The sequence below is a fragment of the Pipra filicauda genome, unplaced genomic scaffold, assembly GCF_003945595.2.
Source record: "Pipra filicauda isolate LSUMZ 115617 unplaced genomic scaffold, ASM394559v2 scaffold423_size595307_pilon, whole genome shotgun sequence".
Taxonomy (NCBI): Eukaryota; Metazoa; Chordata; class Aves; order Passeriformes; family Pipridae; genus Pipra; species Pipra filicauda.
Genome location: NW_024104558.1, coordinates 371,398 through 505,140, shown reverse-complemented (window position 1 = coordinate 505,140; position 133,743 = coordinate 371,398). Strand labels below are relative to the sequence as shown.

Here is a 133,743-nt window from a genome sequence, read left to right as displayed (position 1 = left end):
GGGCTGAGGAGCCCAGGCCGACACAGGGGATGGCAGCACAGCCCTGTCCTGCTCCGAGCACCCACCGGAGCACCCCCAGGGCCCCCCGGCTGCAGGCAGAGGGACATCCTGGGTTCCTTGCTCTGTGGCCCTCCGGCTCAGCACTGCCCAGCAGGGACCACCCCAGACCGCTGGCCCAGCAGGGACCACCACCCAGCATGGACAAATGTCCCCAGCACGGACCACAGCCCGAGCTCTGCCGTGGGCCACCACCCTCAGCATGGACCAGCATGGACCAACACGAACCACAGCCCCAGCACGTCCCAGTATCCCCAGCATGGACCATCACTGCCCCCAGTGTGGACCACCATGGCCCACCACCCCACACCCGGCCCGCTGCCCCAGCACAGCCCTTCGGCCTCCAGGACAGCAGCAGGACACGGGACAGGTTTGGGCAGGTGGCCCTGAGCCCAAATAACGCCCCTGAGGCCACACCCAGACCGGGCTGCACACCCCCCATGGGGGCCCAGCCCCTCCTGCCCCGGGGTGTCACCACACCCTGACTGACCAGCGGGGACACTGAGGGGGTGACAGAGGTTTGTCTGAGCTGAGCAGGGACTCGGAGCTGATCCCAGAGGGAATCAACCATGTGAGGGGCATCTGCAAATCCTGGGAATCACCTGGTGCTGCCCCTGCCTTGGAGTCCCCACCTTCAGCAGGTTTTGGGATGACAGCAAGGACCAAGCCCTCCGAGGAGAAATCCCATGGGGTGGAGCCGGACAGCCCGGCCCAGAGGGAAGGGATGATCCAGGAGGAGGCTCGTGGCTTGTGCAAGGAGAGGTGGGAAGCTCCAGGGCAGTGCCAGGAGAGCTGGATTGATGCAGAGGGAGGTGCACAAGGAGGAGCCAGTCCCCCAGGGAAGGACGAGGGAAAGGTGGCAAAAGTCATATTTCACAGTAGTCTTGGGTGGGGGAAAAAACCACTTTATTTTCCAAATTTGGCACGTGCTGCTGCCTCCTCCCTGCCCATGGTGTCCCAGCAGAGTCCAGGAGGGGAGGATGTCAGCAGAGCAACCCACCACTGATGCCCCAGCAGCTGCTGACCCCAAGAAACCTGAATAATCCATAGAAACCTTCTGAAAAGCAGGAAACCCCAGGAGATGAGCTACCTTCCCTCTGGCAGAAACGTGGCCCAGGCACAAGGTGCTTTACAGGTTCTGGGGAAGGGCTGTGCTGAGACCCCTCATACCCTGCCAGCTCCCTCCTCCCCCCAGGGTCATCTTTCCCCCCAAAAAAGAAAGCATTTTTATTTTTATGATGTAGACAAATCTATTTTCCAGAATTTCAGCTGTCATTAGAAAGGACTTGAGAAAGACACAGACACACAGAGGCACAGAGGGTGTTTCCCTCCCTTTTAATTCTCACCCCGTGCTCCCTCGAGTCACCAACTGCCAGAAATAAAATAAAATAAATAATAAAATGAAATGAAATTAAAATCTTCATTTCCGCCCAGACCTGGAGGACCCAACGTGGAAAACCTGCCCAACATTGATCCAGGCTGATCTGGGCTGTGCCTTTGCCTGCCCACCCGGGAAGGGGCAGCTTGGTTAACTGGGATTCCCACTCAGCTCCCAGTCAGCAGCACTGGGAAAGGCCCCTGTGCACCCCGAGGCAGCTCCTCTGAGAGCAGGGACCCCCAAATCCACCCCTCCTGCTGGATCCAAGCCCATCTCCCCCAGTCCCACAGGAATCCCCCCATCCCTGCTAAGACCCCTCTGCAACCTCCTCAGCTGACAAGGTGCTCCCCAAAACTGAGCTCATCCCCCCACACTCCTGACCCCCCTCAGAGGAACGAGGGGTTCCCCACCCACGCTGCCCCTCCTGGGCTCACATCCCCCATTCCAGGAGGGGACCAGGGGTGGGACACATGGCAGGGCTGTCACAGCACCCTGGGTCACCCTGGGGGACGAGGGGCAGCCCGTGGGGACACAGGTTTGGGTCACCCTGGGGGACGAGGGGCAGCCCGTGGGGACACAGGTTTGGGTCACCCTGGGGGACGAGGGGCAGCCCGTGGGGACACAGGTTTGTCCCTTTCCCCCCTGGGAGAGCCAGGCAGGGGGATGTCACTGCTGGGCCACCCCCATGAGAGCTGCTGGGTGACAAAGGGGGCCTGTCCCCAGTGCCAGGGAGACATCACACTGGTGCTGCTGCTGGGTGACAAAGGGGACACCCTCCCGGGACTGGGGTGACCCCACACTTTGCTGGGCACCCCCCACACCCCCAGGATCCAACCCAGGAATGTGGCTCCAGGGCTGCCCCCAGGGATGCTCCTGGTTCACCCCCCGGAGCAGGATCCACCTCTGGCTCTCCCCAGAACCTCATCCCCACCCTCCTGCTCCCCCACAGCCGAGCCCTGCCCCACCCTAACCCCACAGCCAGGGGAGCTGGGTCGAGTTTTTTGGTAAAAACGAGACTGAGAATGATGGAACCCAGCCAGAGATGCTCCTGTGAGAGGAGCCTCCCCCCGCAGCCCCCACTCCCTGCTCCTCATCCTGCGGCACCATCTCCGAGCACCCCGGGGGGGTTCTGCTCCCTGGGAGGGGGGAGGTCACAGATTTTCTCTGCATCCACATGGGAAGTTTTCCACTGTCCCAGCATGGCCCCCAAGCGAGGTGCCAGGTGGGGGTTGGGAAGCTGGAGAAGGAAGCCGGGAGGTGGGAGAACAGGGGCACCCCTGAAGCTGCCAGAACATCCTCCCACGGGGTCGTGTCCTCGGGGGGGTGGGCTGGTTGAGGAGGTGACTCCACTCCTGGAACCCCATCCTGGCACCACCCAACGTGTGACCCACCCTGGCCCACATGGGAGACCCTCCCCAGCCAGGGGCCACCCCACAGTCCCATCCCCATCCTGGGGCATCCCCCCTGCCCAGCCCCAGCCCACGGGAATGTCCCAGCTCCTCAGGGGGACCCTCCAGCCCCACAGGGTCCTCCTGGTACCCCAAGGGGATGCCTTTCCCCACCAAGGGGGTGCTCTGGCCCCCAAGGGGACACTTCAGCTCCCCAGGGTGCTTTGACCTCCCAAGGGGGCACTCCAGCCCCCCAGGATCCCTCGGATGCTCTGGCCCCTGCCTCCCCCACTAAAGGGATGCTCCCAGCCACCCAAAGGGATGCTCTGGCCCCCCAAGGGGACACTCCAGCCCCCCCGGCTGTTTCTGGCACCCCAAGGGGATGCTTTTCCCCACCAAGGGGATGTCCCCAGCCCCCCAGAGTGCTCCTGGTGTCCCAAGGGGACGCTGCAGCCCCTCAGGGCACTCCCAGCCCCCCAGGACTGGTGTCCCATCCCGTCTGGGTGGTCCCAGCTGCTGCTCCAGGCTCTGTCACCGCAGGGCTGTGGCTCCCGTGGGCCTCCCTTGGCCGTCCCAGCCTCCAGGATCGCTCAGGCATAGGATGACAAAGGGAAGCTCACAGGGGGCAGGGGCTGCGGCCCCACACGCCGAGGGGCTCCTGTGGGTGGAGGAGAGACATGAGGGGAAGGCAGGACAGAAGAGCCCAGGGAGCTGCAGGATCCCGAGGAACTGGGGGATCCCGAGGAGCTGGGGGATCCCAGGGGAATGTGGGACCCCGGGGAGCTGGGGGATTGCAGGGATCTGCAGAATCCCAGGGAGCTGGGGGATCCCAGGAGAGTGTGGGGATCCCAGGGAATTGGGGGATCATCCAAGGGGAGCCGGGGATCCCCAACCTGCCCCACATTTCCAGGGGGTGAAAACCCACCCACAGGTGTCCCCAGTGTGACCCCACCAGCCCTGGGGACCCCCCAGCCCCTGGGGGAGGGGGAGGTGCCAGTGGGGCCACAGCCCAGCAGGGACTGGGGGGGTCTGTGTGTGCCAACCCCGGGGGTGAGGGGCACCAGAGGGGGTGTGTGTGCACGTGTGTGTGTGTGTCTGTACACGTGTGTGATGTGAATGCACATGCATGTGTGTCTGTGTGTGTGTCTGTGTCTGTGTGTCTGTGTCTGTGTGTCTGTCTGTGTCTGTGTGTCTGTGTGTCTGCAGGCTCACACACATGTGTGCACACATGTTGGGGGAGGTGTTCACACGTGTGTGGGTGCACAGCACAGAGCTGGGGGGGTCCATCCCGTGGGTGCCCTCTCAGTCCCAGGCTCCCTTCCCGGGAACCAACCCAGCCCAGGGACCCCCAGGGACCCCCTGCCACCACCCCTGTCCCCTCCCAGCCAGAAGTGCAGGATTGGGTGTCCCCCCAGGGTCGTGGGTGTCTCCCCAAGGTGTTGGGTGTCTCCTCAGAGTGGTGGGTGCCCCCCCAGGGTCATGGGTGCCCCCCAGGGCGATGGGTGCCCCCTGCCCCCCGTGCCCCCTCCCCGTGCCACGATGCCCCCTCCGTCTCTCACCAGGGAGGTGCCGCCGGTGTCGGGGTCTCTGCTGCTCGAGGAGAGGGGACACAGATTCTGCTCCCCCAGCTCTGCCACCATCCCCGTCCCCGCCGTCCCTGCTGTCCCCAGGCCTCTGCCTCACTGACCAGGCAGGGCAGAGCCAGGGGCTCCCCTCTCCTTGTCCTTTCCCATCCCCTTCCCTCCACCCCCACCTCACCCTGGCATCCCTCTGGCACCCTCCCCTCTCCCAGCCCGACCACCGATGGGATCCTTCCCCTCTGCCCTTTTATACCGTCTTTGTTCATATGACAAGCACGTGGAAAACCAGAGCAGAGCTCGGAAAAAAGCTCCTTAAGACGCTTTAATTCAGTTTCCTGGATCCCATGACTGAGCTCGGCCTCTGAACGGGGTCTCATGACTGTAACACGCAGGCCCCGGCCATCAAAAGCCTCATTTATGCCCCAAAAGAGACTTAAACCCCTCTTGGCCGGTCACCCACTGTCCCTCACACCTGGCCTGGGCCCCCGGGCCCCCCTGGCTGGGGGCTTCAAACTGCCCTGGGTGACACCTGCCCTGCCCCTGCTCCGCCCAGGAGGGACTCTGGGGTCACTCGAGGCCTGGCTCTGCCCTTCCCCTCCAAGGAAAGGACCCTGCAAAGTCCCCTCCAGGCACCAGCCCCATCCAAAACTTCCCCAACTCAGCCCCCTTCCTGCCCTCCAACCACAGCACCAGCGCAGGGGACAGAAGTGCCATCCCAGAGGGGACAGAAGTGCTGTCCTGGTGGGGATAGAAATGCCATCCCAGTGGGAACAGAAGTGCCATCCCAGTGGATTGTGGCCCAGTTTGGCCCCACCTTGGGGGATGCTGCACCCAGGACCCCCAACTCCCACCTTTTGGGGACCCTTGCACTCTGGGAGGGGTGAGTGCCCCTCTCCCCCTCCTGCTCCAGCTGCTCTTGGCCGGGCAAGGACGGAGCCTGAGCCCTCCTGGACTGGGAGCAGTGACGGATCCAGACCCAAAAAGCCCCAATCCCTGATCCCATCCACAGCTCCCCACCATGGAGTTCACCCCCAGCAATGTCCCCTTTGGGATCCCACACACCCGAGCCGGCTCTAAGTTTTGGGGCCCAGCCTGAACACTTCTGACCTTTTGCCTTTGTTTTAAACCGAGACACAGCAAACACAAGCTCGGGTCCCCCCTCCCCCAGCGGCCCCGGGCCGTCCCGCCGATGCTGAGCCGCCCGAAGCATCCGCAGCTCGACAGGAAACCGGCGGCGGTAAGAGGATAAAAATGCCCCGGGTGCGAACAGGAGGGCTCTGTGCCGGGATTAGGGAGCCCCGGGCGGCTGCGGCAGCTTTGGCTTCCAGCACGTGCGAGCCCAGAGCTCCCAAACCACCCGGACACGGCGCGGTGGGATGGGGAAGGGAGGGGGCGGCTGGGGGATGCGCAGGGAGAAGCCGGACAACGCAGCTCCTGGATCCCAAAATCCCCCTGGAAAGGAGGGAGCCCAAACATCCACATCCTCTTCCAGCTCCTGCAGAGCCCCAGCGCTGAGGAAGGGTCTCCCCTCCTCCTCCGGAGCGCCCTGGGGTGGTCCTGGGGGAGGGCGGGGCGTGTGGGGAGCAAGGGGTCCTGCGCCCCCCTGCCCGGGCCCCCCCGGCTCCCGGCCCCAAACAATGGGGGCATTGGAGTGCGGGAGCGTGGGGGTGCAGCGAGGCCCCCCCCGCCCGGCCCCGCATTCCCTAAGGAGATTATCCCTCCTCACATGAGCCGGCCGGGCCCGCGGCCTCGGGCGGGGAGGAGGGGACACCAGGGGGACAGGGAGGGGGCACTGGCACTGGGGAGCCCAGCAAGGGTCCCCGTGGGCAGGAGAAGGGGCAGAGCAGCTTTGCTGTTTGGGCTGGGGCCAGGGATTCCCCACGGACACTTTGAACTGCAATTCCTGGGGGGATTCACCCAAAAAGCACAAACCTGAGCCTCTGCCCTTCCATGGGGCAAAGTTCCCACCTGCTGGCAGGAGGACACCGTGGGACACCCCACACCTCCCTGGCCAGCACATCCCAGGGATCATTGAGGTCCCCACTCAGCCGAGGTAAAAAATAAGGTTTGGTCCCCCAGGACCCCCCTGTGTCCCTCAGGACCCCTCTGTGTCCCTCGCTGTGCTGGCTCTGGCACATGGCCAGCCATGGGGATGCCCCCCTGGCACACCCGAGTCTCCCCTGCCACAGCTCCTGGGAGGCTGAGACCATCCTCCCTCTGCCCCTGGGATCCCATGGGATCCCCTAATGACAAGGGACTGGCAGGGGAACGGGTTCCCATTGTCCCCACTGCAGCCCAGTCCAAGGGGGGCCAAGGGCACCTTCCCCCCACTGGCACATTGGGGCCTCCCAGTGCCCAGAGGAGGGTGACAAGGGTTGGGGATCCAGCCAAGGGCAGTCCAGGGGGGTGCTGGACAGGGAGAGAGCCCCCCCTGGGGCTGGGTCACAGGGAAGGACCCCCAGGGGTACCCCGGGAAAGGGCACACTCAGATAAAACGTTAAACCTCTGCTCTTTATTCAGTGCCTGGTTCCCCCGGCCCGTTCCCGAGCGAGCGCTCCGCAGGTTTTCCAGGGGTGACCAGAACACCAGGAGTGCTCTGGGAAGGCTGAGCAGGGCCACACTGGAGGAGGTGTGGGGCAAGAGGGCACCTCCTCTGTGCATCCCCATAGTCCCCGTGGGGACACGGCTCTGCCCCGGCCGTGGGGTGAACTCCGGGCACCGCCAGCGCTGGTCCCGGGAAAGCTCCATGGAGTGGGAACTGCCACCTCCTGTGTCCCGCCCCCTGGGACAGCGGGGAGGGGGCCGGGCCCCCCAGCCCCTCTCCAGCTCGCATTATTGCTATGTCAGAGCAGCAGAGCGGCCGGGAGGGGCTCGGGAGTTCGCTGTCCCGGGAGAGGGGACGAGGACGTGTCCGAAGCCAAGGATCCGCCGCCGGAGGGTGGGCTCTCGTGTCTCTGGGAAGGGGGGAGGAGGGAGCTGCCGTGTCTGCCCAGCCGTGCCAGGGGTGCCAGCAGCGCCAGGGCTGGCACCGGGCGGCAGGAGAGCTGTGCTTGTGTCCCAGAGGAAACACCGCCCGTGCTCCCGAGCCTGGAGCCGAGGCCGAACAAAGTCATTGCACCTGGGATGGGGAGGGACACTGGGAGAACCGGAGGGATGGGCAGGGCCCCCCGCCCGCCCCTAGTTGCGCTGGCTGGGCAGCTCCTGGGAGATGAATTTCCGAAGGCGCTCGAGGTACTGGCTGTAGAGTTCGATGTCGTTGTGCCCGGCCCCGTCCACCCAGAGCGGCTCCACGGCCTTGGGGCAGCGCTCGAACAGCGCCAGCCCGTGGGAGAAGTCGATGACCTCGTCCTCCGTGCCGTGGATGATGAGGACGGGAGAGGTGATCTTGGAGATCTTCTCGATGCTGCCAAAAGGGAGGGTGGGGAAGAGAGGAGAGAGGGGTGAGCACGGGGACTGACACTTCCATTCCTGTCCTGCCCCCTCAAGCACATCCCGTGGGAGAGGGACCAGGAAATGCTCTTTGATCACAGGGACAGGGAGGGACAAGGAGCTGCTGCCAAGGACGAGCCCCAGGACAAGATCTGCCCTGGTGTGACAGATGAGGAGCAGCCAGCAGTGACAACATCCCCGGGGGACCTCAGCACTGCTGTAGGACATCCCTCCCCTGCCAGGATCAGCCCTGCTGTTCCCAGCCCAGCCCCAAAGGCCACTCGAGGCCATCGGGACACAGAGCGTGGGCTGGTGGCTCCCCAGGCACAGCTTCCACCTCGGGGACCGTCCCCTGGGCCCCCCTGGCCTGGCTGCAAGGGAGAGGAGAAGGAAGAGCTCGTCCCTCAGCACTGCTCCTGCCACCTGCAGAGCGGGAAAACCCCGAAGGAATCACCCCTGGGGGACAGAGGGGTCCCGGGACTCAACAAGGGGCCAGTGGAACAGCCCCAAAGCTGGTGGGCAACCACACTGGGACAGGGTGGCCAGGAGGTGGTGCCAGAGGGGGGCATGGTGACCCTGGGGAGGGTTATGACCCCCTGAGGGGAGCAAATGCTGGGTGAGGGTCCCGAAGAGGGTGTTTAAGCCCATCCCAGGAAACGCGTCCCTGGTGTCCAGGGCTGGTGTCCAGGACAGAGCTGGGCTGGGCCCTGCCCCTCCAGCCCTGGCTGCCCCTCTGCCCAGGGCACTCACTTGGGGAAGGCATCGAACCAGTAGGTCTTCTTGGTGTCGGGGAAGGCGACGCGCATGCCCGAGGTGAGCGGCGAGTGCAGCACGATGGCCGCGCACTCGTAGCGGGAGGCCAAGTCCACCGTGGGCACGGTGCCAATGCTCTGCCCGTACAGGATGATGTTCTCTGGGCTGATCCCGTACCTGGGGGGGCACAGAGCAGGTCAGCACCCACACACCTGAGTCACGGCGCCAGGAGATGACAGACTATGACTGTAGTTGGAAGGGACCCATCGGGATCACCCAGTCCAACTCCCAGCCCTGCACCGGACACCCCAAGAGTCCCACCCTGTGCCTGGTACAGCTCAGGGATTGCCCTGCTCTGCCACAGCCCCACACGAGGCTCCCAGGGGTGTCTGTCCCCCTGGCTGGGCCCAAGGCAGTTCCCTGCACCCCCAGGAGCAGGGAGAAGCCAGGGCTGAGCTGCCAGGTGAGCTGTGAGGGTGCCAAGGCTCTCCCTCGCCAGGGGCAGGGTTATGGGGGGCTCACAGACCCCGGATCGCAGCCGTGTGGGGCAGCCCCCAGTTCTGGGTCATGCTGCCAGCCAGGGCAGAGGAGGCAGAGCCCAGCACAGGGCTACACCCCAAACCCAGTGGGAGAACCGGGGCTGAGCCAGACCGGGAGCACAGCTTGTGCCGAGCTCGTGTCCCGCAGCACCCCCGCCCTCAGGGCCCCCCGGCCGCTCCTCCCGCAGCTTTCCAACCACCCCTTCCTGTTCCGAGCGACCCAGGGTTCCCTCTCTGGGGAAGTTTCCTGTTTTCCAGGCTGCTGGACAGCAGGGTTTTCCTGAGAGCAGCACAGACGTCCTCCCTGCCCCGCTCACCGCGTCCGCAGCGCCTGCCACGCGGCGTCGATGTCGGAGTAGAGGTTCCTCTCCGAGGGCTTCCCCGTGCTCACGCCGTAGCCGGAGTAGTCGTAGGAGAAGATGTTGCAGTTGATTCGGGTGCCCAGCCCGATGTAGAAGCTGCTCATCTGCCCCAGGTCCACGGCGTTGCCGTGGGAGAACAGCACCGTGTACCTGACACCGGGGAGACGGGAACGGCGCGTTATCCCGGGATGGATATCCACGGGAAGCACCGGCCCGGCCGAAAACCAAACCCTGGGACACGAAGGGCCAACACCCCTCTGCCCAGCAAGGAAAGCCCTCGTGACACCCCCAGAGACACCCAGACCCTCCTGCTGCCGGGGCCCCAAGCGGGAACTGCAGCCCCCAAGGCAGGAGGATGATTCTCCTCAAGTTTCTGAGTCTATTTTTGGTAAAAAGCTCAGGATTTGGGGCTGTTTGCCCAATGGGGATTTCAAGTAAGAATTCTGACAAGCGGGTTTTTTTTCCTCTCCTGAGCCTGGCAAGACACCAGATGCTGGGAGAGAAGTGGATTGTGGGAGTGACAAGGCACAAGAAATTTCCACCATAAGGGGAAAAACAATGTTAATCATAAAAATTAACACTAATAGTGGATTGATGGAAGTTTGGCTCCTTTCTGCTGGAGGGAGGGAGCAGGACCCACTCCCTGCTGGGCCCCCCAAGCTGCTCTGAGGGGTCTGTGGCCAGGCTGAGCCTCCAGTCCTGGCCTGGATGCCCAGGAAGCCCCAGCAGGAAGGGGCAGGATGAGCTGTGGGGAGGTCAGACACCCAGCAGAACCTGTTATCCCAGGCTTTGGGAGGTCTGGCTCCCCCACAGCCCAGGTTCTCCCCTGCAGCCTGGAATGCTGATCCTTGGGGACACGTTGTTCCCAGGTGTGCAGGGTCAGCTGAGGTGACCTGGCCTCCCTCTGCACCCCAAACTGTGCCACTGCCCGGGCAGCAGCTGCCCAGTGCCCCCATCCCCAGAGGGGCTCTCAGTCCCACACTCCAGGCTGCCCCTCTCCACCTTCCCAGCTCACAGATCCATGGGGGTGACCAGCAGTGGGATGTGCCCAAACCACTCCTGGGCTTCACTCCCATCACTCTCCTCCTTGAGGAACCCAATGTGCCCATGGATTAGACTGAACAGAGCAGGCTCTGGCTCTCCTGGCTGGCACGGGCTGCTGCCCATCCCCACGGGGGACAAGCAGCCAGTGCAGCCCCTGCAGTGCACCTGGAGTCACATCAGGGACATCTGCAGGACAGCCTGGGGAATCCCTGCATCCCTGCTTTGCCTCTGCTCCTGCTTTAACCCCGTTCCCAGTGCAGCCACAAGCCAGACCGGTCCTGGGAGCCACCTGACCAGCTGCCTCCACCCCCTGTGGCAGGGCCAGATCCTCCAGGGGGGAGGGAGGGGAGGGGACAGGACCCCCTGGCACAGCCCCAGCCCGGCACTCTGTGCCTCCTGGGGACACTGGGGTGGGACCTGGTGGGTGCTCCCCAGGAACTCTGGGGCTCCAGCACCGCTGAAAGACCTGGTGGGTACTTCCCAAGGACACTGGAGGACCCGGTGGGTGCTCCCCGGGGACCCTTGGGGTTCCAGCCCTCCTGGGAGACCCAAGTGCGTGTTCCCCAGGGACTCTGAGAGACCTGCTTGGTGCTCCCTGATTATCCCGGTATTCCAGCTCCCCTTCCAAGCTCCAGGGGACCGTGAGGTTCCAGCATTCCTGGGAGACCCAAGTGGGTGTTCCCCAGGGACCTTGAGGTTCCAGCATTCCTGGGAGACCCAAGTGGATGTTCCCTGGGGACCCTGAGGTTCCAGCATTCCTGGGAGACCCAATGAGTGCTCGCCAGGGACCCTGAGCGACCTGCTTGGTGCTCCCTCTGCCCCTGGGGTGTTCCCTGGGGTCCCAGCCCCCTGGCAGTGCCGCGGTGACTCACCTGGCGCCGGGCACGCAGCGGACGTACATGCAGCCGACGCGGTTGCCGCGGCTGCTCTTGGTGACGAACACCTCGATGTTGTCCAGCTCCCGCTGGGAGTACTGGAAATCCGCCCTCTCCTTCAGGTGCAGCTTCCAGCGGCCGGCGGCGCCGCGCAGGGAGCCGGTGCTGGCGCTGCCCACGGGCTCGGGCTCGGGCACCACGGCGTAGGTGGGCTCGGGGGGCAGGAAGGCGAGCTTGGCCGCGATGCGGCTGGGGCAGGGCGGGCAGCAGAACAGGCAGCACAGCTGGCTCAGCGACAGCCCGTTCATGGTGAGGGGACACGGGCGGCCCCGCCCGCGGCGAGGGAGGATCCCGACGGGACAGAGGCCGGGGATGACGCCCCTGTCTGTCCTCAGCTGGCCCTGGGCATGGCGGGGCCCGGCCGGGCCGGGCAGCGCGGCGGGGATGGCGTGTCCATGCGTCCGTCCGTGGGCAGCGGGGGCCTGCGGGCAGGGGGTTGGGCACCGAGGGCTCTGCCGCGGCCACCACACGCGTGACCCACCCCCGTTCTCCTCCCCGGCAGCCACGGGCTCCGTGTCCCCCCCGCAGACACCACCCACCGCTCACAGCCCCCACGCCCGGCCCACGCAGCCCCCAAAAACAACCCTCCTCCCACACTCGCAGCCCCCGCGGGCAGCCCACAGGCTCACACCCACCTCCCCCCACACCCACGCCGGCAGTGGGACAAAGGACACAACCCCTCCAGGACCAGCCCTCCCCGGTGCCGGCTCAGGCGTGAGGGAGAGCCGAGCTCCCGAGGAAAAAGGGGAGAGGGGAGAGAAAGGGAAAGGGAGAAAAAAAAAAAGCAACTATTTTCTGCAAGTTTGGGCACAGGCTCGAGCTGAGGAATGTCAAACCAGCCCACACCCCGAGGAATTCGCTCCATCTGCTTCCCAAGGGCTGGGAAAGGGGAGGAAAGGGTGGAAGGGGGAGGCCTCACACACCAAGCCAGGAGACACCACGGAAATGTTGGGAAGGAAGGGATGGCCCTGCCCCCCGTGCCCCCCCCGGCTGGTGACCGTCCACAGGGTGGCAGATGGCACGGGGCAGCGCCGTCCCTGCCGGCTCTGTGGGATCGGTGCCATGCACCCTTGGGTGGGCAGCCCTGCCTGCCCCCTGCCCTCACCCCACAGCCAGCACGGGGGTCCAACCCACACCCCACGACCACCCCATGGCCGCCGTCGGGGCTGGATCCACCCCACACACACTGACTGTGGGACTGTGGGACCCCCACCCCACAGACAATGACTGTGGGACCCTCACCCCACACACACTGACTGTGGGACCCCCCACTCCACACACTGACTGTGGGACCCCCCCACCCCACACACACTGACTGTGGGACCCCCCACTCCACACACTGACTGTGGGACCCCCCACCCCACAGACAATGACTGCGGGACCCCCCACCCCACACACACTGACTGTGGGACCCCCACCCCACAGACAATGACTGTGGGACCCCCACCCCACACACACTGACTGTGGGACCCCCACCCCACACACACTGACTGTGGGACCCTCACCCACACACACTGACTGTGGGACCCTCACCCACACACTGACGGGGGGAACCCCCACCCCACACACAATGACGGTGGGACGCCTCACAAAACACACTTACTGTGGGACACTCACCCACACACACTGACTGTGGGACCCCCACCCCACACACACTGACTGTGGGACCCTCACCCCACACACACTGACTGTGGGACCCTCACCCACACACACTGACTGTGGGACCCCCCACCCCACACACACTGACTGTGGGACCCTCACCCACACACACTGACTGTGGGACCCTCACCCACACACACTGACTGTGGGACTCCCACCCCACACACACTGACTGTGGGACCCTCACCCACACACACTGACTGTGGGACCCCCACCCCACACACACTGACTGTGGGACCCCCACCCCACACACACTGACTGCAGGACCACGGCACCCCCACCCCACAGCCAGAAGGGGGGGGAGGGGATCCACACTGCACCCACCCACTGACCCGTGTGGGACCCCCCCTCACCACTGAGCAGGGAGTGCTTCCCCCTCCACTGACAGGCACGGGACCCCCACCCCATCACACTGACCAGGGTGGGACTGTGGGACCCCCCCAGACACACACTGACTATTCTGGGACCTCCAAAAACACACACTGACGAGTCCCCCCCATCCACCGTCCGCTGTGGGACCCTCCAAAAACACACACTGACCTTTGTGGGACCCCCCCTCAAAAAGCACCCGCTGACGGCGGTGGAACCCCCCAAAACCCACCCACTGACCGCTGTGGGACGCCCCCCAAAAAACACCCACTGACCGGTTCCCTCCCCCTCTGACCGCGGTGGGACCCCCCCCAGACAGCCACTGACCGGTGCTCACCCTCTCATCGCTGTGAGACCCCCCAACCACACACTGACCGCTGTAGGCCCCCCCCAACTGCCACCCCCTCACTGCCCGGTGCCCCCCCCTCACCCCGCAGGCCCCACACTCTCTCCCCCGCTCACCGCGCGGCCTCCCCCCGGCAGCGGGTGCCCCCCCGCCCTGCCCGCGCCCTGCCGGTACCTGCACATCGTCCCCGGGCCCCCCCGGCCCCGCTCGCTGCTCCCGCGGCCGCTGCGGCCTCCCAGGCGGGGGCGGCGCTGGCCCCGCCCCCGGCCGGAAGTGACGCCATCGCTTCGCGCCCCGTCGCCATGGAGACGGCGCGGCCTCATGGCCGGGCCGGGGAGGGGGTACAAACCGGCTCTTCCCCGGTCACTGAACCCCGCGATGGTTTTGTTTAACTTAAACAGCCCCCTGCGGATCGCCCGGGCCAACCCTCTGCCGCGGCAGGGGCAGCTGGAGCGGGTGACACAGGAGCCGGGGGGGCTTGGGATCTCTCCAGAGAGGGGGAATCCACGCCCTCCCAGGGCTCTGAACACCCTCCATGGGAAGAAGTTCCGCCTCGTGTTGAGGTGGGACTTGTTGTGGTTCAGTTTATGGCCATTGCTGCTCGTCCTGTCGCGCCTCCAAAAAGGGTCTGGCACTGTCCTCAGAGACCCCTTGGATATATCTGTGTGGATTGATGAGATCCCCTCTCAGGTGGGATATTTGTGTAGATATTTGTATGGACCAATGAGATATTTGTGTGGATTGATGAGATCCTCTCAGATGAGATATTTGTGTGGGTATTTGTATGGATTGATGAGATCCCCTCTCAGTCTTCTCCTCTCCAGACTGACCAGGCCCAGCTCCCTCAGCCTTTCCTCATAAGGGAGGTGCTCCAGACCCTTCACCATCTTTGTGGCTCTGCTGGACCCTCTCCAGCAGCTCCTTGTCTTTCTTAAACTGTAGAGCCCAGACACAGCTGTCCAGATGTGCCTCCCCAGGGCCGAGCAGAGGGGCAGGATCCCCTCCCTGACCTGGACACACTCTTCCCAATGCACTCTGGGAATCCCATTGGCCTCCTGGCCCCAGGACACACAGCTGGTTGTGGACAACTCATCCTCCACCAGGACCCCCCAGTCCCTCCCCACAGAGCTGCTCTCCTGCAGGTCACCCCAAACCTGTGCTGGCACGTGGGGTTGTTCCTCCCCAGGAGCAGGACCCTACACTTGCCCCTGTTGACCCTCATTAGGTTTCCCTCTGCTCAATTATCCAGACTATTAATGTCCCACGGAAGGGCAGCTCAGCCCTCATGTGGATCAGCCACTGCCCCAGTTCTGTCTCAGCAAACTGAGGGTCCATTCCACCCCTTCTTCCAGGTCACTGATAAACAAGTTGGACCAGGCTGGGCCCAGAGTTCATGTCTGGGGAACCCCACTGACCACAGGCTCCCAACTGGCTTCTGGATCATCTGGATCAGGACCCCGTGAGCTCTGCCATTCCCCCAGTCCTCCACCCACCTCAATGTCCACTCACCCAGCCCACAATTCCCGAGCTTTCCAACTAGGATGTCACAGGAGACAGTGCCAAAAGTTTGGCTGAGTCCTGGTGCCAAAGGCTGCCCAGATGCCTCTGCATGGACATAGGGAGGGGGGGAGGCGTTTGGGGCCTGTCCCAAACCCCCTTCCCTGTTCCCGCTCCAGCCCCATGAACACAACAGGGGCACCACAGGGGGATCTGGGGGAACTCAGGGCCAGGGGGGAAGAATCCCAGACTTTACAGAGTAGTCAGGGTTGAAAGGGATCTCTGGAGTCCAGCTCCTGGGGGTTGAGATCCCAGGAGTCTGGGTGCTGGGAGTTAGGGATTATCCATAGGGAAACTGAGGCACAGAGCCCCCAGGGCCACCCCAGAGAGCCCAGAGCCAAGTGGGGCCCACACGGAACATCCCTGCCTGTAACAAAGCACCCACAGCATCCAAGCAAACTAGACTGTGTTGTATTTACACTCATGGAGAGGGAGGGAAGAACAGGGAGAAGGTCGGTGGTGGAGAAGCTGGAAGGTGGCTGTGGGCTTTCCCGCCGGATCCATGGGAGCTGCTGCACCTCCCTGGAGCTCGTGGCCCTCGGGAGAACACAAGGCAAGGGCTGGCTGCAATTCCCGCTCCCCCTGAGAGCCATGGATCATCCTCAGCCAAAAGCTCAACCGCAAACCCAGCCCAGGGGTGTCCAGGGGTAACACCTGCGGCCACTGGCATGCTCTGGATGTGATGTCCACGTTATCCAGGAGCAAAAACCTGAGGAAAAGGCTGGCAAGGGGCAGCCTCGCTCCTCTCTGTGCTGGAGGGGGGTTTGCATGAGTTTTGGAGGTCAGGACCCTCCTGGTAACACTGCAGGATGGCAGTGCCCACAGAGCACACACTGCTCTGGCTGGATCACACTGGGAAACCCTACACTCAGGAGGATCCAATCTTGCCGAAGGATCCCCTTGCTGAAGGATCCCTGCCACAACTGCCACGAGAAAGGCAGGAAAACAGCACTTGGAAGGAAGGATTGGCCGTGATCCTCCCCCTGCTGCTCCCTGGGGCTCTGCTCTCCAACACCCAGGCAGACACTTCCCAAGGGTGGCACAGCCAGCTGTGGGGCAGAGTTGCTGCTTGTCCCCTGGGACACATGCAGGGTCCTCTGCTTGTGACACCAGAGCCCCACAGCTGCTTCCCTGCTCCCGGTGTTCCCAGGAAGTCCCCGGGTGTGGAGGTGGCTGTTGCTGTGCCCCAGGAGCTGCTGCCCCGCCTCGTGCTGCATCCCTGAGCCCTGTGTCTTCCCAGCAGCCCCAGAGCCCTCCAGAGGCTCCTTGTGGGCTGATGCCAAGCTGGCATTTGGCTTTCCCTAAACGTGTGCAGTGTGGGCACTCCAGAGCCCTTCGGGTGCTTTTTGGGGTGCTAGAGTCCTCTGAGCGTGTTCACTGCACCCCAAAGCTCCCCCTCTGCCTTCCCTGGCACCCCAGAGCCCTCCCTGAGTCTTCCACCAGTCCAGGGCACTCTCTCAGTGGGCCCAGAGCTCTCCAAGCACCTCTCCCTGCTCCCTGGGGCTCTCCATGGGCGTTTCTGAGCCCCTGCCTGTGCCTCCCCGGGACCCTCCTCGTGACTGTTCCCGTGCCCTGCAGCCCCTCCACGTGCCTTTCCCTGCGCCCAGTTCCCTCTGTGCGGCTTTTGGAGCATGAGGGAGGGAGGAGGAGGCAGGAGAGAGGGCAGCTGGGTGGGCTCCCTGAGCTGCCCCCGGGGGAGGAGGGGACCCCGCTGTCACCTGGGGGCAGGGGCAGGTCCAGAAGCAGAGGTGTGGGGACCTGAGCTTTGTGCACAACCCTGATGAGAGCGACTCGTGTAAGGCAGAAGGCAGGGAGAGCGGAGAGAGGGGAGGGGAGAGAGGGGACACAAACCTCGCTGGGGGAGCGGCCGAGGTTCTCCAGGGGTGTTGGAGCATGGGAGGCTGGAGCAGGGGTGTCCCTGGCTCCCTCCCTGTGGAGAGAGGCACGAGGCAGTGAGCGGAGCCTCTTCCCAAAGGTCCTGCCCTGCCCACGTCACTCCAAGCCACGAAATAACTCCCCTGTGCCAGCCCTGCTGCTCAGTCCCCTCAGGGCTTCTCCAGCACAGGGTGGGGAGGGGGATTTGGGGCGTCAGAACCACGGAATCAACTTTGCTGCATCGGAGCCCAAGCACCTCCCGGGGAGCAGACGGCAGCCTGGCTGCCGGGATCCCCCAGCTCCCGGGATTGCAGGAGGTGGGGCAGAGGGAACAAAGTCCAGAGGCTGCTCAGGGACTCTGGCACCAGTCCTGGGCGGCTCACGGGACTCGGAGCTGCCGGGAAGGGAAAGCCCAGATGCTCACACCACGCAGAGCGCCCGGAGAGAGGCGAGTCCCAAGGTCTTTAGCACTGGAGCAGCGGGGCAGGACGGCCCCTTTTCCTTTGGGAAGCTGGTTGAGAACACATCGGCTGAGCTGTGGCTGTCGGACAGGCAGGAAGGGAGAGGAGGAACACCGACTGACTGCCCAGGAGGTGCGAGGAGCCCCCATGTCCCGGTGCCGGTCCGTGTGCGCTGCCGGAGTCACCCTCGCACCACCGCTGGGGCCGGGAGGAGGAGGGGAGGAGGAGGAGGGAGGCTGGGAGGAAGGGGAGGAGCACCAGGCCGCCCTGCTGGCTGCAGTTCGAGCTGCTCAGACCCCCTTCACAACTTCTGGATCTTCTCGGCGATAACGATGGGGTTTTCCTTGCGGATCTTCTCGGCAGCCTCTGCCTTGTAGTCGTAGGGGCAGGCGTGCATGTCGGAGTACCGGTGGATGGCACAGAACAGGTTCCCGCAGCGGCAGTCGAAGCCTGAGGGCAGGAAGAGCACAAACAAAGCCCCATCAGGCCCCGTCCAGCCGGGCAGGAAGGCGGCAGGGCCCCCCCAGCTCCTTCCTGCCAGGCCAGGAAACGCCACCAATGCACACAGAGGAGGGAGGGGGTCACTGTCCCCCCCAGGCCAAAGGGACTCGGTGTGGGGGAAGAACACGGGTGGCTCTTTGCCTTCCCCTGGCTCAGCAGCTCCTCGTGCTCTGGGCAGCCCCAGCTGTCACAGCTCCCAGAGCAGCTGCTCTCTGTGTTCCCCGGGGACAAGGGACATGCCAGGCACTGCAGTGCCAGATTGCTAATCCAGGCCAGGCTCCCCAGGCAGCCCGAGCTGGAGCTGAGCCCTCGGAGCCAGCCCAGCTCCCCAGGGTCACACAGCAGCATCTGCACTGACCAGCCGTGAGCAGCAGGACAGTCACCACACTGGGATCACTTTCGAGCTATTTGGGCTTCAAAATTCCTAATTTAGTCACTTCACTGGGGGACAATGCTGCTTCCATCAACACAGCACACTGGGAAACTCAGGCAGGGAGCAGGGATGTGCTGCAGGACAGCAGGGAATCGTGCTGGCAGGGAATCCTGCTCTGACCCTTCTCATCTTTCCAACTACAACCCACAAACACCTTGCTCCGAGGTGCCAGTTTACTCCTGTTGGAGAAAACTAATTTTATCCTAAATAATGCCCTGAATACACAGAACTTCTCTGCAAGCTGAATCCTAAAGGAGGAGAGTTCTCACAGTTTGAAGTTCTTAAGGAAACACTCATCCAGGAAAACCATCCTCCCTGCAGATCCAAAGGCTGGGCACAGACTACCCTGCCCAGTTCCAGGTTTATAAACCCACACTGATTCTAGGACAGCACCCTCGGATCTCCAGGCAAGCTCAGGTTCAAACTTCCCAGCCCAGACTGTGCCAAAGCCTCTTGCATCCATGCAAACAGCCAGTCCCTGGCTGCTGGATGCACTACGGGAGCCACAGAGGTGAGTGCTCTGCTGGGCCAGCGTGACCTGCACGGCTCCCGAGTTAACTTTTTCCAGGGAAGCACTAAATGCCAGAGATAACTTAGGGGAATGATGTTTTTATGAACAAACCACAGCCAAATTAATTGCTTCACTTTCCAGGGGCAGTTTTCCCATCGATAGCACTGACACCATCCCCACACCGCCCTCTCCAGCTTTACAGGCTGGATGCCCAGAGCCATCCTGCTCTCAGGAAGCCAACAGTGGAAATCAAGCAGTATTAACAACTGGGGTGAGTCTTGGAGAGGGATTTTCCATTTGGATCCAACTCGTTCCATGTCCCTATTACGAAAGCTTTGCCGCAGACCTGAACAGGAGCCGACTCCGACCCGCTCTGCCTTCGCTCTCCGGCAGCTTTTGCCAAGCAGCAGGACCAACCCGAGAGGTGCTGCTGTGTCCAGTTCTGCAATCCTGCATCCCAAGGCTGCCAGGACCCCGGCAGGGAGTGGGATGTTCCCCAGGCTGCTCCCTCAGCCGGCGCTGCCACGGGTCAGAGCTCTCCTCCCAGCCCCCCGGCAGCACCTCGGCTTGGGGATGGGTTTGTGGGGAACCTCCAGCCACTGCCCCTCTGAACCACCAGAGCACGAACAGAGCCGCCCCCAGGGCTCTCACACCACACTGCTGAGGCCACAGCCAGGTTTGCCCGGGGCCAGGGACTCACCAGTCAGCCCGATCTTCTTCCGGCAGGTGAAGCAGCGATTCTTCTTGGGTTTGGGTTTCTCCGCAGCGGCCTTGCCCTCAGCTGTGTTCTGGGATATCTCAAGCAGGGTACCTGAAACAGAGGCAAGAGTTTTGCTGCCCTTCTTGATAAAACCAAGCATTTGTTTTACTGCAGGAGGTGCTCGAGGCTCTAACTAATTTCTGGGCCTCTGCCAGACCCTCTGTGTGCACATTGCCCTGGCTGACAGACCCCAGACTGGGAGATCTGCCTCGTTCCACGGAGATCTTACACCTCACACAGCCTCATGTTTTCTATTTCAAATGCCTTAAATCCAAGGCTGGAGTGGCCACTGGACAGTCACTACAGCTCAGCTGCTGTACAGCAACACAACTGTCAGCTGAGCCCACAGATAATCTTTGCAGGGAAAAAAAAACCAGTTAACCCCTTGTAAGTACTACTAATTATTTTTGCTGTCTCTTATGTAAGTGTTCCCCATATGTAGGTCTCAGAATGCTTTACACAGATATCCATCACTGCCTCTAATCTACCAAAGGGAAAACTGAGCTCTGAAAGCCAGATTGTTAAAGGTCACTGATGCTTAGCAGGATTTCCTCCAGTACCTAAGCAGGTTAGAGAAGTCAACAGGAGGGAGGAGCTCTGGCTGCAAACAGATACACACCTGCAGTGCAGGCTGCTCTGAGGAGACAAAACAGTCAGAGACAGCTTTGTGGAGCTGACCCTAAACAGCTTCCTAAAAACCACAGAGTCAGAAGAAAGGGGCAGGCTCTCCCAAGCCTGTTTCCCCACACAGTCTCTCACCTCGCTGTTGTAAATTGTCTCCTGGGCTTGCAGGCCAGGGATTACCAAACCCAAAATGCACAGTCATGTGCAGTGACTAGAGCCAGTTTTTTTAGCAACTAACAGCTCCTGGGATTTTTTTTAGCTTTCAGTACAAGCTGTCAGCTGAACCAAAGGAGGGTGTCTCTGCAGAATCACCTGGTTATGGCATCAGCTGGAGGATGTACCGCTGGGCAGTGCCCCCTGTGCCCCCCAGTCCCTTCGGGGGGGAAACACCCCCTCGAGGGACAGGTACCCCCACCACAGGGGTGACACCAACCAGGCCCCGCTGTGTTGGCACTGTCACAAACAGGTCCCCTCTCTCCCAGAACTCTGGTGGATCCCTGTCCCTCCCTCCCTCCGAGCTGGCAGGGGAGTGCTGCCAGCGACAGGCCGTGGGCCGCTCCGGGCTCGCTGCCATTCCCCGGGAGAGGCGTCATGGAAGATTATCCTCCTGCCAGCGACGCCGGGGCTGGCAGCTCCTCAGCCCTCAGCCCACAGAGCCACCTCTATCAGCCTGCCCTGGGGCACAGCATTTGCTCTCCTGTCTCCCAGAGGAGCTGTCTCCTCCTCAGCTCTCTCTCCAGGTGTGTGAGGGGACGCCTGTCCCCTGGGGTCAGTGGCCAGCGCTGCTCAAACCAGCTCTGAGATTTGTGTCACTCGCACTTGTGCAAAGGCCAAACCGACCTGATGAGGAAGGTGCTGATGAGGCTTCTTCTGTCTTGCTGAACTCCTCTGTCTCAGTGCTGGTTTCCTCTCTGGATATGCTCATGGCCGTCATCTGATGGGTCACAGGAGTCTGAGCACTGGGAGCATTTGCGGCGAACGAACAAAGAGCAAACACAAGGGTTTTCCTTTGATGAACAGTTATGTGGGAGAGACCTCCAGCCCATAAAGTTAATTTCCTTATATTCAGAAGTAGGTCAGGAGTACAGCAGACCTGAGATTTGGGATTGCCCTAGAGATCTGGGATCAAAGTTCTTTACAGGTATACATGGAATGAACCTGTGATGATTTCAGTTTCCTTTTGTACCCAATTATATCTCACAGCCAAGGCTACAGCTCCAAACAAGTCCAGGAACAGGGCAACAGAGTTATGAGTCAGGACTGTAACGTGACAGAGCTCAGTGCAGCTCTAACATCCTTCCCATCCAACGTGCCCGAGATCTCTAATCCTGCTGTCACAGCTTCCAGACTGGGTCACCAGCAGGTGCTTTCACTTGAAATCCTGAAATATCCCGAGCTGGAAGGGACCAGGTTCATCATCAAGTTCAACTCCTGGTTCTGCACAGGACAATCCCAAAAATCCCACCACTAAGGACTGAGTAGAAACGGAACAGCTGAACACAGGCAGTGACAGAGCAGCTGCACTGGCTAAGGACTGAGTAGAAACGGAACAGCTGAACACAGGCAGTGACAGAGCAACTGCACTGGCTCCAAGAGAAGCAAGATACCACTTGATTCACTGCCAACCCCCTGGCACCTCACTCTACACATCATCATCATCATCATCTTCATCAGGGGCATCTCAGTCTTCCAGATAAACCAGGGTCACAGTGAGGAGTTTGACCCAGCCCATTTACCCCTTGGCCATGTGACAGGTGACACCCTGTCCCCCGTGGGCCAGAGCTGGATTTTAGCAGGGCTGTAGATCCCCTGCCCCCAGACTATGCCCCTACCTTGCTTTTGCATCCTCAGGTGTGGAGTCTCCCTCTGCAATTGCTTCAGAAGCCATGGGGCTGCTGCTGGGACCACTGGGAGCTACGAGACAAGACCAGTCTTGGTAAAGCCTTTGAAAAACGCCAGCAAGTTCCTCGTGTGCTCGACAGCCAAGGGGAAAGCAGGAGAAGTGTTCAGCAGTCCTTAAGCTCCTGCTCCCTCCTGGAGCTGGGAGAGCACACCCCAGCTGGGATCATTCCCATATCTCTATTCCTACACCCTCCCCTCCGAATTTGTGCCCAGGTCTCTGTGGGGGTAACACATCAGGGCAGTCTGGACCTTGAACCAACATCACTCTGCAGCTTCTCTTAGGTGCAAGAACCAGATCCTCTCCCAGCTTCAGCAGACACAGGTTGGTTTGTGTCAGCTGAGGGTCTAAGAAAACTCTCTGCCAGGAAAAGCCGTGTTCCTGATGCATATTTTGGGGGGGGGGTAACTCAAGGAAAGCCACGATTGCACTCAGGAACAAACTGTGGAAGAGCTCTGGGAAGAATTTCTCACTGTGCAAAGCCTGTTCATGGAGCATCTGCACGAACTCCCAGCAACAAAAACCCACAACCCTGCTCACAATGGAGAGAGCATCTTCCTTCTGCTCCCAGCTCTGGGATGTACCAGGAAACAAACTTTTTAGGACATGGATTTTGGTTGTCAACACTGTTAAGGTAAGAAAATTATACAAACCAAGTAGGCCCAGTTCTTCCCAAATAAAATGTCATTGTGGGGATGTATGGGGTTCCCAGCAGTCAGCACATAACTCAGGGAGCAGGGAACAGCTAAAACTGGGGTCACCGTTAGCACAGGTGAAGTTTTACAGTTTACTGGAAGGGGCTGACTGGGAGAGGGCTTCACAAACTGGTGGGACCAGAAAGGAAACAACTGCCCCCCTTACAGGAAACACAAGTGCTCAAGGGTCCTTGATTTAGAGCCTTGGGTCTCCATGGAAAGGGACAGACATGGCTTTTCTAGGAGGGGGTGAACCTGCTGGTGGCCAGTAGCAGTTGCTGAACAGCGTTTGCATCTAAATCCCCATTTTAAGGCAGATTTCTCAGGAAAAAACCCTCTACCTGGGGGGCTTATCCGGTCACTGCTCTGCTGCCTCTGCAGGAACTCCTTGTAGCACACGGAGCACATCCCGTTGGTCCGGGGGCTGCCATAGAACCCGCAGCCCGTGGTGCACAGCAGGGGCACCTGGGTCTGGTTCGTCTCCTGAGCCATCCTCGCCCCTCCAAGCTGCAACCAGGAATAAAACCGGGACAGCTGTGAGGGCCATTGTTCGCTGCAGCTGCTCAGGAAGGAGCACAAAGGATCCCGAGAGAGCCCGGTTCCTGCACGTGCACACAGCACAACCCCAGGCCCTCCAGCACAGGGCACTCGGGGCTCCCAAAACCCCTGTCCTGGGGCCCTGGGCCACCCAGAGCTGCCAGGAGCTGCCCAGAGCCAGCCTGGAAAGCCCGACAGGAACTGGCTCCTGGTTCTCCCTCCTGCCCCACGAGGCTCCCGAAATTCCTGGGGACAGACAAGCACATCAGACCTGACCAATCCCCTCTCCATCAGCACAAGAAGTGCCACCATAGCACTGCTAACGACCCTGGGAGCACCCACACGGAGCTGCCCCTCAAACTCCCAGTCAGTCACATTTTGGGTTTCATTTCGAGCCTGTCTCAGTTTTTTAATTCTCGGGAGGATGACGCAAGCGATGCAAAAAGAACCCACTGACATACGTGGGTAAGGGGAACGTGAGCGTGGTTAGGCTGGAAATAAGGATGAGGCTTTCTTTCCAGCAGCAAGATGTGATTCAGGAACACCTTCCCAAGGAACAGCTGACACAGTGAAACCTAATTTTAAATTTAATAATAATTCCTCTCTGGATCGCGCACAACCCCAGGAACTCGCCCCTTCCAGCCACACACGATGGAGCATTTACAGGGCCAAACCCACCGCAGGGCTCCAAATGAGAACCATGAGGAGCAAACAAAAACCACACACCATCCCAATGCGTGTGTGGACAACGTGGCTGTGGCCGGTCCGGCTGTGACACAGGACAGGGGGGGAGGATGTGAACAGGACCAGCTCGGGCACAAAGCGCTGGCACCGCGAGCCCCCAGCAGCGCTGCCTTTGTGGGCGCACAAAGTCCCTGCCACCTCCCAGCCACTTCCTTCCCCGCTCCTACAAAACTCGCTCCCTTTACTCCGAGGGGAATAAACAAGAGGAACGCGAAATCATTACCCTGCCAGGAGCGCTCCCGTGGGATGGACCCGCACCAGCCCCGGTCGGGCTCAGCTGGGGACGGGGGGTCTCCGCTGCGCTCCCGGGGGTCCCTCGCCGAGCTCAGAGCGGCGCTGCCATCCCAGCACCGGGATCACAACCGGCCTCTCCTCGGGCAGCCCGGGCGGATCCTCGGGGGGTCCCGGGTGGATCCTCGGGGGGTCCCGGGGTGGATCCTGGGGGGGTTCCCGGGGTGGATCCTGGGGGGGGGTTCCCGGGGTGGATCCCTCGGGGGTCCCCGGCTGCCACACGGACAAACCTTTCAGGAGGAGCCGCTGCCGATGGCGCGTCCCTGCGGAGAGAGCAGGGCCCGGCGCTCAGCGCTCCCCGAGCGCCGCTCGGCCCAGCCGGGCGGGACGGCGCGGCCGAACCCCCAGGAGCCGCTGAACCCCCCCTGTGCCCGGGCAGGACCGGCCGGGACAGCCGGGACCCCCCGCCCGGCCTTGACGACCCTCCCGTCCGCCCCGCTCCGCTGGGCCCCGGCTCGGCCCCCCCGCCCGGCCCGGCCCGGCCCGGCCCGCGGCGCCACTCGAGGCCGCGGCTCCGCGGCCTGCGCGGAGCGGGAGCCCCGGGCGGGCCCCGCCGGCCCGGCCCCACTCACCGGCGGCCGAGGAGGAGCGCGGGCGGCCCCGGCCCCGCGCCGGGCCGGCCCCGGGAGGCTCAGGCGGGCGGCGGGCACGGAGCGCTGCCGGGAAACATGGCGGGCGCGGGCCCCGAGCGCCTCCCCCGGGGAGGGCCCGGGACGGGGGGGACGGGACGGGGGTGTGGGGGCACGGGGGGCGACCCCCGAGCGGGGACGGGGGCAGGGGGGACCGGCTGTAGGGGAGGGGGCTGAGACACCCCCGGCTGTAGGGGCTGGGGTACAGGGGAGGGGGTGCAGCTGTGCCCCGGCTGTAGGGGAGGGGGCTGGGGTACCCCCGGGTGTAAGGACTGCCATGCAGAGGAGGAGGATGGGGTACCCCCCCGGGTACAGGGGAGGGGGTGTAGGTGTGACAGGGTATAGGGGAGGGGGCTCAGACACCCCCTGGGTATAGGGGAGGGGGCAGGGGTATAGATGTGCCCCAGCTATAGGGGAGGGGGCTGTGACACCCTCAGCTATAGGGACTGGGATATAGGGGAGCAGGATTGGTGTACACCCCAGGGTAAAGGGGAGGAGGTGTGGGTGTGACAGGATATAGGGGAGGGGGATCAGACACCCCCCTTGGGTACAGGGGCTGGGGTCCCCCAGTGTGTTGACCGAATGTTGGGGAGGGGGATGAGACGATTCTCCAAGCGGATGAGGGTTATCAAGGGGAGCGGGTATAGATAGTGCCCCACAGGTGTAGGGGCGGGCGCTGGTGTTTTACCCCCGGGTGTTTGGTAAGGGACTGGGGGTAGTGGAGGAGGGATGGAACCCCCTGGTAAAGGGGAGGGTTGTGTAGGTGCAGTGTAATAGGGAGGGGGCTTAGATCACCACCTTTTGGGTTTAGGGAATGGGGTAAACCTGGGTATAGGGAATGGTGTGTAAGGAAGGGGGCTGGGACAACCCTGGCTGTAGGGGCTGCAGTATAGGTGTGCCGGAATCCGGGGAAGGGGGCTGTGACACCCCCAGCTATAAGGGCAGGGGTAGAGGTGTTCCCTGGCTATAGGGAAGGGGGCTGTGACCCCCTTGGCTATAAGGGCAGGGGTATAGGTGTGACCCCACTGGCTATAGGGGCAAGGCTATAGGTGTATCCTGGCTACAGGGTCTGTGATGGACACCCCCCCAAGCTATAGAAGCTGGAGTATAGGTGTGTCCCAGCTATAGGGGAAGGGGCTGTGACCCCCTTGGCTATAGGGGCAGGGGTATAGGTGTGTTCCAGCTATAGGGGGAGGGGCTGTGACCCCCTTGGCTATAGGGGCAGGGGTATAGGTGTGTCCCAGCTATAGGGGAAGGGCTGAGACACCCTCCCCCCTCCCCCTCGTGAGTATATGGGGTGGGACACAGCCAGACTCCCCTATAGAGAGGGGTCTGGGAGCCCCCGCTGCGGGGTCTGGGTCACAGTCAAACCCAGGCTGTAGGGAGCGGGCCGAAACCCCCCACCCCCCAAGCTATAGGGGCTGGGACACATATTCCATGGATGTAGGAGCTGGGACACATATTCCATGGATGTAGGGCCTGGGACACATATTCCATGGCTGTAGGAGCTGGGACACATATTCCATGGCTGTAGGGCCTGGGACACAGATATTCCGTGGCTGTAGGGGCTGGGACACATATTCCATGGCTGTAGGGGCTGGGACACATATTCCATGGCTGTAGGGGCTGGGACACAGATATTCCATGGCTGTAGGGACTGGGATGCTGGGGGGCTCCAGCTGTGGGGTGAAGGACTGGGGACACGGCTGTAGCTGCTGGGGGAGAGGGTGGGCAGCTCTGCCCCCTCCCCACCCCCAGGGACAGGACGCAGCTGTAGGACAGGGACTGGGACCCCCCAGCTCTCCCCATCCATAGGGGATGGGTGGGATTTTCCAGGGCTCTCCGGCTGGAAGGGATTCCTGGATACAAAGTGTTCCTGCCGCTCTTCCCCAAGGCCTGGATGATGGGGGGTTGTTCAGTCAAAGCTTTGCTCGGGGGCTGTCGTGACCCGGGGCAGACGCCGCGGGAGAAAAGGCCCGCTGCCGGCTGTGCCGGGGCTGGGGAACATCCAGGAGGAAAAACTCCCGGGAAGCCACCGCCAGGAGCTCTGCTTGGGGGGTCTCTGCCATCTCCCTCCCCGGGGGGCTACAAAGAGCTTTGGGTGTGAGCCCGGAGCCCGGGCGGGCTGGGACGCGGGGCTCAGCTCTGGTTTGAGGGGCTCGGCTCGGCTCTGGGGGGGCCTGGGGGAGCCCCTGGCAGCGCAAAGGTCCCGGCGGGGACGGGTCGGGTTGTTTTCCGTGGGGTCCCACCGCGGGCACCCCCAGGCCGTGGCCACCAGGTGGCACCAGGAACCCAGGGATGGTGGGCACAGGAACCCAGGGATGGTGGGCACAGGAACCCCGGGATGGTGGGCACAGGAACCCATGGGATGGTGGGCACAGATACCCCTGGATAGTGGGCACAGGAACCCAGGGATGGTGGGCACAGGAACCCACAGATGGTGGGCACAGGAACCCATGGGATGGTGGGCACAGATACCCACGGATGGTGGGCACAGGAACCCATGGGATGGTGGGCACAGGAACCCCGGGATGGTGGGCACAGGTACCTGGGGAAGGTGAGCACAGGTACCACGGATGGTGGGCACAGGAACCCAGGGATGGTGGGCACAGGTACCATGGATGGTGGGCACAGGAACCCATGGGATGGTGGGCACAGGTACCCCTGGATGGTGGACACAGGTACCTGGGGAAGGTGGGCACAGGTACCACGGATGGTAGGCACAGGAACCCAGGGATGGTGGGCACAGATACCCATGGATGGTGGGCACAGGAACCCTGGATGGTGGGCACAGGAACCCACGGATGGTGGGCACAGGTACCCCAGGATGGTGGGCACAGGAACCCCGGGATGGTGGGCACAGGAACCCAGGGATGGTGGGCACAGGTACCCCGGGATAGTGGGCACAGGAACCCCGGGATGGTGGGCACACAGGTACCCAGGGAAGGTGGGCATGGGTACCGGGGATGGTGGGCACAGGAACCCATGGGATGGTGGGCACACGGGTACCCATGCACTTGCACCCCACAGCCCTCCTGCCACGTACCCTGCACCCTCCTGGCATCCCTCCCCCACTGCCAGCCCCATCTCCAGCCGGCCCTGCAGAGCAGAGGGGTCCTTGGACCCCACTTGGCCAAAGGGGGTCACTCAGCTCAGGAGGGTCCTGTGGCTCTCAGGGGTCCCTTGGCAGGGCCCTGGGGCTGCCAGCACCAGCCCGATGAGCTCTCCATGCCCCCTCCAGTGCTGCCCCCCTGCTCCCCAGGCCCTGCAGCTGTGGGGTCAGGGCACCTCTCTGGGGGCAGAGCCCCACAGCCCCGGCTGGGCAGGTGGAGCACGGGGGCTGCTCCTGGAGGGCGGTTGCGAGGGGACAGGGAGGTCCCGGACCTCGAGGGCTCCGAGATCCCCCCCGTGGCTGGGGCAGCGCGGCAGGAGCGGGGGACAGGGAGGACAGAGCAGGGCGGGCAGCGCAGCAGGATTTTAAAACACATCTTCCCGTGGCGCTCCGGCGTCGTTTTCAGAGCCAAAGCCGGAGGGAGCTCGTGGCCGACGCAGCCTGGGTTTGTCCTTGCCCCTCTGCGATGTCCCCTCGCCCCCAGACCCGCCGGTCCCCCACCGCTGTCGCTCTCACGGCACCGGGACGTGCTGCTGGAGCACCGTGTCCGTCTGTCCTCGAGCCGAGGGAGCGGAGAGAGGCGCTGCCTCCCTCCCCGTCGGCATCAGCCCCCTCGGAAGCCTCTCCCCCGGCCGGGTTATCTAATGGCTGTGGCAGAGCCTTTAAATGTCACCCACTGCAGAGAGCGCGGCGGCGAGCGGGAGGGGAGGGCAGCGCGGGTGACACAGGATGGGAGAAACAGGAGCAAAACAGTATCGATTTCCAGCCAATTATCACTGTTATCAAAGCGGCGCAATTACAGGATGAGGCCGCACTGCCGAGGACCCGCCTGCCCCTGTGAGGCGAGGCACGGGCTGAGCACGCACGGACACAGAGAGAGACAGACACACGGACAGAGGCACAGAGACACACACAGACACAGACACACAGACACAAACACACAGACACACACACATAGATACACACACACAAACACACACAGACACACACAGACACACACACAGAGACACACACACAGACACACAGACAGAGACAGACACACGGACAGAGGCACAGAGACACACACATAGACACACACACATAGACACAGACACACACAGAGAGACACAGAGAGACACAGACACACACACATAGACACACACAGACACACAGACACACACACACATAGACACACACAGACAGACACACAGACAAACAGAGACACACACACACAGACACACAGACAAACAGAGACACACACACACAGACACACAGACAAACAGAGACACACACACACAGACACATAGACAAACAGAGACACACACAGACACACACACAGACACAGACACAGACACACAGACACACACAGACACATAGACAAACACAGAGACACACACAGACACGCACAGACACACACACAGACACAGACACAGAGACACAGACAGACACACAGACACAGAGACACACAGAGACAGACACAGACACACACAGACACAGACACGCACAGACACACAGACAGAGACGCACACACACGCACTCACACAGACACACAGACACACACAGACACACACACACAGATGCACAGAGACAGACAGACACACACAGACGCACAGACACACAGTCACACACACATACACAGTCTCACACAGACACACAGACACACTCACACACAGACACTCTCACACACACTCTCCACGCAGGGTCCTGAGCCCAGCCCAGCCTGTTTTCCCCGCCGTTAATCCCCCCGCCCGCTCCGCTGCCTCGCTTTCCGCGCAGCCAAGATGTGCCTCCATCTGGCCCTGGCTGAGCCCGGGGAGGGTGCAGGGCGCTGGGGACGGCTGGCAAAGCACTGCCCGCGACTCCTGCCCGACAGGGGGACGGAGCCGCAGGAACTTGGCTCGTTTCTCATCCTCAGGGTCCTCTAAAATGTTTTGTCTCCACGTGCCCATCCCTCCTTCTCCCTGCTCCTCCCTCCTGCCCCAGTGCACAGGGACTGGCTCTGACCCCGCTGCACCCCCGGGGCTCTCCCAGGTTGCCAGCTGGGCACTTCCCTTACAGCTGTTTGGCTTCTTACACTCTACAGCTCCCAGTGACACTAAATACATCCCTGTCACTTGGTTTGTCCAGCTGGAGCAGAGGAGACTGAGGGGAGACTCCTCGGGGGCTGCAGCTCCTGCCGAGGGGAGGCGGAGGGGCAGGGACTGAGCTCTGCTCTGGGACCAGGGACAGGACCCAGGGAAGGGCTGGAGCTGTGCCAGGGGGGTTGGGATGGATCTCAGGGAAAGGTTCTTCCCCCACAGGGTGCTGGGGCACTGCCCAGGCTCCCCAGGGCAGTGGGCACGGCCCCAAGGCTGCCAGAGCTCCAGGAGCGTTTGGACAACGCTCTGAGGGACAGGGGGGGATTGTTGGGGTGTCTGTGCAGGGCCAGGGGTTGGACTGGATGATCCTTGTGTGTCCCTCCCGCTCAGCACATTCCAGGATTCTGTGATTCTATGATCCCATGACTGGTGGGTGGTGTTTGGGAGCACCCAAGAGGCCAGCGGGGACCAGACCCACAGCCCAAAATTTGGCCCAGGGCAATAACATGGACTCCCCATGGGCCCCACACTGTGCCACAGCACAGGGATCTGCTGAGGCCCTGGCACAGGTTTCCCAGAGCAGCTGTGGCTGCCCCATCCCTGGAAGTGTCCAAGGCCAGGCTGGACAGGGCTTGGAGCAACCTGGGCTAGTGGAAGGTGTCCCTGTCCGTGGCAGAGGGTGGGACTGGATGGGCTTTAAGGTCCCTTCCAACCCAAACCATTTTGGGATTCTACAAGTACCCGTAGGTGGCATCGAGCTGTGGCAGTGTGGTTCCAGCATGGGGAGGATCAAACACCTCCATGTCCAGAAGCAAATCCAAATCCAGGGTCAATCCCTGGTTGAGCAGACCCCAAATCCTTCCCTTCCTGGCCTGGAGCCTCGTCCCCAAGGGCTGTGCTCCCCACACCCATGGCACAGCTCGAGGGCAGTGCCTCCAGCACCACCTCCAGAGATGCCCCACAAACAGCCAGGAAGGCAGGAGAACGTCTGGGCTGTGGTCACATTGCCTTGAGAACTGGCCAAGTTGCCCTTGGGAGGGAATTTGTGTGGGACACCACAGAGGCTGATGACAGCAGGAGCCCTGTGCTCCTCACCTGGCCTTGGCCACGCTCCTCTGCAGCTCAGGAGCCCTGTGCCAGCTCTGAGCATCGCCCCTTCCCCAGGGAATGAGCGGGGCCTGGGCCCTGACACCCTGCCCGGGCACTGGCCATCACCCCTCCCTCTCCCTGGATCCCAGCCCTGCTCTGCCCCCCCTTGCACAGCTAACACATTAACCCAGTGCTGCGCCGGCCCCGCTCCTGCCTGACACACATCCGGGCAGCAGAGAGGGGTAGGGGGGCAGCAAATCCTTTTAAAAGGCTCAGTGGGTTAGAAACCCCCTTGCAATTACCACCTTCTCCTTGTCTGACACACACAAAGGACTCTCCGGGGCGCTGGGCATGTTCCTGACAAACCCAGCGCGGCCGCGGGAGCCGGGAGGGAAGGACGGACGCAGGAGCCTTTTCAGACACCGCTATTTGGTTGCAAACTGCTTAATTTCCTGAACAAAATGATATTTTTGTTGTTGTTGTTGTTTTGATGGGAAGGACAGCACTTTTTTGGCATGGTACAATCCCGGGGCTATTCATCCGTCGCCACAGCAACGAGCTCCATCAATGGCCATCCGAGATTGCGGGTGATTAGAGACAACGTGTAAAAGGTGGAAGACGCTGGGCACCTTGCAAACCTCATCTTCCCAAATGACTTGAATTATCCTCATTATTTCTCCCCGGCCAATTCTCTCCCCAGTCCGCGGGAGACGTCGCTGTTATATAAACACGGGAAGAGCCAAGTTATGAGAGCGGGCGGATGAGAAGGGAACAATCCCTTCTGGGGGGGACTGACCTGGAAAGCTCCTGACATGGAGGATGAAACCCTTGGGGTGCTCAGGGAGCTCTTCCTGCGCCTGGAAGGGCCGCAGAGCAGTGGGGCCACGCTGCTGTGGGGCAGTGGGGAGCATGGCCAAGATTGGGGTGGGGTGACCACGACCTCTGCTTGTCCCCAGTGCTGCAGGACCCCACACCCTCCTCCAGCTCTGCCCTGGGCTGTGCTGCTCCATCCCACGGGCACGACGAGGAGCTCTGAGTCCGTTTGCTTTTGGAGCACTTCAGCCCATCACAACCACCTGTTCTGGGGGTAAAGCAGAGAGAAGCAGGTCACTGGAGCCTGGCAGAGGTGTGACACGTCCCGGCTGAGGGGCTCCCCGAGGTGGCAGTCCTGGAACGTGGCAGCCCTGAAACTTTAATGCCCCCCTGCAATATTCACGGTGCTTCTGAAGGCGAGAATGGCACAGAGCAGCCTGAATATTTCATGGGTGGCTCTGCACTGCGATTTTGGGGAGGGTTTCCTCCACCGCCACTACATTCCCACCCTGCCATGGAGCCTGAGCCATCATGGGTGGAAAAATGGTGATGACATCCCAATCTGCAGCCAAAGAGTCCCACAAAAATAACCCAGGGGTGTTTCGGCTCCTGGCCAAGCTGGGAGGAGAGGTCGTGTCCTTCTGGGCATGTCTCTGCTCCAGGGGGATCAGAAGACCCCAGGGGACAGGCTGGGGGTCTCCAGGGTGACCCCCCCAAACTGGCTTTGGTGGATGTCCCACCCCGTGGGTCCCAAAGCACCATGTGGGGGCCTGGAGTGCCCACCCTGGGCTGGGCTCTGCTGGGGTCATTACAAGGACAGCAGCTGTCCCCAGTCCTGCCCTCACTGGTCATTACAGGGCAGTCCCCTCGCTGGAGGGGACTTTGCCAGGGCCATGTGGTGGCACAGGAGGTGACGGCCACAGGGGTGGCTGGGATCCAGCTCAGCTCTCTGTCGGGACATCCCCACCGTGAGCCAGGTGCTCACAACCAGTGTCACACAGGATCCTGATCCAAATCAAGCCAGCCCAGGAGGGCACGAGGTCCCCAGACCCCCGGTGACACGGCAGTAGGGAGGTGGTGCTGAGAACACTCTGCTCCAGTGCAGCCCCGCTCCTGGAGCCCTCCCTGAGCAGCTCCCTGCCTGTCCTCCAGCAGCTCTGGGGGGCTGCTCGGGGCAGGGGCTGCCTCTGAAGCCCCCTTAGCAGGAGCCCTGCGGGCAGCAGAGCCCCCCTTGCTGGGGACAGGGCTCCAGTGATGCCCTGGAGCCTCCCCCTCTGCCCGGGCAGAGCCCAGCATGGTGCCCGTCCCTGCCTCACTCTGTGCCTCAGTTTCCCCCCGTACCCTGGGGGCGAGCCCAGCCCTCCCCCGGCCATTTTCCAGGGCCACAGGCAAGAGAACGGGACATCAGTGGGCTCCTGAGCTCCACCCAGGGACAGACCCCAGCCCTGGGCAGCTGATGGGAAGGGCAGGAGGAGGCTGGGTGTGGGTGCTCCCCCCAGGCTCAGCACCCGGCAGGATCAGCTTTGCTTCCCTCCTGGAAGGATGCCGGGACCTGCCCTTGGAGCAGGGGACCAAGGACTGCTGTCACCTCCCCTGGATGGCTCCCAGGGAGCAGGGACACGAGGGACAGCTCTGCCCTGGTGTGGGAAGGTGGCTGTCCCTGAGGCAGGGGGTGGTCCTGCAGGGTGGGACCCTCTGCTGTGTGTTGACCCCCCGTTTCTCTGCTGCTGAAGCCACTGTTGCTGTCCCCCAGCGCTGCACATGATGTGAGGTGCTGGCACCTCTGACCTGGGACATTTGTTCCCTTCAGGGGTCCGTGTGCTGGCTCCTGGACTGGGCTCATGCTCCTGACATCAGACCCCACCATCCCAGGTCCTCCTGCTCAGAGATCCTGCCCACCCCCAGCTCCCTGGGCTCCTGTTTGGGTCCCATCTGCTCCCCAGCAGCCCCAGCGCCCCAGGGCAGGGGGGGAACGGCTGAAACCACAACAGGCTGTTTGCAGGGAGCCACGGCTCTGATCAGGCTTGATTGGAGCCAATAATTAACAACAGGAGAGGAGATCAATGAGGGAAGCAGCTGCGCTGCAGCCAGGGCTGGGAACTGGGCTGGGGACTGGGCTGGGGACTGGGATGGGGACTGGGATGGGAACTGGGCTGGGAACTGGGCTGGGGACTGGGATGGGGACTGGGATGGGGACTGGGATGGGAACTGGGCGGGGACTGGATGGGAACTGGGCTGGGGACTGGGCTGGGGACTGGGCTGGGGACTGGGCTGGGGACTGGGCTGGGGACTGGGCTGGGGACTGGGCTGGGGACTGAGTTGGGGACTGGGCTGGGGACTGGGATGGTGACTGAGTTGGGGACTGGGATGGTGACCGAGTCAGGGACTGGCCTGGGGACTGGGCTGAGGCCAGTGCAGCCTGGCTCTGACACCCCCTGGCACCGCAATGCCAGGTCTCTACTCCCATCCTACATTCCCAGAGGAGGAGGATGGGAGACTCACCTTCAAGGGCTCAGCCAGGCCCCACAGGGAACCAGCCCACCAGCAGGCTGGGGGTGACAACGGGCAGAGGGAACCCCCCTCATCCCGCAGACCCCCCGGGCCACGCGCGCGTGTGACGGAGCCGCGGCCGCCGCCGCAGGGCCGGGGAGCTCCAGGGGTGGGAGAAGGAGTTAATTCCTACACCGAAAAGCTCTTTGCCGGCCTCCCGTCTCTAATGGAAGAGTCATGTCGGATTAGCGGGCGGGCGCGCGAGGCGCCGAGCGAGCGCCCTGCCAGCGGCGCCCGGCCCCGGGGACGGCGGCCCAGCCATGCGGAATGGCAGATCTGGGCCACTGTGCCAGCGCCGCGGGGAGCCCGTCCCGCACAGCCCCGCACAGCCCCGCACCGGGGGTGCCCGGCGATGCCTTCCCCCTGCTCCCGCCCGGCCCGGGGTTCGGGGGGAAGGACGCCCCGGCCCCGCGCTCCCGCCGCGACCCCACAGCCGAGCGGTGCCCGGGCGATGGAAAAGTGGGTCAGGCACATCGGACACCGTGTGTTCCTCCTCCCCTTCCGCGCTCCTTATCGCAGCCCCGACGGTAAATAAACCAGCCCGTCTCCCCAGCAACCCAGGCGGGCGCCGGGCCGGGCCGGGAGCGGAGTCCAAGGTGAGCCGTGGTGGCGGCCATGGGAGCCAGCCCGGCCATGCCAGGGCATGAACGGGAACCCCCGGCCCCTGGGCACGGCCTGGCAGCCAGGAAGCACCATCCTGGGCTGTGGTGGGGTGGGAATGCCGGGGAAAGGCCCGTCTTGGTGTGATGCTGCCTCTGCAAAGGGCACTGAGTCCCCCCAGGTCACTCACTTGTTCTGGCAGAGCCCAAGATGGGAAAACTCTAGAAAATGGGAATATTTTCCACCAAGAGGCACAGGGAGGTGTTTGAGGCACCTTGTGTCCGAGCTGGGCTCCCTTGGGATCTGTCAGCAGGAGCATCCCTGACCCACTGACCCCTAAAAATGGGGCATCCCGGAGGGACCCCACCCTGTGCCCTCCCACAGAGCATCCCCCTCCACAGGTAACCCCAGCGGCTCCCCCGGGGCAGGGCTGGGCCACCACCACCCCCCTCCAGCTGCTTAAATCAAGCAGAGCCCTTTGTTTTCTGCTTTCATATTATTTAATTGTCCTCTCCTCACTTGCACTGCAGGGGCAGTGGCTAAGCCCAGGGCTCTGCTAAGCCGGGATCGTATTAAAAGAACAGAGAGGAAGAGAGTTTCTGGTGCTAAGCTGCTTGTGGTAACAAAGATGGATTTAAGGAAACTGCTCCCATAGCGATATTATTGCCCAAAAGCACCCAGCCCAGGGGAAGGCAGCTGGGGATGCAGGGAAAGGCCCTGGGATGGTTCCTATTGGGGTGCACTGGCACCAGCACCGGCACTGCAGGGCTGGGAGGGTCTCGTGTGGGGCCACCCATGGGGTCTCAGCCAGGGCTGGGACCCATAACCAGAGCCGAGACCCTCAGCCAGGGCTGGGAGCGGCCCCTCAGTGCTGGGCAGGGTGGGTGGCTCACCTGGGCTTTGGCTGCATTAAAAGCTAAGTCCTCCAGCACGGCTTTTTCCAGAGCAGCAGCCAAAAAGGTGCTTACAGGGCCAAGGTGGGAGCCTGCCAAGCCCTAATTAGGGCCGCTCAGCGGTGCCGGCGCTAATCCCAACCTTTCGCCTCTGGGGACCGGGGTTTAACCACAGCCAGGGATGAGAGTGCTGGGCTTGGGCTGTCCTGTGAGAGGGGAAAAACCTCCCTTCCCTCCCCAAACTGTGGCAGGCCAAGAGCTGCCGAGCCTCCCCATCCCATCAGTGCTCGACATCCCCAAAAAGCGGGATGTGGAGTGGCCGGAGCCCGGGCTCGGGGAGAAGCCGGAGCAGCCCCCCGGGCACTCTCCTCTCCCTGCTCTTTCTCTCGCCTTCTCTCTGCATTAACATGTTAACTTTGGCCAAGAGCTTTTCCCACTGACCTACTGATCTTTCCTATTTCAGTCCCTGGCATTAAGGGATTTCTGGGATTAACTTGCACTAAAGCCTCCAGATCAGCTCTGGAACAGGACACCCAGGTGTGGGCACACTGGGCAGCCCAGGGCACTGATGGCACGAGGAGGGAGCCCTGAGGTGCCCCACGGCTCCAGCACTGCTGGGTGGGTGCAGCACCTCACGCTTGAGAAACTCGGGTGCTGTCGGCTCCTGCTTCTCCCATTCCCAGGGTTTTGGACCTGCTGTGGTCAGGGCTGAGCACCCCCACGGCCATGGGGAGGGCTGGCACTGCCCAAAGGCCCCAGGGATGGATGGGTGCCCTGAGGACCACCCTGCACCCCACACCCAGCCCGTGAGAGGCTGTCCCAGCTGCAGGGATGTGCTCAAGGGGCTGTGCAGCTTCCAAACCCCTTTCCCAGGAAGCAGCTGGTTCCCATGGCAGAGCCAGAGTGAGACCCTCTACAGCACTGTCCTCCTGCCACCACTGCCATCCCAGTCAAGCCCTGCGTGGGGGATGCTCCTGGCACCCTCACAGCTCCTCTGCCCCCAGCTCAGCCCCCAACGGGCACCTGCCTGCACCCCCCGTCCTCTGCCTGTCCCACAGGGTGACACCCCAGTGCCACCAGTCCCCAGAGCCTCACTGTCGGTGGCAAGGATGGCTCTGGTGACAACCTTGGTGGCCCTGAACCAGGGGCTATTTTTTGGCAGTATTTTCACAATATTCTAGCTCGGGGGCAAAATAAAATCTCAAAACATCCCCTTCTCACCCCAGTTTGGGGGCTCCCCTCAAAGGCAGGCTGCTTTTCTGCCCAGAAGGACACCTTCAGGGAGTCCCCATCCCACATCCCTGCCCCAGCCCCGGGGACTGTGTCCCTGCCGTGTGCCCTGGGACCCCCGTGGTCGCCGCCGGGCGCAGGAGAAGCGGCATCACATGAAACTCAGCAATTTTGTGTCTGGGAAGTTCAAAAAGATGGAGGCAAAGGAGGGACTGGGGGGGGTGTAGGAACAACCCGGCTTTGAAGGTGCCTGGAGATTAACTCAAGGCCATGGTTGAGGCTCGGAGACTTTTACAGCAAAACCTCATTAAGGCGGGAGCGGGGGAGACGGGGGGAGCCAGGAAATCTTCTAAGCAGGAGGAAAAATGTTTGATTCAGCAGAAACAAGTGGGAAAAAAGCCCCCTCGAGTCCCCCCACTCCGCTTTTATGTGTCCCGGGGGGATCGGGGCGGAATATGAAATCTGCCCCTTTCCTCTTTCCTGTTTATCTCCTAATTACGACGCTGGAGATTCGGCAGCGCCGGCGGTGCCCGGGCCGGGGCCGGGCGGGGGCTGCGCTGCCCGAGCCGGGGGCGGGTGCCGGGGGGAACTGCCTGGGGAGCCCCCCTGCACCCCCCGCCACCGGGCTGAGCCCCCGGGGCAGCGGGGAGGGGGGCGGGACCCTCCTCCAAGTGCCGTTATCCGGGAATCATTTGTGTGATGAGGTGTGAGGGCTCTGCAGCCTGGAAAGGGAGACGCTGCCTTTGTCCCCCACCCCCGGGGAGCCGGTGGGGCGAGCAGGGAGGTGGGATCGGCGGGGGGCGAGGGCAGCCAGGGAAGGAACCTCCCGGGGCAGGTGCTGCAGCCCCCCACGGCCACCCAGCACCTCGGCCCACTGACCTACTTGGAGCATCGCTGGGCCAGGGAGGGTGGGCAGGGGGATGCAGGCAGGGGTGGGGACGCGAGAGGGATGGGCACGAAAAAAGAGATGGGGATGCAGAAAAGGATGGGGATACAGGAAGGAACAAGGATGCAGGCAGGGATGGGGATGCAGGCAGGGATGGGGTTGCAGGCAGGGACAGGGATGCAGGCAGGGATGGGGATGCCACACTCCAGCCAAGGGGTCAGGAGATGCTCCATCCCACCCCACGGGCACCCCCAGCCGCTGCCCGGGGCACAGAGGGGCCCAGCCCGGCCATGACCCCCCCGAGGCCTGAGGAAGTCACTAATTGCTCGGGGCACCCCTCGGGGTGCGGGATGAGACCGAACGTTCCTTCCCCGGCAGCTCTGCTGGCCGCGGCTCCAATTAGCCTCGTTATGCAGCGTCGCCGCTGATTAGGGGCCGGGTAATTGCCGCGGCGTCGGGTGTCCCTCGGAGCCACACGGCAGCAGCCATTGCATAAGCACCGGGTGGGCGTTACGTGAGCGGGAGCGGGTCAGGCCAGCCCGGGGGCTCCGCTTACACCCGGCCCCGCCCGGGCACAGGGACTCGGGGGTGCCCCCACTGCTGCCTCAGTTTTCCCCTTCTCTGTGCTCTGCTCTGTACTTGCAGTGTGCCCGAGTGGCACCCACCCTGCCCCATGGCCCCACAGCCCCACAGTCCCACGGCCCCACAGCCCCACAGCCCCATGCTGTGGCCCCACACCACAGCTCCACAACCCCGCAGTCCCACGGCCCCACAGCCCCACACCGCAGCTCCACACCATGGCCCCACACCACGGACCCACCACACCACAGTCCCTTAGCCCTAAGACCCCATGGCCCCACAGCCCCTCAGCCCCGTGCCATGGCCCCACACCACAACTCCACAACCCCACAACCCCGCAGCCCCACTGCCCCACAGCTCCACGCCATGGCCCCACACCACGGCCCCACGACACCACAGCCCCACAACCCCACAGCCCCTCATCCCCAAGACCCCATGGCCCCACAGCTCCACGTCATGGCCCCACATCACGGCCCCATGACCCTGCAGCCCCAAGACTCCATGGCCCCACAGCCCTACGGCCCCACAGCCCCAAAGCCCCACACTGCAGCTCCACATCATGGCCCCATACCACAGCCCCATGGCCCCACAGCCCCATGCCATGGCCCCACACCATGACCCCACAGCCCCACAGCCCGTGGCAGCCTTTGCATAAGCGCTGCTGTGACATGGTGACTCACACCACTGTGGCAGTGCCACGTGCCCGGCACCATTCCCGATCCCACTGGCTGCCAGGACTGGCACAGGTGGCAAAGCCATGTCTCGTCCCCATGGTCTGAGGGCACAGGCCCTGTCTGGCACAGCCAGGGCACCCTCGTCCTGCACTGCCAGGGTGCTTCGGCAGCAGGGTTGGCAGGAAGGGTGACACTGATGCCATGGAGAGGACAAAGCAGTGGGACCCTGTCCCTGAGCAGGGGGGGGCTCCCCCACAGCCAGAGGGCCACAATAAGGCTGCAAGTGCCACAGCCCCTCTGCCCCCACTGCCCACCCCACAGCCCAGCCCTGGAACTGGGGGACAGGACCCCCCCATCCACCTCTGGGACTGGGGGACAGGACCCTCATCCAACTCTGGGACTGGGGGACAGGACTCCCCCATACACCTCTGGGACTGGGGGACAGGACCCCCCCATACATCTCTGGGACTGGGGGACAGGACCCCCCCATACATCTCTGGGACTGGGGGACAGGACCCCCCCATACACCTCTGGGACTGGGGGACAGGACCCTCATCCAACTCTGGGACTGGGGAACAGGACCCCCCCATCCAGCCCTGGGACTGGGGAACAGGACCCCCCCATCCAGCCCTGGAACTGGGGGACAGGACCCCCCCATACACCTCTGGAATTGGGGGACGGGACTCCCATCCAACTCTGGGACTGGGGGACAGGACCCCTACTCAGGCTGACATGGGGGGACAGGACCCCTGCCCAGCCCTGGGTCTGGGGGCTGCCATGGGGCACATCCCTATGCCGGCACCTGAGGATCAGATTTGGGGACACCAGTGCTGTGGCCCCTGTCCGTGGGTTCACCCCGTGACCCACTCCCCGCTGGGCAGGGCAGCCATTCCCGACGGGAGACTGAGTCACGGTGAGGGGCAGAGCCCGGCAGTGCCCACGGCAGGGAGCCCCTGGCAGGGCCACCACGGGGCCAGCTGTGCCAGCCCAGGGACCACCGAGCACGGGGCGCCGGCACAGCCCCGGGGGGGGCTCAGGGGTCCCCAAGGTGGGTGAGGGGCTGGGGGTGCAGGACGGGTGATGCTGGTGGAGGGTTCCCCTCTCGCTGGGTGGGGCGTGAGCGAGAGCAAACAGTGATTAAGGGGTGATGGTGTCATCCCAAATTCCTGCTCTGCTCACCTCCAGGCCAGCCAGGGGCCGACTGGGCCGATCCTGGCAATGGAGTCATGCCAGTGGTGCCAACTTCAACGTCTGGCAGTGCCCCGGCCCTGACCACAGGGAGTTGGTGGTGAAGCCAGTCCGGGGAGGAGGAGGAGGAGGAGAAGGGTTGGATGGTGGCGAGTGGCAGTTTTTGCTTCTTATCTCTTCCCAGTGGCCGAGTCCTTTCTGTGCCGCTGATGCCCAGGGCTGCTGGTGCCACCTGTGATGGGCTGGATCCAGCCCTGCTGGGCTTGTCCCCCAGCACTGTCTCGAGGGGTGCAGCTCCTGGCACTGAGTCAGGGTCTGGCAGCACCCACTCACTGATGGCAACTCTGGTCCCTCCGTTCCTGCTGCTTCCCATCACCGGGAATGGCCCTGGTGGGTCCTGGAGTGAGGGGCTGAGAGCAGAGCAGCACCAGCTCCCCCAACAGCGTGGGGAGGGGGAGATGGTTTGTAGGAGAGGTTCAGTGACCTCCAGTGCTGCCACAAACAAAACAGCCCTGGGCAAGGGGAGGGGAGGTCATTCCTCTCTCAGGAGCGAATGCTACTCCAGGGGCTCAACAACCAGTGAACTGGCTCCACCTCCTTCTGGCTTTGGTGGCATCAGGACTCCAATTTAAACCTGGCCGAGTCCATGGGGTGAGACCCTGCTCACGAGAAAAGGGGTCCTGCTCTGCTGTAGTCTCTCCACCTCCCCCCCGTGGCCCCAAACCCACGGGGCCGGGTCCCAGAGCTGCAGCACCCGCTCGGGTGCCTCTGCAGCATCTCCTGCTCCGCCGGACCGTGCCCACACCTCTGTGTGCTGGTCTGGGCCCCGCACGCGAAGGGTTAAGGGCCCGGCGGCGGGAGCGGTGCGTGGATGGGTGCGTGGGTCCCGCGTTGCTCACGGGAGGTGTGGTGCCGCTTATGTAACCTCATACTTTTGGGTTGCGCCGAGCGCTCGGGGAGTATTTTCGCTCTCGCTCTGGCGCGATTCGGCCGCGACTGTCCCAACAGCGGCAATCGGCGACCGCCTTCTTGGGAGGGGCGAGCCGGCCGGGGCCGGACCCCGCGTGCCACGAGGAGTCACCGCGTTGCTCCCGGTCTCAGTTTCCCCATCTGAAATGGGGCTAATGAGGGTGACCTCCTTCGGGCAGCTCCCGTGACCCCCGGGGACGGTACCGGGGCTGCCCCTGCCCGGGACGTGCCGGGGTGGGATTCCCGGCTCCATCCGGGGCTGCGCTCGCAGGAGCCGCGCTGGAAGCGGAGCCTGTAACGAGCCGTCGCCCCGCGTCCCGTCTGCGTGCCCATCCATGCGGAGCGCGGCGGGAGGAGGGAGGGAAAGCCGGGAGGAAGGAGCGAATCCGACCGGCGAGAGCAGCGAACCCGTTCCCGATCGCCATCAGCGAAATCGTGTCAGACAGCAGCGCTGGAGCGCGGCGGGAGGCCCGGCCCCCTCCGCCCCCCAGCCCGTGTCCCCCTCCCCGGCACAGCGCCGGGGCTGAGCGAGGCGGTGACACGGGTGGGAGCACCCAGAGTGCCCCCACAGCTCAGCCCCTGCACCAGAGCGGGTGGGGGAGCCTTTGGGCACCCCTGTACCCCCCGCTCTGCCCAGCCCTTGGGGTGGATGTGGGCTGAAATCGCCCTCTTCAGCTGCCATTAAATGGTTTAGTTTGAGGGTTTGGGGGCTGAGGTGCTCCCTCAGGGCCAAGCTGCGAGGGCAGGGGGGAGTCCAGGGAGGAGGCAGCGATGCCACGAGTGTGGTGATGGCGGCTGCATCTGTGCCTGTGGTGGGTGTCACCTCCATGCCCGTGGCCGATGTGGTGGCCAAGGCCATGCCTTGCTCCTGGCCAGACTGATGCCATGCTCACGCCCACAGTAGATGCCACGTTCCATGGCTATGGTGGATGCCAGGTCCATGCCCCTGGTGGATGGCATGCTCATGCCCATGGTAGATCCCACATCCATGCTCATGGTGGATACCAGGTCCATGTCCATGGCGGATATTGTGCTCATGCCCATGGGAGATGCCCTCTCTGCACACAGCAGGTCTCCAGGCCAGTGCCACTGTCCCCAGGAGCCGGGTGTCCCTGGGCACTGCCAAGCACCAGCTGCATCCCTGTCACCTGAGTCCTGGCCCAACGTGACCGGGACCAGGCATCTCCACCCCGTGATGTGGCGCCAGGAGGACTCTGGTGACCTGGTGCAAGAGTCACACCACAAACCCCAGCCAGGGGACTTTGCCCCGTGCCGATACGTCCGGCCCTACACCGCGAGGCTGCTTTGCATGGTCCGGAGCCACCCCACGGCCACCATCCCAGGTGGGGTCCAGGGCCACCATCACTTTTTTCCTCCCTTACCCAGGGCACAACCTGGAGCCCCACAGCCACCTGCGTGCATCCCAGCACGAGGGACAGGGTGGGAATGCCTCGCTGCCACCTCCGAATCTTCCCACCGCTTCCATGGCGCCCTTCCCGACCCGCAGGTCTCCCAGAATGTCCCCTCGGACCTGAGCATCTGCGCCCTGGTGTGGGCACATGGGGCGGCTGCACGGGGGTCCCGGCGCTCCCCACACCCCCCCAAGCGCCGGGTGCTGCACCTCGGGCAGAGCCCCCGCCCTGTCCAGCCGAGGGGCTGTGGGGTCCCCGCGCCCAGCGGGGTCCCCGGCGGGGACAGCGGGGCTGCGCGGGAGCGCAGTGAGGCAAGGGAGCGGTGATTCAGCGGGACACGCAGCCGGCCCCGTGCCTGGGCGAGCCGGGGCAGGACGGGCACCGGCACGGCCCTCCCGGGGGCGGGCAGCGCCGGGGGGCAGCGCCGGGCACCCCCGCGGCCACGGCCGGGCGGGGGTCGCGCAGACCCCGGTCCCGGGGAGGCGCCGGCAGCGCCCGCGCAGCGCCGAGCGCCGGAGCGGCGGGGATGGGGATGGAGGAGGAGGAGGAGGACGAAGGGCAGGAGGTGGGGCTGGAAGTGAAACCGATTTGGGGGGGCGGGGCGGGCTCGTCATGTGAACGGCCGCATGCTCGGGCAGAAGTGGGTCACGGCGCGGCGGAGGGGCAGGTGCCAGAGCCGCCCGGTGCCGCCCGGTGCTTCCCGGTGCCGCCCGGTGCCTCCCGGTGCCTGCGCTCCCCGCCGCGCCCCGCGCCGCTCCGGACCCCCGCGCCCCCCCATGCGCCCCCCGGCGCCCTGACCGCGGCGGACACGATGCGAGGTGGGTCCGGGGGGGCTCGGGGCGCGGGGGGACCGGAGCGCGCGGCCGCGGGGGCAGCGGCGCAAGTTGGCCGCGGTGGGGGACGGGGGGACCCGCGGCAGCCCCGCGGAGGGGGACGGGGGCACCCGGCGTCGGCCCGGACGGGGGGACGGGGAGACCCGCATCAACCCCGCCGGTGGGGGACGGGGGTCCCGCGGCAGCCCCGCGGAAGGGGACGGGGGAGACTCGGCGTCAGAGCGGACAGAGACAAGGGGGGACCCGCGTCAGCCTCGCTGGAGAGGTACAAGGGGGGACCCGCACGAGCCCCGCGGAGGGGGATGGGAGCCGCGCCAGCCCCAACGGGGACACGGGAGAGACCCGCATCAGCCCCGCTGGAACGGGACAAGGGGGGACTTGCACCAGCTCCGCGGAGGGGGACCAGGAGGGAACCCTCACCAAACCGCTCTGCCTCCTCCAGCTCCCCCTCCGTTAGGAATAAAATTCTTGTTTATTTTGCTTCGCTTTCCGACGCCGGCTTAAACCTGCTCTTAAGCTTTTCCTCGCACTAAACCCCTTAATCTCCTCTTCAATATGTTGGTCCTACCAGGGCTGGATTTATTGTGGGTTTTTTCCCCCCTTTTCCCCCTCCCCACGGCGCGGGGGGCAGTTTGGGAGGTGCCTGCGAGGACGGGCAAAGGACCAGGTGCAATTTTGGGTGCCCCTTGTCCTGGTCAGGGATGAGTCGCGCCAGCACCTGCCTGGTTATTCCCGTTATGAAAGGCAATTCCTACTTGTCACCCCTCTGCTTTGCCAATCAGGCGGAGGGGAGGAGGAGGATGGAGGGAGGAAGGCTCCGGCGGGATGATCCACTGGGGCCTGGTGGTGGTGACGCAGCGGTGGCCAAACCCAGCTCTGTTCCTACAGAGCTGCTGGGACCTCCCGCCCTGGGCTGGGGTTTTCATCCCCCCTTTAAAGCCACCCCAGCGCTCGGTGATGCCCCTCCATAGGTGTGTTTTGGGGGTGCCTTGTGGGGTGTAGGTACCAGGAGGCTCATCCTCGAGCTCCTCAGCCCCTGTTTCCCGCGGGCGCTGTGGTTCTGCCGCACTCTTGTGTAACGGTGGGGCCGGGGCGGGCGAGGGCGAGGCCGAGGTGAGCCCCCCACATCCCCCTTCCCACCCCGCCACATCCCGGGATTTCACCTTTATTGGTGCGGAGGGAAGCATTAACGCCTGCCTAATTACCGACACTGCTGGCTCTTAGGTAGCACTCGCACAGCCGGCACCAGCTTAATTAGCAACTGGGTGAACTTTTCCTTTTTTTATAATTTTTTTCCTTCTCCCCCCCCCAATACTGCGTGCTGACCCTCATTTAGGGCCAACCCCCCCCCCGATATCCCACCGTTTCCCCCAGTGAGGCGTTTTTCCCGCAGTCCTGCGTCCTCATCTCTCGAAGCCCGAATGCCGCATGGCGACGCCAAATTGACTCAATCTCCATTTTCCTCCCCAAAACCGCCCCTGCTCTGCCCCATTCCCCCGGGGCCCACAGCAGCTCCTCGCCCCTGTCCTTCCCTGCGCCGCGGATGCACCGGGGCCGGGGCAGAGGCTCTGCCTTGTATAATCCTATACGGTTTCCAGCCCTCCTGCTCACTTGTTTTGCAAGCAGCGTGGCGAGCAGCGTGCGGTGGCTCGGCAGCCTTTGCGACTTGTCCTAGTGACCTAGATCTGTCATTGGAAAAATCAGAGAGGGCGGAGGAGGAGCTTCCCTGCCCGTTTCGGCGGCGTGCACTCGCCGGCGCGGCCGAGGGCGGCCGGCACCCACCGGCCCTCCCGGCACGACGGCTGCCCCTGTCCCCGGTACCGCGGGACGGCTGCGCCTGTCACTTCCCAAAAATGAGCCCGGAGGAGCAAGCTGTCCTCCGGCTTTGTGGGGCCCTGAGTGGCGCAGACGTGATTTGGGATCCTCGACCCTGATAACCCCAGGGAGGGGCAGCGCCCGGAGGGTGAAACGCGGTGTTGGGGAGATGGTGGTCCCTGGCCCCAAGCCGTCCTCCTCCCCTGTTCCCTCCTCCCTGTCACGTTTAACTTTGAACTCGGCTATTTAAAGAGCTGCTAATGTCTAAATCTCGCCGGGTTTATCGGATGTGGCGAGCAGAGCTGCTCTCCTGCCTTTATTTAGCCCCAGGGAGATAATTCCCCCCGATTTAGCCGCAGGGCTGGAGGGGTTCTCCCTCCGCAGCCCGGTTTGTCCCCACCCCGGGCTGGCAGCAGGTCCCCCTCCCCGCTGCCTCACCTTTGCCATCCTTCTGCGCCAGCCAAAGTGCAAAGGGCTGCGTCCTGCGCCACCGGGGCTGGCCTTGGCAGGCTGCTGCGTGGCACGGGAGCTGCTGAACCGGAGCAGCCGGGGCAGGGGCCGGGCGGCCGTGGGGGAGCCACGTCGCCCACCCGACACCGCGACTTCCCAGCTGGAGACACACACTGCACCACGGACAGGGAAAACCAGCACCTCGCTGGGCACTGGGGCGCATGCAAAGCCCCCTGGCCACGAGGGAAGGTTGCCAAAGGTTGTCCTGGGGCAGGGTGAGAGCAGCTGAGCTGTGTTCTGGCCCAAAGTTTCCAGGAAATCTTTGCTAATCAATTAGGAAACCAGTTCCCACCTCCATCACTCCAGCCTGGCTCAGGGCCGCAGTTGTGTCATCTGAATTTTCCTTATTGCCTGCATGGCCCCGGTGCTGCTGCTGCCCCTGCTCCTGGAGCTGGGGCTGTGAACATCCAGCATGGGCCTGGCTTCTTTGGGGTTCCCTGGGATGCACGGATGGGGATGGGATTTGCCAGCAGCCATGGCCCCAATGCCGGGGTGTGGGAGACCCCGGGGTGCTGCAGCACAGGAGCCTGGTTAAAAGCAAAGCCATCAGCAGCTGTAATGGAGTGATAATTCCCTTTATTTCCTTATTTATTCCTACCCCACAGCCACTGTCCCAAAACACAACCGCTGTTGGAGGCTGTGGGGAAGAGCAGTCGCTCCCGGGGTCAGAGGTTGCTGCAGGAGACGCAGGAGCAGAGCTGGGTTTTAGGGAAGGGACGGGGAGATGGGGTGGCATTGTAGGTCCCCGCGTGTCCCTGTGCAGCCCGGCCTCGTCCCCTGCTCAGGGTGCACCGGGGGATACTGAACCCTCTGGAAGGGGGGAGGACGGCGGTGGTGAAGCGTGGGAGCATCCCGGTGCCCTTGGCCGGGGCAGGGGGTGCCGGGGGCTGCGGGGCTGCTGCTCATTACCGGAGGTGCCCGCCCCGCGGCATCGACCGCGCGGCAGCGGGATGGGGCACGGACCTCCTTTCCCAGCAGGCTCGCTGGGTAATGAGCCAGGGCCCTGGGGAAGCACCTGCCCCGGCAGCCGGGGGGTGTTTGGGGCAGGGGTGGCCACAGGGGCACGGAGCCGCCTCCGGAACACTCGGAGCTGGGATGCTCATCCCCTGCCTCTGGGCACCGTGGACTCAGGTGGCACCCCAAGGGAGGGGGTGCCCATATCCTGCCACCAGCCCCGTGGGGTGAGGGGGGTGCAGGTTTGTCCTGGGGGACTGCACAGACAGGGACCTGCCAGTGCCCCCCAAAACACCCCCTCCCAGGAGTCCTCACCTCCAAGCTGGGGGCGCCCAGCAGAACTGCTGGGAGAGGGGGTGGCTCCAAAAAGCCTCCAGCAGCAGTGAGGTTGCAGCACGTCCTGGGGCTCAATGGGGTGCTGAGGGTTTTGGGGTGATTCCCCCACAGCAGGGAGATCACATGGCCGAGGGGAGGGATGGAGGAGGAGGATGAGGATGGGGCCACCATCCTCTGCACCGCAGAGGAGGGGTCCGGACCCTCGTAGCCGGATCCTGCAGGGCCTGCCTTGTTTTGTTTTGAGGTGCGGGAGGGATGCCCGCCCTCGGGGCGGAGGCGATGGAGGGGAGGGTGTGCCGGCGCGGGACGAAGGCCGAGTCCTGCTCCGGGAAGGGCGGCTCTGGCTCTGCCGAAACCACCAGAGCCTCCAGCCTGGTCCGGGCCAAGCGGTGCTGGGCTGGAGGGGACACATGGCCGGGTCCGGGGGGGTGACAGGAGACCTGGGGGCTGTGCAGGGACAGCCCCGTGTCCCCACAGAGCCCTGCGGCTCAGCACGGCAAACACGTGTCCCCAGCTGGAGGGGTCACCCCAAAACGCCCCAAAATCCCCCTCCCCGGCGGCGGGAGGTGGGGGTGCCCCCCCGAGCCCCGGCTCGGCCCCGGGAAGGGTTAACGGCCGCGGTTACACAAGCGCGTGCGGCCACGGGCAGAAAAGTGTGTCAGTGGGACAGGATGGCTCCGAGCGCGGCGCAGCCGCCGGACCGGGGGCCATCGCCCCGCCACGGCCGAGCCCCGTGGCCGGACCGTGCCCACGGGGCCACTTACATAAGGGCCGGCCGGTGGCAGCGGGCCGGGAGTTGGGCAAGAAGTGTTTACAGTGGGAGGAGAGCAAATACCACCGCCGGGACATTTTAATTGCCGGCTGCGGATCATTGTTATTTATTTTTTTAACCCTTTGGTTTTGGTTTGTTGTTTTTTTTCCCCCCCCTGCTCCCTATCTTAGCCCCGTTGGCCCCAGGGTGCAGTTTCCCTTCCTACCCCTCCCGGGCGGGGGGAAGGGGTTCTCCCCCACCTAAACGACCCCCGTTTGCACAGCGTGGCTGATGCTCGCAGGGTTGTGGTGGGAGGAGAAGCCAAGTGCTCCCGTGGGGAAACTGAGGCACGGGGAAGGGGGGCACACCCGCAGTGTGGGGTCTGCTGTGATGTTTCCCCCTTATCACAGTGAGATTTGGGGGATGCAGGGTGCTGCTGTGACCACCCCACCAGCGCCCACATCCCTCCTTGTCCTGCTGGGTTTGCCCCAGGGGGGTGTTTAGGGGTCCCAGGGGAGATGGTCTGGCAGCCCCGGGGGTCCCGGGGGGAACGTGGCCGCAGCACGAGGGGACGCCGAGGGAGCCGAGCCGGTGATTCAGCCCGGGCTTACGATCCGAGCAGCAATTAAGCGCCGTCCTGGGCTGTAATTGCCATCGCCGGGGTTACGGCCGCGGATCGACGTCAGTTATTTGGGGCGAACGTCTTACGAGCGGGTCAGGTGCCGGTGGCGGGCACGGCCGGGTAATTAGCAGGATGGTAATTAGAGCCCCAAAAGGCTGCGGGCGGTCGAAGGGCTTCTCCTTCGCCAGGAGGAGCCAGGGCAGCATCATCCCCACGCACTCTTAGCTCTGGCTCCGGGGGGCTCTCGGGGGGCTCTCGGGGGTCCCCTCCCTCTGTGGGTGCAGGGGCAGGGTTTGGCCATCGGCATCACACGAAGCATCGGCGTCCCCGGGAGCTCGGGTGGGTTTTGTGGGGCACACGGAGCGGCACCCCCGGGCTCTGCCGGGTGGGTGCCGGTGGGTGCCAGGCCGAGCTCAGCCCGGTGCCGGTAATTCCGGGTACCGGAGTATCGGCCGCGGGCGTGAGGGCGCGGCGCCCGCGATGCATCACCCGCGCTGCCGGCGGCTGCAATTAACGTTGCATAACGAGCCGACGCCGCTTCCTGCCGGGGGTGGCACCCCCTCCCTGTGCCCCCCGCGATGCCACCACCTCTCTGTCCCATCCGGGCGGTTGGGGCAGGGCTTGGGGCAGGGCGGCGGGGCGGGGAGGGGTCCCCGCCGTTTGCGGGTTGCATCCCCTTTCCGGCGGCGTGGGTGAAGGTGGCAGCAGGATCCAGGGAATTGGAGGGTGTGTCGGTCATCGGAGCCGGGTGGTGGTTTGGGGGTGGGCACACAGGGCCCTGTCGATGCCTCCATCCCCCCGCCAAAGGGGCTGTGACGCCAGTGCAGTTGAGGGGGCTGTGAGGATGCCCTGGCCATCCCTGCCTGCTCCCTGCCCACTCCTGCCAGCTCTGCTGCCCCAGGCCCAGAACCACAGCAGAGGTGCAGGCAGCAGCTTTGGGGAGGGGCTGGGGCAGGAATGTGACCACCTTGAGTCTGAGGGGAACAACACACAGCCCTGGGAGAAGCCCGGCTCAGCAGCCTCAGGAAGGAAGGGTAAACCCCCAAATCACCTGGTGCATTCGGGGCAGGACCTGAGCAGCGAGGCAGTGGATGCAGGAGGGATCCATCCCTCACTTGCACCTGGGTTTGGAGCGAGTCCTTCCCCAGTGTGGCCGGGAGCAAACGTCCCCCAGAGGGTCAGTAATGGCAGCCCTGGGGAGGACCAATGCCATCCCCGGGGGACTGAGCATCCCCAGGGTACCAACTGCATCCTGGAGATACCAGCTGCACCCCGGGGGTGCCAATTGCATCCCTGGGGGACTGATAACATCCATGGAGGACCGAAGGCAGCCCTGGGGGACTGATGACAGCTTGGCTGCCCCTGTGCCCAGGGAGACTCCACTGCCCCAGCCCAGCCCCCCCTACATCACTGAGGGACCCCAGGACACGGCTGGGTGCCGGGGGCAGTGGCACTGGCCGAGCACTGGGACTGTCCCTCACGGAGACGGCCCCACAAAACACATCCCTCTCCCAGAGCCGATGGCTCCCGGGGGAGAAGAGAGGCAGAAGGGAATTACCCGAGCGGGGATTTGCACAGGCCCAGGAGATTGGAAATAACCATAATCTGGCCGTGGGGGTTATTTTGGCGCGGCGGCGCCTGCCCAGCGCCCTCGAGAGCAGCGCGGGCTGAGCCCGGCCGGGGGGTGCGGGGCTGCGGCGGGGATTAGAGGGTGCAGAGATGCCGGGAGGCACGTACGAGTCCCGGGGGTGCCCTGCGTCCCCCCCCGGCGTGCGTGGGGAGGGCAGAGCCAGCGCAGATCTGGGGCAGCTGGAAAATGAGGAGGACGAAGCCTATTAGCAGCTCAGTGCCAGCGAAGCAGAAGCGGGGAGGGAAGCGGATTTGCGGGGGGAAGGGGGCCGGGACCTTGAGCTGGGGATGGCTATATCGGTCCTGGGTTTCAGAGGAGCTGCTGGGGCGATGGGGAGGGCCCAGACCCTCTGCTTGGTCCAGCTCTGTGGCAGGAGAGCATCCACAGCTGCAGGGACGGGGATGGTCCCTGTGCAAAGGGTGTCCCTGTCCTGGTGCACACACTGGTTGAAGAGCAAGGGGAATGATCCAAAACAGGGTCCTGGGCAGGCTGGTGCACAAACATCCTGTGCTCTCCTGGCTCCAAGGCCTTTCCTACTCTGTCTCGTGCTGCTGGAGGGGATGGGGGAGCAGATGGGGGTACCCCACACCCTGTGTGAGCCTTCTTGAGGACCTCTCTGAGGTGGAAGAGTCCTTGCAGGGGCTGCAGGAAGGGCTGAGCTGCCGGTGGGTCCAACTCTCGTGCCTCAGTTTCCCCAGGTGCTGTCGTGGAGAGGGGTCCAGCTCCCTCCTGCTCAGCGTTTACCACCATTAACCCTCGCGGTTTTCCCCCCTTCCCCCTCCTCCCCAGCCCAAATCGAGGTGATCCCGTGCAAGATCTGCGGAGACAAGTCCTCAGGGATCCACTACGGTGTCATCACCTGCGAGGGCTGCAAGGTGAGCCCGGGGACGGCGGCTGCCGGCGGGTGGGGGCAGCTGCGGGGGCCTGGCATTCCAGCCGGGCACTTTCCCAACCCGTCCCGTCCCCGCGCAGGGTTTTTTCCGGAGGAGCCAGCAGAACAACGCCAGCTACTCCTGCTCCCGGCAGAGGAACTGCCTGATCGACCGCACCAACCGCAACCGCTGCCAGCACTGCCGCCTGCAGAAATGCCTGGCGCTGGGCATGTCCCGCGACGGTGAGCCGTGCCCGGGGTCCCCAGGGGCCGTCTGCTCCCCCGCGGAGCCGGTCGGGCTGTCGGGATGAAGGTGCTCCCCCCGCAGGGCCGGCGCGGCGCAAGGAGGGTTTGGGAAGCGAGAAACGCTTTCGCGTTTTCCGCGGGAAGTCGATTCAGTCGGTTCTGTTCTGCTCGACCCAGGGTTGGTCTGGGGCGGGGGGTGCATCCGGCGGGGTCCCTGCCCCTCTCAGGGCTCGTACAGCGGCTGCCCCGGGGGTCAGGACCCTTCCCAGGCGGGGGGGTGGTCCCGGCTTTGCTCCGGGGCGAGGCTACCCTGACACGGCCGCGTCTCTCCCGGGGCAGCGGTGAAGTTCGGCCGCATGTCCAAGAAGCAGCGGGACAGCCTCTACGCCGAGGTGCAGAAGCACCAGCAGAGCCAGGAGCAGAGCGGGGGCACCAAGGATGAGCCCGAGCCCCTGAGCCGCGTCTACACCACGAGCGTGAGCAGCGGGCTCTCGGACCTGGACGACATCTCCACGCTGTCCGACGGGCTCCTCTTCGACTTCCCCCTCACCCCCGACGGCAGCAGCACCTACTACAACCTGGACCTGCTGGCCTCGGCACAGCCCTCGCCCGACCAGTCCAGCCTGGACGTGGCCGACGCCACGCTCATCAAGCAGGAGTCCATCTACGAGCTGATGCTGGAGCCGGCCCTGTTCGCCCACGGGGCGCTGGAGGGGGGGCAGCTGCCCCCCGACATCTCCGTGCTGGAGATCGGTGAGCGCCGGGGCAGCCCCGGAGGGATGTGGGGTTGTGCAGCCCTGGGGACGGTGCTCGGGGCCACCCCAGCACCTTGCAGGACACATCCAGCTCTGGGTGCCCACACCAGGCACACCCTGAGGGACCCGGGATAGCAGAAGGTGTCCCTGCCCGTGGCAGGGCGGTGGAATGAGCTTCAAGGTGGATCAGTGGATGAGCTTCGAGGTCCCTCCCAACCCAAACCATTCTGGGGTTTTATTCTATGATAGTGAGGGACTGCCCCGGTCTCGGCTCTCAGAGCAGCCCCAAGCCCTCCAGGCTGAGCACGGATGGAGCTCAGCACACCTGAGACCGTGTGGAACATCCCCTGCTGTGCCTTGGGGACAGCCCCCAACAGTCTGTCTGTGCTCACACCCCCGTGACACCGCACCGAGTCCCTCTCCCCCTCCAGCCCCCAGCCCCGGCAGCCCCCCAGGACACCCAGGAGAGGAGGGGTGTGGGGGCAGGGGGCAGGGGGCTCACCAGCACTGTCCCCACCTTGCAGACCGGGTGGCCCAGAACGTGGTGAAGTCTCACCTGGAGACGTGCCAGTACACGACGGAGGAGCTCAAGCGCCTGGCCTGGAGCCTCTACTCCCCCGAGGAGGTCCGTGCCCTGCAGAGCAAGGTGAGTGCCACTGCCACGGCCCCCACGGCCCCCCAGCACAGCCAGCGTCCCCTGGGGTGGGGGTGAAGGCGAGGAGGGTCCTTCAGTGCTTTGGGAGCTGCAAAAGCCCAGTGTCGGGGGGAAGGTGTGGTGGCAGCTCCTGCCCCGGGTGTCCTGATGCCACCACGCCTGGCACGGCACGGGGGTCCCTCCCCTGCCCAGCCGGTGTGGTGGGGAGGGGGCAGCACAGCCTGAGGGCCGTCCCTGTGCCACAGAGCTGCGAGGCCATGTGGCAGCAGTGCTCGCTGCAGATCTCCAACGCCATCCAGTACGTGGTGGAGTTCGCCAAGCGCATCGACGGCTTCATGGAGCTCTGCCAGAACGACCAGATCATCCTCCTGAAAGCCGGTAAGGGGGGGATCCCACCGCCCCCCTCGCGTCCCTGCCACCCCCCCACTGTCCCCCCCGTGTCCCCAACACCTCTCCCAGCAGCAGCTGCGGTGCCAAAGGTGTATCCCATCTCTTCTCTTGGCTGGCGCTTTCCTCTCGGAGCCTCCCCTCCCTCCTGCCCCAGCTCTCCCAGGGCTGGGCTGGAAGGAGCTGAAGGTCGTGTGTAAGGCTGGTGCTGCGGGGAGGGGACATGGGGAGTGGCTGCCTTGGGCAGAGGCTTTTCTCCCAGTCACTCTCATCCAAATGTCATCCAGAAGCTGGGATGGAAATGAGCACGGCAGGTTTTCCCCTGGGAAAATGGGTGCCAAGTCCAAAGGGGAGCAGGGAGGGAGAAGAGAAAAGGATTGACCTCTTCTCCCAGCAAGAGACTGGGAAGAGGAGGATGATGGCAGCACACACCCATGCCCCCCACCCACCCATCTGCCTGAGCTGGTGATGCCGTGCCCAGGCCAGGGACCTGAACGTGTAAAAGCCCCAAAATAGTGGAAAAGCCTCCCAGTTCCTCATCAGGGCTGGGGGGCTGAGAGCCTCACCCAGCACAGGGGGTGCGTGCCTGTGTCCCAACAGGACGTTGTACCCCGAAGCCAGAGCTGGCCATGCCCGACACGCTGGAGTTTAACTCATTCTTTCATTTCTTCCTCCCATTTTCTTTTTATTTATTTTGTTCTCACCCCCTCCTCTCTCGGTGCTCCACCACAACCTCGGTCTCTCTGCCAATGACTGGATAATATTTCCCTTCGGTGAAATATTGTGGTCACAATTGGAAACCTAAAAAAAAAAACCCCAACCAATCCCAAAACCCAAAACGGATTTGTTGGAATAACCATTCTGCTCTTGGGAATGAACAATCTGGACTTCAAACGTGCACTGGGGGCTTTCCTCTTTCTTACCTTTGGTCCTGGGATGATGGAAACCCCTTGACCTTCCCTGCCCTGCCCTGCCCTGCCCTCGTCTGCGCTCTCTCTGCCTACATCAGGTTGCCTCGAGGTGCTCCTGATCCGCATGATCCGTGCGTTCAACCCCCTGAACAACACCGTGCTCTTCGAGGGGAAGTTCGGCGGGATGCAGGTGTTCAAGTCGCTTGGTAAGAGCTCCTCTCCTCTCCTCTCCTCTCCTCTCCTCTCCTCTCCTCTCCTCTCCTCTCCTCTCCTCTCCTCTCCTCTCCTCTCCTCTCCTCTCCTCTCGCTCTCCTCGCCACTCTCCTCCCGCTCCGCTCCTCCTCCGCGTCCTCTCTCTCTCTCCTCTCCCGCTCCTCTCCTCGCCCTCGCTCCTCCTCCCTCTCCTCTCCTCTCCGCTCCTCTCCCGCTCCCTCTCATCCCGCGCCTCTCCGCTCCTCGCTCTCCGCTCCGCGCCTCTCCTCTCCTCGCCCTCCGCTCCTCGAAATCCGCTCCGCCGCGCCTCCTCCTCTCCTCTCTCTCCGCTGCTCCTCTCCTCTTCCCTCCGCGTCCTCTCCTCTCCTCTCCTCTCCTCTCGCAGCCTCTCCTCTCCCGCCTCTCCTCTCGCTCTCCCTCTCCTCTCCTCGCCGAATCCGACCCTCTCCTCTCCTCTCCGCTCTCTCCTCTCCTCTCCGACCCTCTCCGACCCGCGTCCACCCGCTCCGACCTCTCCTCTCCTCTCTCCGACCCTCTCCTCTCCTCTCCTCTCCTCTCCTCTCCTCTCCTCTCCGACCCTCTCCGACCCTCTCCGACCCTCTCCTCTCCTCTCCTCTCCTCTCCTCTCCTCTCCGGGTGGAGGTGCTGCCAGGGGGGCAGAGCCGTGATGTCCCCGCTGTCCCTCCCCAGGCTGTGATGATCTCATCGGAGCCATCTTCGAGCTGGGGAGGACCCTGTGCCGCCTGCAGCTGTCGGACGAGGAGCTCGCCCTGTTCACCGCCGCTGTCCTGCTCTCCCCAGGTACAGCCCCGCACCCAGGGCTGCCCCGTGGCACAGCTGGGCAGAGCTGACCCGTCAAGAACATCCTGAGCTGGGAGGCACCCACAGGGATCATCCATCCAACCCCTGGCCCTGCATAGACACCCCAACCATCCCACCCTGTCCCTCAGAGCGTTGTCCAAACCCTCCTGGAGCTCTGGCAGCCTTGGGGCCATGCCCACTGCCCTGGGGAGCCTGGGCAGTGCCCCAGCACCCTGTGGGGGAAGAACCTTGTCCTGGGATCCATCCCAAACCTCCCCTGACATGACTTCCTCAGCACTGGTTCCTTGGTGTTTGACCTCAGTCGTTCCTCGCGAAGGAGGTTGGGGGGGAAAAAATGCACAAAATGCATCTGCCAAAACCCCTGTGTGGGGAGAGGAGCTGTGTCACCCACCGCGGGGGGGAGGGCATGCAGGGAGGCCCAGCTGGCCATGCCACTGTCCCCAAACCCGTCCCAGAGGAGACCCCCCTGGCAGCTCTGCCCTGGTGTCCCTCACAGATCGCCCCTGGCTGACCGAGTCCAAGAAGGTGCAGAAGCTGCAGGACAAGATCTACGTGGCCCTGCAGCACGAGATCCAGAAGAAACACTCCGCTGAGGACAAGCTCTCGAAGGTGGGGGGTGGCACGGGGGGGGCACAGGCGGGGGCTGTGCCAGGGGGTGTCTGAGCTGGGGCACGGGGCTCCACCAGAGCTCAGGAGCCACACACGGGCGTTCCTGGGGCACTCAGACCTGCCCAAGGAGGAGAAGAATTTCCCTTTCCAGGGGCTGTGAATCTCCTGGCAGTGCAGGCAGAGGCAGCCCCGGGCTGCTGAGCCTGGCACTGCAGCAGGCAGCGGGTTTTTTGGGCAAAAGGAGCCATTTCAGGAATGCTTTGGGCAGCACGGAGCTGGAGCAGGGAGGGGGGCCCTGGGGGCTCCTTGAGCCCTCCCAGGTGCTGGTTTTCCTGGGGAAAGATGTGGGTTTGGGGGTGAGGCCACGTTGCTGCCAGGCTGCCCAAAGGGGGGCTGTCTGCTGGTGCCCCAGTGCCAGGCAGAGCCACTGGTCCCCAAACCCACCCGTTGTCCCCAAGGGAGGGGGAACAGCAGGAACAGCAGGGCAAGGGACACAAACTGGGAACCCAGTGGTCCCCAAACCCACCCATTTTCCCCAAGGAAGGGGGAACAACGGCACAGGGACATTAACTGGGAATCCAGTGGTCCCCAAACCCACCTGCTTGTCCCCAAGGAAAGGGGAACGGCAGCATTAGGGACAGTGGTTGGGAACCCAGTCACCCCAAACCCATCCATTCTCCCCAAGGGAGGGAGAACAGCAGGGCAAGGGACACCAGGTGGGAACCCAGCGGTCCCCAAACCCTCCTGCTTGTCCCCAGGGAAGGGGGAACGACAGCACAGGGACACTGGCTGGGAACCCAGCGTGGTCACCAGCTCCTCCTCTCCCCACAGATGGTTTCCAAGCTGCCCTTGATGAAGACCATTTGCAACCTGCACTTGGACAAGCTGGAATTTTTCCGTCTCCTGCACCCGGAGACCGCCATGAACTTCCCTCCCCTGTACAAGGAGGTTTTCAACTCGGAGCTGCAGTACAGCGACCCTCGCGAGAGCTAAGGCCGGGAGCCACCTCGAGGCCCTTCGAGCCCCCCAGAATTTGGAGACGAACTGCACTTCAGAGGTTTGGGGCAGTTTATTTAAATCAAGTCAATCAAACTCAAGAGAAGCCGGGGGGGCTGCGGGTGCCCCCAGCCCCGTGGCCCCGCCGTGGATTGCAATAGCTCTTGAATGTAAAGCACCTTGAAGGAAAAAGCAAATGGACTTTGCCATACCAGTGAAATGAATGTGAAATCTCTGCTGGGGAGGGGAGATGCTCCTGGCAGTCCTGCTGTCCTGGCTGCACTCTCCACCTCTGATTTTTTTTTTTTTTTAATTATTGTTTTTTGGTTTTTTGGTTTTTTTTACCCAAACACAAGACATGGGATAAAGAAGGGGCGACGCTGACTCGGCTGGGTGGGGTGGGCTGGAGCTGAGGAGAGGGAAAAGGGAGAGCCTTTGGTTTATTCCTTCTCCCAGGGGTGCAGTGAGCCCACGGGAGCTTGGCTGAGAAAGACCTGGCTGTGGCTGGGGGGGGATTCAGCACAAGATGTTCCCGTGGAGGAGGCTGGTGCGAGGGAAGGGACGCCCAACACCACAGGGAAAAAGCTCTGCAGGGCCTCCGTGTCCTCCGTCACAGCATTTCCCCAAATGCCCGGCCAACTGCCCACCCAGCTGGGCTTTCTGGAGCTGATTTGGCAGGTCCACCTGCCTCGTGCCACCTTTCCACACCCCCAGTGCTTTTCCCAGCCCGTGTGACTGCAGCCAGAGCCCGGCTCCAGCTGCTCCACCCCGGCAGTGCCGGGGCTGTCCCTGTCCCCACAGTGGTGGCTCTCTGGGTGCTGGTGTTGTCTCACCGAGCCCATTAAAATTTCCCCGTGGCTCAGCACCCAGGGGAGGGTTTGAGGCCCTTCCTCCACCCACCCCCATCCCGCTGCCGGGTCCCCCCTTCCCACGCCGGCACCGCCGGGAGCACGGACGTGGCTGCTCTTGCAGGTTGAGTTGGACCCAGGCTCTTCCCCCCAAGGAGCTCCCTAGAACTGTTATTTTGGGGCTTGTTCTCTATTTAGCAGGATTTAGGAGCTTTTCAGGGGGAGAAACTGCCAATTGGGGTCAAGGGGAAGCAGAAGGTCCTTATTCCTTCCCTTCAAGGAATTAGGGTGATGGGAAGGAATGTGGTGTGGTCGGGACCTGCTGCTCCAAGCTCGGGAGGCTCAAAGGTGACAAAGGGAAGGATTTGTGGGGTGATGCTGTAATAGTCCTCAGCAGTGGGAACACTTGAGAGACTCTGTGGCTCTGCAGATGGTTTTTTCCGTCCCTGTTCCTGCTCCTCCTGCAGCAAATGCCAAAACCAAGGGAAAACCCTGCTCCGAGGCAGCCCCAGTTTCTGCTGACAAAGGGCTAAAACCCCGAGCCCCTTCCTGCTTCATGCTGATCCCCCGTGCTCCCAACCCCCTCCTGCAGCAGTTTGGACCATCTCTGAGTGGGAACCAGAGACCTTCAGCTCCACAATTGCACCCCTTGAACTCAAGGAGCAGCTCTCTTGGCGTTGTCAGGGACGTTCGTGCTCGTGGGTGAAAGATCTCCCAGGGAAGAGCACGGACCAACCTCGACCTGGGAAGAGTCGCCGGTGGGATTTCTGCCTCGGCCTAAGGCAGAGGGAAATGTGGGGGCTGTGCAGGGTTTGAGAACCACATCTGACCTGCTCCTTGGAGGAGATCAGAGCCCTCTCCAGCACTGTTGGAGCCCAGGAATTTGGGAAAGGCTGCCAACCCTCCCACGGCCCCACGTGAGTGCCAACGCGTCGTCCTCGTCCGCCGGGCTGGGGACGTGCCCCGCTGGTTTCCCGCCCTCTCAGCTCCTCAAGCTTTGACAGAAGTGAGAAGTCAGCGCTGCCTTTTACATCCAGAGGGTTGTGCCTTTTTTTTGGGAGCATCAGCACCGGGAGAAGCGCCCTATGGAAACGACTGTGCTTCGCAGCTCGCCCTCGGCGCGGCGGGGCAGCGGCGCCGCCTTTCCCAGAGGGACACGGGTCTTCTGGAGTATTTGGGGGAAAAGGAGGAGGAAAAAAAAAAAAAAGAAAAGCACAGCCCCTTGTTTTCACCCTCGGTGTTCGTCAGCACCAGCGGTTCCATTTCACCCGGCACAGAACCCAGGGAAGCACCTTAAACTCGGGAACAGCCCCCGCCGCCGCCGCGGCTTCGTCCTGGCTCGTGACACAGCGTCCGCCTCGTGGGAGAGGTTCTGGATCCTGAGCAATAAAAAAAGCCCCCCCGTGGGAACCTAGGGAAGACTGGAAGTATTAAAGACACGTGTAACTCGACCTGCCAAACCGCGGGGAACCTGCACTTTCTATGTTCTCTTTGACGGAACCGACTCGACTCGCTGATTTCTCGGGAGGGGATAAAGTGATTCCACGTCGATTCAGTGATTTCTTCTGGCTTGGGACGGGCGAGATGCCCGGGAAGGGATGGCAAGGGCTGCGGCCAAGGCTGTGCTGAGGTCCCTCGCGCCCCGCTGGGCCTCCGGGAGCATCGAGGGAAAGGGCAAAGGACAAAAACCTGGGTAGAAATGCCTGAAAAAGGGAGATTTCCCCTCTCCCTGTGCCAGGGCTGCGTGTGCCCACTGGGGATGATGCCCAGGAGCCCCGAGACCTCCAGATTGCTCCGATGCTCCGTCCTTGGCGTCTTGGAGATGTTTCCAACCCTCCAGCCATGGGATGTTTGGCCGCTTTCCCATCCAGCAGCCCTGGGGAGCCTCTCACAGTGATGGCTCTTGTCCAGACCAAGATTAATTTCGTGTTTGTTTGTTTGCTCTGGCAGTTTAGCTGAGTGTCCATTTCCACCTGCAGAACCCTCACACTGTGTATAAAAAAATGGATCAAAAATATATATAATATATATTCTTGTGAATGTTGGTGCAAAAGAGAAAAATATATAAAGTTTCAGTCGGTTTTATGTTATTTTTTATCTCTTATGAATGAAAGAAAGAAATGGAAAACCTTTTCTTTCCATTTACCACCCTCCACACACACCTACCTGTAGATACCAACAGGTTTTATGGAAATGTTTTACTTTTTAGATTTAGGAAGATGCTTCTGTTCTCATTGAATGTTCTGTCTTGTAAGATTGTAATTTCTATTTTTTTAAAGAAAAGAAAATAACTAAATAAAATTTCCTCTTTCGGACCAGTCAGCTTAGGAAGGGAGGGCAGGGGAGGGAGAAACGTTTATTTAAGGACAAAACTTGTTGTCTGAATTTTTCATGACATTAAATAAAAAGTAATATAATGTATGGATGAAAAGCTTTTTATTGAGGTGTGTTCTATAGGTACATAGGTGTATATTGCACAGAATTTGCAGGAAGAAAAATAAAGTCTGTTTTGCAAGGTCAAAAAAAAAAAAGAATGAATAATGTTGGAAACAGTGATTTTAAATTTTAGCAAAGGGCAAGACTGGAAGGGAATCTCTTAAAATCATGGAAAAAACCTTTAATTTTCCCATGAGCTCAGGACCCAGCTGGACCAGAATCATGGAATGGTTTGGGTTGGGAGGGACATTAAAACTCATCCAGTCCCACCCCCTGCCCTGGGCAGGGACACCTTCCACCAGCCCAGGTTGCTCCTTTGATCCAACCTGGCCTTGGACACTCCCAGGGATGGGGCAGCCACAGCTGCTCTGGGCAACCTGTGCCAGGGCCTCCCCACCCTCCCAGGGAATATATCCCATCCATCCTGTGCAGGGTTTGGACACAAGGGGAGATTTCAGGTGTTGGAAGGTGCTGTGTGTTCCCTTGACGCCAGGCACACACTGAGGTGAGCTGGGAAGAGGCTGGATTTGTGCCCAGAACCCCTGTGTTGTGTTCCAAGAGCCCTTGGAAGCACTTCCTGGCACCCCCATCCTCCCCTGCATCCTCCAGCTTGGGCACTCCGAGGGAGAGCCAGGATCTGGGAAGGGGCTTCATCTGGGCAACCCCTCCAGGCTGAGGACAGGGACTGTCCCTGGCAGCACAAGGGGACACATTTTGGGGCAGGAGGCTGGGGACAGGTCTGGGGGGATGTGTGGGGGAATGAGGGACAGCCCAGGCACGGCAGGAATTTGTTTTTCAACAGCTCCCAGTACCGGGAAGGAAAGAATGCCCTGGATATACAAGGGATACATGGATAGCACCCCCTGGATACAACAAGGATGCCAGGACTCAGATGCAAAGTGCTGATCCCTGCTCTGGGACCAGGGACAGGACCCAGGGAAGGGCTGGAGCTGTGCCAGGGGGGTTGGGATGGATCTCAGGGAAAGGTTCTTCCCCCACAGGGTGCTGGGGCACTGCCCAGGCTCCCCAGGGCAGTGGGCACGGCCCCAAGGCTGCCAGAGCTCCAGGAGCCTTTGGACAACGCTCTGAGGGACAGGGTGGGATTGTTGGGGTGTCTGGGCAGGGCCAGGGGTTGGACTGGATGGACCTTGTGGGTCCCTTCCAGCTCAGGAGATTCAGGATTCTGTGATTCTTGGTCAGGATGCAGACGGGTCAAAGGCATCACTGGGTGTGAAACGTGCAAATCCCACCCTCTCTTCCCTCTCCTTCCCCTCCAGTTCTCCCCTGGGTGCCCATTCCCTGCTCCCTGAGCAAATCCGGAGTTGTGTCCCTCAGCAGCACAGCTGGACTGTCCTGGAGCTGTGGAGCAGAGGGGAATGATGATCAGGAATCCTTGGGGCAGCAGGGTCAGTCAGTCCCAGGGTTTTGCCTCACCAGCTGTCATTCCCAGGGGACAGCACAGCTCCTCTTTCCTGTTCCCACCCGTGGAATTCACATATTGCAGGATAAATCCTGGCTGCTACAGAGAGCTGGGAACAGCCAGAAACAGGGACAGCTTGTGGAGATGTGGGGAGGTGTCATCACCCCCTTTGGAGGTGGAGGGAGCAGAGCTGGGGTGTCCAGGGAGCTGCTGTGTCCATGTGGGAGCACACAGGGATCACCTGGAGCTGGGGGTGTCACACCCACAGTCCCATCAAATTGCTACACAGTGACACTTTTACTTGATTTTCATTTAAAAAAGGTCTTTTCCCATCCCCCCCCCCCCCCCCCCCCCCGAAAAATCAAGTTTCTTTGGTGTATTTTGGAAAAAATATAAAGTATGGGAAATCTGTTAACAAAATTCCTTGTGAAGAGCTGCTCTCTAAACAAAACGTGTTCAGGAAAAATGGCCTTTCAGCTCCAGGGGAGAAGCTGGGAATTATCCAGGAGGTGTCTGGGGGTCCCGGTGGGCTCTGGGAGCCCGAACACCTCCAGCCAGAGGCGGCAGGATGGGATCCTGTGGTTGTCCCGCGGGACAGGAGTTTGGGATTTGAGGGTGACCGGGGGTCGGTGTCCCCACCGCGGCTCCCCCCAGTTCGTGCTCCCTCTCTTACTGGTCCAGCAGCGCTGGATTTACTGGGGCCGAGTGACCTCTACTGGTTTATACCCAAAATATTCCCTGCGTGCCTGGGATCCGAGTGGATGGAGGCAGGAGGCCTGATCCTTCCTTCCCAAAAAACAGCTGCCCAGCTGGGAAGTGCTGGAGCCAGTGGCACTGCCCGTGCCCCTTTCTGGGGACAATCCCCAGGAAAACTGGGCAGCCCACCCAGAGCAGGGGCCAAACACAACCAGTGACCCCCAAGAGGTGGATTTTAGGGAAACTTGGCAGAGTTTGGGGAAGTTTTAGGGAAAGTTTACAGGGAGAGGCCTCGGTATTTGCTCAGTCAAGAGGGGTGAGCCTGACACAGCCTGGGAGTGCTGGGACAGAAACCACAGCCCCAGGGCTTGGAAAGGTTTTTTAAAGTACAGTTGGGGTTATAAATGGCCAGATTTATAGGATTTTCAGAGAGCTGGGACCTTGGAGAGGGATCCCTACCTAAGGAGTCCCTAAGGAGTCTAATGGAAATAAGGAATTAAGGAGCTCTACAACCAAACAAAAGTGTTCAGGCTGGAAGGGACCAGAAAAAAAAAACCCTAAATAAAATTTCCTCTTTCAGATCAATCAGCTTAGGAAGGGAGGGCAGGGGAGGGAGAAATGTTTATTTAAGGACAAAACTGTTCTCTGAATTTTTCATGACATTAAATAAAAAGTAATATAATGTATGGATGAAAACCTTTTTGTCGAGGTGTGTTCTGTAGACACACAGATGTGTGCACCGCACAAAATTTCAAGGAAGAAAAATAAAGTCTGTTTTGCAAGGTAAAAAAAAAAAATTAATAACGTTGGAAGTCGTGTTTTTAAGTTTTAGCAAAGGGTGAGACTGGAAGTAGTGGAAAAAAACTTTATTTTTTTTCTGTGGGCTCAGGACCCAGCTGGACCAGAATCATGGAATGGTTTGGGTTGAAAAACACCTTAAAGAGCATCTCATCACACCCCCTGCCATGGGCAGGGACACCTTCCACTAGCCCAGGTTGCTCCCCGTCCAACCTGGCCTTGGACACTCCCAGGGATGGAGCAGCCACAGCTGCTCTGGGCAACCTGTGCCAGGGCCTCACCACCCTCACAGCCAAGAATCTCTTCCCAATATCCCATCTATCCCTGCCCTCTGGCACTGGGAAGCCATTCCCCTTGTCCTGTCCCTCCATCCCTTGTCCCAAGTCCCTCTCCAGCTCTCCTGGAGCCCCTTTAGGCCCTGGAAGGGGCTCTCAGGTCTCCCTGGAGCCCTCTCTCCTCCATGTGAGCACCCTCAGCTCTCCCAGTCTCTCTCCATGGCAAAGGGGCTCCTTTGGATGGATCCCTTGGATCATCTCCATGTTCTCCCCGGCAGAGCCCCCCGGAGGGGTCGGTCGCGGTACCTCGCACAGTTCTGTCCCTCGCGGCCGCCGTAGGACTCCCCCGCCCCTCCCGCCCGCCCTGCCCCTCACATGACAGCGGGTGGGGTGGTGCCGCGATGCACTCTGGGAGTTGTAGTCCGAGGCGCGGGGAGCGCAGCGGGCGCGGCCATTGGCGAGACTCCGTTTCCCAGAGCGCCCCGCGGCGGCCCCGGGGGGAGCGGGAGCGGGCGATCGATGAGGTGGGATCGGGGGCGCCGGGCCGGGGAGCGGGGGCTGAGGGGGAGCCGGGGGTCGTGGAGGGGGAGCCGGGGGTCGTGGAGGGGGAGCCGGGGAGGGGGGGTCAGCAGGTGGCCTCGGAGGAGGGATGGCGGGGGTCGGAGGGGAGAGCTGAGGGTCGTGGGGAGGGAGCCGAGGGTTGGGGCGGGGGCAGAGCTGGAGAGGTCAGGGGGGAGCTGAGGGTCGGGGGCGGCCCGGGGAGGGCGAGCCGGGGGTCATGGAGGAGGATTTGGGGGTCGGGAGTGGGAGCAGGTATGGGAGGAGGGATGGGGGGTCGGAGGTGGCGCGGCGGGGGTCGTTGGGGCGAGCCTGGCGTTGGGGAGGGGGAGCTGCGGGTCGTGGAGGAGGAGTTGGGGGGTCGAAGGGGGCCGGGGGAGGGAGAGCTGGGAGTCGGGAGGGGGAGCCTGGGGGTCGGGGGTGCCGGGGAAGGGGGATCTGAGGGTCAGGGGGGCAGCTTGAAGGGTCGGGGCGGAGGGAGCTGGGCGGGTCTGGGGGGGAGCTGAGGGTCGAGGGTGGCCGGGGGAAGGAGAGCAGGAGCTGGGGGTCGTGGAGGAGGATTTGGGGCTCGGGAGAGGGAGCTGGGGGTCGTGGAGGAGGATTTGGGGCTCGGGAGAGGGAGCTGGGGGTCTGAGGAGGGGGAGCAGGTGGGCTCGGAGGAGTTGTGGGGGGAGCTGGGGGCCGGGGAGGGGGCGCGGGGGGTCCCAGGGGTATAACGGGGCCGGGAGGTGGGTGACAGTGCCTCGGGCCGGGGGTGTCACGGGGGCAGCCCCGGGGGCAGCAGCGGTGGGGGGCGGCAGGGGAGGGGGTGTCGGGGGGGCTGAGCTCGGGGAGGTATCGGGGACAGGTCTGGGGGGACGGACGGGGCGTGTGTCGGGAGGAATCGGGGCCAGCCCGGGATCGGGGGCGGCCCCGGTGGGAGCCGCTATCGGGGGCAGCGGGAGGGGTGGGGACAGGAGGCGGAGGGTGGAGAGGGGTCCTGTGCCCTGCAGGGTGAGACCCCCACCCTCCTGCGAGCTGCGAGCTGCGAGCTGGAGCATCGGGAATGTGCCTCCCACGGCTCCCTCCTGCCTGAGCCCCGGGAGCAGCCACCGGGACACGTCTGGAGGGCTCAGGGGGGACACGGGAGGGTCAGGGGACAGGGTGACACAGTCCAGCTGCTGCTGGGGAGGGTCGTGGTTCTCCAGGGACTGTCAGGGTGAAGCTCCCTGATGTGTGTGGTTTGGGTACTGGCTCCTTCAGGTGCTGCCCTGGATAGAGGCAGCACAGGCATGTCGTGATTTTACTTCCCCCTCTCTGCTCTCAGGGTTTTGTGAGCTCAAGGAACTCTCGTGTGGAACCTGTGATGAGGAGAGCAGTGAGTTAGAAATTAGGCAATTAATGGATGGATTAATTTAGCTTTTCTGTGTTATTCTAGGCTAATTAGTGTTGTTGCTGCTGTCTATGTGAGGCCTGTCTGAGAGGGTGACAGGGAGTGGAACAGGCCTGTGCCCTGAGCACAGATACTTCAGTGTTTCTGTGGTTTTTGTCTTCCCCTTGAGCCTTCTGAGGTTCTGCCCCTGAGCAGCTGAGCTTCACTCCTGGACGTGTTCATACCAAAATTAACATTTGTTTGCTCTGGGTTTTGAATACCCAAATTAAGGCTCCTGCCCCATGTGCTGAGGCAGCAGGTACAGCTGTGTAAACAGGCTGGGGGGCACCTGAGGGGAATTGCTTCCAATCCTGCTGTCTCCCCAACTCCAGGGGTGGGGGAGAGGGGCAGCAGGACCCCCTGTACAGCCAGGAGTCCCCCGGAGGCTCCCAGGACTCGGAGCTGACGTGGGAGTGGGATAACCCTGTAACTTCATTGTCCCCTGTGCCTTTTCTCGGGGCAGTGCTGCCATAAACAGTTTCCCTGTTCTCCCTGGCCGTGCTGGGTGGCTTCTGGAGTTACTTTTTGGGCTGGCTGTGTCACTGCAGGGACTGTGTCACTGCAGGGACTGTGTCCCACCCTGGCAGGGAGAGGAAGCACCACCAACTACAAACTGTGTCAGCTCTGCAGAGTCCGGGATGGTAAAGCTGAGCCAGCGTTTTGGAGTGGCCTCTGCTGCCTCTGGGAAGTTCCTGATTAAAGTTGGGTGTCTGAGTGAGACTCAAACCCAGCCTTTTGCCTTAAGGCCAGTGCAGAGACACCACTTTCCCTTTAAATTCAACTGGAGAGACCATGAGCACTGAGTGCCACATCCAGCCATTCCTTGGGCACTTCCAGGGATGGGGACTCCACCACCTCCCTGGGCAGCCCCTTCCAATGCCTGACCACCCTTTCCATGGAGAAATTCCTCCTGGCATCCAACCTGAACCTCCCCTATTGCAGCTTGAGGCCATTTCCTCTTGTCCCGCCACTGGTTGTCTGGGAGAAGAGTCATCAAATCAAAATGAGAATACAAAAGCAGTACAGAAAATATCCTAAAGCAATGCCTCAGAAGCTGTGGGATTTTGCTGGATGGAAAGCTTGGGATGTGGGTCTAAGTTTGTCACCTGCAGGGATTGAGGGGGTCCGGTGTCCTGTGAATCTGGTCTTGGGGACGTGCCCCAGGTCACCAGGTGGGTTTATGGCAAAGCAGGAATGAGATCAGCTCTCCCCCCTCCCTGTGAGAGCTTTTCTTTTGGCTTGGCTTCCTTTATTTCTCCTGCCACCTTTCCCTGGTTTTGGAGAAAAAAAGCAGTGAGAGATAACAAGAACTTTTAAAACTTATTTGATGTGGGCAAAATACAGGAGGGGCCTAAGGAGCTGCACACACAGTAGCAGGACTGCAAGGGATACTGAGTCAGTTTGCTGATGATACTAAATTGGGAGGAGCTGTTCAGTGCATTTTAGGCAGAGAGACCCTGACAAGTGTGAGGGCTGGGCAGCCCTGGGGTGTTTAACGAGGGCAGGTCCTGGATCCCTGTCCCTGGATGCAGGGACAGACTGGGGAATGAGAGGCTGGAGGGAAGGGCCCTGGGGGTCCTGGTCAGTGGCCAGTTGGATCAGAGTCAGCAGAGTGTCCTGGCAGCCCAAAGGGCCACCCTGTCCCGGGGGGCATCAGGCCCAGCATCGCCGGCCGGGCCAGGGAGGGGATTGTCCAACCCTGCTCTGACCTGGGGCGGCCTCACCTCGAGTCCTGGGGGCTGTTTGGGGGCCACAGTGTCAGAGGGATCTGAAGCTGTGGGAGAGTGTCCAGAGGAGGGACACGGAGCTGGGGAAGGGTCTGGAGGGGAAGGGTCTGAGGAGCAGCTGAGGGCACTCGGCTGGTTCAGCTGGAGCAGAGGAGACTGAGGGGAGACTCCTCGGGGGCTGCAGCTCCTGCCGAGGGGAGGCGGAGGGGCAGGGACTGAGCTCTGCTCTGGGACCAGGGACAGGACCCAGGGAAGGGCTGGAGCTGTGCCGGGGGGGTTGGGATGGATCTCAGGGAAAGGTTCTTCCCCCACAGGGTGCTGGGGCACTGCCCAGGCTCCCCAGGGCAGTGGGCACGGCCCCAAGGCTGCCAGAGCTCCAGGAGCGTTTGGACAACGCTCTGAGGGACAGGGGGGGATTGTTGGGGTGTCTGGGCAGGGCCAGGGGTTGGAATTGATGATCCATGTGGGTCCCTTCCAGCTCAGGGTATTCTGGGATTCTATGATAGTCAAAATTTTCCCTAATCTGAGGTGGTGAAACATTTCACAAAGGAGCCACAGTCAAAGCACTCGCCTTGTTCTCTGCCTGGACAAACAGCCCTGCTTGCGTTCGTGTCTTGAGTTAGGAGGGGAATGTTGTCCCTTGAGCTGACACTGGGCATTTTGTCTGTGAGATCCTGGTGAAGAAAAGCTCCAACTGTCTCCAGTGGACTCCTGAGTCATGTGCATTGGACTGTAAACTTTGGAGTTATTCATTGACCACGGATGAACACACTGGAAAAAGGAAGTTCACTTCACACCGTGGTTTCCTTGGGGGCTGTGGGATTTTCCTCCCTCCACAAGCAGTGGGTTATAGAAGAAAACATCTCTGCAGCGGATTGCAGGGTGTTGGATTTTGTCTATTCCCAATTAAACTGAAAATGTTCTGGTGAATAGAGAGCTGATTTATATATTGAGAGAGACTATTTTGAGGGCGTGTAGTGACAGGACAAGGGGGAGTGGCTTCAAACTGAGAGTAGGTTTGGATTAGGTATTGGGAAGAAATTCTTCCCTGTGAGGGTGGGGGGGCCCTGGCACAGGAGAAGCTGTGGCTGCCCCTGGATCCCTGGGAGTGTCCAAGGCCAGGTTGGACAGGGCTTGGAGCAACCTGGGCTAGTGGAAGGTGTCCCTGCCCATGGCAGGGGGTGGCACTGGATGGGCTTTAAGGTCCCTTCCATCCTAAACCATTCCATGATTTTAAGTGTTGTTATCTTGCCCAAGTCCACATGGGGTTGGATAATACCTGTTTCTGTACCTGCTTTTGCTGTAATCTAGTCCCTTATCCTGGGATCTTGCAGCTGGAGCTTGGCTTGAGGATGTTTCGACTGCACAGTGAGACTTTCCCTCTAAAGGAGTTTTAGCCACTGACCATCCAGGCTGAGCCCTGTCATCACTTATTAGACACAAAACGTTTCCCTGGCTGTGCAGCTGAGGCCTGTTATCCCCAGGCCCTGGAGCTAAGGGTTTGCAGGAATCCTGCCCAAATTAAGTGGTGAGCTGGGAAATAGCAACTCCTGTGCAAGTGTATCCCCGAGCTCTGAACAGAAACACCAGTGGGTTGGATCCTGGAGTTCAGGTTCGTTCCCACAGAAGGTTTGGGCTCATCCATGGGGGAAGCTCCCGTTTCCTTTTGCTGGGAGCTGGGATGGAGTCTCAGTGCAGCTGAACTAGTGGAAGGTGAACACATCTTAGGAACTGATTATCCACTGTCAAACTTGGTTGTATGTGCTTGTCCTTGTGGAGGGAAATATCCTTAATGCTGTTTTGTGGGTCCAAACCATGTCTTTCTGTAGGGAAGTTAGTTGTCCCTGGAACTTCTGTGCCATTACCCATGGAAGCAAAGGTGGCTGAAGAGGGGAATATCCAGAAGTTTCTGTCATAGCTTCTGTAAGTGATAGTCCCAGAATATCCTGAGTTGGAAGGGACCCACAGGGATCATCGAATCCAACTCCTGGCCCTGCACAGGACACCCCAGATTCATGTTCTTTGTCTTCAAAGCACCAAAGGCTGAGGCTTGTTAGGAGAGGAGCAGGGGGATGAGCACAGCTGGGTGAAATGAGAGGGGAGTGCACCAGAAGGTGCTTTCTCTGGGGTTTTTATCTATTTATTTGAGCTAAAGCCACTCACCACAGTCTCCTTGAGACAGAAGGGCACAGGAGAACCACTGCTGGGCATGGGGGCACCACCAACCCAGGAATGTGTCCCTCACTGTCCTCCTGATCCCTTTTCCAGTGGGCAGACTGATGCCTCCCACCTCTCTGTAGGACACTGGCACTGAAGTGTAGGGGCTAAATAATCCTCTTCTGAAGAAGGACCTTGCTTGTTGGCTCATTTTTTTGGTGAAAGATCCCTTTCTCTTCGTGTGTCACCATAATTGGTGTCATTTGTTTTTCCCCCAAAATTTACAGATCTCAGCCTGCACAAGGGTGGGATGAAGCTTTAATTGTGTTCTTAACTGTCTTCACATTTTATCTTCTAGTAAAAAAATTTAAAAATGCAAAGCAAAAGGGTCCCACTTCTAAACCATGAGTTCTGAGACGCTGTCAGACCCCGGGTGCTGTGGGACAGCCCGGAGGCTTTGGCTGGGACAGGGATCCCTGTGTCCTGTCCACACTCTGGGGCTTTCTATGGGCTGGTCCAGGAAAATAACATGTTCTCTGTGTAGGTATAGTTAAGCTTGTACATAACTGCATCTCTGCACACAAGAACAATCTGCCCCTGCAGGTCCTGGTTCTTCTCCCAGTGCCGTTGTCTCCGAGGGCTGGGCTGGAGGAGCTCAGTTCGAAAGGAAAGCAAATGCAACCCCAACAAAACAATGGTGCCAGTGTCAACTCTGCAGCCTCCAGACCTTCCCAGGGCACACAGGAGGACAGCAGGGAGGTGCAGCAAAGGGAAAGGAGCTGCTGGAAATCCCGAGGGATTTGGATCCAGCGCGGCCGTTCCGGCCCCGGAGCTGCGGCTGCTGTCGGTGCTGGCCGTGCTTTTAGGGGCAGTTTTTAGAGTGCCTTCATTGCTGGTGCTCCTGTCAGACCCCACAGTGCTGGTTTGGGGGGTTGGTTTGTTCTGAGCTCCCATTCTGGAGTTGGCAGGTGGGGACACAACGTGTTTCATCCTTAAGGAAGAAGGGGTGGAACGAGAGCTCGGCACAGACCTCTCTGTGCCTTTCATCCTGTGGGATCAGCTCTGCCAAATCAGCAACACAGCTGGTGCTGGGTAAACCAGTGCTGGTGCTTCCCAGGATTTGCCTCTGCCAGATTTACAGTGGAGGTAACAGGAAGAATGAACCTGTGTTTTAGGAAGGGTTGTGCAGAATGATTAAAGCACTGAGGGGTGTTGGGTTTGGTGCCAGCTGAATACTGTTTTTGTTTTGCCAAGCTAACAGGGATTATCTGTTTGTTCCAGGAGCTGGGAAGGAGCACAGAGAGCCAGGAGCCAACACATCATCTCAACACCTAAATGAAGCTTTAAGTCTGGTGAGCTCACCAATGTCTCTTCCGTGTTGGAGCTCTGCTGGGTCCCACCCTGCCCTGTGTGGAAGGTGCAGATGTTCTGGCAGGGGCTCCCTGAGCATCCTCAGCCTCTGCCAGGGGCTGCCAAGAGCACATTTGTTGGCTGCTGGATAAGACAAACCTTGCAAGTGGCTGCCAGAGGGGCTGCCAGAGCTTTCTGTGAGCAAGGAGAAATCAGGATCCCTTCTCTGATGTTCCAAACTTCCTGTTTTGGGTGATTGGAGAGGAGTGGTTTGTGGTGGGAACCATGGGCTCTCTGTCACACACTGTGCTGGAAATCCTTCCAGTTCCAGCAGGTTCTCTGGGTGCTGGCTGCTGCCACGTGCTGACCTGGTTTTTCTCTCTCCAACAGATCTGTTGCTCTTTCTGAAACCTCCCCAGGGAACACTCCCAACAGAAATGGCAGGTAAGAGCACCTCCAGTATGGCAAAGGAGGGAGGGTGGTTTCCAAAAGCATTGTCCATTGTGCTGTGGTGGCTGTGACACATCAGGAACGTGAGCTGTGTCCCTTCCCGAGATCTTGGTGCTCCCTAAAGCTCTTCAGCTGCTTCTCTTGCCTGGGGCAGGTTCACTTTCCTGCTGTGTCCTCTGGGGATCTGTCACCTGAGGTCACTGCTCGAGTGCTAAAGGCTCAGGTGAGACTTGCTTCAAAAGTTTCAGGAGGATGGAATTTATTCACCAAAAACTCCCTGGGAATAATCCCTTCCTTGCAGAGGCTTTGCACAGCACTCCCAGCTGTGCTATTGGTGTTGGTCCATCTGAATTTTACTTTAGTGAAACCAGCAACAAAATTGCAGCTTTTTTGAGGTAGGAGGAAGTGTGGAACTCTCCTGCAGCTGCTGCTCCTTGGGGCTGCAGTTTGGTTTCTGAGAGCACGGGGTGTGTCTGCTGATGCAGGGTGTTGATCCCTGCCTTGATGGGAGAGCTGCAGCACTCCAAGCTCTGCAGTCAGACATGAAAGGGGATGTTTTAATTCCATTTCTTTTGTCTGATCTCAGAAGTAACCCAGAGCAGTTGGAAACCACAGTTGGTCTCTGGGTGGGAGGAGGTGGGCAGGAGCAGAGAGGAGGTGGAATCCCCATCTCTGTGTACCTAGCAAACAATTTGGGGCATTTTATGAGCTTCAGAAATGACAGACTGCAGTGGCTGGTTGGTTTTGGCCCCACCATCTGCATTAGAAACTGGCAGCAGCTCTGCTGCCCACGACAGAAAATGGGAGGTAACAGAGCCACAGGAACAATCTGCAGCTTCAGCTGTTGAAGAGGGACAGAACAAAAGTTTCCTCATCCCTCAAAAAAAACCCCAAAGGTTATTAGAGAACCCTGTGTCTGATTAATCTGGTTCTCACTGACCTCCCTGGAGACCTGCCTGCTCAGCTTTAGGAGCTGTGCCCCCTCCTTTCCCTTGGTCCAGCCTTGGGAAGTCCCTTTCCAGGCTGCAGGGACACACTGTGCAGGAGAAACCCTGTTAGGTGTTTACAGCAAACAAAAAATCAGTGCCAAGGAGTCCAAATTCCTGTGGACTTGGACAGCACCTGGTGGGGTTTGTTCATCCATGTGCTGGGGGCAGCAGCAGGGGTTAACCAGTAACTGCAGCCAGCTTAGGGGGCACCTGAATCAACCTAAAATGGGTTTGGGGGAGGAGGGGCAGAGGAATTAATGTTTGTTTTCATGAGGAAAAGTCAAACTGGGCTGGTGGCTGCAGCTGTTATTCCACAGTTGCTTCTGATGTGCCCCCAGTGGGAGTTCTCCTCACCAGATTTTCCGTGTGAAAATATGCATGAGGGGAAGGCTCTTCCTTCCTAAAGCCTGGCTTAAGCTTTAGGCTCTTCCCTGCCGACCTTCAAACGAAGCTCAGGAGCTGCTCCTGCAGATTGTCTTCTCCCGTGGAGATAATGGGAAGAGAAGGAACTCTTGTGCTGACAGTTCTTGTTCAGACATTTCCTCTCATCTCCTGTGCCATTTGGAGGTTTTCCCGGGACATTCCTCATCTCTTCCTCTGGTTGTTTTTAATTCTGTTTACTGGGGCTGAAGGAGACGAGAGACAATTAGTCACAATGCCCTGGAAGCAAACTTTAATCAGCTCTGCAAGGCAAGAGCAAACATTCCCAAACATGCAGGAACATCCAGGCACACACAGACAAATCTGGGAGCTGACAGCAGCTTCAGTGCAGAGGATTGGGGCATTTAATTACTTGATTTTAAAACATAATTTCTTCCCAAGGTAGGGTTTTCTTCACCACAGTGCCTTTGGCAGCACTTGCTGATTTATTGTCTCTGAATGCAAAGCTTTTTTTTTTTTTTTTTTTTTTTTTTTTTAATTTGCTTTTTTTTTTTTCCTCCTGGGATTTACCCTTGCAGGAAAAAAAATTGAACATACCCTTTTTTTATTGAAAATCACGAGCCTTTTAAAAAAAAAAAACATCCCTGACACAGAATCATGGAACCCCAGAACAGTTTGGGTTGGAAGGGACCTTAAAACTCATTCCATTTTTTCTGAGGAACCTCATCCTGGCAAGTTTTTTGTCTTGCAGCACCTTTTGTGTAAAGGCATTAAATCCACATGATGCTTATTAGGTTGTTCCTATTCCCCTCTCTCAACCTTGCATGTCCCAAAATAAATGTCCTCTGTGTTCTGTGTTGCAGAAAAGGTGAACAACTTCCCCCCACTCCCCAAGTTCATCCCCCTGAAACCCTGTTTCTACCAGAATTTCGCCGATGAAATTCCCATCGACCACCAGTTCCTGGTGAAGAGAATCTACCACGTCTGGATCTGTAAGTTCAGCAAGAAACCTGTGCTGGGGAAAGGTGTATGTGGGATAAAACCCCCAGAGATCCCAGTGGCTGATGTGCTTTGAAGTTTTGACTGTAATTAGTTGGTGAGGAGCAAGGATTCCTCTTGGAATACTGTAATATAGCTTGAATACTGTGATATAACTTCATGCCTAAACTTTGAGCTGCTGTGCCTTGAATCTTTGAAGAGTCTTGAAAGAGAGTATCAGTGCTAGAAGAGCCTGTTAGGAAATTTGAAGAGGGAACAGGCAGAATATGTTTGATGTCTTTATTAATATCAAGTGATCATGGAATCATGGAATGGTTTGGGTTGGAAGGGACCTTAAAGCTCATCCCATCCCACCCCCTGCCATGGGCAGGGACACCTTCCACCAGCCCAGGGTGCTCCTTTGATCCAGCCTGGCCTTGGACACTTCCAGAGATGGGGCAGCCACAGCTGCTCTGGGAAACCTGTGCCAGGGCCTTCCCATCCTCACAGCCAACAATTCCTTCCCAATATCCCATCTATCCCTGCCCTCTGGCAGTGGGAAGCCATTCCCCCTGTCCTGTCCCCCCAGGCCCTTGTCCAAAATCCCTCTCCAGCCTTTTTAACTGTCCAAATTATCCACCCAGTTCCCCTAAAGTGAGACAAATGGGAGAATTTTAGGCAAGAAAATCAACGTGGCCCCTTTGCTGCTCCCTGGCTCCCAAACTCCCTCTGGGAAGGCTCAGGCTTCCCCTTGTGCCATCCACAGATCTCCCTTCCCAATGGATGCAGTGTCCTCTAGCCACGTGCTGGCTCTGCCTTAGCTCTCCACAGCCCCCCAGGGCATTCCCCATCCTGCTGGAGCAGGAAGCTGATCCTCTCTCCATCCCAGCTGATATTCCATGGGAACAGAGCTCCTGGCTCTGGGCTCCTGTTCTCTGCCTCAGCCATTCAAAAAAACTGGGAATAAAAATTGACCATTCTTCTCCAAGGAATGGAATCAGTGTGGCAGGCCTAGGAAACCACAGGGAATGCTTTGGGAGATTAAAAAAAAACCCTCTTTGCCTTGCTTATCTTTTTTCCCCCAAATGCTTGTTCATCCTCTTTTCCCCCTCCTCGCCCAAGGAAAGCTCGTTTTCTGCCAGCCCTGCACTCGGTGGCGTGGCTTTTATTCCAGATGCACGGGATGTGTGTAGGAGAGGGATTTGTGTGCATAAATAATGGCATAATCCGTGGCTCCATTGTTCTTTGGTTATGTGGAGCTGCTGCAATGAGCTCTGTAATTCTCTTGCCTGAAGAAGCTGCTTGTCCCTCCAGACTCACTGGGCCGATGCTGCGGCTCTAAAGCCTCTTTTGTCCTCCCCTGCCCCCGAACAAAGAGTCCCTCAGTGGAGTTAATGGCAGGCTGGAAGGGTGCCAGGGATTTGGGCACGGCCAGGAGACCTCCATCTGCACCAGGAGTTTCACATTTCCATCTGCAGCGTCGGGGTCTCCCCGATGTGTGGGTTTTTGGCAGGGGATGGAGGGAGGGACACGCACAGGGAAGGTGGTAAGCGAGAAAAAAAGGCCAGTTTTATAAAGCAGCAGCACAAAAGTCGTTGCTGGGAGGGTGAGGGCTCGTTATTTTAATTGGATGTGAGTGTTTGGTTGAGGTGGAGGGGGTTTGGGGAAGCCTGGACCAGAGCTCCCACTGCTGGAGAACAAACTCCAACCTGAGGCACTGGGAGAGCACTGAAACTTTACTGAAGTAAACTAAAAGTTCCTTAAAACTTTATAGGTGCTCTTGGCTTGGTGGTGTTGGTTTGTTTGTTTGTTTTTTAATTATGTAACTTTTGGAGAATAAATTACTTCTGAAAATAAGAATTAGAAGTGCAGCTAATTGCTGTATAAATGAAATTCCATAGAATCCCAAATTGGTTTGGGTTGGAAGGACCTTTAAACTCATCCAGTTCCACCCCGTGCCCTGGGCAGGGACACCTTCCACTAGACCAGGTTGCTCCAAGTCCCATCCAGCCTGGCCTTGGAGACTTCCAGGGATGGGAAGTTAAACCTGTATTTAAGCCTGTTAGTTTAAATACCTAAAATTAATTAATTTAAATAAATAATGTTCTTTCTTCCCCCCAGTATTAAACCACATCCAAACCAGGGTGTATAAAGCCTTGTTGGCCACTCAGAGGAATTTCTCTTTGCAGTAAGCAATGTTTAATTTTAACTCTCAGGCCCTGTGTGAGGCAGAAGCAGCAGCTGAGTTCAGGTGCTCTCCTTTCCACACTGCATTCTCCTCACGGGGCTGTTGGTGTTATTTGATGACCATAAAACCTTGTAGCTGTTTTAGGACCCCCCAGGCTGTGTGAAGAGGAGGAAAGGGAGGAGCCAGAAGGAGCAGGCCAGTGATGTGCAGATGAGCTGCAGAGCCACAGCGTGTAGTGGAACAAGGAACAGGCAGGACAGGTGAAGAGAAATTCAGGGATTTAATTTTGCCCAGAGAGCTGAGGCCAAGGTCCAAAGAGTCACTGTTAGCTCATCCCCAGCTGTGCTGGAGGGTCTTTGCTGTTTGGACCCTCCACCTCCTCCTTCCTCTGTGCTCATTTATACAGGATTTTAGGAGTTACCCCCTGTTTTCCAAAGCAGGAGCTTTAAGTTGGGCTGAGGCTCTCTTGGACACTGGCAGAGCCTGGGGGGCTGCAGGGAGGAAAGCAGGGAGCCCCTGGCATGGGGCTGAGCCCAGCCTGCCAAAGCTGGGGGGGAGCAGCCCCCTTTTCCAGGGATGTGAGCTCCAGGGAAAGGGGGAGCAGCATCACTTCATGCACAGCTACTTAGTGCAGCACTGCTGTGCTCTGGGGGCCTTTGTCAACTGTTCCTTTTTATCCAAGTGACAGGAACAGGGATGTGAAAAGGCCTTTAAGGCACCCCCATGGTCCCATATTCTCAGCCTGATTGGAGTTTGCTTATCCCCTCACTCAAGGCAGCACTTCCAAGGCCTCAGGCTGACTTCCAGGATTCCTCAGAGGCCCAGGGAAGCGGAGACAGAGCCTGCAAGGCACTGAGCTGGCTCTGAAGCAGCTCCTGAGGCAGCCCCAGCGAGCAGAGTCAGTGTGGGTTCACCCCTCTCCTCTCACAAAGGGGGTTTGCTACAAATGGAAATTGGACCTTGCTCCCAAGTCATGATAATACTGACCTGAGTCTTGTGTTGGTTGCACTGGTTGCTGCTGTCTCTCCATCCTCTGGCAGGTCCCAAAAGAGGTCCCTCGTCCCTGTGCTGCAGGATCCCCCCAGAGCTGGGTGTGCTCCGGGGTCACACGGGAATCTGTGACTCGCTCTGAGCTGCTGCATTGCTGGGCTTGAGCTTCCCACTGCCCCAGGGGCCCTTCCCATTAGAGCACAGGGGGTTTCACAGAATCCTGGGATACCCTGAGCTGGAAGGGACCCACAGGGATCATCCAGTCCAGCTCCTGCTCTGCCCAGGACACCCCAGCAATCCCCCCCTGTCCCTCAGAGCGTTGTCCAAACGCTCCTGGAGCTCTGGCAGCCTTGGGGCCGTGCCCACTGCCCTGGGGAGCCTGGGCAGTGCCCCAGCACCCTGTGGGGGAAGAACCTTTCCCTGAGATCCATCCCACCCCCCCTGGCACAGCTCCAGCCGTTGTTTTTCGTTTCCTTTCTTTGCGAAGTGGTGAAGCTGCCCCACCCCACGCTCTGTCCTCTGCCCTCTCCCCAGTTTACTGCATCACCCTGGCAGTGAACATCGTTGCCTGCCTGGCCTGGTGGATCGGGGGAGGCTACGGGGTCAACTTTGGCCTGGCCATCCTGTGGCTGCTCCTCTTCAGCCCCTGTGGCTACGTCTGCTGGTTCCGACCTGCCTACAAAGCCTTCCGGTGAGTAGGAGCCCTCGAGGGGCTTCTCTTCCAGTTCCCTCTGGGAGAGACCTGTGTTGTTGCTGGGAAGTGCTCCTGGAGAGATCTCTGTGTCTGGGGTAAAGATTTTTTATTTTTTTTTTCTTATTTACTTTCAAAATGAAGAAGAATGTGGTTACTTTTTGTAGGACTGAGGGTCACCTGCCTGGGGCTGGAGGTGAGCAGCCACTCCCATGAGGGTGAAATTCATGTTTTACTTAAATATCTCAAGCTTAGCTGCACCCTCATCTCAGCACAGCATTAAAATACATACTAATTTGGTAGAGCTTCATTGAGGCTTATTTTGATGGAAGACTATTAACTTATTAGTTTTTGAGAACTCTTGTGGTTTCTTGAGCAGCTCGAGAGCTTGGCTGCTTTGCTTTTTAGATAAAAGCAGTTCCCTGGAGCCAGTCCTTCTGCAACTCCACAAATATTTAAAGCCATCCTACATTTTCACTTTAATTAATAATCATTTGCATTTGCTCACGCTTGCTGTGGACAGGAGGCATCACTCAGACATTAATGTGTAATGCCTGGCAGAGCTGTGAGGGGCCTGAGCAGCTTCCAGCCTGACACAGGGACAGGAGGGACCTGCCTGGGACCACCACCCCCCAGGCAGGGGTTTGCACCCTGAAGGTGAAGCTCTTTCTGGTAGAATGCTCTGGATTTTGATTATTCACCAGGTTCTGTGATGAGCTGGTTTGGGTAACAGCAAAAGCAGCTGATGGAAATGGGAGGTGGCAGGTGGGTCCTGTCTGTTTGGCACATCATAAATTAGTTGTTTAAATGCTCTTCTGGGTTTGTGTGCCAGCAGCACTGGGCAGTGCTTGAATCACCAGTGACTCCATCGTGGAGTACAGGGGAGGATTATTCCTGGTGGAAAAGGAAGTTCTAAATGACCTGAAAACTCCAGCTCTGAGCTTTTGCCCTCTGGGGCTGGGCTTTGTCCCCATCCCGAGCCCAGAAGCCCAAGGGCCTCTGCTCAAAGAGGAATTTCCATTCTGAAGTCTGGGAAAAATTACTCCTCCCCCCTGCCCTCCCCTGTGCTCCACGAGGGCTGTTTCTAATTATTCCTTTAATGTTGTTTGTACGTGTTTATGCAACTGAATGCTGGAAGGTCCCCGAGGTTACTCTGTGCACAGTTAAATAAGGAATCACCCCCGGGACAGAGTGGGGAGCCCAGGGATCATCCACTGGGACATCAGCTGGCAATCACTGCAGTGCTGCTGTGGGATCACAGCTAGTGATTCCAGAGGCCAGGGCAGCCCCACGTGCTCTGGGGGAGGCCACCCTTCAGGGCTGGCATCCCGTCCTGCACGGATGCTGCCCTAAAACCCTCGTCATCCCAGCACATCCCAGATTGAATTAACTGCAGAGCCCTGGCACAGAGCTGGAGCCAATCTGCTCCAGAAAGCTGGATGAGGAATCACCTTTTCTCTGTATCCTCACTAATTCCTGCAGATCCTTTCAACTGAAGACTCCTCCAGCCCCTTCAGGTTGGAGTTGCAGGAGCCTTGTTTGAAGGCTCAGCCTCGAGCCTAATCCCTGTTAATTGGATTCCAACAGGCACCACTGTGAGCAGGCCCTGTTTAAAGTATTTCTTTCACATGGCTGTGCTCTGAGGTGGTATTTGAAGGGCAGGACTGGGAGGATGGTCAAGGATGACAAAACTCCCACAGCATCTCCGTGGCCACCATTTGGAAGCTGGCAGGTGCCTGGACCAGCACAGGTCTGGCTGGAGGCTTTTCCATGTGTCTCAGACCAGCCAGGATCCAGAGCTTGGGGTCCCACTTCCTTGGGTATCAGGGGCTAAAATTATGACACTAACAAACATAAATATAATAAAAATAATTGAAATAATAAACATTTAAACACTGTCAGGGTTTAAGCAGGAGCTGGCAGTGGCTGGAGCTCCTTTGCACCAGGCTGCCTCATAATTAACTGCTTTGTGTAAATCTGCTGTACAAAATCGTTGGCACTTTGAGTTCCTGAGAGGATGGGAACCATTTGTATAATTAAAAATGGTAGTTTGGGGAGTTTTAGATGTGCCTGACGTGACTGGTTTAATGGGATGGAGATGTTCTGTGGCAGAGCCCCCAAGTGCCCCCATGACAGAGACCTTGAGTGCACCTGCTCAGCCTCTTGCTGGGGTCATTTTCATGCTAATTATTGTACCTGCATAAATTCCAGGACCTCACCTGTACATCCTGAGGATGGGGAGCCTGCAGAGATGGGAGTTGTGCCTCTGCTGTCAGGGCACCACCCACCTCCCTCGTGGCTGTTTTCCCTCCTAGTGTGTCCCAGTGCTGGATTATTAACTGTGGGCGTGTGAACATGATGACAGGCAGGCACTGAGACATTCCCAGCTGGAATTCTCATGCTCAGGGATCCCTTTCAGTGTGTGGACAAGCTCTGCCTGCCAGTGGCAGGTCCCCATGTGCCTCCTTGCCAGTGGCTGAGCTGGTGGGCAGTGTCAGGCTGGGCTGATGTTTGCTCAGGGAATGATTCAAACACTGTACAGGAACCTTGTGTCTCTCCTTGTGTGTCACCATAGTGCAGTTACTGGGGTAGAGCAATTCAGGAGCTGGGTTATGGGGAGGGAATAGGTGCTGCTGAGTGATGGAGCTGTGTGCTCTCCCTGCCTGGGGCAGAGGAGGAGCCTCCCAAGCACAGGGATCCCTCCGGAGACACCACGCTGGGGGGGCAGACACCAGTGTGAAGGAAAACAAGGTGCCAGTGCCCCCCTGACCTCCTGTGTCCCTCTGCAGGTCAGACAGCTCCTTTAACTTCATGGCCTTTTTCTTCATCTTCGGGGCACAGTTCGTCCTGACGGTGCTGCAGGCGATCGGCTTCTCCGGATGGGGCGCGTGGTGAGTGGGATGCTCTGACTGCAAACACTCAGCCTGGGGCTGTTCCCCCTTCTTTTTTGAGAAGCTGGTGGGAGTCTGTACAGGGTGGAGTGGGAGAAGCTTTCAGTTTTCCCTTGTGCACAGTTATATCAGCCCCTGGGGTGCACAATTCGGGTTTCTTCGCTGTGGTGGCAGAAGTCAAGGCCAGGTTGGACGGGGCTTGGAGCAGCCTGGTCTGGGGCCAGGTGTCCCTGCCCGTGGCAGGGCATGGGACTGGATCTTTAAGGTCCCTCCCAACCCAAACCATCCTGGGATTCTGTGATCTTCACCTGTTTGTTCTTTCTGGCACCTTCCCCCAGTGCCCATTTCTTTCACCATTTAACCAGGCTCAGCCTTGCCCTCCGTGTTGGCAGTGCCCGGTGAGCAGGGTGGGATGACTCACTGTTGGCCTGTGGAGAAGTATTGTGAGAGTTCTCCTAAGATAAATGGGAGTGTGTTGGTGTCTGTCCCTGGTTATGTTATAATTGTTTCCCTGAATCCCAGAATTTGCTGAGCTGGAAGGGATCCTCAAGGATCATCAGTCCGACCCTCAGCCCTGCACAGGCCCATCCCCAGGAGTCACACCATGGGCCTGAGAGGATCATCCAAACCCTCCTGGAGCTCTGGCAGCCTTGGTGCATTTGTTTGGCATTTTAACTTCCTGCTGAAAGGACAAGTCGTGCAAAGGCCCAGCATACCCTGGAACACTTTGCTGTCATAGCTGTGATGCCCTACCTGGCTATTGCCATCCAAGGAATGGAGGTGGAGTGTAAATCAGAGGACCCTGGTGTTCCCTGATGCCAGTTCTGATCTCTGGGTGCATAACCAAAAGCACCTTGGGAATAGACCTTCTGTCCCCAAACTCCATGCAGCTGGCTGCCCCTTAAAGCTCTGAGGCTGGATTAGCAAGGGGTGCTGGCCTCGTTAAGAGTTAAGAGCTTGGGGAAATACCTGCCTTTCGTTCTGTCCATTTTCCTCATGGCTCTTTTCATTTTCAAGAGCTTTAAAGCTGCCTTGTAACTTCTGGGCTATGAAGCCCAGAATGGTTTGGGTTGGAAGGGGCCTTAGAGCTCATCTCATCCCACCTCCTGCCACGGGCAGGGACACCTTCCACCTTCCACCGTCCCAGGTTGCTCCTTTGATCCAGCCTGGCCTTGCACACTTCCAGGGGTGGGGCAGCCACAACTCCTCTGGGAAACCTCTGCCAGGGCCTCCCCACCCTTATAAGCGAGCAGACAGTTTCTCTGGTAACAAGGACACTTTAAAAAGGGAGTTGTAATGACACTGCCTCTCTCTCTGTGTCTCCTGCAGTGGGTGGTTGGCAGCCATCACCTTCTTCAGCACCAGCGTCGCCGCCGCCGTGTTCATGCTGTTCCCTGCCATCATGTTCACCCTGTCGGCCGTGGCCATGCTCATCTGCATCCTAAGGGTGGGTTCTTCCTGGGGGAGGTGTCCCTGCCCACGGCAGGGGGGTGGAATGGGATGGGCTTTATGCTCCCTCCCGGCCCAAACCATCCTGGGGTTCTGTGGCTCTTCAGGTCTGTCTCTGACTTGGGTTATCTGCCTTTTGTGTCGCGACAGTGTGGAGAGGCAACTCAGCCACTGCTGCTTAGAAAGGCTGTTCAGTGCAGTCAGCTGGTGTCTCTTAAAGTTCCTGGGAGACAAATCCAGACGGCACAAGACAGCTCAGGCTGGGCATTGTCACCGTGTCGTGTGGCGATGTCACTTCACGTCCCTCAGCACAAGCTTCGTGTGAAGCAACGTGAAGCTGCGTGAAATGGGGAGGTTTAGATTGGATATTAGGAACACTTTTTTCATGGAAAAGGTTGTAAAGCACTGGCACAGCTGCCCAGGGCAGTGGTGGGGTCACCATCCCTGGAGGTGTTCAGACAACGTGTGGATGTGGCCCCTGGGGACATGGTGTGGTGTTGGTGTGGGGCTCATGGTTGGACTTGGTGATCTTAAAGGTCTTTTCCAACCTTAACGATTCCTTAATTTCCCCCTGCAGTGGGGACTGGGTGGCAGGGTGGGAAGTGGTCCTCTGCAGAAAGAAGGATTTGGAGGTAGGACTGGCTGGAGAGCTTTGGCAGATGGAAGAGGAGGGGAGAAGACAGAAGCCCTGTGGAAGCAGCTGTGTCATGTTGGAGAGGTTTCAGCCCTCTGGCTGCCTTGCTGGAAGATCCCTCACCTCAGTCTTGGGCATGTGGCTGAAATGGGTCCAAGTCTGGTGTTAATACTATTTATTTCCACCCCTGTTCACTGTATTACTGCATTTTTAGTGCTTTTGTTCCTCAGAAATCCAGCTGACAGAGAGAGGAACAAATCCTTGACCAGGTGGCTGCAGCTCTGCAGAGCTGAGGGCTCCTGGTGGTGACTCCTCCTGTTCTCCCTTCCATCCATCAGGTACATAAAATCTACCGAGGGGGTGGTGGAAGCTTCCAGAAGGCTCAGGACGAGTGGAACAGCGGTGCCTGGAGGAACCCTCCCAGCAGGGAGGCCCAGTACAGCAATTTTTCTGGGAACAGCCTGCCAGAGTATCCCACAGTGCCCAACTACCCCCCAGGAAACCAATGGCCTTAAGCAGCAGCAGCTGCAAACTGCCTGGATTCTCTCCTTTTTGGTCTTTTAATTCTTGTTATTGGAAAAGATCATTTGCATTCCCTCCCCCAGGCACCCCAGTCACCTTTTTGGGACCTTTTTGGTTCTTGTCTCCTGGTCCCTGTGGAAGATCCTGTCAGCCCTTCCCACCTCCACTGCACGGCCGTGGCACAAAGCTTTTTTTTGCCTTGAGCTACCAGTATTTGCCTCGTTGCAGACTGAGGAACAAACCCTTCAACAACTGCCCTTCCTCGAGGGAATCCTCTCCTGACCATCCCTGAAAAAGGCTCAGCTTCCCCCAATGGCAACACTAACCACAGCTGCTCCTGCTCAGCTTCCCTGGAATGCACAGCACCCCGCAGCAATCACAGCTTTAGTAGCAACTGGTGTTTACTCTCCTGGATGAATAATGTGGAATTTTTCACTCTAAGGGAAATGCAAGACTTAAATTCTTTGGTACTAGTGATAGGGAAGGGATCTGTGAAACCCCCGCCCTCCCCGCCGGGAACGGGAGCTGTGAAGGCCACGAGAGCCCTCCTTTGCCTGGCTCAGACTGCTGTGATGCTCCAAGTCCTGCCTCCCCTGCTGCCAAAGCTTTTTGCCGGATCTTTGTGCTTCAAAAGGTGCAGATTCATCTCATGAGGTTGGTGGTTGCTCACTGGAATCCGGCACCGAGCCGGCCCTGAGGACGTGCCCCCCGTGCAGGGCTCAGCACCAGAGCTCCCCACCACGGACCTTCCAGCCAGGCCTTGTGCTGCCCTGAGAAATGCCCCACCAGACACACCTTGTCCTGTTGGGGGTCCCTTTTCCAGGGCTCCCTTTCCCTGGGCTCCCAGCCAGAGCCAGAAGGAGGATAAGGCTGGATCTCGGTGCTGGGCCCCCAGTGCGGTTTGGAAGCGGTTCTGTTACAATGAATGGTTTAATTCTGCCTTCTGCTGATGGGCTTGGACTCCAAACATTACAGTGGGGGCTGGGAGGACCAGGGAGGGCTCTTAGTGTGAGCTGGGCAGTCCTGGTCTGCAGCACTTCCCTCCCAGGAGAGGGAGGTTCCTGCCTTTCTCCAAGGATCAGCTGGAGGGAGGATGAAGCTGTTGAGAGGGATTGTTTTCCCTGGCTCTGCCTCATCGTTCATCTCCATTCTGTGCCTGCACATCAGGGCTCCTGGAGCCTGAGCCATCCAATTCCCTGTGTCCTGTCCTGATCCAGGCAGCAAAGGCTGCGGTTTCCTCTTCTCCCTCAAAACCTGCTGTGATGTTTTTTTCAAACTTGTCCAAACTGGGAGGTCAGTCCCCAATATTTTTATAGAGAGTGAGTGTCCCAAGCCTTTGGCTCTCAAATTTTTGGCCAACGATCCAGAGTGCTCCATGTGGGGGATCTGGGAGGGGTTGGAGTTCCCAGAGCCTGCTGCCCTGGCAGGCTGTCAGTGGGGTCACTCCAAAGCCACACTGAGCAGCTGGAGATCAGAACTGGCTCCTGGAAAAGGGACAGGGAGGTGGTCCTAGCTAGGTGGAATAGATTTGCAAGTGATCTTTTGAATATTTTCTCTACATGTGCCTTATCTAATGGAATCATAGTTCATGGAGGAGAATCCCCTTCCCCTCATCCCTGCGGAATTCCCCATTAACTCGTCCCGTGTCACTGTAAGTAATGAGGGAAGCACAGCCTGGAGTCTGCATGACCCATGTTTCCAGGGCCAAACTGGAGGGCAGAGCCTCCCTGAATTTCAGTTTACAAGCAGCACTGACCCCCCCCTGCAGGACCAGGCTCTGGGACACGGAACGTGCTCCCAACACTGGGGGTTCTTCCTGGCGAGCGTGAGATGTGCTTGGGAGCACGGAGTGCTTGGAGCCTCCTTACCAGAACACATTGTGAAGCTTTTTCGGTGCCTTTGTCTTGTGTCAAGTGTAATTTTAAGTGTTCTTTGTCGCTTGCCATCGGAGTGATACAAGAACTGCCTGGCGTTGACTCCCTGGAAATACGATGGATGCACTACGGGGTGAGGGGGACTGATGGGCTTGAAGGTGGCACTGGACACCCTTGGGTGCCCCATGTCCTGGCTCTCATGCTCCTTGGTCCTGCCTCTCAGCCTCTTGCCAAAATTCTTCAAACCCCATTGTTTTTCTGCTGTTTTTTAGCGCGTCAGGTCAGAGGTTCCGAGGGAGCCGAGAGGAGAAGCGTTGCTGGGGACTCCACATCCCGCCCCTCGCTGGGTTCCATGCATAATCTGGGGGGGCTGTGTTTAAGCTCCCACCCCCAGCCACACTGACAGTGCTTTGTGCAAGAGGAGGGGGTGCGTGGGAGCCGGAATGGCCGCAGCTGGACACCAAAACCACCCCCCATTAGCTCCGTGAACCCCCAGGCGGGATCTGCCACCTCGTCCCCCTCCCTCCTCCTCGATGCCACAAACCGTAATTCCAGAAAGTCGACCCCCCCACGCTGCCTGAACAACTTATTTTGTGGCTTTTTTTTTGTTTGTTTTGGGGTTTTTTTTTGGACTCCTCTGTATGTTTTTAAATGTTTACATTAGACTTCTAAGAGTTCTTAACCCCCCGGGCCGGGCCTGGCTCCTGCCCCGGCGGGCGTCACGTGGCCGTGGCCGTGTGCGATGTCTCGTGTCACCCGTGGAGCTCTGGCTTCTGTTTGTGTTTTTCTCCTGATCACAAGACAATAAATGCTCATCCTGTGCTTGATGAGGAGAACTGGCCGCATCGGGGAAGTGTCTGTTCCTAGGTAACCAGAGTTATCTGGCACAGGGAAATGGTAAAATCTCTCCTTTTCCTCCCAAAGTCTCCCACTGCGTGTTGTTTTTCGGGGAGAGAGCACGTTGATGGATGAGGCTCATCCTCTGTGCTGGGCACTGCTGGGAGTGGTTTGTGCTCTTAGAGAAAAGGCCTCACCAGCTTTTACCAAAGCTGCTGCCCGTTATTCTCATTTTCTGGCGAGAACAGGGAGCAGAGGTGGGTGGTGGGGAGAAACTCCCATCTCCCAAGCGCTGGGGTCGAGTTTTTCCTGCCCCCTCCACAGTCCTGGTGTTTGCCTTCCCCAGTTTATTGCCCCAGAGGAGACTCTTATCCCTGCAGTAAATGGGCTGTTGGACAGTGAGGGTGAGTCTGTTCAGCACGGGGCTGAAAATATTGCCCAGATTAGAATCCCAGAATGGTTTGGGTTGGAAGGGACCTTAAAGCTCATCTCATCCCACCTCCTGCCATGGGCAGGGACACCTTCTGCTATCCCAGGTTGCTCCTTTGATCCAACCTGGCCTTGGACACTCCCAGGGAACTCCAGGTGGGAATATGGGAGTTGCCATATTGTGGCTTCACACCCCAGTTGTGCTCCGTGGCAGATCTTTAATCCTAAAGGAGCTGTTTCAGTCACAGCTGCCAATGCAGCATCTGCCAATCTCAGTGCCTTCCTCACCCCCAAAGCCCTGTGCCAGGTGCCCCTGCCCAGCCCTCCCCACCCCACTCCCACAGTGGTTCCCTTCAGCTGCTGCTGTGCCCTGTGTTGAGCACTGGGATGAAAAGGATTTTACTTAAATTCTTGCTCCAGGCCCTCAAAATCTGAGCATGAGGCACATTTTCAGCTCCTGCTCCAGCTGCTGCTCAGGCAGGACCTCGGCCCTTGTGAGTTCTTTGACTCCCTCACCCTCGGGACAGGGCAGGATTTACCAGGAAGGTGGGAACGGGGGTGTTGTGCAGCCAAGCTCAACCCCCCCGCCCCAAGGAGCTCCCAAAAGGCTCAGGATCCCCAGGATCAGGGTGTGAGGGATGCTGCCAGAGCCTGGCTTTTCCTTTGTCTGGTTCTTGCTGTGTTTCTGTCCCTCTGCAGCCTCCCAGGCCCTGATGTCCTGCCCTGGGAAGGTGTCACCCACCTGCCCCTGGAGCAGCTCGTCCTCCCGTGCAGTCACAGTGGCTCCTTTGTGTTGTTGTCTGCTTGGGAATGAGCCCCAATTGTCCTGTGCCTGCAGAAGGGCAGGGTTTGGAGCTGGATGTTTTCCTGGCACAACTTCCCTGGCTTTCCTCACTCCCTGGTCCCACAGCATGAGCTGTTGTGTCTCTGCACACCTTTAGCACCCAGTGTGTTCACCGCTGCAGATTTGCCTTGAAATAAAGCCAGAACTCCTTTCTTTCCCCCCTCCTCTCCTGCTCCAGAGGATGGCTAAATTCTCCAGGCAAATGCCTGAACAACTGTGAGTTCTCAAAGTGCTCGAAATCGCGGGGTGGGGGGTGGTGCAAAGGGGGGGAGGGAGGGCGGCTCTGCCCTCGGGTGCTTCAGGGGTGATTTTCTCTCTCTGGGGGCAGGACGTGGGTCCCAGCCCCTCCCCAGCCTCGTGAGCGCTACCACGGCACAGGGAGCAGCTGGAATTCACGTTTGGAATAGCTCAGAATTCTCCTGATTGTTCTGCAGAAGTAAACACCTACAGGGAAAAACCCTTCAGCCAAATGTCGGGGGGAGAGAATTTCCCTGGAAGGTTTCTCTCCCTGGAGAGAGAATCCACTCGAGCAGCTGGAAACGGGTCCTCGGGGTGATGCTGATGCTGAAGATCTGATTCTGTCCCAAACCCACACATAGTCAGCCCATTGCCAGGAAATGTTTTGGGGGTGAATCTGCCCCGTGCCACGAAGATGAGAGAGAGCAGGGGGGTTGTGCAGGGGAGCCTTTGCCCTCCAGCGTTACCCTGAAAGCCTCAAACAGGGAAGAGAAGGAAACAAACGTCTGGCTGTGCCTTCTTTTGCCAAGGGAGTGCAGGGAGAGAATTTTTATGACCAAATGATGGGTCAGAATAATTCCAAAAACAAAGAAAGTGAAAGGTTTTAGGAGGTGGCAGCAGGGCTGTATCCCTGCCCAGCTCCTGTTCCAGCACATCCCACAATCCTGGAGCTCTGTCTCCCTTGGAGAGGCTTTGCCTGGGCTGATGTTCTCAAAAAGGTGTCAGTCCCTATAAAATTCCAGCCCCTGACCTCCCTCTGCCCCCATGGGATGGGGTACAGGGCTGCAGCCCCTCTGTGGGACCCCCAGCCTCAGTCCCCCTCCCCACAAGCTGCCCCAGAGGGTCCACAGTGGGGCTGGATGTGTGTGGGGGCTGTGCCCTAAAATGGGGGCTGTGTCACAGAGTGGGGCTGTACTCCCAAAAATGGGCTGTACCTCAAAATGGGGTTGTACCCCTGCACAGGGGCTACACCCTAGAAAGGGGCTGTACCCCAAAAATGGGGACTGTACCCCAAAAATGGGCTGTACCCCCGCACAGGGGCTGTACCCCAGAACAGAGGCTGTACCCCCAAATGAGGGCTACACCCCTGTGCTCTGCTGGCCACACAGGCCTGTCCCTACAGCCGGGCCGCTGCGCCCCAACCCTCCCGCTGTCCCTCGCCGCAGCCCTGCGCCCCGCCGGGAGCACGGCGCCCTATCGCCATCCCAGTCGCGACAACCCACGCTGGGGCCACATCCCGAAGTGTGTTGTGCCCTGTGTGGATCCCTCCAGCGCAGCCTGACCGCTGTGGTGCAGCAGTACCGCGGGGTCCCTGTCGCGACAGCGCCGCGTGTCCCGACAGCGCCGCGGCGTTAACGTCGAGGAGGAGCCGCCGCCGTAAAGCGCCACCGCCGCAAAGCCCGCGCGGCGCCCGCCGCGATTCCCGAACTCGCCCTGCGCCAGCGCCGCGGGCCCCCCCCGCCCCGCGGGCCGCATTCACAACGGCGGGTACGCCAGCGGCGCAGGGCTCCGCCAGCGCCCCGCGCGGCCCGTACGCCGTTAGCGCAGCGCGGGTCTACGCCGTCGGCGCGGCCTTTACGCCGTTAGCGGGGCCTTTACGCCGTTAGCGCGGCGCGGGCTCTACGCCGTTGGCGCGGCCTTTACGCCGTTAACGCAGCGCTCACTTTACGCCATTGGCGCAGCGCGGACTTTACGCCGTTGGCGCGGCCCTTACGCCGTTAACGCAGCGCTCACTTTACGCCGTTGGCGCAGCGCGGACTTTACGCCGTTGGCGCAGCGGCCGGCGCAGGGGAGGCTGAGGCGCTGAGAGCGGGGCCGGGCCGGGGGCGCCGCCGCCATGGGGGAGCGGCCGCGGGGCAGCGGCGCCGCCGCCCGGCGCTGAGGGACCCGCCGAGGTAACGCCGTGAGGGCGCCGCCGGGGAGGGACCGGGAGGGACGGGGGGACGCCGCTCGACACGGCCCGGCAGAGCCGGGAGGGACGGGCCGCGCCGGGCGGCGCCGCGGGCGGGGGCGGTGGGGGCGCGGGGAGAGAAGGGGGCGGTGGGCGCTGAGGGGGCGGTGGGCGCTGAGGAGGTGCCCCGGCTTGGCACGGAGGGCTCGGGGGTGGTGAAGGTGAGGAGGGGGTTGAGATGGGCCCGGGGGTCGCGGGGGGAAGTGAGGTTCGGCGGGACCGAGAGTGGGGGGGTTCTGGGGCCGGGGATCGGCGGGTTCCGGGCCGGGGGCTGAGGGCCCGGGGCCGCCTCGCCCCGTGCCCTCCCGGCCGTGCCTGTTCGGTGGCCCGCAGGGAGGGGTTCAGGCCCTCAGGAAGGGGTTCAGCCCCCCAGGGAGGGGCTCAGGCCCCCAGGATCCCCCCGAGGCCCGGGGGGGGCGCTGGGGGTGCGGTCGGATCGTCCCCCCCGGCCCGCACCCTGCCCCGGCCTGCAGGATGTTGGCTCCTTTGTATGTGGCTTTTCCTCTCTCTCACCAGAGGGGTTTGGGAAGTGTTTATTTTAGGGGGGAAAGGGCCTGTGCCGAACGTGGTGTTTAAAACGGATTTTTTTTATTTATTTTTATTTTGTTTTCTTCAGCGAAGCGGGTGAGGATGAATGTGAGAAACAGGAAAAAGTGCCCTCCCCCCTCCTGCCCCCAGCAGACAGGAGCTGATCCGGGCCGCTCCTGAGGTTTGCAGAGGAGCAGCAGCTCTGCCGGGGAGGCCCCGTGGCTCCTGTCCCTGGCTGGCAGGAGGGAGCTGAGCCGGGGATCCGAGCCTTGGATCCCGGGGAGCGAACAACGGGAAGCTGTGGGGATGGTCAGGAAGGTGCCTTTTCTTTTGTGCTCTGAGGACTTGCCGTGCTTGGTGCATTTTGGAAGTTGAAAACCAAAGTTTGACAAACCTCTTTGGAGTTGCCACATCAGTCCTTTCCAGACAGTTCGAGGTAACCAGGACACGGGTGGAAAGGTGTGTAAAACCTTTGGAAGTCGCCTCGTTAACCAAATCCATTCGTTTTCCCTCTGCACAACAAGTGGTTGCAGATGTGGAAGAGCAACCAGAGCAGTGTGGAAGTTCACCTGCCAGGCTGCCACACGCACAGAGTGCCCCCATCTCCCCATGGCCACGACAGGGGCTTAAAAATTGGGCCTTATGTAACAGATTGGAGCAAACGTTTGGTGTTTGCCAGTGGTCTGACAAAGAATTGCTGCAAATTAGGGCAGGAGGCCTCCATGGGGAGCCCTCGCCGTGGCGGGATAGGCTTGGCTGCTGGGAGGAACTTGCCAAAGATTTGTTGGTTTTGTTTTAATTTGGTGCTTTGCAGATAGGAGCGTTGTTTGGGCGGTGTTCTGTCGCTCCCTGGGGCGCTGGGAGGGTCGTGGTCCTGTGGTGCAGACCGGTCTGACCCCAGTGTGCTCAGGTTTGTGGGGGCATGAAGTTTGGGGGGCTGTAAGGGTGACTGGCCTCCCATGCCTCTGCCTGGGGGTTTGATCTCCTCCCTGTTGGCTGACAGATCTGTGAGGCCTTATAAATCACTTATAACTCCCTTAAAAATCACCTGTGTGGTTCCTTTGCCTCCCTGCTTTGCTCCTGTGCCCGCACACCCGGGGGGCAGTTGGTGGTGGTTTGCAGGGGACACTTTGTGTCCAGCAGCTTCTCCAGGCCCTCTGGATGGATCTGCATGCCCTGCCCTTGCAGCGAGGTGTGTGCTGGGTGCTCTTGGTGCAGCTCCTGAGAGGAGGAGGAGGAAGTTGGCCCTGGCAGCTGGGCAGGCTCCTGGGCACTGCTCTCCCGGTGGGCCTTGTTTTGTATTCTGTGTCCGAGCTCCTGAGCAGCTCCGGGTGTTGTCAAAACTGTTAATACGGGAGTGACTCAGCGGATCAATGGGAGTGACATGAGGGTTGTGCTCATGGACAATCGGTATTTTTTCCCCCTCCAGCCCCACTGGGCTGGAAGAGACCGTGTCTGAGAGCAGCTGCCAATAAACATCTTTACTGGACTGATTGTGCTCCGGAGCTGCTGTCTCCCCCTGCCCACTCCCCCCTTTCCCATGGTTTTCCTAGCTCTGAGGAGCTGGGATGAGCTGTGCTGGAGCAGCACTCCTGTGCTGTGGCTGGTCCCTCCAGGTGTGTGCCCGGGCACTGCTACCAGGCCCAGTCCCTGTGTGAGCCAGTGTGGGTAGGAAGCTGTTTATCTCTGCTTTCAGACAGGAACTGCAGCTCTACAGGCAGTGAAGGCTCAGTGGGAGGGGTGAGGGAGCCTCGGGAGAGCAGCAGCCCCTGAGACGCTGCTGTGGGGTGTGCAGGGGCCGTGGGGTGTGCAGGAGACCCTCCCCGCTCTCGGCAGGGCCGTGGGGTTTGGTACCAGCACACGGTGGCCTGGTTTGCCCTGTGCTGCTCCCCTGGCTTCCAGCTGCGGTTCAGGGAGTCAGACCCTCCTCCCTCGTGGTGCTGCTGAGCAGGGCCAGGCCCGGGTGCCAGCTCAGGAGCCTCCTCGGTGTGCTTGCCACGACTTTCTGCTCAGAGCTTGTGGGAGCAGCTCTGCCCACAGCCCTGTAATTGGGCTCTGCCTGGGCAGACGTGGCTGTCGTGGGCGCAGTGAGAAGCTGTGAAGCTGAGCCTCCTTCCTCGGCCCTGCTTGGGTTTGGCTGTGCCCTGTGAGCTGGGAAAGGGAAGGAGGGAGAGCAGGTCCCAGCAGCTCTGGGATTCCACTGGAGAACAACTTACCTTCCTGCCGGAAGAGCTGCGTGCCTGGGAATAGTTTGGGGTTTTCACCAGAGTGGCTGTTTCTGCGTCCTGCTGGCAGGTCTGTTGCTGTAGAGAAGCAGCAGCTTTGGTGTGAGGAAGGTGTAAAGGTGACTTTCCTCAGGGGCAGCTGAGTGTGGAGCATCAGGCTCCCTAAGTCAGACCAGCTGCCCTCCATCTCCTGTGGAGTTTTTCTAAATCCCTGCCCAGGCTGTAGCCCTGCAGCCCTTCCTGTGGGCAGCCCCTCCCTTGCCTGTTAGGTTGGTGCATTATTCCTAATAACTGGCCTTAAAACAGCAGCCAGGGCATCAGGAACTGTGGTGACAGGACAAGGGGGAATGGCTTCAAACTGAAAGAGAATAGGTTTGGGTTATATGTGAGGGAGAAATTGTTCCCTGTGAGGGTGGGGAGGCCCTGGCACAGGTTGCCCAGAGCAGCTGTGGCTGCCCCTGGATCCCTGGAAGTGTCCAAGGCCAGGTTGGATCAAAGGGCTAGTGGAAGGTGTCCCTGCCCGTGGCAGGGGGTGGGATGAGATGAGCTCTAAGATCCCTTCCAACCCAACCCACGTGTGATTCCGTGCATGGAGCTGAGGTGTTCCAGCACACCCCTGCCTTGTCTGTCCCACACTGTCAGGTGCTGGGGTGACACACGGGGCTACCCTGGACCCGCAGTGCTCAGAGCTGTGACCCCACAGCTCCCAGGCCCCCCAGCCCCGGGTGATGCAGTGGGTGTAAAACCACAGGCTGTCTCTCTGCCTTCCTCTCTGTGCTCGGAGCCGAGGAGCCCTGTGTGGTTCAGGAAATGGCTCTCCAGGTGAGCTGAAACGGGGTGTTCTAAAACGCTACATGGAGCAAGAAGTCCATGGTTTTATCCACTCCCAGAGTTTGGAGTAGAGGAGTTCAATTAGTTCTATAAACACTTTAAATTGGCTCCTCTGGTTCCAGAGAGGAGGGGCAGGAGTTTGCCATGTGTCCAGGAAGATGTCCCGGTGCCCATGGAGCCTGTCTCCTGCTGGGAGGTTGGTAGCACTGGCATTTCCAAGTGGTGCTCTGCTGGCATGTGCTTCCCCTGCTGAGGAAACATCCTCACTCGGAGGAAATGCAGGTCTTAGTGTCTTGAAACCAAGTGTCAGTGAAACCAAGTCCTCTCATAGCCTCATGTGCCAAGGAGCTGAGCTGGTGATGTGAGGGGAGCCTGGAGTCCTGTCCAGCAGAGCTCCTCTTAGGCTGGGGAAGGGCTCCCTGGGCCACAGGCTGAGATCTCACCTTCCTCCCCTGTTCCCGTGAGGGATCAGAGACACATCCACTGCTGTCTGGTGGGAACAGTGCTCTGAGGGAGAGCTGGGAAGTGCTTGTGTCTTGTTTAGTGTCTGTGGCAATAAGTTGGATGTGAGAGCGGGATTTGGGATGAGCCAAGACACTGTTGCCTTGGAAATAAGGTGCTCCTTGGGCTCCCCGGGGTGTTGGAGACACTGAGAGTCTGGAGGAAAGAAGCGTTAATTTTTGAGTCATTCATTCTTACGTGTCCACCAAGCAAAGAATGTCCTGTAGCCCTTTGTTATTTAATGTTATGTAATGGTTTTTAATGAGGCAGGCCTGGCCTTTGCTTTCCCCCTGGTGAATGAGACAGTTGGCAGGTGATGCCTGGGCTTTGTCAGCCTGAGAGGGATGTTCTTGAGTTAATAAACAGGGGTTAAGGTTGGTCTTGAACTTGGATTTTGTGAAGCTTTCCTCTGGAAGAGCTTTGCAGCCGTGCAGCTGAGCGGCCCCGAGCAGCAGGATTGGTGCTGGGAGGGACCTGGGGGCTCCCTGGGAACACGGCCGAGTCTCTGGGGGTTCATTCCCCTTCCCAGGCTGGGGGCTGGAAAGTCTTGCTAAGAGGGGCTGTTCCCTGGGCGTGGGGGCTGAATGACGGGCTTGGAAAGGTCAGTGGAAATCCAGTTTAAACCAGAACAGAGCTGGGATTGTGCTACAGAAGCTCCATCCTTGCAGGCTCTGTCACTGCCCGATGCTTCCAGGTAAAAAAAATCGCTGCTTTTGAGGCAGCACCGAGGTACAAACAACAAAGCAAGAATCCCTTTCTCTTTTCCTTTTTTTAGCAGGGACTGTTGGCAGCGATGGAGTTTACAGTCTGTGCCTGGTTCCCCCGGTTGGATGCGGGGAGGGGATGGTGCTTTCCAGCACCTTCTGTGCCGGGCTGTGGGCGAGGGGCAGGCCGAGGCTCTCCTGGAATCCCCCCGCCCACAGAGCCCATTCCTCTCATCCCAGAGGCCGTGCCGGGTTCAGGCCAAGTCTAGCTTTTATTATTCCCAAATCCAGGGATTATTAAGGAGAGGCCTGTGGGTGCAGAGGTGCAGGAAGCTGGAGCTGAGGAGCAGCAGTGGGCTCTGGGGTGCGGGGTCACCGTGCCGCGGGAGGAGGCACCGGAGCTGCTGCTGCTCACAGGTACAGACCCGTCTCTGCCTCCAGCCTTGGGAATTCCTGCACAAACTTGCTGGAGCTTGTTGCTCCATGGGCTTTGCTGGCCAGGGAGGGAATAGGAAGTGCTCGGAGCTTTAAGGTTTCCTCCAGGGTAACTCGCAGCCGATTTTAAACCCATAGGGGTGTCTGCCCTCTCGGGGGGTCTCACTGAGAGGGTCTCAGAGCCCCCAGCAGATTCCCCAGCCTGAAGTGGCATGGTGGGTGTCTCGGGAAGGACGTGGAGAGTGGAATTCCGGCACAGCAGACCCGTCAGGGCTCCATCTCACATGACAGCAAGGGATGTTGCCAGGGAGCAGCTCTCAGTCCCTCTCCTGCCTCCCAGGCCTGCTGCTCAGAGCGGGGAGAGCCCAGCGAGGTGCTGCTCACAGGCATCACCTTCAGGAGGGTGAAAGGGGAGCTCATTAACAACCCCCCATGCTGAATTTGGCTGGACAGAAGGAGCCCTGTGAGTCTGAGCTGGCGTGCAGGTTGCTGTTGGGGCACACCCGGGCCCTGCTGCAGTAACCTCTCTTGGGGTAGCTGTTGAGTGTTTTACAGAGAAGCTGTGGGCAGACCCCTCGTGTTGGAGCAGACTGTTTGAGGGTGATTTTGGCAGGGCTTGCCTTCAGTGGGAGGGGACAGAGCAGCCTCTCTGCTCAGGCTCTGGTCAGTCAGCAGTGATGGGGCATGGCAGGGCTGCTCCAAGGTGAGGTGAGCCCAGCTCTGCAGGGCTTTGGCTGCAGAGCCATGACATCAGCTCTGCTCCCCTGATCCATGTGGGAAATGCCCACGGCATCCCAGAGCCCGCGTGCTGCCATGCTTCAAGTGTCCTGACCTCACTGCAGGTTTCTTTTCCCTCCTCACCCTTCCCTCTCCCTTTACTGTGCTGACACCTCCCTGACTGCCCGGGCTCCTGCCTTGCTGGGATGTTTTCTTACCAGAGCCAGCCTGTCCTGTGGGAGCTGGGCTGCCTGCAGAGCAGGAACAGCCTGGAGCTCTTCTGCACTGAGGAGATGTTTGCTGGGCATGGCTGGGTGGAGAGCTGGGCACCTCTGGGAGCGGTGGTGGTGCAGCCAGAGGCAGGGAGGACCAGGCGAGCAGATGCCCTGGATGGCACCCAGAGGTTCCCAGCAGGTCTTCTCTGGTGTCTCTCTGGGGATGTATAATCACAGACCTGGAAACCAGACTCAGACTAATCCTGTGCACGGCGCAGAGGATGCTCTGCAGCAGCTTGGCTGGGTGACAGCAGACACCCGGGGTGTGAGAGAGCACAGGCAGGGGACAGTTCTCACCCTGGCTGTGGTCCTGGCAGGGGACTTGCAGGGCCTCAAATCTGACTTCTCCAGGGAGAAGAGTGTAACACTCGGTGATCTGCTCCTATTTTTGTTCAGAGCCAGAAATCAAAGTCCAGAGCTGTGCTCCTCCAGCCAGAATCACTGAAAGGCACTTGCTGTTGTTTTAGGGCCAATATTTAACTTGTGCCTGCCATGAGGAATGCCTGTTAGACTCCAAATATTTGCCTTAAGGAGGAAGTTTGAGGGAAGAATGTCCAGTGCTGGCAGGGAAGCAGAGGGGTTCAGGAAACCAGCTGAAGTCTCTGTAGGTGCAGGTCGGTGTGGAACAGCCTGTGTTCCCTCTGGCACGGCCCGGGCAGGTCCGAGGTGGCTCTGGCTGAGCCGCGGCGCAGGAGCGGCCGGGAGGAAATGTTTGTGTGCTCCGGCGCTGGAGCACTGGGTGTGTCTGCTCCCACAGCCCCGGGCCGGCGCTGCCAAGGGGATTTAAAGGCATAGGGTTGGAGCTGCTCTCTGGCTGGGGCCGGGGTGGGCAGCCGGGCTGAACTTCCCGATAAAAGCAGCTTATCAGGAAAGAAATGCTCTGCTGCTTTTGCTTTCGCTGTGGTCTGTGGTGGCGAGGGTTTCATTAGCTGTGAAATCCTCTGCAGTGGATCCTGCTAATGGCAGGATTTCCCATTCCCTGGACCTGCTTGATAAGGTGCTCGTGGCTTCTCCTGCCCCTCTCACCTTTCAGTGCAGTCCTTCACCTTGCTGTGTGATCCTTCTCTCAGTGTGCCCCAAACACCATCCTGGAAAAGCCTGTTGGGGTGTTTGCTGCTGCTGGGCAGTGTTGAGCTTGTCCCACGTTTCTGGGAGAGCAGCTGAATGGGGCTGTTGTGCTGGGATGCTGGTGGTGTGTGTCAAAATTGAGGTCAGGATATGGCTGTGGTGTGTGAGAACACGGTGAGGGAGAGGAGCCCGATCCTCTTCCCCGCTCCTCTGGCGGGGCAGGCAGCCCCTCTCTGCAGGCAGGGCAGGTTAGCAATTCTGGGTCTGCATGGGAAGTCAGGGCTTCCTCAGCTCCATGGTAACCCTCTGCCCTGACTTGTTGTGCTCTGTGCTGTTGATTGGATGCTTTTGGCCATGCTTGGCTGTTTAATGCCTGGAGACAGAGAGAACATGTTTCCTCTTGAAGCAAAACCAAAGGCACGCAGCTGTTTGCAGGGGGAAGGCTGTGCCTGGGCTCCTGCGGGCAGAGTTAGGCCCAGCTCTGAAAGGCTGAGCTCTTCCTTGTGCCAGTGTAGCACAGGGCTTGCAGGGCTTGCAGGCAGCCCTCGGGCCCAGCCCGAGGCTGTGCCAGGGAGAGCCAAGTCCCTCTGGCTCTTTGGTGCTGGGGAAGCAAAGTCCAAGCCCCATCCAGCTTGGGGGCTGGTGGGATGCTGGAGTTCAGGGGGCAGCAGAGGTGGCACAGGACGATGGCAGACTGACTTCTCCTCCATTTGCATGTTCAGTGGGCAGCTGGTGCCCTCTGTGATGTGGGGGTAGCTGGGTCGTGTCCACCCAACCCAGAGGTCTGGCAGTGTCTGCAGAACCACAGAACCAGTTTGGTTGGAAAAGACCTCCAGGATCGTGGAGTCCAACCTGTGGCCAATGCCCACCTTGTCACCCGGCCCAGACCACTGAGTGCCACGTCCAGATCTTCCTTAAACACCTCCAGGGATGGGGACTCCCCCACCTCCCTGGGCCCCTCTGGATGTGTTCCCAGTTGGAAAGGCTGTAGAGAAGCTCAGTCCCTCTGAGCACCCACGCACAGGGCTGGCCATGGGTGGGCACCCAACAGCACTGGGCAGCTGTGGGAAGCCTTGGCCCCTTTCCCTGATGAGTGTTGGTGGGTTTGGGCCCACAAATTGGCTGCTTAATGAACGAGGGAGCCAGGGGAGCTGTGTCCTGTCTGCGGGGGCTGGAAGAGGTGGTGTGAACTAGAAACATGAGTAATTAACTCGAAAAAAAGGAGAGGGTTTGGGTTTTGGATGGAAGTATGTACTAGACAAGGGTGAACGTGTGTTGGCTGGGGTTTCTGGGACAAATCAGGGAAGTGAGAGCCCAGAAATGAGGGAGAAAGGACAGTTTGTTCATGCAAATAATGTTCCAGGTATTAATAGCAGCAAGATGAAATGGGTCCTCCTTGGGGGGTGTATCCTGCATGGTCCTTCACTGGGATGATCCCTCTGACTCTACAAATTAAGCCCTTTGTGTGGGGCCCAGAGAAGCAGGGAAGGGAAGGAGAGGAACCAGTGTGGTCTCAGAGGATCTGCCTGTTTGAGAGAGAGTCTTTTGGGTGAACCCCTTGGAAGTTTCCTTTCCCACTCCACAGCACCACCTTTGCAGCTGTGGCCAGTCCTGTGGTGTTCCTGTTTCAGTCCTGGCTTCCTCATCCCATGCAAAAAAATGCACACAGGTGAGGGGACGAGGGAGGATGAGAAAGAATCTCTGGAACATGCCTTTCTGCTGTGGAGAGACTGGTGACAAACCAGAGTCCTTAATCCACAAAGCTGTTCCAGTGCTTAATAGAGGGTTGTGAGGCTGATCCTCTACATGAGGGATGGAGCAGTGAAAGGATTCTGAACAGCTTGTGGCATGACCAGGAATGGGATGGAGGTCTCTGGTCCCTCTGCTTTGAAGCTTATCCCACCCCAGCAGACTGGGGTGCTTGTCCAGGCCTTAGGAATTTGCCCCAGTTAGTTGGGAATAGCCCTTCTCTACCCCCCATTTTATTTCTGAGCTCAGGGATGCTTCCCTTCCCTGTCTGTGAAATAAGCTGCTCGCTTCCATACCTTTGAGAGGTTGCAAGGAAAACCGTAATGGATTGAGCTACTTGGTCCTGAAATGGAGGGGGTGGGAAGGCAAACACCTCCTGGATCGCTCACTGCTCCCCTGAAGGTGCTGCTGATGCTCACACGTAAGCTGAGGGATGTTGTCGTGCCACAGAGCTTCCCTGTGCCCCAGTTCCCCTGCAGGGAAGAGTAATTGCATGGTGCTGCTCTTGTCTCCTCCTGGTCTGGGCCGTGGGTCCTGCCTGTGGCTCTGGAATGCTGTCCCTGCCGGGGTGGAGAGCTGGGAGCCAGGGTGGCAGCGAGTTGGCTCCCGTGTGACTCTGCAACAGGGAAGTGGTTCTGGTGTCTCAGCACGAGGGGTTTGACAGCTCTTTTGGGAGAGGTTTCCCTGTGAGCCCCCCTGGATGCTTACCCTTCCCTCCCCCTCTCCTTCCCCTCCCAAATTCGTGAAGTTTGGCAGTCACTTGAAGGGAAATGTGTGGGGCTTTGAGCAACCTGGGGAGGAAAGCAGAGGGGGGAATGTGGGACAGCTCAGCTTGGCAGAGCTGCAGTTCTGCCACCCAGAAATGGAAACAGCCCTTGTCACCAGTGGGAATGACACCCCTCCCACCCACCCTGCTCCGGGCTCTGCAGGGAAAAGAGCCTGCTCTGGAGTGAAGGAACTGGGCTGGGACAGAGCAGAGCTGGTGGTGTTCCCCCCTCCATGTGACCATAGGAGAGGTGGAGAAGTTGCAATTAACTGTAGGTTGGTGCTAGAAGGGATAACTGGATCCAGGCACCACTTTTTCCTGTGCCTTGCCTTGCAAAAGGCCACCCCAGATCTGGCAGTGCAGCTGCTTCCTAACCTGGTTCTGTCAGGAGGATATGGGTTAAGGGAAAAAAAGATCCTACTACTAAAAGTGTTTGTGCCAACCCAGATCCCGCTGACAGAAAAGGGGCTGGTAATGATACCCATGACAGGAGGCCAGGCAGATCTCTGCAGAGTGACAGTCCCCAGATGGCTGAGGAGGGGGAACCCTGCTGTCACACGCAGCTCCTCGTCTGGGCACTCAGGCCTTTGGCAGCCAGGCTGGAATGGCTTCCAACCCCCTGAGTTTAGTCCTTGTGGGTCCGTTTCCCCCTTTAAACTGTGGCTGGGGTGTGAGTGGCTTGTTAGAAACCCCTTTCAGAGTGCTCAGCTTGCCCTCATTTCCCTCTCCCAAATCCTGAAGGTGGGAGATGAAACTGTGGTTTTCATTCCTGCAGTGCTGTGTGTTGTCTCTGCCTCTCCCTGCCCTGGTCCCCAGGCAGGGTGGGGAAGGAGCCCTGTTGTTTGAGGTCCTGGGCAAATCTGTTACAGCCATTGTCCATGAGAAGTGATCACAGAATGGCAAAATTAGTTAGGTTGGAAAAGACCTCTGAGACCTTCGAATCCAACCTGTGACCAATGCCCACCTTGTCACCCAACCCAGAGCACTGAGTGCCACTTGCAGTCGTTCCTTGGACACCTCCAGGGATGGGGACTCCACCACCTCCCTGGGCAGCTTGTTCCAGTGTTTTACAACCCTTTCTGTGAAGAAATTCCTCCTGATGTCCAGCCTGTGTTGCTGAAGGTGACAGGGAAAAGCTGTCTGGTTTCCCAAAGCCTCCTAGGTGGGCTCTGGGTCTCCTGGCAGGAGCTGGTTGCCTTGCCACACAGAATTCCCACCTGGAGCTGCCAGACCAATGGGCAGCACCTTCTCCTGGCTTAGGCTGCAGTGCTGAGCTTTTGGGTGCCCTGGGAGTGCTCCCAGTGCCTGCCTGGCTCTGCCTGGGGTTCTCTGGGTGGTGCAGCACAGCTCACCCTCCCTCCCCAGTTGTTGGGCTGGGAGCCCCCCCTTTCCCACAGCGCTGCCTGGTGAGAGCCCTGGAGCGGCAGAGCAGGGAGGAAGCAGGAGATAAATGTAAGCTGGTGTCCTTCTGTATGCCCTGACAGAAGGACAGTGACTCCTAAGGGGTGGTGGCTGCCCAGGGTGGCACTGGTGAGGAGGAGGAAGGCACTGGCTGCAGGCGTGTGCTCCATTCCCCTGCTGGAAACATGAACCAGGAGACAAGCCTGAAACCAGTGTGATAATCACTGGGCCAGGCCTCTGACCTGCTCCTGGGGCTGTGCTGTACTGCCCTGTGCCCAGTTCCTGCCCTGCCCGGCTTACTGCCCTGTCCAGACAAGGTACCTGTGCCCAGGTGACCTCAGAGGGCACAGCAGCCTCTGGGGACTGGGCTGTTCTCCCACTGCCCTCTGGGTGACTGTGGCAGGGATGTGCCTCAGTCCCCTCTTCCTAATGACCCCTCCATGGTGACACACTCTGAGCCAGCTGCTGCGAGGAGCTGGGGGGCATTGGTCCTTTGGATCAGCTGTGTGGAAAGCCCTTGGAGCTGTGGCTGGGGACATCAGGAAGATAAGATGGCTAATGCTGCTGCTTGGATTGTTTCCCAGCTTGCTGGGAGGGAAGGAGGTGTGTGTCCAGCCCTGGGAGCCATATGGTGTGGATGCCAGCACAGAGCAGTGGCTGGGATCTCCTTTGGGGTGTCCCACCCAGTGTGACAGTGTCAGGGTGTCAGATATGGACATTGAAACAGCAGCAGCCACACCTGGAATCATCCAGATCCCTCTGGTGGGACGGAGGGGGTTTGCTCACGTGTGGCTGCTTGGAAAGCTGGGGTTCAGAGGAGACAAGACAGTCTGCTGGGGACATGCAGAGGGACTCCAGCTTGGGCAGCAGGGATGTCCTGCCCTCCAGAGATGGTGGCTTCCAGAAGAGTGAACATAACCTGCTGTTGGAGCAGGTTTGTGCCCCGGCACAGGAACTGTCAGGCTGGTGCAATGTGCTGATGGTTTGCCTCAGGCTCCTTGTCTGTCCTGCTGTGCCAGGATCCCCCTGTGCCCTGCACACGAGGGGCTGTGCCAGGATCCCCCTGTGCCCTGCACACGAGGGGCTGTGCCAGGATCCCCCTGTGCCCTGCACACGAGGGGCTGTGCCAGGATCCCCCTGTGCCCTGCACACGAGGGGCTGTGCCAGGATCCCCATGCTCCCCATGGAGCTCATGCACGAGAAGGATGTGCAAAGGGTGAGTGGAGGGAGTTTCTTTGCTCATTCTGTGGCTGCTCAGAGACTGCAGGGAGGGGAAATGGAGCCACTGCTGATGCTCTGCTAAACTTTGATCTCCTGCTCCCTGGAAGTTGGGAGCGAGCGGGGATACTGTGGGTTGTTCATCCATTTGTGTTGTGGGGACACCCTTGGTGTGAGTGTCTGAGGGCAGCAGGCTGTTCCCAGTCTCCTGCTCCTGAGGTTATTTAGGAGCCCATCCCAAGGCTGTGAGGAGGAGGAAGTCCTGAGTGTGTCACTGTGTTGCCTCACGATGTGGGGAGGAGAGTGCCAGGCTCACCCATGCTGGTGTCCAAGTTCCTCTGCAGGGAGGAAATCTCTTCCAGGTGGATGAAAGGTTTTCAGACCCAGCTTGGCCTTGAGGGAGGAAAGGAAGGGAAGGGAGACATCCAGGGATTTGCCTTTGTTACAAGAAAGGGGTTGGGAAATGTCCCTTTTACTTTGGAGAACAAATATTGAGCCCCTTGTCCTGGCTACAGCTGATCCCTCGCAAGGCCAGAAGGAAGCTCATGTGGAATTCAAGGCCGTGGGATCTCTCGGGACATCCTCAAAAGGGTCATGTTCTTCCTCTGCTCTCTTGTCTCTCTCACCACTTGACAGCCCTCCCTGTGAGACCCTGCCTGGATGGCTCCATCTTCCCGTGTCCTCTGCTCCCTGTTGCTGCTCCTGGGGCTGTGGTTTGTGCTCTGGAAGCAGAGCTGTGAGGAGCTCTCCCACCAGGACCTCTCCCACCAGGACCTCTCCCACGTTGGGGGACATCTCACTCCACCACGTGCTCAGACCCTCTGACTCATGAGCACCAAAACGCCTCTGCCTGGGCTCCCTCTGGAGCCTCATCCTGCCGTGACAAGGCCTGGATCATCCCGTGGGCAGTGTCCCCAGGGATCATCCCGTGGGCAGTGTCCCCAGGGATCATCCTGTGGGCAGTGTCCCCAGGGATCATCCTGTGAGCAGTGTCCCCAGGGATCATCCTGTGAGCAGTGTCCCCATGGATCATCCTGTGGGCAGTGTCCCCAGGGATCATCCTGTGGGCAGTGTCCCCAGGGATCATCCTGTGGGCAGTGTCCCCAGGGATCATCCTGTGGGCAGTGTCCCCAGGGATCATCCCGTGGGCAGTGTCCCCATGGATCATCCTGTGGGCAGTGTCCCCAGGGATCATCCTGTGAGCAGTGTCCCCATGGATCATCCTGTGGGCAGTGTCCCCAGGGATCATCCTGTGAGCAGTGTCCCCAGGGATCATCCTGTGAGCAGTGTCCCCATGGATCACCCGTGGGCAGTGTGGATCATCCCATGGGCAGTGTCCCCATGGATCATCCTGTGGGCAGTGTGGATCATCCTGTGTGCAGTGTGGATCATCCCGTGGGCAGTGTCCCCATGGATCAGCCCGTGGGCAGTGCCCCCATGGATCATCCATCCCATGGGCAGCATTCTGCTCCAGTGATGCCCCTGGCTCCTGCAGGAGAGGGGCTGGATGGGAGGCAGGGACTGGCACTGGGAGAGCAGAGCTGCTCCAGGGAGCCCCACTGGACTGTCATCCAGAGCAGTCCCTAACTCGGGGTGTTGGGGGCTGCAGGGCTGTCCCCTTCCTTGCTCTCTGGGTGAGAGCTGCTCTTGCCCTTCCCATCCCTGGGAATTGATAAGGGAATCGAGGAAGGAGTTGATAAAGCTCTGTCAGCAGGGCTACACTGATGGCTGAGGGGCTTGTGACTTGTGACAAGGGGTGCAGATGGCACTGCAGCCCTCCTGGGTCACCTTGTGAGGGTTGCTGCTGTCACATCCTGCCTCATTTCTCTCCTCAGGGGCCTGTGGTTGCACAAACAGGAGGATGTTTTTTGCTGTAGGTCCTTCTCACTGGGCTGCAGAGCCAGGACTGTGGGCCCTGCTCTGCCCTCAGTGGAGTGGAGAGAGCACTGTGTGTGCACAGCACCGTGTGTGTGATGAGGCTTTGTGATGGACTGGCCCTGTGGTGATGGCTGGGCTGTCCCAGGGCTGCCAGAGCAGGACACCTTCCCATCTCCCTGCTCTGGTGGGAAGAGCTGATAGCACGGGCTGGGATTCAGAGCCCTGCAGGAGTTTGCTGTTTGAACCATCTGTGTGCTGATGTTTCAATACAGCTGTGCTCTCCTGCACAACTGCAAACTCAGGGAGGGAGGGAGGACCCTGAGGCTTAACAACAAGCCATGCAGGGCAGCCTGGATGCCAGGCTGGGAAACAGGCCCATCACAGTGGATTGGGAAGCAGAGGGTCTCCTGCCCAAAGCAGCCACTGCTCTGCCCCGTGAGGTGTGGTGGCAGTGCCAGCCGTGTGTTGCTCTCCGTGGGTCGCTGTGGCCACTGGCTCCAGGAGACGCCGGGCAGGGGGCTCAGGATCAGCTCTGGGATGGGCACACCGTGCCCTGGCAGCTGCTGCAGCATCTCCCTCTCTGCTTTTCTGGGCCATTGGGGTGTTCTCGGGTGTTTCTTCTGTGTCTGTACCTGCTGTTCCTCTGGGCTGGCTGTCAAATCCTCTTGCAGCAGGTTGTCCCTAAGCCTTGTCCTTCAGCTGGGCAGGTCCTGCAGCCTGTGCCCTCTGCAGAGAGGGCAGCTCTCAGCTGCAGAGCCAAGGTGCAGCACACCTCTGGGTGCAGTGGAGGTGGGCAGAGATCCTTCCCCTGTTTATCTGGGAAGCAACGGCAGCTCGTCTTCCACATCCATTCCCGGGAAGTGCATTAAGATCCCTTATCAAGGGGAAGGCGAGCAGCACTTCATCTTGTTTTTATGAAAAGTGTTGGCTTTTGAGGGCATGGGGGTATTCAGGGACAGGGCTGGGGAAGTGCTGTGCTGGTAGAGATGGTCTTAACCTTATTTCAGGCTGCAGCAGCACAGGAGGAGGTGTTCCAGCCTCGGATGGGAGATGTGAAATGGAAGTTGGTTGTTCCCAGCTGCTGGGTGAAAATTATCTATTTGTCTAGAAGTGTTTTTTTCACCACGGCCTGGGGACTGCAAAGCTGGCTGTGAGCTCTGGAGAGGGGAGGGAAGGAGGTGGAAGGGGAGCTTGCCTGCTCAGAAACCTGACATCTGAAGGCAGTGCATTCCTGCCTGGTTCCTGGAGCGTGGCCCGGCACAGGGACCGGCACAGCCGGGCTGTGATCTGGGTTACAGTGAATCTGTGTGTCTGTGACACAAGTAGGATCATCCCTTCCACAGAAGGGCTTTGCAGGGGGGTCCCACTGCTGCCACCTGAACCAACATAGTAACCTGAAGTTAAACCTGCTCTCAAAACTCGTGTGGTGCTGGGGAAGGATGGAGAGGACCCGGCAGTGCCTGTTCCAGACATGCTCGTGCAGCTCCCACTCCTCACCTACAGGCACTGCTTGGCTTTCACCAGCCAGCTGGATCCACATGGTCCTGCAGGCCAGGCAGATGCCTGGAGCACATCTGGATCTGCCCCTGTTTAGCCTCCCAGGGCAGTAAAAGGGTGGCTGAGTTGTCAAGGGGGTTTTCCCCACAGCTGAAGCAAAGGCTCAGTGTGCGGTGGCAGAGGTTGAAGGACAGGTAGGGCTGTTGGCCCCCAAGGTGCTGTGGGCTCTGGCTCTGCAGTCTGTGCCCAGCAGCTGTGTCAGCAGGAGCTCTCCTTGGGCTCCTCTGTTTCCCAGGGCACAGATGTGACTCAGGGGTTTGGGATACAGGCAGTCCTTTGGATCCCTGCTTGCAGACAGAGCCTCTTTCACGAGGAGTTACCAGGCGTGAAAGCAAACCCCAGGTGTTGCAGGAGGTGAGCGTGAGGGACCTGCCCCTTCCCAGTGTGTCAGTCAGGTCTGGCTGGATTGTTCTGCTCCAAAACGTCTCAGGTTCAGTGCTGGCTGTGCAGCTGAGTGTTCACCTTTATGCTCTGGGCACAAGTGGATTAAACAGCAGTGTTGGATCTTGACCTTTGCAGGCTCTCTCCAGAGATGAGCATGTTTGTGACAATGAAATCCGTGCAAGAACTGGGCAGGATGGGCCTGGCTGGAAAAGAGGCAGGTTCTGCTCTTACCTCGGTAAATGTGGAAGGGGGAACAGGAGAGGTGGAAGGCGTGGGCCTGGTGAACAGCTTTTTGCTGGCCGACTGCTGTGGGCTTTTGGAAGGCAGCTGGTTCCTTTGCAGCCCAGCCTTGCAGCAGCAGCATGGATTTAATTAGGATCCGGTGTCTCTCTGGAGCTTGGGGATGTATTGTGTTGTTTGACTGGAAAACCCTCTGGCAGAGCCCCCAAACCATGCGAGGGGCTGGCGGTGGCCGAGCCCACTGAGTGGAGTCAGGGACTGAGCATGGAATGATGACATTCCCACCTGAATCCAGCTCCTGCCGTGGCGAGCGGGGGCTCGAAAGGCAACGTCATATCTTGGCTGGTGGCTGCCTGTGTCCCACGGAAACGCTGGAGCAGATGGGAAGGGATGGAGCACCGGGAGCTGGACTCTGCTGCTTGTCCTTTTAAGGTCTCCCAGCCAGACCAGAGACTCGCCTTTGTCCGCAGTGAACTTCCTCTCCCCCAGTGCTCCCAACCCTGGGTTAGCAAAACCGAAACCACCCCGACATCTCTGTGGGCTTGTTCTGTGCTGAGCTCTTGAGAGGCGGCAGATTCTGCTCAGCTGCTCAGAAGGAGGTTTTCTGCTCTGGTCACCTGTCTGTCACCTGTACCCGTCCTCTTACAGGAAGAGCAAAGCCAGTTGCAGTTCCCCAGGCAGAGGTAGTGAGCAGGGACACCAGAGTGACACTGGCACAGGCACTGGGGCTGGAGGTGGGTCACTTGCTCACCTTGCCTTTTTCCAGCTGTGTGTGCCAGAACCTCTCCCGGCCCAGCAGCCCCAAAAACGGCTGTTGCTGGTTGTGGAGAAGGGACACAGGAGTGGGAGATGCTGGTGACATCCCAGCAGTGTGATGGCAGGGCTGGTTGGGAAGAGCAGTCAGGCATTAATTGCTCCCTGACTCCCTCCTGCCAGCAGGGTTGTGCACTCCCACCACCCCACGGTGGTTTGGCGTCGCTGCCGTGTCCGTGCGGCGTGGATCTGGCGTGGCAACCGTGGGAATGGCTCCCACAGCTCAAGAAGTGGGAGGTGGCTGCCCTGGGGCTTCACTGGGCACAATCATGTGTCAGAAAAGGTGTAAATCAAAACACAGAGCCCTTTTGTGGGTCTGTAGGGTCAGCCAGGAAGCTGCTGCCCTTCAAGGCATCTCTGGTAGAGCTTCAGTGTGTTTTCTGGTTATGAATCCTGTAGCTGGAAGTTTATATTTGTGGCTGATGGGCCCCAAAAGGCAAATTTACTCTCTTAGACACTTGGTTCATGGACGGGTTTGTCTAACTTGGGCTGGGTGTGTTATTTCCAGTCTAGGTTTCAGATCTGCTCTTGTTTTAGCGTGTATGTATTTACTGGTATTATTTTTCCTAGAGAAGTATTTTCAGCTTTTTGCTGGGTTCCTGTGCTGCAGCTGAAATTTCCATTGTGGTATTTCCAGCTCCTTGGTAGAGCACAGTTAATATTTTCCATCCAGGTGTAACTGCCTTGGATGGAGATCCAAGGAAAAGAGTGAAATCCTGCAATGGGCTGGGAGCAAACTGGCAGCTCACAGGGGTGGAAATGCTTCGGGAGGTTTTCTTTGTGGCTGCTCTTACCAAGAGATTTAGGAGGTGCCTGTTGACTCTGCAGGCTGGTTTGTGTTCAAAAGCAGGAGGATCCGGGTTGTTCTGGGTTTAGTTGTTGAGATCTGGGTTGTTCTGGGTTTGGATGTTGAGGATTGGGTTGTTCTGGGTTTGGATGTTAAGGATTGGGTTGTTCTGGGTTGGGATGTTGAGGATCCAAATTGTTCTGGGTTTGGATGTTGAGGATCTGGGTTATTCTGGGTTTGGATGTTAAGGATTGGGTTGTTCTGGGTTTAGATGTTGAGGATCTGGGTTATTCTGGGTTTGGATGTTGAGGATCTGGGTTATTCTGGGTTTGGATGTTAAGGATTGGGTTGTTCTGGGTTTGGATGTTGAGGATCTGGGTTATTCTGGGTTTGGATGTTAAGGACTGGGTTGTTCTGGGTTTGGATGTTAAGGATTGGGTTGTTCTGGGTTTGGATGTTAAGGATTGGGTTGTTCTGGGTTGGGATGTTAAGGATTGGGTTGTTCTGGGTTTGGATGTTAAGGATTGGGTTGTTCTGGGTTTGGATGTTAAGGATTGGGTTGTTCTGGGTTTGGATGTTAAGGATTGGGTTGTTCTGGGTTGGGATGTTAAGGATTGGGTTGTTCTGGGTTTGGATGTTGAGATCTGGGTTGTTCTGAATTTGGATTGCCAAAAGCACATTGATTCCATTTCTTCTCATATGAGCAGGGAGCAAATGTGCATCAAATGGTCCCATTCCTTGGGAGTGGAGGTGAAAGAGGGTTAAAGGGTTAAAGCAGGGCCTGGTTCCTCCTTAGGTGTTTTAGGGTGCAAAATAATTCCTGCTGACCTGCTGCTGGGCAGCTGATGCTGTGCACACACATCCCTGTGGGCTGGGCAGGGATGCTCTTCGTCCACCCTGAGCTGTGGTGTGAGTGGTGAGACTCCAGGGTGAGGTTCCTGCAGGTCCAGGGGTGTTGTGGCACGTGGCTTGTACAGCCCTTCCAGGCTCATCCCAAAAGGAGGAAATTGTTTGGTTTAAAATCCCACTGGTGCAGGGAATTTGCCCCATCACGTGAGTTCCTACCAGCTCCTCTGTGGTGCCTTCTGGTTCCAAACTAAAAACTGGTGGTTTGCCCCCTTTTCTACTTCTTGTCTAGTTCCATTTTTATTCAGAGAACAGTTTCAGTTTTGCTTCCACTCCCCTTGGGGGCCCTTGGCTCAGCAGATGCTGTTTGTGAGCACACCCAGCAGGAGGATGGGGTGGTTGGGCACTGCCAGGAGTGGGGCTGGACTTCGAGGAACAGCTGAGATCTTGCATTTAAAGCAGGTCGATGGTTTTGAATGTCCTTTAAAGTTCTCATTGAGTCATTGCTGGGTTTGTGTTGTGAGAAGGAGGTGTGGGTGAGACCCCTGAGGTGGGAAGGACTGCCCTGCAGCAGAAGCATTTCCCTGCTGCCATGGTGGAACCCTGCCCTTCTCGTCATTACAGGGGGGATGATGTGGCACAGACCTTTAAAAAAAATACTGAAAATTCCTAGTAATCCGTTAAAAAAAACATAGTTGGGTCCAGAGGCTGGGAGAAAATATCTTTGAAACATTTTGCAGCTTGGCTTGTTGTAGGTTAAGAGCTGACCAGAGTTCTCAGCATCTCAAAAATCTCCTGGGGAAGGGAATAACCAGTAACAAGAGAACACTTCTAATTTAGAGAAAATTTAATAGGCATGAGAGCTGGAAGAGGAAGAAAAATCCGTCTTCTTCACAGCACAGCTTAACTCTGGGGAGAAACCAAATGCTTTATTATTTTGTTCATGATTTTTATTATTTTTTTTTTTAATCCTGGTGGTTTTGTGATTTGGATGTTTTTTTGGATGTGGCTGAGAGCTGTGGGGAAATAACCCTTCCCTGGGTGTACCCCTGAGGTGTTGGGGCTGCACGTGGGAAAAGCTTTAGTGTCTGGCAGAGGCTCGTTTGTGTTTGCTCTGTGTTAACTCTGTGGCTGGAGGTGACGAGTCTGGGTGGTTTTGGATTCGGGTGCTGAGGGCTGTGTTAGCTGTGTCTGTCCCTGCAGGGAGGGCACAGCCAGGCTGGAGGTGCCAGGAGTGCCCTGTGCCCCTGCCCCGGGGGCGGGTGGAGCCCTCTCCTCTCCCCTCCCCGACTGTGTTCTCAGCAAAGAGCTGGGAAGGGAGGGGAGGTTTGGAACAAGGATGCTGGGATCATGTTGGATTAAAAGCTTTGCTGCTACAGTTTAGGGGTTTTGTGGGTTGGTTGTTTCTGGTGTTTTTTTTTAACTCTGAACACCAGAAGAAATCGTGATAGAAACATAAGCTTTGGCTTTATTCTTTCCCTCTTTTCAAGAAACTGCTTGGATGGGAAAAAACCTCGTGTTTTGGACAAACTGCCCATGCAGATTTGTTGATTGTAAATATTGTGGGGCCAAAGTGAAACCCCGCTGAGGGGGTGAAGCAGCCAGCACTGTTCTGAGTGGAAGGGGAACTGTGCTTCAGACACTCCTGGAGCAGTGGCCATGGTGACAGGACTGTGTCTGTGGTGTCACCGATGACTCAGCCCGGTGGCACCGCACAGATGAGCTGTGTCTGTGTTTGGGGGCTGAGGGATGCAGAGGGTTGTGAGCAAGTGGTTGGGGAGATGGGCTGTCGGGCTTTGGCTGCTCTCTGGGACCACACAGGCCTGATGTGGGGATCCAGACAGGACATTTGTGAATCATGGATATTCCCTGCCAGTGGGCCCCTGTCCCTGTGTGTGTGCAGGGCTGGTGGGTGGATTTCCTGGGATGCTGTTCCTCTCTGCTGGGGGAATTCCTTCAGTCAGTCACTGGGTTCTTGATGTGGGGATCCAGACAGGACATTTGTGAATCATGGATATTCCCTGCCAGTGGGCCCCTGTCCCTGTGTGTGTGCAGGGCTGGTGGGTGGATTTCCTGGGATGCTGTTCCTCTCTGCTGGGGGAATTCCTTCAGTCAGTCACTGGGTTCTTGCCTCTGGAGGTGGGGAGGGATTGCTGAGCTCTCAGCACCGCTCAAGAGCCAGACATCTCTTCAGGGACTCAAACGGACGAGGCCGATGCAGGGGAGTTGTTCTCCCAGTGTGAGGGCCGGGATGTGAAGGGCCAGGGAGCCAGCACATGCCCAAGTCACCAGGGAGGTGGTGGCAGAGCCAAGAGCTCTCAGATCCCTGGAGCTGAGCTGCGAGGCTGCCCCGGCTCTCGGGACGCGCTGCACGTTCCGCGCGGGCTCCCGGCGGCTCTGCATCAGCAGTTAAGTAACAAACTATTTAACAAGAGCTTCCTGTTGTGCTGACACCAACACCAACCTACAAAGGAGGAGAGGGAGTAAACAGAGCTGTGCTGGCTCCAGGCTCGCTGGGAGCTGGAAAAGCGCTGGAGATCGGGAGGAGGCCGGGGAGCCGTCGCTGCCGAACCCGACCTGCCGGGTCAGGAATGATGTTCTTGTGGCCGCAGTCAGCAGAAGCTGCTGGGAAAGTGGCTGCTTCCAGGACTGCCTCGTGTTTAAGGGAATTTCTGGGACGGATAAAGGCCCCTTCAGCCCTGCCCTGCTGCTCCAACTCCTCCACAAGGGCTGTTGTTGGCGAGATGCAGCTGCTCCTCCGTCCTGACAGGGTGGGCACAGCCCTGCCGTGAGATGCTCACATCCAGAAACTCCCTTCTCCACCAGGTTCCTGGAGCTCCTCAGTCAGAGCCCTCTTTTCTTGAGGGAGGGGGGGAGGAAATGGGGTCGGAACAAGCCAGTCTGCCTTTACCATAAGGAATGTTCTGCAGCCCCAGTAGGTTTGCTTGGCTCTCCCATGGCTGGAGCTGTCGCTGGTGGAGGTCCGAGGTGGAAGGAGCTCCAAGTGCTGCCTCTCCATGCACAAGGGATACTTCTCTGTGCAGGGCCCGGGATGAGTTTTCTCCAACCAGCACATCCCATGGATGTGTCCCAGCCTCTCCAGCATGTCAGCTGTGGGAAGGAGCTGATGGTGAGCTGCTGTGCCTGGCTCAGAGGAGAGGTGTGTGTCCAAGGGTGAAGGAAGCTCAGGAAATCCCTCTGGAACCTGTTGGATCACCACAGCCCAGCAGCAAAAGCAGGGAGAGAAGCTCATGCTTCCAGCTTACAATTTTCCTGTTGCCTAAGCAAAGGCTGCTGTGAACTGCCCAAGTCCAAGTCTTGGAAGGACTCCTTGTTTAAAACAACAAAGACCCTCCTACCAGTTGTCTTGTTTCCTCAAAAAACCCCAAACCCTCAGCAAGTTTGCCCAACAACACCCAGGTGTGTGGTGTGGGAAGGAATGGGGCATCCAGAGGGTCCTGGCCAGGCTGGGATCGTGAGACCCTCAGGAAGTTCAACAAGACCAAGTGCAAGGTCCTGCACATGGGTCGGGGCAATCCCAAGCACGGATCCAGGCTGGATAAAAATGGATTGAGAGCAGCCCTGCAGAGAAGGACTTGGGGGTGCTGGTGGATGAGAAGTGTGCAGTGACCCAGCCGTGTGTGCTGGCAGCTGGCCTGGCTGTGCCATTCCAGGGCTCCCCTGGGAAGCCTGGTGAGCCTTTCCGTGGCCCCTCATTTTGGGAAAGCTCTGGGTGGTGGCACAGCTTTCCCTGTTCCCTCAGGAGTGGGGCTGGCTGTCAGCGCTGCAGCCTGGAACTCAGGTGCAGACTGTTTAACTCCAGCCCCTCGCAGGCATCCTCTGGGGCTGTCTGCAGCTCCACTCTGAAGAGGTTTTAAGACTGTGCTTTGTTTTAAGACTTTTGATCTCCCCTGGAAGCTCAGACTTCATCGGCCTCCTCAACTTCTAAAATTTATTGGGATTTGGTTCCAGCTGTGTAAGGCCACCGGTTGCTTTTTGGTCTGGATTTCTGCACTGGGAGCCAGCTGATGGGTCATCCTTTGGGACATCAGGGTATTTGGGATTATTTTTAGCCTGTCATTGGCAGTGATCTGCACTTGGAGCTGCGGAGTGTCAGGGGCTTTTCTCTTTTGTGCTCTCGAGAAGCTTTCCTTTCCCTTTCATCTGGATGCAGCTGTGTTTCCCTGCGCAGAGTACGGAGGGAAACCAGCTCCAAGGAGCCATCCCGAAGGTTTGTGGGGATCAGGAGCAGCATTGGCCCAGCCAGGGCTGCCCCAGGACACCCGGGCTCTGTTCTGAGAAGCACCACGGACCTGCTCCCTGACCTTCCCCAGCCACTTCCCTGCTCCAGCCGCTATTTTTTCCTCTCCTCCTTCCCCTCTTTTGTCTCGCCCGTTTAGCTGTAACCTCCTTCAGGCAGGAACATGGTGTGTGTACAAAGGACCCAGAACAATGTGCCCCAGATGGTTTGTACAAGTCCCTCCTCGGCAGCCACGAGGTTTCACTCCTCGGGAAAGGAATCTTTAAAAATACAGGTTTTCAGCGTTTTAGACTCGCAGATTTGGGCAGGAACTTCCCGAGCCTTGATATTTTGGTCCAAGTCACTGGTCTGAGACAAGGGGTAGCAGTAGAATTGCAGCCTTTTCTTCTTTTAAGAAAAAAAAAAACGACCAACAACTCCTCCCAGCCCCCAATCCATTTTTCTCACCTTCCTGTCTGCGGGGAAAAGCTTGTAAATGTGACTGGAGCAGCCCTGAACTGCTCAAAACCAGATGGCAAAGAAAAAGAACACAATATTTCAACAAAAACCCCCTCTTTGGGTTTCTGAAGGGGGGGTGGGTTTTCCCCCTTTATGGCACTTGCAGCGTTTCTGAGGTTCTGTTTCGGGGGTGCTGAAGCCACTTGCACTTGCCTGCAGTTTGTTTCCCTTGCAGGATCCTGGCTCAGAGCACTGGCCCTGCAAACACCCCAGGGCAGTGCTTATTTGCTTTAAGACCACAGCTTGCTTTGGAATTTCTTCTGCCAAACTTTAGGCCAATTCAGGGTTTGTTTTTTTTTTTCCTTATTCGTCCCCCTCCCTTCCAAAGAGAGAAGCAAGTTTTCTTAGTCTCATCTTGCATCAGATTTGATCCCAGGCCAAAAAATCCAGCGTAGAAGGTGCTTTCCTGAGGCTGCTTCGCCTCGGTCTGACCTTCTGCGTGAGGATTCCTGTGCAAAATGGAACGATGTGACATCAGTGTTATCTGGGGCATCTTCCCCGTGGGGGAGGACGGGGCAGGTCTGGGTCCCCGGTGCTCATCCAGAGGCTGCTGTGTTTTAACAAACACAGGTTTTGTTTGCTCCAGAGCTCTTGGGAGTCCTGGGATTTTCCCAAAAGTTCCTGTTTCTAATTAAGTTGCTCTCAGTTTTAAAGGCCAGAGATCCCTTTATGGCACGGGGTGGAAAACCTGAGCGGTCACTGACACCGCACAGAGGTGGGTCCTGCTTTTGTCCCGAGGTCCGGGGAGCCACTGTGTCTCCTTGGGATGTTAAAATAGATTCCTCCCAGCCCTTGGCTCATCCGTGGGGAGGCTGGTGGGCTGAGGGTGAGGGAGCATCACTTGCCGGGGACTGACTCACTCGGATGCGGTTCAGTGACTTCCTGCCGCTCTCACCGCTGGATTTGGGGAAGGGGGGATTGCAGGGTGGGGGTCTGGGCTGTGGCCTTGCTGGATGTTAACCTGGCCCGGCTGCCTCAAGCTGGGCTTTGGAGCCAGGCCCTTCCAGGAGGGCTGTTCCCAGGGCCGGGCTCGCTCTGAGCAGGAGCAGAGTCGTTAGTGCGGGCTGGGGGAGGACAGCACAGCCCCCAGAGCTGCAGCAAACAGGGCTGAACTCTGCCCTTCTGTCTCACCCCATTGTCTGACATTCCCCCGCAGAGGCCGGCCCGGAACTCTTCAAAGGAAATAATCCCAGCGCCGGGGCTGGAGCTCCCGGGGCTCTGCCTGTGCAAACAGTCTGGGCCTGGAGTCCCCCGGGGCTGAGCTCAAGCCCGGCTGAACTCCGGGCTGTGCATCCCCGGGATGCGGGGGCAGAGCCGTGCTCTGGGAGCGGGGAGCTGGCTGGGAATGGCTCCCGGTGTCCCTCTGGAAGGCTGGCCGAGGTGGGAGAGGCCTGAGGGCACCGCCGAGTGCCGAACCCGGGCGGAAATCCTTGGGGGAGCGAAGAATGAGCAGGATGTCACGTGCGGGGCCGAGCGCGCCCGGCCGGGGCAGAACAAAGCCAGGGGAGCCCCGCTCCTGCCGCTCCCACCCCGCTTCCTGCTGGCACGGGCTGGGAGCTGCCGCGGGAGGGGGAAGGGAAGGGCAGGGCAGGAGCTGGCCCACCTTCGGGGCGGCTGGAGGGCTCTGCCTGCCTGGTTCCCTCTGCTGGGTGTGCTGGGGGCAGCAGGGTGGTCCCCAGGTGGGACTGCTGTGCTCTGGGATGCTCCAGAGGTGTTGGCGTGTGTGGGAAGGGACGGGGCTCCCATCCCACGTGATGGCCCTGTTCCCCTATCCACGGACAGGCAGGTCCCACGGATGGGCTCTGTGGTCCCAGCACTCTGCCCCTTCAGAGCCTGCAGCTGCAGCCCCTCCTGGAGAGCGTGGTGGGCCCTGAGGAGGATTTGGTGTCAGGAGAGGGCTGGGAATGGGGGGCAGCCCCAGGGAGCAGCTCTCATGGACCCTCACACGGCCAGTCCTTCCCCCTGCTGAGCTCTGGCTTTGGTGTCTTCTCCCCCCCCCCGTTTCCCCCATGCACCCTTTAGCACAAGAAGCTTTTTTTTTTGTTATTAGTAGCTATTGAGAGCCAGTAAAAGTTTTAGAGGGTTTGGCCAAGCATCAGCGTGCTCATTTCCTGGAGCTGACACTGGAGGGGCGGGGGTTTGCTTGGATAACCCCCGGGGTTAACGTGAGCTGAGGCACTGGGGGCTCTTGGGGGGCATCGTGGGGGCTTTTAGTGGCATCACACGAGCCTGGAGAGGAGCAGAGGAAGGTGGTGAGGGAGAGAGTGGGGCTGGGAGGGAGGACAAGGAGGGGTGGGAGGCTGCCAGGGGTCAAGCTGGGAGCAAAACCAAAGCTGGTGAATAGTGTGGAGGGAAATGGGGACGTGGGGGGGGGGGGGTCTGTGTCTCTCTCAGTGCCCTCCCAGTGTGTGCCCACGACCTGCTTGATCCCCTCCATGTTTAGCTTCCTGACCATCCTTCCTGCCTCCCACACGGGCATCCCTGCGAGGAGGGACCTGCCCTGCCCCCAGGCAGCTCCTGTGGGAGTCCTGGAGGGAGGTGGGGAGAGCTCAGCTTCCTTTTGGGAACCCCAGCTCTGGAATGAGCAAGGGGCTGCACAGGGGGGTGTGTGCAGAGCCAGTGTCTTGGAATCATGGAATATTTGGCTTGGAAAGGACCTTTAAAGGTCCCCTCGTCCAAGCCCTGCCATGAGCAGAGCTGTGCACAGGAGAAGGAGCTCCCTGGTTTGGGGGGCTGAGCTGGGTGCTCCCGGTTTGGGGGGAATCCTGCTGGCAGCACAGGGCTTCCCACCAGCCTCCCTGGGAAGGCACCCAGCCCTGAGGCAGGGGAGGTGCTGCACCCCTGGGCACACAAGCTCCCAGGGCCATCGGGTGCTCGGGGTGAGTGTCACACTGGTGTTTGCCCAGGTGGCTGCCAGCAGCCCAAACATCCAGGTTGGTTGGTGAGAGCAGAGGAAGAGGCAGCAAGGGAGACCAGGAGCTCTCCAGGGAAGGGGGCAGGGTGTTGGAAGTCCTGGGTTGCTATTTGCCCCAGCCTGTTGGGTCCCAGAGTGTTGTGGGAGCCCCGAGCATGGTCATTCCACAGAAACCCGCTGCATCCTGGGCAGGGTCACTGGCAGGAAGGTCCCAGCCCACCACAGCGGGGCTGGTGCTGGGGGGAAGTGCTCTGACTCAGCTTGTCGTGGCCTCTGGACCCACAGGGACCCTCCCAGCCAGGTGAACATCCTCTTTTCCCTTCCTGGGAAGTCCCAGGCCTGACGTGGGCCCCATAACTTAGATTTACATGTGTCCTCTGCTCCTGGGGGCTCCTGCAGTCCCTGGCCTGGAGGGCCTTGGCTGCTGCCTCCAGAGGTCTCCAAACAGCCCCTGCCCATGGGGACATTGTTGTCCCCACATCACTCCCAACTGGCTCTGACAGGAGATGATCATCAAGCATTTCACCTCCAACCATGGCCAGGCTTTCATTTGTTTATTTATGGGCACCAGGCACTTTGTGATGGTCCTGATACCTACCCCAGCTCCTCCCACCCCTCGGCTGTGGCACTGTCGTCGTTGTGGGAATTTTTGGAGGGGCTCTGCAGAGCTGGGGGCAGGAGCCTGGAGCCCACAACCCTCTCTCTGTTGCCCTCAGCCTCCTCATAGTAACTGTTCTCCCTCTCCTTTTCCCCAGCTGGGAGCCCGAGGAGCCACGCTGGGAGGACCCTCTCCACAGGATGTTCTCTCCACCAAAGACCTCCCTGTGAGCGGCGATGATGACAGTCCCGGCGGGACCTCGGGAAGCACTAACATTTCAGTAGCCCTGCACCCTTGGGTGGCCGCCTTCCCCTCCTTCTCCGCCCCCCGCCCTCCCTCCGCCCCCCGGGATGGTGTATTAACCAAGAAGAGCCCTGCTTCTGTCCTCCTCGCCCACCCATTTTCGGCAGCTCTGGGATTTGTATGGCAGCAGCGTAACCGTGGAGAGGCCGGGGTATCACAAACTTATGGATTTTGATAAGAGAGGAGGGAAAGGGGAGCTGGAGGAAGGTAAAAGGATGTCCAAGACAGGTGGAGGAAGGAGCAGTCATGGAGGCCGGGGCGCTGGAACCAACTCGGGAGTGCTGATGGTGGGTCCCAACTTCCGCGTCGGCAAGAAGATCGGATGTGGCAACTTCGGGGAGCTCCGTCTAGGTGAGAAGGGTTGTCTTTGTCCTCCCTGTGTCTGCCTGTGCTGGCATTGCCCTGGCACCCACCTCCTGGGCTGGCGGTGGGAGGAGCTGGCACAGGCCCGTGGCACAGGCAGCCCGTGCTCCTGCAGAGGTTCCTCCTTCACACTGTGCCTGATCTCCAAGGCCCAGCCCAGCCCAAAGCACTGACCACAGAGGTGCTCCCCGTCTCCTCCCTGTGCCTGTGGCCCTCTGGGTTTGTCAAGGAGAGTGTTATGGTTCAGCCCTGGCTGTGGGAAGTGGTGGTGGCCCACACAGGTCTGGTGTCCCCCCAAATCCAGGAGCGCTCCACGAGGAATGTTTCGGGGAATACCACTGTGTGCTCACCAAATCTCACCCTGCTTGTGCCCAGGGTGGTGCCCTCCCACTGTGCCCAGGAGAGGGGATGTGGGGGTCTGAGGGTGTTCACTGTGCTGGGACAAACCTTGGGGAGGAGGGTCAGTGTTTTATCCTGGGTGAATTCTCCAGTTGTTGCAACTGGGTAGGAGACTCTCCTAAAACTCTACACAGGGCAGAGGAAGGGAGGAATGAAACCCAAGCACCTTCTGTGGTCATTTCCATTTTGAACCGTTTATCAGGAAACTCCTCAAGCAAACACCAGCTCGGAGGGTGGGGAGGTTGCTCCTCTCCCACGACTGGGAATGTCCCAGGAGGCTTTCAGCGAGCTGTTAACCCTTCACTTGGCATCAGGCAGCTGGGAGAGGCCTGGCAGTGCCAGGCACCACTGCTCAGCACAGCCTGGGTGTCTCCAGGAATGCACACTGGATGTGTGGATGGAGTCCCTGCCAGCCAGAGCCTTGTCCTTGGCTGTGAGTGCTTTGGGAAGGGGCTTGTGCCCTGGGAAGAGGGAAGAGGGCCAGTCCCTGGGAGCCTGTGACAGCCACAGGCCTTGTTGCTCCGTGGTAGTTTAAGCAGGGCCTTGCCAAGCCGAGCTCTGAGCTAAACCTGCCCTGCCTGTGCTCCCCAGGCGGGCTCTGGGCGTGCAGGAGCAGCCCTGGCTGGGCTGGGGCGAGTCCCCCCCTCGCTGTGCTGCCCAGGGGGAGTTCAGGGCAGCTCTCCCCAGTGTGACAGACTGGCTGGTGCCAGGCTGACCCGTCCTGTCCCCGAACTTCCCGATGGGATCACCCGTAATTGCAGAGCTGGGGAAAATGCCCTCTTTAAAATCCAGCCAGGCAGTTCCATGTTCCACACAGCAGCGTCTGTCTCTCCTGGTGTTGTGAGGAGCTCTGAGCCTTCCTCCAGACCTCATGGAAGGCTTGTGGAAGGAGAATTGTTTGGGAATTTCGCTGCTCCTTTCAGTTCCTGGGTGGGTCTGGACACTCCGCTGCTGGTGCCTCCCTGCATGGCTGGTAGGGAAGGGGGGGATCAAGGGCTCTGAGCCCTGCAGGGTCTACTTGTGTCCTTCCACCTCCTTTTCCCTGCTTGCCAGTGAGCATCTCACAGTGGATGTGTGGATCTGAGCTCTCTTCCAGGATCTTGCTCTGGGCAGGAGTCTGGAGCTGTGGCTGTTGCTTTGTGACCCCCACCTTGGCCTCCCCCATTTTCACTGAGAGGACACGAGTCCCACAGGGATCTGAGGGATGTCTGTGGAACTGGCAGTTGTGCTGCTCTGAGCAGAGCCACTGCAGGGCCCTGGGAGCAGTTGGGCTGGGCTTGCTCCTGGCTGGAGGGACGAGCAGGGAGCTCTTCCCCCAGGCACCGCAGCGGTCGATCTCACAGCGAGGGTTTGTCCTTGCCACCAGCAAGAGAAGCTTCCAGTCTCTTCACGTGGACTCCCTGCCCTGGCACACTCTGCAGGGCCTGCCCATAATGTGGTACAGCCTGAGCACAGGATCTCATCACGGCAGGGGAAGCCACAGCTATGTGGCCTTTCTCCTAAAATCACATCTCCCTTCCGTAGGTGTGCCTCCTCCTGCAGCAGGGCTCAGGAATGCTCCCAGGCCTTCACAGGGAGTAGGGATTCCTCCAGCTGCAGATGAATGGTGAGGGACCACAGGGATCCTGCTGTGAAGTGGTGGCATGAGCAGGGATGCTGTTGCTGGGCACTCAGTTCTCCCCTGGGAATGGAGGATTCCTCAGGGCAGGCTGGGTGTAGGGGCCAAACTGTAGCTCAGTGTTGAAAAGGTCCCAGATCTTCTCTGGACTTTTTCCTTCCTTACCAAAAGCCAGGAGATCTTGCAAAAACATGCATGGAGGTGACTGCTGCAGCTCCCAGCAGGGGGGGTGGAGGAAGGGGATGTTGTCTTCCTAAAACAAGGTACCACTTTGCCCAATTTCACCACCACCCTGAGAGGCACGTGGTGATCTGTCCTTATGGTGCCTCAGCTCAGCTGCCCAGTTGAGTCAGGTGTCCTCCCAGGCACAGAGGTGTCCAAAATCAAAAGTGATTTGTTTAAAGATTAAATATTAAAAAAAAAAAAAAAGTGGCATAAGGCATTTGTGGGGAGCCAGAAGGGGAATGACGTGTGCGGGAGTTGTGGCTGCCAGGGCTGTGCTGTGGATCCTGCCTCTCCACGTTCCTGCTGGCCTTGGCAGCCTGGGCAAGGCACAGACCTGGTGCCAGTCCCTGTCCCAGTGCAGCAGCACTGCTGGCCAGTTCCTCACTGGAGCAGCATGGCTGGAGAGCTGGGCTGGGGGCTGCAGTGATGGTGCTGCCCCAGCCCTCTGGGACAGGGGGACAGGTTTAGGTCGTGCAGCTGCTGAGTCCTGTTCCCTGCTGATGTCCTTGTGCTTCACCCCGAGCTGCTGTGGTCCCTGTCAGCCTCCAGCTGTGGTCCAGTGCCAGCCCAGCTCCTCCTGGGCCTTTCCAATCCCATCCCTGGGCAGTGCCCGCCACCTGCAGCCCCCTGAGCTCCCCTGTGCCCACAGCCAGCCCACCCCTGTGCTGGGGTGGGGTGCTGCCCTCTGAAACACAGGGCAGCAGGAAGCTGGTGACAGCAGGGCGACAGGAGCGTGGCTGGTGGCTCGTGTGCCCTGGCACTGGGTCCTGCAGCCCTCGGCCCCTGCCAGCTCCTGTGCCCAGGCCAGGCACGTGCTGCTCCCAGCGAGGGTTTGTTGGAGCAGCTGCTCAGGGGGGCTTTGGGCTGGGCTGGGGTAAGGGGAGAGGAGGAAAACTCAAGCATTAACGAGGAAGGTCAAAAATGAGCCCAGAGCACCTGGGTGCTGTGCAGGCCCCTTCCCTGAGCTCTGCCTGCTGCTGAGCTGGCTCAGAGCTGTCGTTAGTCCTGCTGTTAGTCCTGCCTGGGCTGGGCAGGGGGCTCCCTGCTGACCCCCTCCTGAGCCTGGCCCGAGGCCAGTGCCTGGCCAGGCTGTGCCATGGAGCTGCCCCGGGGCAGCCTCAGCCCAGAGTGGGGTGCAGGGAGGGATGGGGACCTGGCAGCAGCTGCTGCTTCTGTTCTTACTGCAGTAAACTCCTGCAAATGTGCTTTTTGCAGGTTTTTTGGTCCCACCCCTCTCCCCCAGCCCACTGCTTGCATTTCTACTGGCAGCTTGGAACCACAGCAGCTGTTTTCCTTTGAAGTTAAAGGCTGGAAATTAATTTATTTTTTAAAGTAAACCCAGGATTTTGGAGGAAAGAACACGGGGGGTGGGTCTGTGTGTGGTGTATGAGCCAGGGGCACGTCACTGCTGAAGGGTCTGGGGACATTCCCAACTCTCCTGAACTCTGGCTCTCGGGCCTGTCCTGCAGCATCCCAGCTACTCACGGGGGCCACAAAAGGTACCTTCAAAAACCATGACTGGGTCAGTGCCCTGCCCGTGACACCCTGCTGTCCTGGGCCCTGCAGAGCCCTCCCTCCAAACTCCCTCCAAGGGCTCAGCCTCCCAGAGCCACAGGCCCAGCACACACTGGGGGTGGGTCACGGGTGTCTTTGGAGGGGGCTCAGGCACTCCCTGCCTGCTGCTCCTGCCTCCCTTGCCAGTGGCTCACTCTTGGTTTTCCTCCTGGTCGTTCAGAGCCTCCTCTAGAGGAAGGTCAAGCTCTGAAATAGGTCTGGGTTTATTTCTGATGGTGTTAAACCCCTGGTGCTCCGAGGAGCTGTCACTGCTCGGCCTGAGGCAGCTCTGGCAGTGCTGGGCTGGGCCTGGCTGCCTTATCCAGTGCTCCTCTTCCACATCTCCTGGCACTGGGGAAGCCAAATTCCTGTCCCAGTGCCCAGCTGTGCCCAGCACAGCTCTGTGCTGCTGCTGCTGCTGCTGCTGCAGGGCTGTGGCACGAAGGGTCCCAGCAAGGGCACTGCGGTGACACGATGGAGGGGCAGTGCCAGGCAGAGCACTCACTGCTGCTCACTGTTCCCCTTGTGACAGGAAGGACATGGAAGTGCTGGAGCGTGTGCAGGGAAGGGAACGGAGCTGGGGAAGGGGCTGGAGCAGCAGGAGCAGCTGAGGGAGCTGGGGGGGCTCAGCCTGGAGAAAAGGAGGCTCAGGGGGGACCTTCTGGCTCTGCAACCCCCTGACAGGGAGCTGGGGGGGGTCAGGCTCTGCTCCCAGGGACAGGATGAGAGGGAATGGCCTCAAGCTGTGTCAGGGGAGGTTTAGGTTGGAGATTAGGGAATATTTCTTCTCTGGAAGGGTTGTGAGATGTTGGAACAGACTGCCCGGGGCAGTGGTGGAGTCACCATCCCTGGAATTGTTCAGAAAGCGTGGATGTGGCACTTGAGGACACGGGTTAGTGGTGAACGTGGTGGTGGTGCTGAGAGTTGGACTTGATGACCTTAGAGGGCTTTTCCCTTCCTGATGATTCCACGATTCCATGACTCCAGGCTGCCTGGATGGGGCCTGGCTGGGAGCAGTGCAGAGCTCAGCTCCTGCTGGGGCTGCCCTGATATGCAGGAGCAGGTGCTGGAGCCCAGTGCTGCCAAACCCCTTCGGAGGGGACAGCAAAGCCACCTCTGGTGTTGAAGCACAACACAGGCCCTGGCCGGGCTCCGCTGGCCTTGGCTCCGCTCTGCTCCACGCCGTGTCCTGCAGCTGCTGGCAGCTGGATTCGGAGGCACCTCCAGCCCTGAGCAGGGCAAAGGCCTCTGCAACGCAAATATTTGCTTTCTGCCGCCCATCTCGACACTTTTCTCTTCTGTTTCCTTTCAGAAGCACCTTTTGTGCTGTCAGTCCTGCAGCTCTGCCTGACTGAGGCCTCCCGGGTGCTCCCGAGGGTTCCACATTTTGGGTGTCAAAGTGACCCCGTTGTGAGCACTGGGCAGTGTGGGAGCTGCCTCAGGAGCTCCAGTGGGGAATTCCCTGGCGTGGAAGGACCCTGCATTCCTGCCTCCTTGCTCTCTTGCTTTTTCTTTCCTGGTTTTTTAATTCTTACGACAGGCTGGTTGTGCTCTCTGTGCCTTCCTTTAGCTGGGGAAGGGGGTGGTTTGACAGTCTGTGCTCCCCAGTTTGTCCATCAGCTGTGTCCAGGCCTCCTGAGCATTACAGGAGGGGATGAACCAGGGGGGTATCAGATGATTTGGGCTCAGTTTTGGGGCTGGGAGAATACTACCAGCTCCCAGAGCAGTTTTGTGGGTGGTTTTCTGTGCCAGTGAGCCACGGAGGAGGGGACAGTGTGGTGGGGACAGGACAGATGACACCTGGCAGGGACAGGGTGGAGCTCTCCCATCCCAGCCCTGCTGGGGATGCTCCTGCCTCCATCCCTTCTCCCACCCTGCTGTGCTGAGCTCTTTTGCAGGTATCCTGACATTTTTTTCTCCTCCATAATTTTTCCCCCTTCAGACCCAGCCTTCCCTCAGGGAAAATCCAGAGTTTTCTGGTTGCACGTTCTGCCCTGAAGGCAGCAGTCATTCTGTTGGACTGCAGGGCCCTGTGGGCTCTCTGGAGCCATTCACAGGCCTGGGAGATGTCCTACCTCCTCCCCAGGAAATGCCAGTCCATGATGGGCCAAACCCCCTGGATCTGACACAGGCTGTGCCCGCCAGATGTTCCTCCCTCCCGAATCACCCACTCCCTCACCGCTCTGAAGGGATTTGGTTTATGCAGAGGCAGGAGACAAAGTGGCTTGGCAGAGGTCCCCTGGGATGGGAGAGGGTCAGGGAGGCAGCAGGACTGAGCCCCTCCTTGGCTGCAGAGCCCATCCCTGGGAGGAGTCACTCCATTAATATCTCCCATTCATCCCTCTTCCCGTAATCCTGCCGCCGACTCTGGCGCTCAGCAGCTGGCTCTGATGTCACCCGGCGAGGATTTATTGCTGCTTCAGGTGGAGAGCAGCAGTCAGAGCAGATGAAATCTTATGCCAGGAGGAGCTTGTTCCCTAAGCAAATTGCTTGGAGAAAATCTGAGGAGACAGATGCAGCTCCATCAGATAGGCAGGGATCGCGTGTCTGCTGGCTCCGAAGGGAACCTGCTGCCGTTAACTCCCACCTCCCCGGGAGGAAACACTCGGATCTGCTCCTGCAAACCTCTCATCTTTGCCTTTTTGGGCCTGGGCAGAGGTTGTACTGACACTGCCCAGGTGTGACTCTTTCTCAGGCACCCCTGGAGGATGTGCAGGCGCTGTGAGCTCAACCTTCCTGAGGTTACGGGTGTGAAAAGGTGCAGAGTGGAGCTCTCCAAGGGGTCACATACAGGGTGCTGCCCCTTCAGCTCCCCTGGGCACTCAGAGCCAGGATCCTGACCCTCCTTGCAGCTCCTCCTGCAGTCTGGGTCACACCATGGATCTGCTGCTGCTGCTTCCCCTGCACCCTCGGGCAGGTGGGAGCATCCCCAGGGATGAGGTTGATCCACACACGTGTGTGCACACACACACATGCACACACGTGTGTGCCATCCCCAGGAGCGACTCCAGCCCTGGGGAGGAGATTTCCAGCTGCCTGCAGTGCCCTCAGACCACTACCAGGTGCTCCTGGGGGTCCTTCCTCCTGGCCACCCACAGCCCAGTGTCCCCTGGCTCTGGCCACCCCTCCTGGAGCCCCTCTCCATGAGGGGAGAAGCACCAAGTCCCAGCCTTGTTCCTGCCTTGCCCAGTCACATCCCTGCAGGCCCGGACTGGGATGCTGCCCCCTCCCAGCATCCTTGGCTCTGGCCCCCAGCATCCTGCCCATCCCAGAGGAATCCACATACCCCACCTGGGAGTGATAACCAGGCGTGTTGCAACTCCCCACAGTGGGTTCTGCTCCCACTCGTGCCTCAAGGCCTGTGCAGGTGTTGTGGGAGCTGCTGAACCTGTTCAGGATGTTTTTGAGCCCGTGATCCCTCAGGGGCTGTGGTGGGGGTGGTGCAGGGACTGCTTTCCATTGCCTTCTCCTGTGTCTCCCTGCAGGAAAGAACCTCTACACCAACGAATACGTAGCGATCAAATTGGTGAGTGGCTGTCGAGGGGGGTGTTGGCCATGGGGAAGGAGGTTGCTGCCCCTCCCCAGGAGTTGGGGAGGGTGGAGAGAGGGGGTTGGGGTGTGGTGGATGGGAGCAGGAGCGGGTTGGGATGTGGTGGATGGGAGGCTGCGGGGGAGCTCCGCTCACCACTCGGAATCCAGGGCAGGCTGGGAACACACGTCATTGCAGGTGGGGTGATCTGGGGCTGGGGAGGGAGGAGCTGAGGCTTCTCCTCTCCCAGCCCTGCCCATGGCCTGTGCTGTGCTCAGCCAGTGGCAGCAGCAGAGGGACCTCAGGGAGGAGTGTTCCCACTGGTACCTGCTCCCATTCATGGCTACCCCAGCATCCAGATCTCTCTGTCCCGGGTGGATCTGGCTCCCATATGGGCTGATTTTCTCTCATTATCCCCTGTGGCTTCATCTCTGTTTTGTACTGGTTGTTCTCAACCCCAAATGCTGAGTCCAGCTGCTGCCTGCATGTGAAGGAGGTGTCTGACAGCCAGGCCCCCTAAACACCCTGCCCCCTAATTAACTGTTCTCCTTCTCTCCTCCAAGGAACCCATAAAGTCCCGGGCCCCCCAGCTGCACCTGGAGTATCGGTTCTACAAACAGCTTGGCAATGCAGGTATGGGGCTGGGCTGTGGGGTCCTGCCTGCCAGGGACCCTGCTGGGAGAGGGGCTTCCCCTAAATGTGACTCTGCAACTTTGCTCCCAGCCTGAGCAGCTCCTGCCCATCTGCTCGGCGGGGAGGGGCTGGTTTTACACAGAGTCTAATCTTTGATCTCTTTGATTTAGTTCTCCCCCCCATCCCCGCAGCAGAGTCAGGGATGCAGATGGAGCTGCCTCCAGGGGCAGAGCCAGGCTGTCTGCAGCAGGAGGGAGGGCAGTGTGGGGCCGTCCCCCCTCTGCAGCGACGCCCCTGCCTGGCACAGCAGGGCCCTGTTGCAGCCCCACACAGCCCCTGCTCCATGTCTTGCAGAAGGAATTCCTCAGGTTTACTACTTTGGCCCCTGTGGGAAGTACAACGCCATGGTGTTGGAGCTGCTGGGCCCCAGCCTGGAAGATCTCTTTGATCTGTGCGATCGCACCTTCACGCTCAAGACTGTCCTGATGATCGCGATCCAGCTGGTGAGCAGCTCCTCCTGCTCCTCCCTGGGGCGCTCCTGGCTGCCTGGGGGGACCAGGTGGTGGGGGTGGGCACGGGGGACACCCCATGGGGAGCTGGAGGGAGGAGGGGTGAGCCAGTGCCAGGCAGGTCACAGGAGGCATATCCCAGACCACTCCTCCCATTCCTCACCCCTCCCTGGCGAAGGAGGGCTCTCCTCAGCCCAGCACAGCCCCCTCTGAGCATCTCCCTGTGTGTCCAAGGTGCAGCTGGGCTGGGGTTGTCTCCCAGGGTGGGAGGACCCGATGTTCCCCTGCTTGCATCCTATGGGGATGGTCAAGCCGGGGGGAGCAGGGCAGCTGGCTGGGGCAAGGTGACCAGAGCAGGGTGCAGGGGTGTGTGCAGGACACAGGGGGTGTCTGTGCCCTAGCACTGACACCTCCCTGTGCCCCAGATCACACGGATGGAGTATGTCCACACCAAAAGCCTGATCTACAGAGACGTGAAGCCGGAGAACTTCCTGGTGGGGCGGCCGGGCAGCAAGCGGCAGCACACCATCCACATCATCGATTTTGGCCTGGCCAAAGAGTACATTGACCCCGAGACCAAAAAACACATCCCCTACCGAGAGCACAAGAGCCTGACAGGGACAGCACGTTACATGAGCATCAACACCCACCTCGGGAAAGGTGTGTTGGGCACCGGGCAGCCTTTCCTCTGGCAGAGGGGGAGGGACTGCAAGGAATGAGATCCGCCCTGTCAGAGGTGGGGCTGGGCACAAACTGCCTCTCCGGCTCTTCAGGGTGTTGGTAGGACCTTTGGGGTGCTGCAGGGTCTGGGAGGGACAGGGACAGTGTCTGTAGTGGGAACATGCCTGTGTCTCTCTTTCTCTGTGCAGAACAAAGCCGCAGGGACGACCTGGAAGCATTAGGGCACATGTTTATGTACTTCCTCCGTGGGAGCCTTCCTTGGCAAGGCCTCAAGGTAACTGCCAGCTCCTGATGCCTGTGGGTCTGGCCCTGTGCTGGCATGGGGGGGGAAGCTTTGGCCCTCAGGGTGTTGGAGGGTTGGCACTTCACCAGATCTGAGCTCCGTGCCAGGCCCTTGCTGTGCTGAGCAGCTGTAGGGTCCGTGTCCCCCCACTTTGGGGGGGTCCCAGCTGCTCTCACAGTGGCTCTTCTGGAACTGCACTCCCTGGTGGTTGTCCCCCAGACTTTCCCTGGTGAGGGAATTCCCTGGGAATGAGCTCTGCCTGTCACCTGGGAAAGGGTGACCCAGAAACCATCTGTGGTCTGGTTGCCCCCAGTGCCTCCCCTCCCTGACATGACCCTCCCTGTCCCGCCAGGCCGACACGCTGAAGGAGAGGTACCAGAAGATCGGCGACACCAAACGAGCCACCCCGGTGGAGGTGCTCTGTGAGAACTTCCCAGGTGAGAGCCCTGCCCTGCCTGGCCCTGTCCCCAGCCCTGTGCCAGCCCCTGACCCCCTGTCCCCGCAGAGGAGATGGCCACGTACCTGCGCTACGTGCGGCGGCTGGATTTCTTCGAGAAGCCCGACTACGACTACCTGAGGAAGCTCTTCACGGACCTGTTCGAGAGGAACGGTTACGTGTTCGACTACGAATACGACTGGGCAGGGAAGCCTCTGGTGAGTGGGGAGGGGCTGGGCGGGACAGAGGGCACCCCAGGGGGCAGCGGGGTCGGAGCGAGCAGCCAGGGAGGATGCAGGTCCCGGCCGTCCCCTGTGCCCGAGGGATCGGCTCCATCCATCCTCACCACTCACCAGCTCCAGGCTGGGGCTGTTGTGCCAACGGGTCAGAGCTGTGACGCAGGGATGGGAGGCTCCTGGAGCCAAGGGGACCCCAGCAGCCAGGCTGGCACCTCACTTTCTGCCATGGGCACCCTCCGTGGGCTCACTGCAGCCAGATAGCACACGAGGAGCCATTGAGGCAGGGGTGGGGACTGGGGTCAGGCCCTGGTTCTGGGGGGTTTGTGTGGGGGCAGAGGTGGGATCAGGGTGCAGGGCAGCGGGAGGGCTCCGTGCTGGCACTGACGTTGTCCCTGTGTCCCCAGCCCACGCCCATTGGCACGATGCACAGCGAGGTGCAGGTGCAGCCCCCGAACAGAGACAAAGCACAGCCACACACCAAACACCAGGTGAGCTGGGGCACGGCCGGGGCACGGCGACCACGGGCTCGGGCAGCCTGGGCTGTGGCTCCGTGGGCACGGAGGAGCCCGGGCTGGAGCAGGGACTGGACGTTCCTTTTCCCCCAGTGCTGTCTGTGGAGAGTTCCCCAGCACAGCGCGGGGTCTGTGGCTCGTGGGGGCCCGGGGCAGTGTCCCCATGGCCTGGCAGAGGCAGGAGGAAGCACCGTGGGGGCTGTGGCAGGGCCAGGGGGTGCCAGGCCTGGGCTTCAGCCACTAAGCTGCAGGGTCAGCCCGGGGTGATGGGTGAGGGATTGGTCCAGGCTGAGGACCTGTGTCCCCAGCGCCATGTCCCCGTGGGGGTAACTCGCTGCTCTGCTTGTGGTGCCACTTCCATTGATGGGATGGTGACAGGGACAAGGGAGGGCAGGACTGGTGGGACAGCCTGGCAGCGTTTTGCCCCGTGCTGGGGCTGCCTCTGCCCAGGGCACAGGGAGCTGAGGTGGGGGCAGCCCAGGGCAGGGATCAGGCAGAGCTGTGCCAGCAGCTCCTGCCTGGGTCGCTGTGGGGAAGGGGCTGCACTGCCCAGCCCTTCTCTGGGGCCAGTGCCATGGCCTGTCCTGCCCTGGTGCAGGACACACAACTCTGGGAATGCTGGCACCCAGAGCAAACCTCGTGCTTCCCAGACCCTGATCCTTTTGAACCTCCATGAGGAGCAGAGGTCCTGCAAAGGGGCTGGAGCCGGGGGTGCAGCTCCCTGTGCTCCCCACCCACACCCCGGCCCAGCAGTGCCCCTGGAGCATCCCGGCTGCTCCCAGAGCCTGGCACAGCCCTGGCTCTCACTGGCCAGGGGCTGCGAATCGCTTCCTTAGGGAGAGGGAAACATCTTCAAATCACCTCTGGCTCATTCGTGGGAACTCGCTCCCAGTAAGGTCTGCTCTCTCCAGCACCACGTTTGGCATCCCTTCTCCGGAGCGCTGGAAGAGCAAAGCACAGAACTCCTGGAGCACGGGAGCAGTGTCCAGCCTGGGGACACAGGGTGTCCCCACAGCCTTGGGGCCGTGCCCTGTTCACCAGGGGAGCGTTTGGCTGTGAGAGCAGCCGAGCATCCCCTGCCCTGGAGGAGCAGCACCCTTTGCTCCACATCGGCCCCACCCAGCTCCGCGTCGTTCTGGGGACATGGAGAGCGGCTGTGGCACCGCCTGGGCCCGGCTCTGCCGCCCCAGCCCGCTCCCAGACACGGGGCTGGCCCTGCTCTGCCCTGCCTGGGGTGGCTGTGAGGGGTGGCAGGGGGACACAGCCCCCGGTGTCACCGCAGGGACCTCTCTGGGAGCCGCCGGGTCGGTGCTGCCCCGGGCGCCCTCCGCAACCACAAACCCGAGCTGCCCCGGTCATGGTTTTGCTTTTGCATGTCTTATTTTCTCAACTCCCTTTTTGCCACTTTTCCCGCTCCTTCCCCTCCACTCCTCCCTTCTCTTCCCCATTCTTCCTCTTTTTCTTTTGTTTTCTTTTCATTCTGTTCCTCCTGCCTGTTGCGAGCAGCCGCCCGAGGGGACGGAGTTGTGGGATCCTCAGGCCGGTGGGCAGCCTGCCGAGGAGCCTGTGGGAGCTCACCTGGCAGCCGGCAGGCTCGGGGGGTCCGTCCAGGTACATAAACCACGCGCCGAGGGCAGGGGCGGGCGCGGGAGGGAGCGGAGCCACCCGGGATCAGCCCCGCTCCCCCGCCCCGAGGCCACGCCTCATCCCGGGCTCCTGCCTCATCCCGGGCTCCTGCCTCATCCCGGGCTCCTGCCTCATCCCGGGCTCCTGCCTCGGCTGCAGCACGTGCTGCCTGTCCCCAGTGTGTGACGTGAGGGTCACAGTTCGCAGACGAGGCTGGTGCTGCTTCCCGGGGGCTGCCAGGCTCCCTTGGTGCTGCTGAGGGGACTCGGAGGGCAGTTGGAGATGGATGGATGGATGGAGTGCTGGCTCTGCCACACAGCAGTGTGGCAGCTGGGGGGGCATCACTCTGCCCTCAGTGCCGCTCGTCCCAGCAGTGCCCGACGAGCAGGGCACCTCCCTGAGTGGAGCGCCGGCTCCGACCCTGCTTCTCCTCCCTTCCCGGGCGCTCCCTGGCCGCGCGTCCCCGCCTCCGTCCCGCACTCGCGCCGTCAGCCCCGTGCTCTCCGCCCTCGCAGCCTCCCGCCCGCTGCCGCTCTGCCCCCCCGGGCCTGGGGGTCCATTCCCGCATGGATGGTGGGACATCCATGTGCCGAGTCCCCCCGGCCAGGCCTGCGCTGCTCCCTCCGTCTCTGCTTCCGTCCCCGCCGCTGTTGCTCGTTCCCGCTGCTCCGCGGTGATGCTGGTGCTCGGTCCGGCTGGGGCCCTCCTGCCGTCGCGGGGCCGGGCAGTCCGGGGGGAGCCGAGGGACCTGCCCCCCTCGGGCTCTGCCCGGCTCCTCCTGTCCCTCCCGTCCCTCCCCTCCGCTGCTCCCACTCCCGCCCCGCAAACCCTCCTGCCGAGCTCCGCCTGCGCCCGGCGCTGCGGGGAAAGGGGGAGGACACCCTCGGGGGTCTCCGCGCTGGTTTTGGGGGGCTGTATCCTGACGTGGCCCTGCTGGCTGGGCACTGGCTGTCGGGTGGCAGCTCCTCCGTGGCTCTGGGAGAGGCCGAGACCCTCGGTGGGGCCGAGCAGCTTGGGGAGCCTCCCTGTGCATCCCCAGGGAGCTCCTGCCTTTGCCTGCGGGCAGCGGGCGCAGGAAGGGAGTTCAGGCACCTCCCAGTTGCCTGTGCCGGCCCTGTCCTTGCTTTGGTGGCTCGGATGTGCCCCCGAGCCTGGCACTCGCCCGACCCTGCTGCCCTGGCGAGCGGGCAGGAGCTCAGGGACCCCTCGGGGTGGGCACCGGGCTGGGTCCTGCAGACCCGGCGGTGCCGGCTCTCGGGGCCGGGGAGCAGGAGCCGTGTCCGGTTGCTCAGCCGTGGGAAGGTCTCCTTGGAGCTCATGGCTTCCCCGGGCTGTGTCTCCTGCACACGCCGGAGCTGCCGGCAAGCCCCTCTCCCGGTGGGATATGCGGGGGCTCCCCGGAGCCGGGATCCTCCCGGAGGCGCTGGGGTCAGACCTCTCGGTGTTGGTGCTGTGGGGGGGGCTCAGCACCGAGACTGAGCGCTGTGGTCTGGGCCAGGGCACCATCCTGTGCCTGCAGGGATTTCGGTGCTCCCGGGGAGAGCCCGGGGGTCTCCTGGGCTGCCCCCCCGCCGCGGGGAGGGGACGGGGCTGCAAACCCCGGGCTGCCCCCGCTGACACTCGTCTGTCCCCAGGTGATGAGCTCCACTAACGGAGAGCTGAACACAGACGACCCGACGGCAGGACACTCGAACGCCCCCATCACAGCCCCCACCGAGGTGGAGGTGACAGACGATACAAAGTAAGGCCCGGCCCCGCTGCCCCTCCCCGCAGTGCCTTGTCCTGTGCCCTCCGGGGAGGAACAGCCCAGCTGTCCCCCGGCACCCCCGAGGGGGGTCCCTGCAGGGCCACCCCACCCGGCCCTTCCCACCTGCTCCTGCAGAGGGGCTGCCCGGATCTGGGCTGCTCCTTCTCTGGAGCCCCTGGCTCTGGCCACATGGCTGGCACAGGATGCCATGGCCAGTGTCATTCCCCTGGTTGGTGCCACTTGCTGTGAAAGGTGTCACTTGCCGTGGCCATCGTGGTGTCCCCAGTCCAGCCCCTGCCATGTACCGAGGGCACTTCCCAGAGCAGCTCTGCCCACGTGGGGGTCTCTCCAAGACACCGAGGGGTCTCTGTGCCCCCTGACCACGGGGGTGCCGCGCCCTCTGTGCCCAACCCAGGCTCTGACAGGTCCCTCTGTCCCCAGGTGCTGCTGTTTCTTCAAGAGAAGAAAGAGGAAAACCACCAAGCGTCGCAAGTGAGCCGGGGCCGGGCGGAGCCGCGACGGCTCCTCTCCCTCTGGCCGTGGCTGGATGTTGACCCGCGGAGCCGGCGGCCCCTCGGGCTGGACGGGGACGGGGGGGCCGGGCCGGACGGGCTCCCCCAGCGCCCCACGCGCAGCTGGGGAGCGGGGCCTCCCCAAACTGCTTGTCCTTTCCTCCGCCACCCGCCCGGCGCGTGGCCGTTTACTCGAACCAAGCCCAACTTCGCTGAAGTTCCTGCGTCCGTCAAACAGAAAAAAAAAAGGAAGGAAAAAAAGGAAACCGAAACAAATCCACGGCGTCACTTGCTTTGAGTCTATAACTAGTCTGAAATGGGGATCAACTACAGACTCTGACCCGTCGCTGTCAGAAGAAGACGAAGACAATTTCGAGAGCAGTGGGCTAAGGAGGAATTTTTTTTTTCTGTTGCTTCTTTGTCTCTTAAGTTAATTTAAAGTGAGTCTCGGTGCAGAGTGCTGAGTCGTCAGTCTTTGACCGTCATCTTCAGTGTTACCGAATTCTGCTCTTCCCTCGGGCCCCCGCCCCGCGCCCCCCGCCGGGTCCCCCCTCGGTCAGGCCGTCGGTGACAGCGGTTCGGGCTCCGCCCGGCGAGGGGGAGCCGGGGCCGCGCGGGGCGGGGAGAGGAAACGCGTTTACAGTTCATTTACGATGCACTTTTGTGAGCAATACAGGCGCCGTCCGGGCCCGCCGGGAGCGGGTCGGAGACTCCCGGGGGCTGGGGGGACACAGGGACAGGGACGGCCGAGACCAAAGGGACCCACGAATGGCGGTGGCAGAGCAGGGAGGGGAAGCGGAGCAGCCTCGCGTGTGGCGCTGCCGTGTCTGGGGGCTGGATGTCGGAGGGGTGGGCAGGGGCAGCGTTGGTTTTTACAGTCCGAGCCCCCCGAGGCCCCGCGGTCGGGGCTGGAGGCACGTGGTGAGCGCCGGGCAGTGAAGGGCAGCGGGGTGTCCCAGCTCTGCCAGCGTGGAATTCCCTCACCATGGCAGCCTCCTGCCACGGCATCCTCCCTCCATGGAATCCTGCACCGGTGCCAGGGCCCAGCCTGCCCCTGGGGGGAGGAACTGGAGTTTTTGGAACTGACACACACCCACCCCCACCCCCTTGCTCCTCACCACCCCCAGGGCACCGCAGCTCCCCACGTGACTGACCCGTGCGCTGTCGTGTGTATTGATTGTGACACATTTTGGGGGGGACACACACTTATCTTTACCAAAACCCTGTTGTTTTGCCCCGAGAGGGGCTGAGGCTGTGCTGGGGGGGCGGGGGGGGATGGGACCATCTGTGGCTGCTTCGAAACATTTGTCCAAACTGACCATCTCGGGGGGGCTGGGGGGGCACGGGGGTCTCCCACGGGCCGTGGGGGCCCTGGGGAGGGAACTGCGCCGGGGCCCCTCTTGGTCCTGAATTCGGGATGTCAAAGCCCGGCTTTGGCTCCTCCGGGCAGGGCGGCCCCAGCTGCTGATGTGTCTCTGGCCACGGCGGGGAGGGGACGTGCAACGTTTGACCTCGTGTCCCCAGCGAGGCGAACGAACAAACAAATCTTAAAAAAATCGCCTTAAATTTTCACTGGAAGTGGCCCCTTCTCAGCACGTCGGCTCGGAGCAGCCCCGGCGGAGCCCGAAGAGGAGCCGCGGAGGGGAAGGGGCGCGGCCATCGGGGTGTTCCCGGCTCCGTGTTCCCGGTATTCCCGGTGTGCCCGGCTGCGTCCCCGGCCCGAGCCCGGGACTCTCTGTCCTTCCAGCGAGGAGTCCAAATACTGCGATTGTACGTGAGAGCGTTTGTTCCATTGCGAGTTTAGTTACTGCTTTAAAAAAAAAAAACAAACAAAACCAAGTGTACAGAAACGGCATTTCAATTTCTCTGATGCTTCCTGGAAGCCATAGAATTTAGGGGCTTTTTTTTTTAATAAAACCAAAAAATAATAATAAAAAAAAATCTTTAAAACCCAACGCTTCTGCATTCTGTGCTTGATTGGGTGGGGTGGGGTCCTTGTCCCAGGGGTGGTGAGAGCAGCCCCAGGCCCCCTGCCCGTGGGCCT

The 133,743-nt window shown here is 59.9% G+C and overlaps 5 protein-coding genes across 13 annotated transcripts; 3 read left to right on the top strand and 2 right to left on the bottom strand.

Moving 5' to 3' along the window:
* Positions 1–6,895: 6,895 nt before the first annotated feature.
* Positions 6,896–14,091, bottom strand: ABHD17A (abhydrolase domain containing 17A, depalmitoylase). The gene is made up of 5 exons (XM_027711577.2): positions 14,014–14,091; positions 11,403–11,887; positions 9,442–9,636; positions 8,583–8,762; positions 6,896–7,806 (listed from the first exon to the last, which is right to left on the bottom strand). Exons 2-5 carry the CDS (start codon positions 11,711–11,713, stop codon positions 7,581–7,583), a joined length of 912 nt encoding a protein of 303 aa, XP_027567378.1. The 5' UTR covers positions 11,714–11,887; positions 14,014–14,091; the 3' UTR covers positions 6,896–7,580.
* A 1,694-nt stretch (positions 14,092–15,785) lies between these two features.
* Positions 15,786–25,363, bottom strand: LOC113982928 (AN1-type zinc finger protein 5-like). Of its 2 annotated transcripts, none has more exons than XM_027711571.2 (7): positions 25,301–25,363; positions 24,661–24,991; positions 23,498–23,663; positions 22,394–22,475; positions 21,402–21,520; positions 19,878–19,988; positions 15,786–18,182 (listed from the first exon to the last, which is right to left on the bottom strand). In XM_027711571.2, exons 3-7 carry the CDS (start codon positions 23,646–23,648, stop codon positions 18,034–18,036), a joined length of 612 nt encoding a protein of 203 aa, XP_027567372.1. In that variant the 5' UTR covers positions 23,649–23,663; positions 24,661–24,991; positions 25,301–25,363; the 3' UTR covers positions 15,786–18,033. The 2 variants fall into 2 exon arrangements, with proteins under 2 accessions (XP_027567372.1, XP_039241557.1); XM_039385623.1 differs by having other exon boundaries at positions 24,959–24,991; positions 25,301–25,342.
* Positions 25,364–44,125: 18,762 nt separating this feature from the next.
* LOC113982931 (nuclear receptor ROR-beta-like) lies at positions 44,126–60,248 on the top strand. Of its 3 annotated transcripts, none has more exons than XM_027711574.2 (10): positions 44,126–44,227; positions 51,650–51,735; positions 51,833–51,974; positions 52,317–52,730; positions 53,257–53,378; positions 53,633–53,765; positions 54,784–54,891; positions 55,589–55,699; positions 56,217–56,329; positions 57,161–60,248. In XM_027711574.2, the coding sequence occupies exons 1-10, from the start codon at positions 44,221–44,223 to the stop codon at positions 57,320–57,322; spliced, it is 1,398 nt and encodes a 465-aa protein (XP_027567375.1). In that variant the 5' UTR covers positions 44,126–44,220; the 3' UTR covers positions 57,323–60,248. The 3 variants fall into 3 exon arrangements, with proteins under 3 accessions (XP_027567375.1, XP_027567374.1, XP_039241563.1); XM_027711573.2 differs by lacking the exon at positions 44,126–44,227 and adding an exon at positions 49,719–49,956; XM_039385629.1 differs by lacking the exon at positions 44,126–44,227 and adding an exon at positions 50,259–50,264.
* Positions 60,249–64,303: 4,055 nt separating this feature from the next.
* On the top strand, positions 64,304–85,879 carry SCAMP4 (secretory carrier membrane protein 4). 3 transcript variants are annotated; one of them, XM_027711566.2, is made up of 8 exons: positions 64,304–64,322; positions 70,933–71,003; positions 71,392–71,445; positions 73,685–73,813; positions 77,512–77,668; positions 80,458–80,559; positions 81,889–82,006; positions 82,981–85,879. In XM_027711566.2, exons 3-8 carry the CDS (start codon positions 71,439–71,441, stop codon positions 83,155–83,157), a joined length of 690 nt encoding a protein of 229 aa, XP_027567367.1. In that variant the 5' UTR covers positions 64,304–64,322; positions 70,933–71,003; positions 71,392–71,438; the 3' UTR covers positions 83,158–85,879. The 3 variants fall into 3 exon arrangements, with proteins under 3 accessions (XP_027567367.1, XP_027567368.1, XP_039241555.1); XM_027711567.2 differs by lacking the exon at positions 64,304–64,322 and adding an exon at positions 68,657–69,417; XM_039385621.1 differs by lacking the exon at positions 64,304–64,322 and adding an exon at positions 68,657–69,417 and having other exon boundaries at positions 70,255–71,003.
* Positions 85,880–89,165: 3,286 nt separating this feature from the next.
* CSNK1G2 (casein kinase 1 gamma 2) lies at positions 89,166–132,156 on the top strand. Of its 4 annotated transcripts, XM_039385620.1 has the most exons (13): positions 89,168–89,280; positions 116,688–117,184; positions 124,478–124,518; positions 125,085–125,154; positions 125,509–125,657; positions 126,089–126,323; positions 126,533–126,618; positions 126,980–127,064; positions 127,133–127,281; positions 127,707–127,790; positions 129,321–129,425; positions 131,075–131,181; positions 131,629–132,156. In XM_039385620.1, the coding sequence occupies exons 2-13, from the start codon at positions 116,998–117,000 to the stop codon at positions 131,681–131,683; spliced, it is 1,353 nt and encodes a 450-aa protein (XP_039241554.1). In that variant the 5' UTR covers positions 89,168–89,280; positions 116,688–116,997; the 3' UTR covers positions 131,684–132,156. The 4 variants fall into 4 exon arrangements, with proteins under 4 accessions (XP_039241551.1, XP_039241554.1, XP_039241552.1 ...); XM_039385618.1 differs by lacking the exon at positions 129,321–129,425 and having other exon boundaries at positions 89,173–89,280; XM_039385617.1 differs by lacking the exons at positions 131,075–131,181; positions 131,629–132,156 and having other exon boundaries at positions 89,166–89,280; positions 129,321–129,729.
* Positions 132,157–133,743: the final 1,587 nt, after the last annotated feature.

Bases quoted from the DNA above. Each gene is read 5' to 3' on its own strand.
- ABHD17A (XM_027711577.2), bottom strand. From the start codon at position 11,713: ATGAACGGGCTGTCGCTGAGCCAGCTGTGCTGCCTGTTCTGCTGCCCG. The intron at 9,637-11,402 runs GTGAGTCACCGC...CCCCGGTGTCAG, and splicing joins CGCTGCGTGCCCGGCGCCAG to GTACACGGTGCTGTTCTCCC. The intron at 7,807-8,582 runs GTGAGTGCCCTG...CCCTTTTGGCAG, and splicing joins TGGTTCGATGCCTTCCCCAA to CATCGAGAAGATCTCCAAGA.
- LOC113982928 (XM_027711571.2), bottom strand. From the start codon at position 23,648: ATGGCTCAGGAGACGAACCAGACCCAGGTGCCCCTGCTGTGCACCACG. The intron at 21,521-22,393 runs GTAGGGGCATAG...AAATGCTCCCAG, and splicing joins CCTGAGGATGCAAAAGCAAG to TGCTCAGACTCCTGTGACCC. The intron at 19,989-21,401 runs GTCGGTTTGGCC...CCTCTGTTTCAG, and splicing joins ATCAGCACCTTCCTCATCAG to GTACCCTGCTTGAGATATCC.
- LOC113982931 (XM_027711573.2), top strand. From the start codon at position 49,809: ATGCCACCACCTCTCTGTCCCATCCGGGCGGTTGGGGCAGGGCTTGGG. The intron at 49,957-51,649 runs GTGTGTCGGTCA...CCTCCTCCCCAG, and splicing joins AGGATCCAGGGAATTGGAGG to CCCAAATCGAGGTGATCCCG. The intron at 53,379-53,632 runs GTGAGTGCCACT...CCTGTGCCACAG, and splicing joins TCCGTGCCCTGCAGAGCAAG to AGCTGCGAGGCCATGTGGCA.
- SCAMP4 (XM_027711566.2), top strand. The intron at 77,669-80,457 runs GTGAGTAGGAGC...GTCCCTCTGCAG, and splicing joins CCTGCCTACAAAGCCTTCCG to GTCAGACAGCTCCTTTAACT. The intron at 82,007-82,980 runs GTGGGTTCTTCC...TCCATCCATCAG, and splicing joins TGCTCATCTGCATCCTAAGG to GTACATAAAATCTACCGAGG.
- CSNK1G2 (XM_039385617.1), top strand. From the start codon at position 116,998: ATGGATTTTGATAAGAGAGGAGGGAAAGGGGAGCTGGAGGAAGGTAAA. The intron at 127,282-127,706 runs GTGAGTGGGGAG...CTGTGTCCCCAG, and splicing joins ACTGGGCAGGGAAGCCTCTG to CCCACGCCCATTGGCACGAT. The intron at 127,791-129,320 runs GTGAGCTGGGGC...TGTTGCGAGCAG, and splicing joins AGCCACACACCAAACACCAG to CCGCCCGAGGGGACGGAGTT.